The sequence below is a fragment of the Lemur catta genome, chromosome 1 (genome assembly GCF_020740605.2).
Source record: "Lemur catta isolate mLemCat1 chromosome 1, mLemCat1.pri, whole genome shotgun sequence".
NCBI lineage: Eukaryota > Metazoa > Chordata > Mammalia > Primates > Lemuridae > Lemur > Lemur catta.
In genome coordinates, this window is record NC_059128.1 from 206,420,062 (window position 1) to 206,564,240 (window position 144,179).

A 144,179-nucleotide genomic window follows, 5' to 3' on the forward strand; every position below is an offset into this window, starting at 1 on the left:
CCCAGGCTGGAGTGCAGTGTGGTGAGCATAGCTCACCGCAGCCTCAAACTCCTAGCCTCAAGTGATCCTCCTGCCTCAGCCTCCTGAGTAGCTGGAATTACAGGCAGAAGCCACTGAGCTCAGCTTTCTTGTGGTTTCTTGATAGCAGTGTGTCATTATCATTACTATAACTCTTTTTAGTCATCAGTTTATTCACAGGGAATAGAATGAAAAACTCCCAAGAGAAAAACTAACAACAAAATAGTTAAACCAGGTCATATAATTCATTAAATATTTAAAAAAACAAAATTCTTTATGTACTCTCCATGTTTGTCCAATTGCATCTACCTGATTTAGTGATATTTATATAGAAGTATCTTTCTCTCAATATCACCAAGTATATATTTAAAGAAAAACAATTTTAATCAAATTCACATGCAGATTATATGGGCTCCAGCCAATCCCTCTTATCATAATCAGCCAGAACTATGGTACTGCTGTGAATTATAGAGTTTTAGAATAATTTTCTTTCAGGCACATTTCATATCATTATAAAATAATATGGCCTGTTAAAAAATATGTTTTATAAAACCAATTCCCTCTCCTGTCTTATTAACTCTTGAAAGTATTGGACAATAAAATTTTTAAGTTATTTATTTACTATTTTTTTGGCTTTGATGTTTCCTTTATATTGGAAATTGAAGAAAACTCTATTAAATTTCACCTGTGTCTCCAAGTACTTTTACTTCTTATCCCAAATATACTAAACAAATACTACAAAGTATATATCATCTATACTTATTTTTCAAAATGACTTATGAAATGGCATAATCAAAATCAGCAAAGGTAATTAATAACCAACACAAAAAAGTCTATAGTAAAATTGAAAATGCCTGTTTTTTTAAGTTGGCAAATCATCTTTAGAAATGTAAGTGTATAACTGTACACTTAACTTTTATAAATGTATCATACATTAATAAAATCATATAAACTTTATCAGGCAGTGTACAGAATCAAGAAAATAAAATTAATACCCAAGAATCTATTAGCTTAAGAAAGAAAACATTACTAGTATCTTAGAAACTCTCTTTATGCCCTAAGATTAAAAATCTTTCTTTCTCTTATCCCAAGAGATAACAGCTATCCTGACTTTCAAGTTACTTATTCCCCTTATTTTCTTTATAGTCTGTATCACCTACACCTAAATCATTTATTGTTTAGTTTTGAAAAGCTGAGTAACAAACCCAAACCTAGATGTACACAGAAAGTGCTATAAGTCACTTTATATATACCTTCCAAGGAGAACAGAAACTGAATAGAGTTTTGCATGTCATAGTTTGCATGTCACAGTCTTGCTTCCCTGAAAGTTTATTTTTTATTTTATTTATTTTTACTTTTTGTAGATACAGGGTCTTGCTATGTTGCCCAGGCTGGTCTCAAACTCCTGGGCTCAAGCGATCCTCCCACTTCAGCCTCCCAAAGTGCTAGGGTTATAGGCATGAACTACTGCACCTGGCATTGAGAGTTTAAAAGAGTCCTTTTTCAGGAAGTCAGTGAACAAACCCATAAGTGAGTAGAGTATCAGTAAGGACAATAACGTGGGTCAACTTAGAAGAGACAGAGATAATGCAAGGAGGACAAACTTACAAAGATCGTTACTCAATACTATTATTGTGGGTCGGGTGTAGTAGCTCATTCCTGTAATCCCAGCACTTTGGGAGGCTGAGGCAGGAGGATCACTTGAGGCCAGGAGTTCAAGACCAGCCTGGGCAACATAGTGAGACCCCCATCTCTAAAAAAAGTGCAAAAATTAGCCAGTGTGGTGGCTCACGTCTGCAGCTACTCGAGAGGTTGAGGCAGGGAGAGTCACCTCGGCCTAGGAGGTCAATTTTGCTGAGCTATGATTGTGCCACTGCACTCCATCCTAGGCAACAGAGCAAGAAGACTCTTCTCTAAAAAAAGCCAAAAAAAAACCCCCCAAAAATATTGCCAAAACATAATAGGATTATATATGTATATTTTTGTATATATTTATATATATGTAAAATTCTATGAAATATATATGCTATAGTGCATACATTATATAAAATATATATTTATTTTAGAAAATTAAAAAGAGCTTCTAGAAATTAACAACATGATAACAAAAGTGAAAAACTCAACAGAGAAATTGCAAGATAAAGTTGAGAAAATATTCCAGAAAATAAAGGAAAAAAATTGAGAATTGAACACTAAAAGAGAAAGAATGAGAAAATTATTACAGATCAGGAGTGGGGAAACTTTTCATGCTGGAAGGCCACATTTATAGAATAACAGACCAGGTGTGATGGCTCACTCCTAGTACTTTGAGAGTATGAGGCGGGAGGATCGCTTAGGGCTAGGAGTTTAACATCAGCCTGAACAACACAGTGAGACCCCATCCCTACTAAAAATTTAAAAATTAGCCAGGCATGGTGTCACACACCTGTAGTCCAAGCTACTTGGGCTCAGGCAGGAGGATTGCTTGAGGCCAGGAGTTTGAAGTTGAATTGAGTGATGATGATGCTACTGCACTCTAGCCTGGGCAACAGAGTGAGAGGCTGTCTCTAAAATAAATAAGCAAATAAATAAATAAAGGAATGAATGAATAAATAAGTGAATAAATAAGAAAATGAAATTAATAAAAAAAAGAAAAACTAGAATATCGGTCTAGGCCAAGGGTGGGGAGCCTGTGGCCTTCTAGATGCTTAACTGTGGCCTTCAGATTGAATCCAAATTTTACAGAACAAATCCTTTTATTTTTATTAATATATTTTTTTTTGAGACAGAGTCTTACTCTGTTGACCAGGCTAGAGTGCCGTGGCGTCAGCCTAGCTCACAGCATCCTCAAACTCCTGGGCTCAAGCGATCCTCCTGCCTCAGCCTCCCAAGTGGCTGGGACTACAGGCACGTGCCACCATGCCTGGCTAATTTTTCTATATATATTTTTAGCTGTCCAGCTAATTTCTTTCTATTTTTAGTAGAGATGGGGTCTCGCTCTTGCTCAGGCTGGTCTTGAACTCCTGAGCTCAAACGATCCACCCGCCTCAGCCTCCCATAGTGCTAGGATTACAGGTGTGAGCCACCGTGCCCAGCCCACAAATATTTTAAATTAGAGGGACAGGCACAAAAGGTTGTACTGCAGAAATTAAAAGACGAAAAACAAAAGCAAAGGCAATTATTTCAAGCAGCAATAAGACCGGGAAATAATGCCACTGAAGCAATTTATAAAGTAGCTTATATACTTGGGGGGGGGGGGAAGGGAAGCCATTCAGTGATATAGAAATTGTGTAACAATGCATTGCAGAAGTTGTAGGATGCTTAGACCCTGAAAATGTTTCAAAGTGCAAGCAACAGCTTCTTTCAAGGAGAACCATAACTGATCAGCAGCATGTATTAGTCTTTGATTTAACAGAACAACTTCATGCAATACTTCAAAAGGAAAATATATATTACTCAATCGCTTTGGATGAATCAACTGACACCACTGACTCAGCATAAGATTTATACTTCATTTGGGTTATAACAGAAGATTTTCTTTGCTACAAAGAGTCACCCGCTTTGGGCACTCCTGCAAACAGAACATGGGGAATAGATATCTCCAACTTTCAAGATAAATGCCATGAAGTTAGAATGAATTTGGTAAATTTAGTGAGTGCATGTACACATGGTGTACCTTCCCTGACAGGAAAACATGAAGGGTATATTGCACAGATAAAAAAAGTACTAATGGATGCAGATGCTCTCATTTCTTTTCATCTTGCATCAACAAAATCTCTGTGCTAAAGCTACTATTTTAAGTGACACTTTGCAACAAGTTATAAGTATTGTTAACTATATTCGTGCAGTTGTGCAAATGCAACACGGCATCCTCAGTTTTGTAACATGCTAAAGTTGAAGGATGAGGTACTAAGCATGGATTTGCCTTATCATTTTTAAGTGTGTTTGCTATCTCAGGGACAGGTGTTAGCCAAAATTTTATCTCTGCACGTACAGATAACTAAATTTTTTTTTTTTTTTTTTTTTGAGACAGAGTCTCACTCTGTTGCCCGGGCTAGATTGAGTGCCTTGGCATCCGCCTAGCTCACAGCAACCTCAAACTCCTGGGCTCAAGTGATCCTCCTGCCTCAGCCTCCTGAGTAGCTGGAACAACAAGCACTTGCTACAACCCCCTGCTAATTTTTTGTTTCTATTTTTAGTTGCCTGGATAATTTTTTCTATTTTTAGTAGAGATGGGGTCTCGAAATCCTGACCTCAAGCGATCCTCCTGCCTTGGCCTCCCAGAGTGTTGGGATTACAGGTGTAAGCCACCATACCTGGACCAGATAACTAAATTTTATGAAGAACAGAATCAGCAATGTGAATTATTGAAAGATTTCTAGAGAAATTCAGCATTTCTATGTGATATCATGTCAAATCAAAATGACTATTTCTGGCTGGGCTTGGTGGCTCACGCCTGTAATCCTAGCCCTCTGGGAGGCCGAGGCGGGTGGATCGCTCAAGGTCAGGAGTTCAAGACCAGCCTGAGCGAGACCCCGTCTCTACTAAATATAGAAAGAAATTATCTGGCCAACTAAAAATATATATAGAAAAAAATGAGCCGGGCATGGTGGCGCGTGCCTGTAATCCCAGCTACTCGGGAGGCTGAGGCAGTAGGATTGCTTGAGCCCAGGAGTTTGAGGTTGCTGTGAGCTAGGCTGACGCCACGGCACTCACTCTAGCCCAGGCAACAAAGTGAGACTCTCTCAAAAAGAAAAAAAAAAAACCAAAATGACTATTTCTTTGCAAGGTAAAACTAAGTCTATATATGATATGTGGCAAAAAAAATCCAAGCATTTTATGAAAAGCTATCTTTTTTTAAAAACAATTCTTTTTCAAAAGGAAATTTGATTTTGGATGACCATTTTCCCCAGTTAGCAAAGGTCATTGACAAACAGGATGATATACGTGAATCATTTGAGAATATGCGGCTCCTATTATTGGAGAATACAATGAAACTTTCACTGATTTTGAGAGTCATGACATCACACTCAAATTAACATTTCAGCCTCACTGAGTTGATATCACTAAGGCAATTAAAGAACTAGAGATGGGAAGAGCGAGGTGGCTCATCCCTATAATCCTAGCACTCTGGAAAGCCAAGATGGAAGGATTGCTTGAGCTCAGGAATTCGAGACCAGCCTGAGCAAGAGGTAGACCCTGTCTCTACTAAAAAATAGAAAAATTAGCCGGGTGTGCTGGCACATACCTGTTCTCCCAGCTACTTGGGAGGCTGACGCAGGAATATCGCTTGAGCCCAGGAGTTTGAGGTTGCTGTGGGCTAGGCTGACACCAGGGCACTCTAGCTGGGGTGACAGAGTGAGACTCTTGTCTCAAAAAAAACCAAACAACCGCAGATGGAATTGATTGAGCTTTCCATAGGTGACATTTTAAAATCATTGTTTGATGCTAAGAAAGATCCAATTGAAATATTGAAAAATACAGTAGAATACACACAGCTTCACCAACATGCCCAAAAAATGCTTTGTTGCTTTTCAACAACTTATTGCTGTGAATCTACATTCTCCTACCTAACCCAAATCAGGATGCCCTGAAGGTTATAAATGACTGATACCCATCTAGACGATAAAATAAAAGAAACTTCAGCCTTCTATGCTGCAACCAAATGTTCAAATGCTTTCTAACAAAAATCAGACACAGCGAAGTCGCTTGAGGTCAGGATTTCGAGACCTCATCTTTACTAAAAGTAGAAAAAATTATCCAGGCAACTAAAAATAGAAACTAAAAGGTTAGTTAACTTTAAAATTAACAAATAGTTCTCATTTTTTGAAATTATTAAGTACATAATCATTAGATTTTTACAAAATCATGTACATTTTCAAGTACATCTAATTGAAGTTTCTTGAATGCGGCTTTATTTGATTACAGTTAAATTTAAGTGGCCTTCCAACATGAAAAGTTTCCCCACCCCTGATCTAGGCAATTCAATATCCAAATAGCAAGCCTTCTAAAAAAGAGAGAACATTCTTACTGCATGACCTCAGAAAAAAGAGTAACAAGAAAAAGAGAGAGAGAACAGAGTAAAAGGAGGGGTAGGAATCATCAAAGAAATAATTCAGTACTGTTTCCCAGAAAGGAAGGACACGTGGTATCAGATTAAAAGACTCCATCTAGTGCCTAACACAGAGATATAAATAGAACCACACCAAAGTATATCATCAAGAAATTCTAGGACACTTGAGATGAAAATAAGATATTACTAGTTTCCAGAAATAAAAGAATGATTCCATACAAGAGATGAAGGATCAAAATCACTTTAGACTTTTTAATAGCAACATTGGAAACAAGAAAATACTTGAGCAATGCCTTCCAAAATTCTGAAGGAATGATTTTCAATCTAGAATTTTATAGCCAGCCAAACTATCATCAGCTGTAAGAGTAAAATATAGATACTTTAAGAGATAAAAAAATATTAAAAATTTACTTCTCCATATTCTTTCTGAGGAAGCAACTGAAAATTGTGGTTTTCAAAAAGAAAAGGTTGGGGATAAACAAGAGATTCTAACACAAGGGAGAGGTGAAATGAACCCCCAAGATGTTGATGAAAGCAGATGTCCGAATGAAAGCTGTCTTAAGAGTAAAACCAGGCCATCTCTGAGAGAGACTTTTCCAAGATGAATCTGATAGATTATTTGCTGTGAATGAAGTTAAGATGATGTTTAGACAATTAATGGAGTGCTGGAATTGAATTATTAATAAGTAGTTAGAACATTAAACAAGTTTAAAAAGATAATTAAAAACTGTAGGAAGGGCCAGGCGCCGTGGCTCATGCCTATAATCTTAGACTCTGGGGAGGCTGAGGCAGGAGGATTGCTTGAGTTCAGGAGTTCAAGACTAGCCTGAGCAAGAGTGAGATCTCATCTCTTCGAAAAAGAAAGAAAAAGAAACCCAGCCGGGCATTTCGAGGAGCACCTCTAGTTCCAGCTACCTGGGAGGCTGAGGCAGAAGGATGGCTTAGAGCCCAGGTAGTTGGAGGTTGCAGTGAGCTACAATGACGCCACTGCACTCTACTCAGGGTGACAGAATGAGACTCTGTCTCAACAAAAAAACTCAAGGCAACTGAACATCCCACCTCACAACCTCCCCAGTAGGAAAAAAAAAAGAAAACTGTTAAAAAAAAAAAAAACCTTAGGAAGAAATAAAATCAGTCCAGAAAAGTAATCCTCATTTATCTCATAGCTCAGCTCTGAATATATAAATATTACAAATATAAATAAAATATTAATCATACCTTAATTACAATATAAGTGAATTGGAGAAAGAGAAATAGCAAGTGTGCATATGTAATGGGGGTAGTAACAGGAAGAGAGCTAAGGCCTCATCTTTCACAGTGGGAAGTCAATAGACAATGCCCATATGTTATTTAGAGATATGGAAGTTAGCAAAACAACAAGCTAAAAGTTAAAAGTAGTTGTCTCTGGGAAGGGGAAATGATTACAGAGGGGAGTGGCGCATTGAAGTTTTTCTAAAATTTCTTAAGAACTAATTAATTCTTTATTAGGTAGAATTTTTGACAAATATTAAAATGACAGAAGAGAAATAAAAATTTTTTCCAGAAGAAAGAGTATCCTACTTGCTCTGTGGAGAATCCAGGACTGAGATGCATTAATCCAGGACTGAGAATCAGGTCTGGTAACACCAGTGGTGACTGAGAAAAGTAGAAGAATGTTCAGAAAGTCAATAGACAAGACTTGGCTCTCAACTTTAGATTTCTATTCCATGCCCATACTATCATAACATTTTTTCCACTCAAGCTGACTTCCCTTACCATCCTCTTTAGGCAACCCTTATGATCTAACTCTTATGCCCATTCCACCTTAACTAAGTTAGTAATGGTACTAAGAATGTTGTGATGTCGTAGTTAAGGGCATGAACTTTAGAATCAGAATCCTTTACTTGCTATATGGTCTTTAATGAGTTAGTTAACATGTCTCAGTTTTTTCTCTTTAGTAAAACACAGAATAATAATGTTTACCTTAAGAGGCCAATAAGATTAAGTGAAGCAACACATGTAAAGATGCTGAGTACACAGTATCTGGCATGTAATAAGTGCTCGATTATTATTAAACTCCAGGAGCATATTACTGTTAGAATCAGTTTCTTGTTGTTGTTTTGTTTTGTTTTTGAGACAGAGTCTCACTCTGTTGCCCAGGGAAGAGAGGAGTGGCATCATTACAGCTCACCGCAACCTCAAACTCCTGGGCTGAAGTGATCTTTCTGCCTCAGCCTCCTGAGTAGCTGGAACTACAGGCACGAGCCACCATGCGCGGCTAAGTTTTCTATTTTTGGTAGAGATGGGGTCTGGCTTTTGGTCAACCTAGTCTCGAACCCCTGATCTCAAGGGATTCTCCTATCTTGGCCTCCCAGAGTCCTAGGATTACAGGCATGAGTCACCACGGCTGGCCAGAATCAGTATTTTAATTTAAGTACAAGACTCATTTATTTGAAATCATTATGGGTACTTTGTGCTGATTTAAACTGCTAGTCCTGATTCATTGTTGGATCATGGAATCAATTCAGTGGATCATTACTAACATTTTAAAAGCTGAAATAAAGTAGTAATGAATAGACCAGAGTATTTTGCACTAATAAGGGCTTATTAAATGTTTGAGAAACATTGGCCTAAGTGCTATTTGAAGTTAATGGTGGTTCTCTCCTTGTAAATAAGAGTACATTTATAAAAGCTTGTCTAGGTATGGGGTCTTATATCTACAATCCTAGCACTTTGGTGGCAGAAGGATACCTTGAGACCAGGAGTTCAAACTAGCCTGAGCAACATGGTGGGACCCCATGTCCACAAAGTAAATTTTTTAAAAATTAGCTGGGCCTGGTGGTGTGCACCTATAGTCCCAGTTACCCAGGCAACTGAGGCAGAAGGATCACTTGAGCCCAGGAGTTCAAGGTTATAGTGAGCTATGATCTCATCACTGCACTCCAGCCTAGGGTGACAAAGTGAGACCTTGTCTCAAAAGACAAAAAAAGAAAAGCAAAACTTAAAAACAAATAAGTAAATATACAGTTATGGAAAGATAAAGATAATTAAAGATAAATAACTGTATGTGTTTTTCAAAGTCTTTACTACTATAACAAATTATGATACGTATAAAAGCCTAAGGTCAGGTCTATGTTTACAAGATAACTCCTAGTTTTCAATGTTTTAAAGACTATCAAACTCCAAAAAAATACTTTTGGGAGTCCATGGCATCCTAGCTCATCTTTTATACCTAAGAATAAAATTCTGAAGTCTTATAAAATGTATTTAGTTCATAAAAATGTCTTTGGTAAAAATTTCATATTTATTTATTTATTGAAGCAGAGTCTTACTGTGTTGCTGAGGCTAGAGTGTAGCAGTATCATTATAGTTCATTTCAACCTAAAACTCTTGGGCTCAAGTGATTCTCCTGACTCAGCCTCCGGAGTAGTTGGGACTACAGGTGCATGCCATCACATCCAACTAATTTTTGTACTTTTTGTAGAGATGGGGTCTTGCAATATTGCCCAGACTGGTCAGTCTCGAACTCCTGACCTCAAGCAATCCTCCCACCTTGGCCTCCCAAAGTGCTAAGATTACAGGCATGAGCCACAACACCCAGCTCAATTTCATCTCTTTACACTCTCATTGTTGTCATTCAGTTTCTACTTGTCTCTTCTCTATGTTTACCATGGTCTTTTAACTGGTTTCTGCCTTCTCTGTTGTGATTTTTTTCAATCTTTCTTTCCCCCCCTTACTGAGAAGAAATCTTTTTTAAAACCCAACCATAGTCAAATGATATCCCTACTTCTTAACATTATCTGACACTATCACAGTAATCATATCATCATCATAACCACATTTAGCATTTATTGGACATATATCATTCTTCTAAATACTTTGTACATATTATTTCATTTAATCCTCATTTCAGCCCTTTTGAAAAAGTAGCCACTATTTTCATACGAATTGTACAAATTCGAAAACCAGGGCACAGGAAGAGGCAGGCAGTTTGACTCTAGTCTTTGTTCTTAACATCACATTACAGCTGCCTTTCACAAATACATTAATTCCAAACCTCTTATTATGGCTTATAGTACTCTTTCCAATCTGAACCCAAATCCATCCATCCATCCATTCATTATTTATTTATTAAATACCAAGTATAGTTGGATATATTTAAAAGAACTTCCTTCAAAGAGCTTGCGGGTTGCTGGAAGATAACTTGAGTACAGAATGTCACAAACAAGTGGTACAATACAATCAAATAGAAATATTCTCAAATTCTATGAAAACAGAGTGAAAAGCTCCAACTGAGCTGAATTTTGCTTTTTCACATTTGCGGTCATTTTTCAAGCTGTTCTCAGGTTTGAAATGTCTTCTTCCTCAACTACAAAACAAACTGCAGTTTCTTCAAGACGCCACTAAATTGTCTTCTGCTCTGTCAAGTCACCACTGACTTCTCAGTGCTGAATTGGCATTCCTCATTTGAACGTCCATCTTACATAGTGCAGAGTTGTAATATTGTATAGTTTGTTGAATTGTCATTGCTTATTTATGTAGCTGTCCCTGTGAAGCCCTGAACTATAAACAAAGATCAGTCTTATTTCTCTTTGTAATCTCTTCTGCTATACCTAGCATCGAGCATATACTATCTTCAATAGTTGTTTAAAAATTAAAAATAAAAATGATGGTAGTCAACACTTATGATCTGTTTATTGTGTACCTGGCCCTGTTCTAAGTACTTTACGTAAGTCAGATGAATTAATGGATAGATGAATGAATTAATATATAAATAAATAAAAAGAATAGTCTAGAGAGAGGTTGGCTGGTTAAAGCTGTGTTTTACAGACTCTCAGTTACCAATAGGTTCTGTTCTTTTTACATTGTGGTAGCAGAATTTTAAGATAGCCCTCTTGATTTTTACTCCTGGTATCTATGTTTTTGTGTGGGCAGAGCCTGCAACTTGCTTCTAACCAATAGAATGTGGCAAAGGTGAAGGGGTTTTACAAATGTAATTAAGGTCACTAATAAGGGATATTTCCACCCTCATTTCCTCTTCCACATTGATTTTTGTTTTTGTCACAGCAATCACTGAAAACTCACGCGTGCAAGGATATAAATAATTGAGTAGATTGTAGCATGATCTAGTATCACAGCTGTGAACTACCTTGAGATAGTAGTTTGCACAATGTCTAAAAGATGTCAAGTGTCATTGTGTTTATCTTGAAAATATAAAGTTTCCCTTGGCATCTCTGTGAATTCACTACTATGTCCCAGTGCCAATTGGTGTACAATTTGAGAACTGTGGTCCTATCTCATTCCTTTTATGTATTTAATTTATTTATTTTTTTGAGACAAGAGTCTCACTCTGTTGCCTGGGCTAGAGCGCCATGGCGTCAGCCTAGCTCACAGCAACCTCAAACTCCTGGGCTCAAGCAATCCTACTGCCTCAGCCTCCCGGGTAGCTGGGACTACAGGCATGCGCCACCATGCTCGGCTAATTTTTTATATTGTATATTTTTAGTTGTCCAGCTAATTTCTTTCTATTTTTTTTTTTTTTTTTTTTTAGCAGAGACAGGGTCTTGCTCTTGCTCAGGCTGGTCTCGAACTCCTGAGCTCAAACAATCTGCCCGCCTTGGCCTCCTAGAGTGCTAGGATTATAGGCGTGAGCCACCATGCCCTGGCCTCATTCCTTTTAATGGTTGCATATTATTCAATTATATGGATAAAATTGTTTTAATTACTACTGCTCCATTAGGGGTTAGTTTAGGCTGTTTCTAGTTGTCATTTCCTTTTTTTTTTTTCTTAATTGTGACTGTAAGTTCTTTCCATCCATGAAAAATCCATATAAACAGTTCTGTAACCTTAATGAGTACATCTTGTAGGATAAATTTCTATAAATTGAATGGCTGGCTTAAATAGTATGATCAATTTAAATTTTGATGCCATTAAAAAATGTGTCTCCAAAGACTTTGAACCAATTTACACATATGTGCATCAATATGACTGTTTTCCAATTTTTTTCTAAAACCTGTTTTTTTTGTTTGTTTGTTTGTTTTGTTTTGAGACAGGATCTCACTCTGTGCCCAGGCTACAGTGCAGTGGGGTCATTATAGGTCACTGTAACCTCAAACTCCTGGGCTCAAGGGATCGTCCTGCCTCAGCCTCCCAAGTAGCTGGGACTATAGGCATGCACCACACCCAGCTAATTTTTCTATTTTTTGTAGAGACGGGAGTCTCATCCTTGCTCAGGCTCATCTCAAACACCTGGCCTCAAGCACTCCTCCCACCTTGGCCTCCCAAAGTGCTAGGATTCCTATAGGATTATAGGAGTAAGCCACCTTGCTCGGCCCTCTAAAACCTGTTTAATCAAACTTTTAAATCTTTATCATTCAGAGATGGAAAAAATGGAGTCTAAACGATATTTTAATTTGTATTTCTTTTATTGAGAGTTTAGGTGTGCATTTTTACTGTTTATTGACCATTATATTTAATTTTATGTCAACTGTTCATGTCCTTTGACCATTTTTCTGTGGGATTCTCTGCATTTTCTTATGATTTGCAAGAGAGCTTTGTTTAGTAAAGAACATAGCCATTGTTTCCTTCATATGTGTTACATTTTCCCCCCAGGCTATGTTTTGACTATTTATGGTAATTTTTTTCCTTTGAGAATTTTCAAATGTTTAGGTATTCACATTTATAAGTCTTTCCCTTTTGGCTTACGGGTATTTTGTTACAGGAAAAACAATTCGATAGTTTAAAATTTACCTATGTTTGCCAGTAGTATTGTCATGATTATTATTATTTATTTATTTTTTTTTTGAGACAGAGTGTCACTCTGTTGCCCGGGCTAGAGTGCCTTGGCGTCAGCCTAGCTCACAGCAACCTCAAACTCCTGGGCTTAAGCAATCCTCCTGCCTCAGCCTCCCGAGTAGCTGGGACTACAGGCATGCGCCACTATGCGGGGCTAATTTTTTCTATATATATTTTTAGTTGGCCAGATAATTTCTTTCTATTTTTAGTAAAGACAGGGTCTCGCTCTTGCTCAGGCTGGTCTCGAATTCCTGACCTCGAGCGATCCTCCCACCTCGGCCTCCCAGAGTGCTAGGATTACAGGCGCATGAGCCACCGTGCCTGGCCTGTCATGATTTACACTTAAATCTTTGTTACAGCTGGAATTTATTTTGGTGGAAGTATTAATAGTAATATAGGGATATGCATTTATCAGATTAATTAATGCTAATTGCTGCATTAAATAACCCTAAAATCTTTGTGGCATTGCTGTGTTAAACAACCCTACAATCTTTGTGGCTTAATATTAATAAATTTTTTTTTCTAGCTGACACATTGTCTAAGCTAGAAAATGACAGAGCTGGACTTCAAATGAGCAATATGTATCTATTGTCCATGATCTTGACCCTATTAATTATATCTTTTTCTTCTCCTCCCCCTCAATTATTCTTTGAGTGGGCATGTGTTGCAGTCTGTAATGTAAAAGAAATGATGGCCAGGCGCGGTGGCTCACGCCTGTAATCCTAGCACTCTGGGATGCCGAGGCGGGTGGATCGTTCGAGGTCAGGAGTTTGAGACCAGCCTGAGCAATAGTGAGACCCTGTCTCTACTAAAAAATAGAAATTATTTGGCCAACTAAAAATATATATAGAAAAAAATTAGCCAGGCATGGTGGCGCATGCCTGTAGTCCCAGCTACTGGGGAGGCTGAGGCAGTAGGATCTCTTAAGCCCAGGAGTTTGAGGTTGCTGTGAGCTAGGCTGACGCCACGGCACTCACTCTAGCCCAGGCAACAGAGTGAGACTCTGTCTCAAAAAAAAAAAAAAAAAAAAGAAATGAAGAGTTTTCTCCTATTATACTCTCAACACAATACACTTCTGACACCAGATGTGTGGGTTTTATTCCAGAGGATAATTTAACTCAATACTGACACTAACTGGAGTTAGCACAGACCCCACAGAGTAAGGGCTCAGTTCCACAAGACTGCCCTCACTTCAGATGCCAACTTGAAAGTCCCAGGTTGTGACCTGTGCTTATAACTGACTGGCTATAAATTTGGGTTCCCATAACCACCCTCCTTGAGTTTGACAATTTGCTAGGATGTCTCACAGAACTCAAGGAAGCACTTTACTTACACTTACCAGTCTATCATGGATATTATAAAGGTTACAGACAAACAGCCAGATGAAGAGATGTATAGGACAAGGTATGGGGCATGCCACCCTCCCAGCACTTCTAAGTTTTCAACAATTACAAACCCAGGAGCTCATCAAATTTTCTTGTTCAAGACTTCTTATAGAACTTAATCTCTAGCTTCCCTCTCCACCCGATCCCTGCTTTTTGGAGGTGAATGGATAGAACTGAAAGTTCTAACCCTCTAATTCTCTAATCACTTACTTGGTCTTTCTGGCGGACTAGTCCTATTCTGAGGCTGCCTATGGGCTCCATCCTCAGTCACCTCATTAGCATGAACTCAGATACGATCAAAATGGACTGATGTTGATTAACAAAGACACTCCTATCACTGAGGAAATTCTAAGCGTTTTAAGGAGCTCTGTGACACTAACTGGGAACAAAGACCACAGATGTTTCATGTTATAACAAATAGTTCTTTTTGCTTTCATTTCAATTTCACCTTTTATTTATTTTTTTAGAGACAGGATCTTGTTAAGTCGCCTGAGCTGGATTGCAGTGGTGAAGATCATAGCTCACTGTAACCTCAAACTCCTGGGCTCAAGTGACCCTCACTCCTCACTCTCCGGAGTAGCTCAGACTACAGCCACACACTGTAAGGCTGGTGGTGGGCACCCCTCCCCTCCCTAATGAAAAAAAAGAAGAAACCCACAAGACCTGCTGAAAACAATGCCTGCAAGGCCCAGCTAAGTCAAAGAATAGCCACACCTGGATGGTTACACTGATAAGGGTCTCCATTCCTGGAATCCATACTTAGCACCAGCCCCTCCTAGTTCTCAATACCCACCCAAAAACCTTAACGGAAAATTCCTAACCCTCCGCGCCAAAAAACCCCCATCCCCCAGCTCTAAAACATATATAAGCCCACACAAAACTTCTGGGTGGCGTGACTTCTCGGGCCCCTCTCTCCTGGGATCCGTGAACCTCACCTGGGCCCCTCTCTTGGGACCTGTTACCCTTGCCTGGGAGTGCTCAAATAAAGCCTCATTGCTTACTCCTTTCAACTCTGCTCGTTTTTCTTTCTCTAGCGCCGACCATCCAAAAACCTTACACACACTATCATGCCTGTCTAATAAAAAAAATTATTATTATTTTTAAAGATAGGGTCTGGCCATGTTGCCTATGCTGGTTTTCAACTCCCTGGGAAATGATCTCCCCGCCTTGACCTCCCAAAGTGTTGGGATTAGAGGTGTGAGCCACTGTGCCCAGCCAAATTTATAATGTTTAAAAGTTAGAAGTAGTACTGCTTTCAATACAGAAAACTTGGAACACATACTTAAGCACAAAGAAAAATGATTATTCATAATGCCACTACCTGAAGAAAACCACTGTTAACATTTTGGTAAAAGTCTTTATAATACATTTACATGCAATTTATGTACATATTTTCTGCACAAAATTGGTTCCACCTATAGTATTTGACAATCTGCTTTTTATAGTTAGATTATAGACATATTCTCATATCAGTAAATAGTATTCTATAACTTCATTGCTAAAGGCTATAGAATATTCCATAGAATAGTATTTGAAAAATGAAAATATCTTTTTTCTGATGATCAATATGCTAATTGCAAAAATTAAGGTGGTGCAAAAAACACAGAAATTATAAAATTTATGTGAACCATATGTCCACCTTCTGGAAATATCCACTCTTAATATATTAGAATATTAACTTCCAGACTTCATGCATATATACAAACATAAAATATTTTAAATGAGATTATGCTTGTTTTGTGACTTTCTTTTCCCTTTAATGATGAACATCTCACGATGATGAAAATAGATCTACATAAATATTTTAAAGTTGGTGTTATGTTCCAATATGAATATTACATGGGGATTGCAACAGTCATTGATGTGGGCATTGGAAATGCGAAATGGAGGGCTCAAATCCTAGTTTTGCCACTTAAAACTTGTGTGATCTTACATGCATTACTGTTTACTATAAAGCTCAATTGCTTAATAGAAATCATGATGTCCACCTAGGAGGAGCAGTAAAGTGTTTGCTGGGGTTCCAAATTCTAATGTTTTCAGTATGGAAGGCCTGAAAGAGGATCAATCCTTATTCTTTACAGTTCAGATATGGTGGAATGCTTTGGCCTGTGCCCAAATGGAAACTTCGCAGCCCTACTCAAAATCACTCATACTAAGAACAAACAAACAATACACTGAAGGCCAAAACAAACTAGAAAAAAAGAAAAAAGGCACCCATAAAGCAAACTAGAATCTTTGTACACCACTGGTGGGAAGGCAAATAATGCAGCCACTTTGGAAAAGAGTCTGGCAATTTCTGAAAAAGTTAAATATGTAGATACCACATGAGTTAGCAATTCCACTTGTAGGTATATTCCCAAGAGAAATGAAAGCATACATCTGTTTACACAAAAACTTGTATAGGAATCTTCATAGGAGCATTGTTTCTAGTAGTCAAAAACTGAAAATGACCCAAATGTCTACCAACTGATGAATGAATAAACCAAATGAAGCGGTATATCCATACAATGGTATATTTGACAAAAAGGAATGAGTAGTGAAATATGCTACAAGATGGATAAAACTTGAAAACAGTATGTTAAGTGAAAGAAGCCAATCATAAAAGACCAGATATTGTATAATTCTACTATATGAAATATCTATACTAGGGAAATTTACACACACAGAAAACAGATTAGTGGTTTCCTAGGGCCTGGAGAGTTGGGGTAAAATGGGGAGTAACTGCTAACAGGTATGAGGTTCTTTTTGAGGTGATAAAAATGTTCTAAAATTGATTGTGGTGACAGTTGCACAACTCTGTGCTTATACTAAAAACCACTGAATTGTACACTTCAAATGGGTGAATTATATCTAAAGAAAACTGTTTAAAAAAAGCAAACTAGGATATTATAATTCTAAAAGATCATAAGAGATGGTATTTAAAGCATTGACAGAAGAAGCCCTTAATAAATGGTTGCTATCACTCATTGATGGGTATTGAATTTGTTCACGCTTTTTTTCTCGCCATGATCTACATTTTTAAAAGAACATCCTGGCCAGGTGTGGTGACTCACCCCTGTAACCCCAGCTCTTTGGGAGGATGAGGCAGGAGGATGGCTTGCGGCCAGTAGTTTGAGACCAGCCTGGGCAACATAGCAAGACCCCCATCTCTAAAAATTTTTTTTTTTTTAAATTAGCCAGTTGAGGTGCCTGTCGTCCCAGCTGCTTGGGAGGCTGTGAAAGGAGCATTGCTTAAGCCCAGGAGTTCAAGGTTAAAGCGAACTAAGGTTGCCCCACTGCACTCCAACCTGGGCAACAGAACAAGACTCTATCTCTAAAAAAAATTTTATAAAAAACCCTGAACGTAACAATATTGCGCACTTCTGCAGCCCCTATTTTTTTTTTTCCTAAACGTTTGGAGATGTACAAGCCTGACCAAATATTACGTACGTCTTTTTTTAGGACCCACAGTCGGGGTCATTGTGCATTTCATTGGGAGTACAAATGCCAGCAAAGCATCTTTTCTTTAAAGTTTTTTTGTAAAAGTGGTATTACATGCATAACTACACACACTTAAAGGAGCCTTTCTAGTATTATTTCCAAAGGTCTTGCTTTGGGAAAAGTTTTAGCATTAAGTGGTTAAAATATATATTCAAAATGTCTGTTATAATGCTTCTAGAACTAGGGTAGGTTCTGGTAGAAAAGGCACAGGTGATGGTTCTGCTTCTATCCTATTTGTGGAACTTCGCATGCGTTACAGCAGGGTAAAACGTGGAATCCCGCCGTATTCAGTTTTCCTGACTACTTTTTATAATGGGTATTAACCTAAACTCTGCTACAGGGCGTGAACACAGCTAAACTGCACGGAAAACACTTAGCTTGCCTTTCAAACAGCAAAAGTGCTAACAGGTGGGGGAGAGGGCTTGGCCAAACCGTGTGAGGGCACGTGGAAGCGTGGAATTTGAATCAAGGAAAGGCCCGATTTAAAAAAAAAAAAAAAGAGTGGGTCAAAAGAATTTGGAGCACACCAATATGTACATATTTTAGGCTTCCCTCTCCCCCCTGGGCAACTGGAGCCCCCCAAGTTGCTCTTCTCCAAGTGAAAAAGCCACTCCGTGGCTGCCAGCACTTCCAAAAATTTAAGGTCAGGATGCGGGAGCCCAGGTGAACGCAGATGCGTGGGGCAGGCAACGCTCAGGTAGTTCCTGAAGGGCAGCTGCAGGCACTAACTGGCGGGAGCGGAGCGCGCAGCGGGCACCGGAGGGCTGGGACGTAGGGGCGGGTCAGCAAAGGTCGGGCGATTGTGTCGGGAGGCAAACCGGACGTAGGCGGCGGCGGGCGGAGCCCACGGCAAGTGATGTAAGGAGCCGAGGGATCCCAGCGGGAGAGTCGGGGCGGCACCTTGAGACCCCAGGGCTACGGGGCGGGGGAACCCAATCCCCGTCCTGTTTTCCCCGCCCCTCCCCCCTCCTTCTCGTCCCTCCCCCCTCCTCCCCGCTGGTTGGAAAGTTTCTAGAATCTCTTCCCAGCGGCCTTTGCGGTTCCAACATGGCGGAGCTGACGGTGGAGGTTCGCGGCTCCAACGGGGCTTTCTACAAGGTATTGACCCTTTTGCCACTTTGTCGGGCCTTCTGGGGGCTAGAGCGGGTTTGAGGGAGGCTTGGTGGGCCCAGAGGGTGAAGTTTGGGATCGAAGAGGGCGGCCAGGCCAAAGTCTGAGGCCACTGGGTTCCTTGCTTCTCCCCCCTCCACCCGCGGTTTAACGGTCTCGGGGGCCCGGGCTCCGTTATGTTTTGAAACAACACGTCGGACACCTCTTGCCTTTTCCTACTTACGAACCTTCTTCTTGGATGCTAGTGCGGCCCTTTGCGGGCCAGTGCAAAGAAGCCGAGTGCTGGCGGGGCGGCGGGGAGCTGCCTAGGAGCAGGGCCCGAGCTCCGGGCGGTGGGGGAGTCGCGGAAGGAGGCGGTGGGATTGTGTGGCTACACCCGCTCCCGCCCCGCGGACTGGGCCGTGCGCGAGCGCCTCGGTCCGCTCCTCAGCCCCCTCCCCACCCCCGGGCGGTGCGTCGCGGAATCTTAGGAATTCACCTTTGTATTAGGGTTTTGGACCAACGAATCTTTAGTGCCCGAGGAGGAAGGGGGTACAGGATTGAGGGTTAGGATCGGAGAGAGAAAAGTAGAAAACCTTGGAATGTGGCGGGTTGTAGTATTTTTGCGGCCTGGGAAATTGGGCGGCGCCGTAGACCCTCTATTACGGAAGAAAAGGCGAGAGAGTTCTGTGCTTTAAAGTAAGATTTAAAATATGAAATGGAACAGGGAGACAGGTGGAAAGGTGACTAGTTTCTTTATATCAGTTACCCCGTATTTTTGGAGGAAGGTGCTTTTTTGTTTTTTCCACGAGGTGTTTTTTTGTTTGTTTCCTTTCGGAGGAAGGAGATGCATTACTGTGGAATCCGGGCTGGGAAACGGAAGAGGTATCCCAGAGTAGAAGAATTTGGTAGGGGCTTCCAGTGTAAAGGGTTAAATAACTGAAAATGAAATCCTAAGAGCCTTTTTTTTTTTTGCCACTACAGCATTCCCTTGTCCCTATTTCCCCAAAGTATGCCAGGATGTTACAAGATCAATACAAAATCTCCCCAGCTGTTGTCTGTCAGTCAATCTCTCTAAGCCAGCATCTCAAATGCTTGAGAGTCTTGGCTATTTTTATGAAGGGCCTTCTAATACTTGGGTATTGTGCGTATGCAGAATGAATCCTCACAGGTTTTCATTTCAGCGTACTTTTTATCCCATGGGATTTTGTTTTATTTGGTCATGATTTCCTATTTTCAGCGTTTTGTTTTTCCTTTCTTAGTTTACTGATAAGCTGTGTGGATTTGGTTTAACTGTCACGTGGTAATAGCATAGTAGGGAATCACAGTGTATAAATTATCCCTCTAAGCTTTTTACAAGTTTAAATCTCCTTACGTGGTAAACATAAAGTAGAAACAGTGCCTGTTATAGAAAGGAGTCTTTATATTAATACGGGAGTAATTATGTTAATGTTCTAGGTTTAAAACTTGGTGTCAGACAAAATGACCTAAATGAAATTTGAGTAGATATTTCATTGACTTCTGTTCTTGTTGAAACCGGTGGTTGCCTTCCCCAGATGACTCCAGATGAGGTTAGCTGAGGCACAGGGCACAAAGAATGGGCTTACCCATATTTTTCTTGTCAAGGATAGGTAAGGCTCATTTTGCATTAATCGCCTTTCCCCCACTAAAGTTTCAGATTCTCTTTGGCTATGTAGTTCTTGTGTAAGGGAGGTATGCATTTTTTTCCTTGCATATTGAAAAATAGAAAATGATTATTTTGCATTATGTGGTAGAGAGAACAACATTTCTTTTTAGCAAAGTGTATTTTGTCAGCCTGCTATAGCAGATATTTTTCATTGTTATTTTATAAGATTAAGGTAATCAATTTGACTTACTAAAGATTGCTTACAATCTTTGGTTTTTCATAGTATTTTTTTTCAATTCACTATAAATCAAATGTCCCCATTTTGAAACTCTGAAGTATTTATTGTTGATCCCTATCCACATACTACAAATCTTCTGCTTGGTTCTATTTAGACTTTGACTCCATTACCCATTTTATCTTAGAAAGCTAGGTGGTTCTTGGCAAAAGGTCAGGAAAGACGCTAGCCACATTTGTGTGCACTGAAATAATGTGCGCACCTGGAATTGCATGTCCAGCCATAGTCTGCTTGTCATATGCACTTTGTGGAAACTATGGTCTTCAGAACTCTGGAAGAATGAGAATGGTGAAGTGGAAAGAGCTCAGGATTTGAAGTAAACAAATGGGAATTCTAGATCTGAACTTGAGCTTACCATTATCTAGCAATAGACCTCTGAACAAATCTCTCTCCAGTTTGAAGAAGTTCAGTGATTTCCCAGTGTTTGTTATCGTATTTAAACGGCCCACTTGAAAAACATTGGCTTATGGCACAAGCAATTTATTAATATTATCTTTAACCATCATTGGGGTTAATTTACATATAGTAAAATAAGCCTTTTTAGGTGTACAGTTATGAATTTTTGTTAAATGCTGACTATTGTTTAACCACCACCACAACCAGATTTCCCTCATGCCCCTTTTTAGTCAACCTCACCTTACCCCCAACCTCTAGGGTGTTTTTTGTCCTCAGAATTTTGCCTTACCCAGAATGTCATATATAGAATTTTACAATATACTATGTAGTGTTTTGAGTTTAGCTTTTTCTATTTATCAGAGGAGCAATTTAATTTTAATTAATTTTTCTAATTTAGAAAATAATATGTGGTTAGTGAAGGAATTTTGGAAATTCAGGAAAAACTAGAAATTGCCTTGAGATAAGAGCTGTTAACATTTTGGTGTATTTTTTGTTTTTAATGGTGCTTTTCAATGTACAGGTGATTTGAATTTCCCTCCTCTTTTCCCCTCCCCCTACCCCATATACAGGGACACACATTTGGCTGTAAGTGTGAATTGCCATTGATGAGTTTCACAGTCTGTTATCATGCCTTGAGTCAGTGCTCTGTAGATATTGATTAAAGTTTTTCTAGTGGAACTGAAACTTCATTTCACAAATTAATTGGAACCAGCCTGTGAAGAGCTGAAAATAATGAAGATTTTATCTAAAATTATGAGTCTTTTTTTGCAATATTTACACAGATGATAGCATGCTATACACATTGTTGTGCATTTTTTTTTAAACTTAACAGTGGACCTATAATTGTTAAAGAGATAACTTGATGTGTGCTTGTTTGTAGCCTATAAATCTGTGGAGATTGAAAGAATGAGAACGTGTTAATTAAGCACTTGATGTTAGGGTATACTTTTATATGAAACAATGCTTTTGTATCTTTTATATCTGAAGTAGCACCTTAGGTTTTATACCACTGGACATTTAAGTTGCGTTTTTTTTTTAAAGTGTTATTAAGGTAGAATATATCTATAAAATTAACCTGTTTTAAGTGTGCAATTGAATGATTGTGTATTTGCAGAGTTGTATAACCATTGACACACTCTTATTTTAGAACATTCCATTACCTTTCCGCTCCCCAAACATCTCTTGCCCATTTGCATCATTAAAGTGCTTTAAACTGATCTATACATTAAACTTTGTAATAGCACTGCAAGTCGTGTAGGCATAGGCTGATTATAATTTTAAATAGAAGTCAAAAGTAAGTCACTCACTTTCTGGCTCATATAGAGGAAAGTTTTTCCAAGGTGTTCCAAGGAAACATGTCATTTCCAAGATAGCTGAATGAAATTTCAAGCTCACTCTTTAGAAGATAGGATCAATTACTTTTAGAGCTCTGGGATTTCTGCTTTATGTAATTGACTATAAAACAAATCTCAAAGTACTATAATATTTTTATAATTTCCATATAAGTTTAGCTTAATTTAATATTAAATGGGATTTGAGAGTAATCTAAATTATGCAGTAGGTGTATTATTGCTAATGATACAGAATTATAAAAGAGTTGTGTTCTGAGGGTATACTGACTTTTCAAGGCTAGTACAGAATCTTGTTGATTGCTCTGGAGATTTGTAGTTGAAAAAAAGATGGTGGCTGTCTTAATTTTAGAGCACCCTGTTAAACTAAAAATACATAGTTCCAGATATTTTAAAGATGTTTTCCAGTTGTACATGTTTAAAAATGTTTTCATAAAAATGTTAAAGAACTAAAATTTAACTAAATGAAAATAAATGGTCACAACAGTTTTTATTTTCATCCATGTGTAGTTGCCAGATGTTCTTTGTGGGAGTAAAGAAGGCTGGGATCTACTTCCATCTTGCTGATGTCAATCACAGTTTTTTTTTTTTATTTGTTTGTTTTTTGAGACAGAGTCTCACTCTGTAGCCCTGGCTAGAGTGCCATGGTGTCAGCCTAGCTCACAGAAACCTCAAACTCCTGGGCTCAAGCAATCCTACTGCCTCAGCCTCCCGAGTACCTGGGATTATAGGCATGTGCCACCATGCCCAACTAAGTTTTTCTCTATATATTTTTAGTCATCCAGCTAATTTCTTTCTGTTTTTTAGTAGAGACGGGGTCTTGCTCTTCCTCAGGCTGGTCTCGAACTCCTGAGCTTAAACAGTCCACCTGCCTCGGCCTCCCAGAGTGCTAGGATTACAGGCATGACCCAACTCGCCTGGCCTACAGTTTTTAAAAATTAAATTTAAGGCTGGGTATGGTGGCTCACACCTGTAATCCCAGCACTTTTGGAGGCCGAGGTAGGAGAATTGCTTGAGGCCGGGAGTTCAAGACAGCCTGGGCAACATAGTGAGACCCTGTCTCCACAAATTTTTTTTTTTCCCTTCAGGCTAGTTAATGAAGCAGTGGGAGTGGAGAAAGAACGAAGGAATCTAATTGGTTGTGATCAATTAGTTTTAAACACCACTGTGCTTGGACCAGGCTCTACAAAAAATTAAAAAAAATTTCAGTGCTATATGTAGAAACTTGTGGAAAAAATTTAGAAAAATTAAGTGCATATTTTTCTTGGAAAGTTTTTATATTACAAAAGTAATACATAATTATGAAAAACCTGAAAACGAGCAAAAAAAAGAAAAAAATCTATTTAGAGTTATATTGTAAAGGCCTTGGCTTTATATACTTCCAGAAAACTTAATTTTTTTCCATATTTTTCGTTGTATGCACCCGTATATTCTCTGTATCATCAGGTATTTGTGTGCCTTCTATGAATAAGACAATAGTTTGAAGTGAGTCTATTATTTACTAGATATCTGTTAAGCTTCTATGTCTATTTCCTTATTTTCTTAAGCACTCTATATGAGGTACATTTTAATCCCTATTTTATATCTTAGGAAACTGACTAGTGATTAATTCATCGAAGATTACGCTGTTGCTGAAATGGCATTTAACTCTAGGGCTTCTCACTTGAAATTGACTAGTTTAGCATAGTATTAGGGGTTCTTTCAAGGTAATTTTAGGGTAGTAAGCTTACATTTTACTTAGGAAGACAAGGGCAGATACCTGACTGGATTATAACTCAAATGAATGAGTTCTCTATCACTAAGTTAAGGGTGTCAAATTACCTTTTTTTGTAGTGGGAAAAGCAATATGCATTCTTGTAATCCCTAGCTGTGAGACCTTGTTTGTTTTTGTTGAGGCAGAGTCTCACTCTGTTGCCCAGGTTAGAGTGCAGTGGCTCACTGCAACCTCAAACTCCTGGGCTCATATGATCCTCCTGCCTCAGCCTCCCAAGTAGCTAGGACTGTAGGCACATGCCACCACCCCTGGCTAATTTTTCTGTGTCTTTTTTGGAGAGACAGGGTCTCATTCTTGCTCAGGCTGGAGACTTTGGTTTTTTTTTTTCATGTATTATAATATGAGGCAGTTGGATTTCTTTTAATAGGCATTTATCAAATTGCATAATTTCTGCTAGGTTCTGTTAGTTGATGGAGGTCTCATATAGCTCTAACAACAATAACAGTAATATTTTTTGAGCACCCAGATGACTAGTCAGACTTCTCAGGTACATTACATGAATTTCTCGTTTAATCCTCTGAACCACAGTGAAGCAGGTAGTGTTAACCCCATTTGAGGATACTGAGACTTAGTGAATCCAGGTCTATAAAATTAGAGGCTGATTCATGCTACAAACTCTGATCATTTACTCCACAAATCTGATCTCTTTAACCATTATGGTGTGATTTTTTTTTTTTGACGTGCAAATATGTGGTTTGCCAGATTATTAGTACTTAATACAGTGGAAACTGTGAGGGCTGAATAGGGAGGATTCTTGGAGAATTGCTTTGAGTTATGTCTTCACTTTACAGAATTGTGCTCTTTCTAATGTAGTAGTCACCAGCCACTGGGCTGAAATGTACGAGTCTGAATTGAGCTGTGCTTTTAAGTATGAAATACATACTGGATTTCAAAGACTTAGTGTAAAAAAAAAAATCTCATTTTTTTAACATTGATTGCAAGTTGAAATATTTTAGATATATTGGGTTAAATAAAAATATATTAAAGTTAATTTCACCTGTTTTTTTTTATTTATTTAAATATGGGCACTAGTTGGGTGTGGGTGGCTCATGCCTGTAATCCCAATGATGTAGGAGGATCATTTGAGACCAGCCTGGGCAACATAGGGAGACCCTCATCTGAAAAAAAAAAAAAAATGGTGGGGCCCACCTGTAGTCCCAGCTACTCGAGAGGCTGAGGCAGGAGGATCACTTGAGCCCAGGAGTTTGAGGCTGTAGTGAGCTATGATTGCACTACTGAACCCCAGCTGGGGTGACAGAGTGAGACCCTGTCTTTAAAAAAAATAAAATAAATATGGCTACTAGAAATTTTAAAATTAACATATGGTTCACATCTTTTTACTGGGTAATGATTTATACCATCTACAATTGTTAGCTTTATAGTGTTAATTATGTAAGGTATTTTGGGAAATATTTGAATTACATATATGTATTTATAGTCACTTAAACATTCATATATATGAAACTGCCTATTCAAATCATTTTCTTATGGTATGGCATTTCTTAGTAAAATTGCCCTTTAGTATTTTCAAATATCAAAGGCTTTACAAGAGTCTTCTTGTTACTTAAAAAGAATAAAGAAAAAGAGTCATCTTTGGTAGATTAAATAGAAAGCTATTAATATTAGCCGTTAAATAGGAAGAAACTGCTGTGATGGCTTTTCTGTCATAGGACCAAATTTTCTGAAGAATAGCTTGAGCAAAACAAAATTAAATAATGCAAGGCATTGCTTTGTTAATATATATATATATTTACATGTGTAACAATCTCATCATAATTTGTGTCCTTACATTAAAGAGGCTGAAAGCTGTGGCAAAATTGAATTAACATCAAATTTCAAGTTTCTGTCCCCATGGCTCCTTCTTTTAAACAAGTTAATTTATGGTATCAGTTGTTTTAACTTGTCTTCCACACTCTAGCCTCAGCATTTTTTGTCATCTATTTTAGGAGGATGAATAGAGGTCTCCACCAGTAATAGCTGATGAAGTTCACAGTTATTGTTGGCAAAGGAATGTGTGCTCTCCTGTCAAGATTTCTTCAGGAGCCTCAGAGATGAGCCCCCCTTCTTAATCTGCTTAATTAATAATCATAGATAGCTCTTCTTCCTTTTCATAACTTTGTTTTTGTGGTTTTTCAGGTTTTTTTCAAGTCTTAAATTTTCTTGAAATGTGTACTTAGTACATAATAAGGCTTCAGTATATATTTGTTAAATGAATAAATGAATCAATCACAGCATCATTGGTGATTTTGGTTCAAAATGAATTTAATTTTTTGGGGGGTTAGGTACTGATCCTAGTCAAGTTCAGATTGTGTCCCAAAACTTTATGCATACATACAGGGAACCATATAGGACTTCCAACTGTTTACAACAAGAAAGAAAAGTTTTGGGTGGTCATGTGGAACTATGAAGTCATTCCTTTTCAAGGAGAATTGTTGGGTATTGCAAACTTGTGAAATTAACAAGCCAAGAACATTATTGGTGTGCAGATAAGTAGCTATTTGTGCTTTCTTGTGAAACCTTGACATCCTTATTGTCTTTTTTAAAAAATTTAGAACAGTTAAATAATACTAATGAATGCTGAATGCTTGCCTTAAGTAATTTTTTTCTTTATTAGAATTTAATTCCACAACGATAAAGTAATTTCTGTAATGTATGATGTAATTGGTAAATTTGCAGACTTAGTTGTGGAGCATGTATCCATTGATTTGAAATAATTTTTGTTTTGTAGATTTATTTATTTAGGTCTTTAAAGAAAGTATATTGTTTGAAGTTAAGAAATTTTGATTCATTAGCAGTCTTGAATGTTTGGTGCTTGTTGTTGGACTCAAATTGCAATTCGGATCTTTTAGGTGTTATAAACATCTAATAAGTTTATTACATAGGATGTAGATTTGAGACCCCCTAGAGACAAAAAATTGCAAAGATGGGAATGGTGATGTGTGTATATGTTATATGGAAAATGTGCTGGCTGACAGTGTTTAAGATATATCACGACTCTTTCAAAAAATATTTATACACGTACATGTTTATAATTTTACACACACATATATAGGCATTATATACAAATTTGGTTTATTGCATTTTTTTCCCCTTTTTTTCCTGGCTCCTCTTCACCACTTGATTTCCCCTCACCCCCTCCGTTTCAGGTAACTCCCTTATAGCCGAGTATACTTGATTCTAGATTTTTGTCCATGCTCATAGAATTGTACATAGATAAACACATTCAGAATACAAATGTAGGGTTTTTCAGTATTGCTCTATAAACAGAATCATCTACATCTTGAATATTTTCTTGTGGAGTGTAATTTATTTTTAGTGATTATATAATAATTCATACAAGTATATCAGATTGAGAAATTCCCCAGTTAATAGACATACTTTGTTCTCAGGTGTTTGTTGCTCCACATATCTGTGTGTGTGTGTGTGTGTGTGTGTGTGTGTGTGTTTTTTTTTTTTTTTTTTTTTGAGACAGAGTCTCACTCTGTTCCTCTGGCTAGAGTGCCATGGTGTCAGCCTAGCTCACAGCAACCTCAAACTCCTGGGCTCAAGCGATGCTTCTGCCTCAGCCTCCCGAGTAGCTGGGACTACAGGCATGTGCCTCCATGCCTGGCTAATTTTTTCTATATATTTTTAGTTGTCCAGCTAATTTCTTTCTATTTCTTGTAGTAGAGATGGGGTCTTGCTCTTCCCATATCTGTTTTTTATTGGATAGGTTTCAAAGAATGGCATAGCTTGGTGGAAGGGACCTTTTTCAACAAACTCTAGTAAAATGTTAACAGATTACTTTCCAGAAAGGCTTAACACGTCCCATTTCCTCCATTAATAAATGGCAACTCTTTTTCTTTATGTCCCCACCAGAAGTTGCTGTTATAATCTTTAATTTTTGCCAGTCTGTTGGAAGTACAGGGTTATCTCACTGGAACTTTGATTTGCATATCCGACTCGTGAATTTCAGTGTTTGTTTGCCATTTTAATTTACTCTTGCAAGAATTGCCTGTCTTTTGCCTATTTTTTCATTGAGGTGTCCTTTATTCTTCAGATTTGGAGATCTTTTTTTATATTATTGATATTCACCGTTTTCCCTAATGTAAGAGCGTTCCCTCCCCTCCATCCTTTTTACTTTCTTTTTGATATCTCTGATCATAACGGAAATTTTATTGTTTACATACTGAAGTATTTTTTTCCATTAATGCTTCTGGGTTTCCCGTCCTGGTTAAAACAACCTGTGTCCAGATTATACATGCAATTTCTTAGGTTATCTTGGCAGTGTTTTATTTATTTTTACATTTATGTACTACATCAAGCATTATTTTCTTTCTCCATTTATTTTTAATACAATTTTTTTTTTTTTTTTTGAGACAGTCTCACTCTGTTGCCTGGGCTAGAGTGCCTTGGCATCAGCCTAGCTCATAGCAACCTCAAACACCTGGGCTCAAGTGATCCTTCTGCCTCAGCCTCCCGAGTAGCTGGGACTACAGGCATGTGGCACCGTGTGCTTATTTTTTCTATATATTTTTTAGTTGTCCAGCTAATTTTCTTTCTATTTTTAGTAGAGACGGGGTCTTGCTCTTGCTCAGGCTGGTCTAGAACTCCTGAGCTCAAATGATCCACCCGCCTCGGCCTCCCAGAGTGCTAGGATTACAGGTGTGAGCCACCGCGCCTGGCCTCTCCATTTATTTTTACTTGCATATATTGATGGGGTACAAGTGCAGTTTTGCTGCATTATTATATGGCATTGTGGTGAAGTCAGGTTATTCACTGCATGCATTTCTGAAAGAATGCACATTGTACCCACCAAGCAACCACCAGTCATCTGTGCCCCCAGCCCCTCTGAATCTCCATTGTCCATTGCTCCACAGTCTACTTCCATGTGTACACATTATTTAGCTCCCACAAGAACTATGTTTGAATAGTTATATGGATTGACAGTTGTGCTAGTACCATGTATATTATTTAATAATCCATCTCTGTTTGAAAGTTGTTTTGTTTTTGCATGTGTGGGAATTAGGTACTTGTTCTCCTAAGCCACTTCTCCCTCACTTCTAGGATTGGGATCAGAGGTTGATGTTCAGTATCCAGGAGTGCTGAATTCCATTCTGGGTTGATAGAACTGCCTGAGAATTGCTCCAAAACATCTCTGGGGTGCTCTGTGAAGACTAAAAAGAGGCTCCAAAAAGGGAACATTGGGATTTGCTTTTTGGCAAACAAAGCCAGTTTAGGAATCTTATTTTCTTTGTGTTACTGCCTTGTTCTCTCTTGCTTTACCTATAAACAAGTAGGTAGTGGATCTGAGACTTAACCTTTACAGTGAAACCACTGTTATGTTTTTATTTAGTAAGATATTTTTTTCCCCCCGTTCGCCCTGATAAGGAGTTCTTTCTGTATCTGTTAACTATAGAGACAATCCAGAAACATGTTTGTTTGATTGTGAATCTTCTAAATTACTTGCCATAAGAGCTCCAGGGAAATTTACCATGGTCAATTTGGGGGAGGGGAGTAGCTTTAAATACTCCTGGCACAAAGATGTGCCAGGAGTACCCCAGTTTATTTAGAAGCTTCACCTCCTTTAGTTTACTAATTGATCAGCTTTTTTTTTTTTAACGTAAAGTTGCCTAGGAAGCGATGATCACCCAGATCTGGGAGACAAGTCAGCCTTTCTCAGCCTGAGTTTCTCATGTGAGCTATTAATATAAAACACAAAAACATTATTTTCTCAATTCTCCAATGGTGGTACATAGGTAATACTACTCTAGATGCATGAGAGAGAAGTTCATTCACTAAACACAGTAGATGCCTTATTGAACTGTATTTTCTTAGAACCTTGGTTGAGAAGAACTCTTTGCTATATTCAATTTTCTTTTTTAAGATCTTGTGGACTCAACTGCGGACATATTGAGTTGTCAGTAAGCCATGTAGAGATGCCTAAATAGTTGGAAGTTAGATGTGGAATCTATGGAATAGGCTATTTTTCAGTACATAGATTGGAGAAATTAGCGGAAGATTGATGCAATTTCATAGTACATAAAATGGCGTCAGTTGTAAGGGGTACTCTACCACTAAGAAAAAAGAAATGTGACCAATGGTTTTCTTTATCTTTTTAGTTTAGTGTTTTTTCCTTAAATCGAGATAGGGTCTCACTCTGTCGCTGAGGCTGGAGTGCAGTGGCATCATCATAGCTTACCGCAGTCTCAAACTCCTGTGCTCCAGGGATCCTGATCCTCCTGCCTTAGCCTCCCAAGTATTTTGGACTACAGGTGTGTGCCACCACCATCGGCTGATTTTTCTATATTTTGTAGAGACTGAGATCATTCTTGCTCAGGCTGGCCTCGAACTCCTGGCCTCAAGCAATCCTCTGGCCTTTGCCTCCCAAAGTGTTAGGATTACAGATGTGAGCCACCTCACCTGGCCTTTTAGTATTCTTATGTACTTAAAGATATCCTTTAAACATGTGCGTACATACAGTGGGACATTTAAGCAAAATGGTTAAAACATCTTCACATTCAAATGTTTGTGTTTTTTCTCATATCTTCCTCAGTGCCTCTCAGTATGGAGAGTATTGCTATTACAACCATACTTTAAAAGAGCTCTCTTCTGTTATCTAAAAGAGCTCACCTCGATTACCTCCAGTATTTTCTTTCAGGACTTTTCACTAATACTGCAAGTTTTTTTTGTTTTTTTTTTTAATTTTTTTATTTTTTTGAGACAAGAGTCTCACTCTGTTGCCTGGGCTAGAATACTGCAAGTTTTGATGCTGGTGCTTTCTAGATTTTATCAGGTGTCAACAGAACAACCTTTTGGTAAGAAACCTCAATCCTTCCTAAAATGATTCTTCAGTGGTTTGCTGACTGAAATGTCAAGGGGTTACTGTCAAGTGCCATAGAAAACTGCAAGCAAATCAAGTTTGAGCATGCCTAAACAGTGACATTTATGTCCTGACTAACATGTGGCTATCAGCTATTCTAACAAACTGTCAATTTTAAGAAGCATCCTGATTTTGGAGATATGACGACATTAAAGTGATGGGCTGGAAGGTAGACTGAAGCCAGAAAATGAATCAATAAATAAACTGATAATTGATGAAGGGATAACAAGTGATAAGTCCATTGTGGCAGTTCTTGAAAAACAAACACCTGAGATGGTGAATTTTGCATAAATTATGCTAGTAACTATTTCCCATGGGTGTTATATTTTTGTGATCAAGTTTATCCACGGTAGTAATCTTTAACTGCTATATTTGGGGAAAATAGAGAGTCAATTTAGTCAGAGGAAGGGCTCTACAGCATATTACAAACAGCTCAGTGTATCTAATAGAGAAAAATTTATTTTAATGTCTGTTTTTAGAAATACATTTTACCACATTTGCTTAAGAAATTAAGCTATCAACTACAATGTTTTTAACATGTTGGATAAGGCATCAGAAATGTAAAGTTATTTCTGAATGTTGTGCCAAATAAATCCAGAAAGACAAATGTTTAAATTTCATGGCAGTAATCCATGGGAAGCGACATTAAAAAGAAAATCTTTGGTTTCCTTCCTTCCTCCCTCCCTCCCTCCCTCCCTTCCCTTCCCTCCCTCCCTCCCTTCCTTCCCCTCCCTCCCTCCCTCCCTTCCTTCCCCTCCCTCCCTCCCTCCCTTCCTTCCCTTCCCTTCCCCCCTCCCTTCCTTCCCTTCCCTTCCCTTCCCTTCCCTTCTCTCCCTCCCTCCCTCCCTTCCTTCCCTTCCCTTCCCTCCCTCCCTCCCTTCCTTCCCTTCCCTTCCCTCCCTCCCTCCCTTCCTTCCCTTCCCTTCCCTCCCTCCCTCCCTTCCTTCCCTTCCCTTCCCTTCCCTTCTCTCCCTCCCTCCCTCCCTTCCTTCCCTTCCCTGTCTCACTCCCTCCCTTCCTTCCCTTCCCTGTCTCACTCTGTTGCCTGGGCTACAGTGCCATGGCGTCAGCCTGGCTATCAGCAACCTCAAACTCCTGGGCTCAAGCAATCCCCCTGTCTCAGCCTCCCAAGTAGCTGGGACTACAGGCATGTGCCACCATGCCCGGCTAATTTTTTCTGTATATGTTTTTAGCTGTCCATATAATTTCTTCCTATTTTTAGTTAGAGACAGGGTTTCGCTCTTGCTCAGGCTGGTCTTGAACTCCTGAGCTCAAATGATCCGCCTGCCTCGGCCTCCCAGAGTGCTAGGATTACAGGTGTGAGCCGCCATGCCTGGCCAAAATCTTTTGTATTAAAACTAGAGTGGCAAACTATGTAAGAATATTTGATCAGGTTTGAAGGAAATAACAATTTGTGAGACTTACTCTTCCTTTTGCTTGCTAAAGAGAATAAGTGTGAACTAGAGGCTTGATTTCTGACAGGTCCTTTGCTGTATGAAAATTTTTAATGGGTTGGAATCTTGAGATTTGGAGTCATTAAAAAGTTATGTTATTGTGCTAAGGATACTTAATAACCTCCATTTAGCAAGATAGTACCATTTTGTTGCTGGCTGTTCTTTTGCTTTCAGTAAAAAATTTAATAGTCTTGCAGTCAGTAAACTCTTCTAACAAGAATTTTGAAATTTAAGAGCTGCTTGAGGGTGTAAATCTTGGATTTTTTTGGTTCTGGGCTTTCATTCTAAAACTTTTTGTTTAGTCTGAAAAAAAAAACTTTGAGTATTTAGGCTGTTTTGTTTCTCATTATAGTTGATAGTTTGCTGAGTATTAAGGTTTTAAAATTTCTGTTTCCCTCTACATAAGGAATGTAAATGTAGTGTTGTAATGAGTTGCAATAAAAGGAAGGCATTAGTGGGTTTAAAAAAATTTTCTCAGGCCTGATGCAGTGGCTCACACCTCTTATCCTAGCACTCTGGGCAGCAGAGGCAGGAGGATTGCTTGAGCTCAGGAGTTCAAGACCAGCCTGAGCAGGAGCAAGAACCCAACTCTACTAAAAATAGAAAAAACAGAAATAGTAGCCGGCATAGTGGCATGCACCTGTAGTCCCAGCTACTTTGGAGGCTGAGGCAGGAGGATCCCTTGAGCCTAGGAGTTTGAGGTTACAGTGAGCTATGATGATGCAGTTGCACTCTAGCTGGGGCAACAGAGCCAGATTCTGTCTCAAAAAAATAATAATAAAATCTAATAGATTGAATTTGAAATCATGTTTTCTAGTCAAAGGAATTTTTTCCAGACTAGGATGGCATGTTCTTTTTTTCTTCTATTTTTTTATTTTGTCTGCTTTAATGTTTTTTTTTCCCTGTTTACCTTGAGTTTCATATGCTCTTTTCTAGTTTCTTAAGATAGAACTAATTTGAGACTTTTCTTTATGTATTTAGTGCTATGCATTTCTCCTAGTTACTGTTTTAGTGCTATCTTCTGAGATTTTATGTTTCCATTGTTACTCAGTTTAAATTGTAAGGAAAACAACCACTTTTTTCTTTCTACTCTCACATTCAACACAGAACACTTCTGTGACCAGGAGTGTGTGGGTTCCCTCCCACCCTCATACCAGTCAGTTCTCCATTGGGTACCATCTGGGTGTCCTATAGTTGAAGTCAGTACTGATGCTGTCTACCGGGAGATACTGTTATCAGATCCCATATATTGAGGGGCTCAGTCTCACAAGACTGCCCCAACTTGAGGTGCTGATCCCAATGTATTGGTTGTTAACCTATACTCTGACCGGTATGCTACAAACATGGACTCCTATGACCCCTTCCTTGGAGTCTATTGATAGGATGGTTCACAGAACTCAAAGAGACACTTTACTTAACGTTTACTGTCCTAATACAAAAGATACTACAAAGGATACAGATGAGCAGCCAAATGAAGAGATAGGTAGGCAAGGTATTGGGGCAGGGTTGTGAGCTTCCTGGTCTGGATGTGCCACCCTCCCAGCACCTCTAAGTGTTCAGCAGGTGAAGCTCTAGGATGGTATTTAATGGGTTTACTGGGAATGTTCTCAAAGATATTCAGGCATCGCTGCAGGTTTCTAAGCCACAGCTCAAGCAAGGTATCTAATATATTGATCAGTGTTTTAAACCTTAAATTTTTACTTCAACTCACGTCTGTGTTTTAGACATGAGAATTGCCTTTCCAGTTGTGAACTAGATTTGGTATTTTGTTCTGTAACCATGCCTTAAGTACCTTTTTGTGAAAGGTTCCTTATTTCTCCTGGTTAGTATTGCTACCAGACTTAATCTTTTAAACTATATGAATTGGCAAAAGCATTTTATCATCTGGCTTGTGATGATTTAATGAAAAGAGCTCCAGACAGAAGATGAAGTTTTAAATAGTATTTATAACCTCCTAGAGAGTGAAACTTGGGGGCTATGTCAGTGTGTTATTGTTTCAACTTCCCTTTCTCTAAAATAAGTGGTCTGGAAGGTTTGTAAATGAAATTTTGTGTATCTTCATACAGTGTCATTAGATGACTTACCCACAGCCAGGGCCCATAATTCATCTCTTCTGGTTTTGACTGTAATCGCGGTCTTTCATTCAGTTCCTAAAATGTATTCATATTACATTTCCTTCTGCTTAACTTATAGGATTTTTCCCTATGACTTCTTCCATCAAGTTGAAGAACTTTGTTTTACAACTGTATTCTTTAATTTCAAAAATGTATTTATAAATTAGACAAATAATCCTTTGCACCTTGTTCTCCCACAAGCAGTTTATGATCCCACCTGAAAATTGCCAAGTGCTTTATGCAGATGTCAAAAAATGAGGTAGATCTTTATGTTCTGATAAAGATCTACGAGACATAAAGTGGGAGGAGAAAAGCAGATGTGGAACACCTTAAAGAAGATTTATATATTAAAATTACATTTTTTCTGTGAATTACATATTCATTTAGTTCATATTCATTGTTACTTTCTATATCAATTTCTTTCTTACTCTTGCTAGGATATTGTGAATTAGAAATTTAACTCTTGTTGTATGTTATTTCATTCCCCCATCCCTTTGTATGTGATATTGTTTGTTTATTTATTTATTTTTTAGGGGACAGAGGCTTGGCCTGTTGCCCCAGTTACAGTGCAGTGACATCAGCCTAGCTCATAGTAACCTCAAACTCCTGGGCTCAAGTGGTTCTCCTGCCTCAGCCCCCCAAGTAGCTGGGACTATAGGTGTGTGCCACCATGCCCAGCTAATGTTTTCTATTTTTAGTAGAGTCGGAGTCTTACTCTTGCTTAGGCCGGTCTCAAACATCTGACCTCAAGAGATCCTTCCATCTTGACCCTGTCTCTACATAAAATACAAAAAATTAGCTGGAAATGGTGGTTCCCATCTGTAGTCCCAGCTACTTGGAGAGGGTGAGACAGGAGGATCACTTGAGCCCAGGGGTTTGAGATTGCAGTAAGCTATGATGATGCCTGTACCCTCCAGCCTGGGGGACAGAGCAAGACACTGTCTCAAACAAACCAAAAGAAAAAGCCATTTCTCCTCCTATGTGTAAATTCTGAAACTACTTAGACCTGTTTTTGGAACCTGTGGTCTTATTTTTTTAAAATATCTTTTCTGTCTTGATTATTGTAGTTTTAAAATAAACTTTAATGTTGGTGGGTATAGTGTTTTCTTGTTATTTCCACTCTCCCCAGTTTGCTTTTCTTTTTTTCCTTCTGTAGACTACCTGTAGGTTACCCCCACGCCCATTTTAAAAGTTTCCTTTTTGAGTGCCACCTTTTATTTTTGAGGTAGACTTTAGTATAATTTTATAATTTTAACCCCTTTCCCTTCCAACAGAATACATAAACACACTCCTTCTGTATGTTAGTGGGAGCCCATTGAAATTACAGGTTAATTTTAGGGGCATATTGCAATTTTTATGGTATCAATACCTATGTAAGAACATGATTTACATTTTCCTAAATTTTCTATTTATATTTATTAGAGTTTCAAAAGATTTCTTTCTTTCTTTCTTTTTTTTTTTTTTTTTGAGACAGACTCTCACTCTGTTGCCCAGGCTAGAGTGAGTGCCATGGTGTCAGCCTAGCTCACAGCAACCTCAAACTCCCGGGCTTAAGCGATCCTACTGCCTCAGCCTCCTCAGTAGCTGGGACTACAGGCATGCGTCACCATGCCTGGCTAATTTTTTCTGTATATATTTTTAGTTGTCCATATAATTTTCTTGCTATTTTTAGTAGAGACGGGGTCTCGCTCTTGCTCAGATTGGTCTCGAACTCCTGACCTCGAGCTATCCACCCGCTTTGGCCTCCCAGAGTGCTAGGATTACAGGTGTGAGCCACCGTGCCCGGCCGAGTTTCAAAAGATTTCTATACATAGGCCCTGCACATTTCTTTGTTGAGGACATTTGTAGGAGTTTCTTGGTGGTTATTGTAAGTAGAATATTTTTTGTCCATTTTATCTTCCAGCTCTTTGTTGTTTACATCTAGAAAGCTAAGTATTAGTTAATCTGCCACCTTAGCAAATCTTTGACTAAACCTTTTTTAAAAAACATTTCTATTTTAGCCTGGATTGCTTTTGAAAATCAGTTCTTCAAATAGTGCTTTCACTGCTCAGGGAATCTTAACTACCTCTACCCTTCCCTCCTTTATTTTACAGGTAATTTATGGCATTCCTGGTTTTTTATTATATCATGCCTATTTTTTATTTTGTCGAGATGTATGGATGACTTAAGATTCCGAGCGCATTTTAGATGTGTTATATACTCCCTGGCTATTTATTGGTGATTATTAAATGTAAACATACATTGGACTGTGTGAATGAACAGAGTAAGTGACCATTTTATAATGATGCCTTGAAATCCTCAGTGTTTGTATATATATGAAGAAGAAAAAGAAATGTCAAAGGTTTTGTTCTGAGAAATATGAGTCCTGGGCCAGATGAATGTGAATAGGAAGAGAGACAGTCTAAATCCCCAAAGTTTGGGACTAACAAAAGGATGATAGAAGTTATGGAAACTTTAAGGCATAAAGCCCCTCCATACCATGTGCAGACAGATGTGGCCATTGTTATTGGTGCCTCTGACTTTCAAAAGATTTTTAGCAAAGATCCAACTCTGCCATTTTGAGTTTCTTGAACAGATAGGTGGCTAGCAGCTATACTGGTGGTTTGGAGAGTACAAAAATAACTTTAAAACTTTTGACTGTGTCCTGTATCAAATGGACTCAATTTTATAGAGATCTGGCTATTAGAAGTACCTTTTCTCTAGAATGTAGGATTTGGGGATTAGATTTTAGGGAATTAGATCATTAGAAATTGCCCACTACAGTCCAAATACATTTTAAGGACTAGGTGTTAGGTCCTTAATCTAATAAATCTCATGGTGGAAAGATATTAGCAATAAGAATAGATGTCCATAGCTGTGATTTCACTTCAAGTTTGGGAAAAGTGTGCACTCAAAAGTTGATGCTGATCTTTATGGTGGAAGTGTTTGTGAGGAAGGTAGAAACACTGATTTTTAGATAGAAAATATTTTCATTATAATGAAAAGTAAAATTTTCTAGTGGCATGGAGTTACGACTTAAACTAATCCACTATATGAATTATACAGAAACTAGAAAGATTTGTGAGACTTTCCAAACTCTGTTAAAGTTGTTTGTTGAAGGACTAGAAAATGTTAGTGAAAATTGAAAATATAACTAATTTCTGATAGCAAGATATGCTTTATTAATATTCATGAACTTGGAAATTCTCAGTTTCTGAAGTATTCATTAAAAATGGCAACGGTAGAATGTATATAAATTTGCTCATAACCCGTAACTATGAAAGTGCTGACCAAAGTGATGGCTGATGTGAGTGTGCACTTCAAGAAATAGAAAAACTGGCCAGGAAGTTGTTACTACAGCATGATCAGATAATTAAAGCCAGAACTGGAGTGGCAGCTCGTAATTTTTAGATTTGGGAGGAGAAAGAGAAATAAAAAATATCTTCAGAATTGCAAGGCAGGAGCTGCTATAGCAGGCTTGAAGAGGAAGGTATCCTGAGTTTTAGTCCTTGATGTGAATATTTGCATGGAAATGTCTCACACCACACAAATAAATGAGATAATAGGCAGTTGACACTGGAAAAGAGAACAGAGCTAAATTACAAAATAATGCAGTTGAGTAACAAATGTGGTGGGATGGCACTGTGAGACTTGAAATTTATGAATTACCTACATTCTGTGGTTGGTCATCCTACATTGTTGAAGACAAAATAAAATGACAGGTTTTATGTTCATTCCCATCTGTTTCCCTCTTCTGCAAGACTTTCTCTAGTTCCAAAGATTTTCTGGGGTTGTGCTAATCTACTTGCTTTTAGGTTTTCCTACTGCAAGTTTATGTTTCATAGTCTAATTCCTTTAGAATAATATCTGACACATAGCGAGCATTTAAATATTGTTGCTTTTTTATTACTGTTAATCCTCTTCCATCTGCTTTATAAATTAAAAAAAAATTTTCTTGCAATTTTGTCTTCCCTTTATTCTCTTTTCTTGTGGGTTTATGCCTATAAATCTCTCTAGTGTTACTTAATGGACTTTTGGGAAGGAGTGAGACAAACAGATGTGTTCAGTTGTGCCATGCTTTGACCACGTAACGCACACATATGTATATATATAGCACATTTTAAGTGGACATTGTAGAGTCTAGTGTGATAAAGATGTTTTAGCAAAGTATTCACTACGTACCCAATGGTTTAAAGTATGTGTTTAAGCATTTGACTAATATAGAATGTCATTTAATGTTAATTGTAATAATACCAGTGCCAAGGACTGCTTGTCTAAGATTACAGAGTGGTAGAATAAGGATTTGAACAACAGTAATTCAACACTGGAGTCCTTTGCTTTCTTGAATATGTCAGATCTTATGGTTTCTTTCAGCTGTATTAATCACATAAAGTTACAGTAAAAAGTCTAATTTTGATATTAATTGTAAGGCTAAAAAACAACTGATTTTTACTGAAAATCTATTTATTTTCATTCCAAAATAGTTTTGAGGCAATGTGTTATACTTCCTACAGCCCCCCCTTTTTTTCAAGGGAAGAGGGAAGAGAAGCAGATAGGGAAGAGATGGTTAAGTTAATGACAAAGATGGTATCCAAAATGTCTTGCATTTTACAAAAAGGTGGACTATAATATTTATAATGTTTATAACAAAATTGAATTCTTACTCTGTGCCAGGTGCTGTGTTCAACATTGATTATTTTATTGTTTGGTATGTATGGTATGATACCATAATTAACTCCATTAGATTAAAGCTGTGCTCAGTATACAAGTGATAGAGCTGGGATATGAATCCCTGGTGTCCAGACTCCAGAGCTTGAACTCTTAAGTCACCATACTGAACTCTTAGTCACAATAGTAAGTACTGCCATACTCATCTAATACCTGTGGTGTTCCAGGGATATACATTTACTTTTGCTAATTTCAAGACAGGTGATACTTTGTGAAAAATGAGATTCAGAGAGGTTAAGTAATTTATAAGATCATGTATCTCATGAATGGTGGAGATGGATATTAAACCCATATCTGCCTAATTCTAAACCCTATGTTCTTTCAACACTCTATATTGTCTTTATATTTTTATTTATTTACTTATGTTTTGAGACAGAGTCTCACTCTATTGCCTGGGCTAGAGTGCCATGGTGTCAGCCTAGCTCACAGCAACCTCAAACTCCTGGGCTCAAACAATCCTCCTGCCTCAGCCTCCCAAGTAGCTGGGACTACAGGCATGTGCCACCATGCCCGGCTAATTTTTTTCTATATATATTTTTAGCTGTCTAGATCATTTCTTTCTATTTTTAGTAGAGATGGGGGTCTCGCTCTTGCTCAGGCTGGTCTCGAACTCCTGACCTGAAACGATTCTCTCGCCTTGGCCTCCCAGAGTGCTAGGATTACAGGCGTGAGCCACCGCCCGGCCTCTACATTGTCTTTGTATCTCTAATGTAGCCTTTTACACTTCTGCACCATTTCACTTAATATTGATATGTTTTTAATAATGTTTTTGTGTCTTGAAGGGATTTATCAAAGATGTTCATGAAGATTCCCTCACAGTTGTTTTTGAAAATAAGTAAGTTATTTTTATTGATATCTTAACTTTAGAGAATGGTAGTGCCTGTTTGTCTTTGGGTATTTCTGCTGCCAGTGGGAAAATGATTTTGCTTTGTTGGGGAGAGCATGCTTTGGTTGTTTGATCATCTTATGAGTGCAAGTAAGCCTGTTTTTGATAATTCTTCACCTGTTTTTCTGTCCACAATTTACTTGTGACTTTTTTAATAACCCACTTGTTTGCCAGAACATGTATGGACATGAATCATTAAGTAGTTTTTACAGAAATAGATGGTTCAGTTATAATATGCTTAATTCTTAAAAGTCCACCATGTCAAAATGATGTTGTACAAGGCCTTCTAAATGGCTACTGTTAGTCACAAAGTTTAATATTAGGCCATCTTTAATTGTTTGATATTAATAAGTAATTTTATAGATATTGTAAGGGTTATATAGTCTAAAAATGGGAAAGACAGTATGCTGGGCTTGGTTAGGAAGGGTTATAAAAGAACACTGTTAAATTGAAGGTCAGAAAAGGACTGTTCAGCTTCCACTTTTAAGCTGCTTCTGGAACTGCCTGAAAACATCTTTGCCCAACAGCTGCTTCATGTAGAAACAAGTGTTGAGATGACTTCTGTCTTTGAGGAGCTGCCATTTACATGGTGACATCAAAAAGAAAGCACCCCAAAATCTTTTGCTTTTCAGCTGCTGCTTTGCCCAGTATTAATAGATAGAAACTTAAGGAACGTTTTATGTGCTAGTATACCTCCCAGGCATAATATGTGACCTCTGTGAACTTCAGAGTAATGAGGAATTTTTGACTTTATAAATTGAGCTTATAAAATACAACACAAAAAATGCCAGTTAAGCAGTGGTTAGATTAGTAGTTTAATACATCCATATTTATGTCAAAGATTAAAAGTAAGCCTTTTCTAGGTTCTAATTACAGTATGTGTTTTCATTGTAGAAAAGATAAATTGTGAGAAAACGAAATCTTTTATAATTCAGCTATTCAAAATAATTGCCAATTATTTTTTTTTTGTATTTTTGTAAACATGTTATACTAAAAAGAATTATGTAGTTTATGTTGTTTTGTAATCTATGAGATTGTGTTCCTTTTTTGACAGGTCATATAGTTAGTTATAAAAGTGTTTGAAATAAGTTGATCTCACTACTCCTTGGCAGCTGTGTGGATGTGACATTATTTCAAATCTAAGTCATTACTATGAACTTGGCCTGTTTCATTTGCAGAATAATGTATGTACTGTTCTTAGAATAATTAATTTAGAAGATAATATATAATTATCAATGATGTTAATTATAAACTTTATCAAGATCCATGCAAAATCTGTTCTACCTCAGTAATGTACTTGGGAAATTATATAGTATGAGATTTTTTTTTCCTGTTAAGGAAAGCTAAGTGATTAACTTAAAAATATATAGCACTAAGCATAAACTATATAGATTTCATATTAGAGGCTATTAGAACATATTTTAAAATTATTGATACCTTTTCTAATCTTTCAGTTGGCAACCAGAACGCCAGGTTCCATTTAATGAAGTTAGATTGCCACCACCACCTGATATAAAAAAAGAAATCAGTGAAGGAGATGAAGTAGAGGTATGTATTTTTAATTTTATTTTCCTGGGCCTATTTTTTTGCTTTTTGGTTTGAATAAATATTCTCGTAGGAAAAATTTATTTCTTTCTGTTGGTGATGATGGCTGTGTAATGTAGCAGTGCTTGAGTTTTGGAGTTAGAACTGGTCTCAGCTCTCCCATGTGTAGCTTTGTGGAATTGATAAAGTTTCTTTATCACTGTAATGAAAATTGAAAGATGGATGATAGTGCATTTGAATTGATTTTAAAAGAACCTGGCACACTGTTTTACTTTTTCCTAATTACTTTAAAATTTGTCTTGTGAATTTTGCCTCAATATCTTTGAAAATGTTGTTATGCTTTATTATAGTGGTCATTAATATAGCTTATAGCAATTTGAAATATTGTAATTAGCATACTGCCTTATAGAATATTCTAGGAATGTCTGTGGAAAATTTTAAAAAGTACAGAAAAGCAAAACCGAAAAAAATACCACCACTCAAGATTTTAAAAATTCCATTCGTGGTGTGCGTATTATTCCAGGCTTTTTCTCCCACCCCACCCCAATAAAAGTGGGATCACATTTTACTGCTTTCTTATATCTTGTTTTGTTTCTTGCTTATTATATCTTGGATGTCTGTCTCTTCAGTGTTACCGGTCTTTGCTGTTATTAATAGATGAAAAGAAACTTGGAAGTAATGGTCAAATACAGGTGCAATGATGAGTTGAACAGATAACAGAAAATCTGATTTCCAGTTTTGAAGAAATTGGTACCATTCCTTGTAGGTGCTCAAATATGCTGTTATGTATATTTCTCACAGGAAGTTGGCTTGTTGTTAGTATTGAAAGATTTTAAAGTCTAATTTGTACCTACTTTATATAGGGTGGGGCAGTTGAGGTGGTGGGATAGGAGAGCCTTTACTGATGAAGTAGCTATCTAAGTCTGGTGCGGTGGATCAAAGCTATAATCCTAGCAGTTTGGGAGGCTTCAGTGGGAGGATTGCTTTAGGCTAGGAGTTTGAGACCAGCCTAGGTAACAGCAAGACCTCATCTCTATAAAATATTTACAAAATGAACCAGATGTGGTGGTGTGCACCTGGAGTCCTAGCTACTGGGGAGCATGAGGCAGGAGGATCGCTTGAGCCGGGGAGTTTGAGGTTGCAGTGATTTATGACGACTCCAAAAAAAAAAAAAAATGCTACAGTAATTAGGACAGTGTCGTATCAGTGAAAGAATGGACAAACAGAGCAGTGGAAGAGAATGGAGAGCCCCAAAATTGACCCACATAAATATACCTGAGAGCCACAAAATTGACCTGATGTTTGACAAAAGAGTAAATAAAGGTAATACACAAAGCAAAGATGGTCTTTTCAACAACTGGTGCTGAAACATCTGGACATCTCCATGCCAAAAAAAGCAAACACACAGCCTGAAATTCTTATAAAAATTAACTTAAAATGGATCACAGAACTATTTTTATTAGCACTTAAAAAAGTATATATTCTATGCTGGACACTGTAGTAAGCACTTTGCAAGTAATTTTATTATCTGCCAATTTTTTCATTTTTTTAAATGATTAATTTTCTTTGAGTTCTCATTAATCCTAAATATTGTGCTAAGAAGCCAAAGAATTGCATCACTTTTACCCCTGACAACCTAAACTTTCTTTCTTTCTTTCTTTTTTTTTTTGAGACAGTCTCACTCTGTTGCCCAGGCTAGAGTGCCGTGGCGTCAGCCTCGCTCACAACAACCTCAAACTCCTGGGCTCAAGCAATCCTTCTGCCTCAGCCTCCCGAGTAGCTGGGACTACAGGCATGCGCCATCATGCCCAGCTAATTTTTCTATATATATTTTTAGCTGTCCATATAATTTCTTTGTATTTTTAGTAGAGATGGAGTCTTGCTCTTGCTCAGGCTGATCGCGAACTCCTGAGTTCAAACAATCTGCCCGCCTTGGCCTCCCAGAGTGCTAGGATTACAGGCGTGAGCCACCACGCCCGGCCTAAACTTGCTTTCATTTAGAAATTCTGCCTGGATTTTAATTACTTGCCCCAAGTTCACTGTGCCTTATTTTGCTTTTGGTAAAGCGAAGTATGTTACAGCTTAATTGTGTCAGAGCTCCATGAGCCAACTTTCTAATGGTACGGCACTCACTTTTCTCACTTTTTTCTTTATAGTTGACTTCATCAAAGTGGGTACTAAGACTTTTTTGTAAGGAGACTTGTCACTGCAGTCTAGGTGTGTGTACCAGTGTTCTTGAAGAAAATGTCACCAAAGGCATGGGGAGACATGAGGAAACAGTAGCAAAGTGACTGCTGCTAATCAAGGAGTATGAAGTAGAAGTAGGGTTTTTGGTGGGTGCTGTATATGGCAGTGCTGCTGCTGATTACTATACCCTGTTCATTTGGACTTTAGAGTCCTTTGAAAATGTTTTTCTCAGCATTATATTTTCTAATTAACATCTTTCTTGTAAGGATGATAAAGGAGCTTGATTTATTTTCATTTTTCAAAATTTACTTCTGCTATAGAATTTTTCTTCTGGAATTTGGGTAAGCAAGAGTTAGGTAAAACAAGGAATGACTTAAGTTTGGAAATGTTCTAGAATTAGAAATTGTGGTGATCAATTTTGAGAGTAGTGTTTTTTTTATACCTTTTTGCCCAGACACTTACTGGTAAAGTCTCAGATTAAAGGAAAAACTACTCTTGGTGGGTGCTCAAGGTGGTGTTACAGTGTACTTTTTCCAGTCCTAGTGTAGGAATGTCTTGCCCTGTTCTTGAACCATCTCTGGCTCATCTTCCCAGCTGTCAACAAAATGTTTATATTAGAGATTGAATGATTTAGGAATTGATGATCCTAGAGTGCTTTATTTCACTTTGTGTTTCATGATTCACCCCTGGTGAAATTTGCTGTCTACAATATTGTGAATTATCCGAAATTGATGTTGTCTTTTTTTTTTTTTCCCACTTTTAAAAATTTCTATAAGGAAGTAAGTTTAAGCTTAATCTTGATATCCATGGATTTTTTTTCTTTAGCCATCATTTGTTAGAAATCTATTCATATGACCTGAAATGTTTAGAAATGCTGTTTGTTAGTGCTTTATTTTTTGAACCAGGGAAATTTTGGAAAGTCTCGTCTTCCCTTTACTTTCTGAGTAACAAAGCTTAATTTAAAAAATGAAATGATACAAAATTATATAGAGTACAAAGTGAACCTTCCCTCTTAGTGTAGGTGCACTTGTCCACCCACCCCAACCTAAATCTCATTTACCAAAATTCCCTTCAGCTTTCTTTCTTAGCATTTATAAAGAATATTTTTTTAAAAAATTGTAAAAATTGGGATTACATTATATACTTATAATTTTTTAAAGAAATTCAGTTAATTAGGACATCAGACATTTTCATTATCTGCTCATATAGATTTACCTCATTCTTTCTAACCACTTCATAAAATTCCTTTGTGTGGCTGTATCATAAAAGACATTAAAATTATTAGCAGCCAGGTACAATGATTCATGCCTGTAATCCCAGCATTTTGGGAAGCCAAGGTGGGAGGATTGCTTGAGGCCAGCAGTTCAAGACCATCCTGGCAACATGGCAATACTCCATCTCTACAAAATATATATAAAAAAGAAAAGTCGTAGCCCACACCTGTAGTCCCAGCTGCATAGGAGGCTGAGGCGGGAGGATCGCATGAGCACAGACGTTAGAGGTTTCAGTGAGCTTATTATGCCACCACACTCCAGCCTGGGGGACAGAGTGAGACCATGTTTCTCTTTAAAAATAAATAAATAGATAAAATCATTAGCAGATTTTTTGCTATTACCAAAAAAAAAAAAAAAAACCTGCAATGGCTCTTAAGTAAATCTTCTGCTGGTATAGGTCCTGAGAGGTTCAATTGCTGAACCAAAAAGGTGTGCATACTTAAAATTTTGGTAGTACTAAAATGTACCATTTTGTCCACCAAAAATGCCTTTCAGATTATTGCTTCATAATTTTGCTAACACATTGAAGATATGTTTCGTTTTAGATTGATTGGATTATTACTAATCTGTAGTTTGTGAACTTGATAAATAGAAGTTGATGTTTCCAGAATTTTCATTTCCTTGATCAGCAGGGGTATGGAACATCTTTTACTTGTTCTATAAATTGTCTTTTATTTTTTGTCCATGCAGTTTTTGATGTAGGAAATCTTTGTATTTTATGAATACGTTTTTAGCTGTCATATATTGTGTTTTTTCTAAGGCATTTAAAAAATGCATTCAATGTGTTTTGCCATTAAGAAGTTACTTTTTTTTTTTTTTTGAGACAGAGTCTTGCTCTGTTGCCCAGGCTAGAGTGCCATGGCATCAGCCTAGCTCACAGCAACCTCAAACTCCTGGGCTGAAACAATCCTCCTGCCTCAGCCTCCCGAGTAGCTGGGACTACAGGCATGTGCCACCATGCCTGGCTAATTTTTTCTATGTATGTTTTTAGTTGTTCATATAATTGCTTTCTATTTTTAGTAGAGACGGGGTCTCGTTCTTGCTCAGGCTGCTCTCGAACTCCTGACCTTGAGTGATCCTCCCGCCTCAGCCTCCCGGAGTGCTAGGATTACAGGCATGAGCCACCGAGCCCGGCCAAGAAGTTACATTTTTATATTCAGATCTGACACTTTTGGTGTGGCTTCCAACGTTTTCTTTTTAGTATTTCTACAGGTGTGGGTTTATTTTTTTATTTATTTTTAAGACAAGGTCTTGCTGTGTTGCCACCTGGGCTAGAGTGCAATGGCGTCATCATAGCTCACTGCAATCTCAGACTCCTTGGTTCCAGCAGTCCTTGTGTGTCAGACTCCTGAGTAGCTAGGACTACAGGCACGTGCCAACACGACTGGCTATTTTTTCTATTTTTTTTTGTAGAGGTGGAGTCTTGCTGGGTTGCTCAGGTTGGTCTCAAACTCCTGGCCTCAATCGATCCTCCCACCTTGGCCTCCCAAAGTGCTAGGGTTATGGACATGAGCCACTGTGCCTTATCAGTATTCAGGTTTTTAATCCAACTTGATACTTTTTCTAGGGTAATTTATTGCATAGTGTATTATTTTTTGGTGTATCAATTTTTGTCATTGGCTACTGTTTTCTTTCTGCAGTAATAACAGCTGACACTTGGATAGCACTAATTCATAAAACTAGTGTACATTTTTGTGTTTTAAGTTTATTTCTTTTTAAATAGTTCGTCTGTAACATGTGCAGAATAGGCATTTCTTTCAGACATCTGTCCTGAAGTTTTATTTCTTCTGTTTTCCATATATATATATATATATATATATGTATAAAACCATTGCTTTGATTTTTTTTTTTTTTTTTTTTTTTTACTTTGGGTTTTTGTGTGTTTGCATTCTTTTTCTGGTTTTTACGTCTTCATTTATCCTTCTGTTTATTTTTCTTACACTAAAAGTACTAGACTCATGTAGATAACACATTTTATGTCTGATAGTTATAAAATGTTATATTTTTTCTTAATAAACATCTTTTCTCTGTCTCTTTTTTTTTGTAGACAGGGTCTCGCTCTGTCATCCTAGGCTGCAGTACGGTGGTGCAATCATAGCTCACTGTATCCTTGAACTCCTGTGCTCAAGTGATCCTCCTGCTGTAGCCTCCCGAGTAGCTAGGACTACAGGCACACACCACTAGGTCCAGCTAATTTTTATTTTTTGGTAGAGATGGGGTCTTGTTATGTTGCCAGGCTGGTTTCGAACTCCTGGCCTGAAGGGTTCCTCCTCCTGCCTTGGTCTCCCAAAGTGCTGGAATTTGGGCATAAGCTACCATGTCCAACCCACACCTTCTGTCTTAAAATTTTCTGGAATTTTGCAAAATAGCTGATGTTCTTCAGTCATACTTCTAGTTAGTAGGACTTGATCGTTTACCAGTTTATTATAAAGGATACAACTCAGTAACAGCCAAATGGCAGTGGTGTGTAAGGCAAGGTGGGAGGGAAGTGGAAAGCAGAGCTTCCATGCCCTCTGTAGTAGGCCACAGTCACAGCACATCGATGTGTTCACCAGCCTGGAAGTTCCATTAACATGCTTTTTAAACAGGTATTTCAGTTTAACATAACAGTCTCTGTCTTCTAAGTTCTGTGAATACTTTATTAACTTGTTGAAGGTCTTATAGCCTGGAGGTTGGGAAGCTGATAACTAATTTCAATTTTTGTTCTTACAAATGTTATTCACAGGGTGTGGTCAGTTTTGTGCCAGACTCACAACTCTGGTTCTTCTGTAGCTCTAAGAGTCCTTTTTCCTTGAAGAAGCGAAAAGTGACTTTGATTTGGCTACTAATAAATTTAGAACAAACTAATCCAAGAGAGAGCTTTTCCATTGAGGTCTTCAGGTATTATGTTAGAGTTGGACCATATGAAATCTCCGTTCTTCTAGGTTAGGAATGGTTGAGTATTGACAGTTTCATAGGATTTAGCCTAAAATTGTATTACATTATTTTTTTTTATTTTCTTATTTTTTTGGAGACAGAGTCTCACTCTGTTGCCCAGGCTAGAGTGCTGTGGCGTCAGCCTAGCTCACAGCAGCCTCAAACTCCTGGGCTTAAGCAATCCTTTCTGCCTCAGCCTCCCAAGTAGCTGGGACTACAAGCATGTGCCACCATGCCTGGCTAATTTTTTTCTATGTATTTTTAGTTGTCCAGCTAATTTCTTTCTATTTTTAGTAGAGACGGGGTCTCACTCTTGCTCAGGCTGGTCTCGAACTCCTGTCCTTGAGTGATCCTCCCAGAGTGCTAGGATTACAGGCATGAGCCACCGAGCTCTGCCTGTTACTTTAAAAATATGTTGGCTGCTTGAATACTAGGTTTGCTTTTCCAGATAGCTGATGAGACTTACATGAACTTATCGCATGTAAGTTACTGTCGTGGTCCAGTAGTGGCCTCAAGAAGGCACCATATGATTTATATTAGAAAGTTAATTTTGAAAAGGTCTAAAAGGGAAAATGTTCATTTTCAAACCTAGTGGCTTTTAACTTATTAAAAAATGGTGGCATATGTTTTGAAATCTGACATTTAATACTAAATTTTTTCTAAGCATTTGCTTAATTGTTGATTTTGCTGACTAAAGATTGCTAGGAAAATAGGCTCAGCTTGTAAAGTTGAAGGTAATGGGAAAATGAAGTGTTCTTTAGATTATCTCTTTCTTTTTTAAAAAATTTTTTGTTTTAGCCAGCCTCCACCCAGAATAGATTTTCTTAAATTGGGTATATAATGTCCTGGGCTGTTGGAAATGCAGTAGAAATCTCCCCTCACCTCCCATCCTGTGATTTTACATGTGCCATGTTTTGTCTTTTATTGTAGATAATAAACAACACACACAGACATGATACATAGTAAGCCTGACATCTCAGGATACATAATTTTTTCAATTTTTCTTGGGTCTAGCATATTTGAAATTTAAAAAAATTATTTTTGAATCATAAAGTTTTCTGGTTTAGTATCAGTAGTTAAAATAAGAGTTGGCAAGTTTTTGTTCTTATGTCATATGTCTTTCTTTCCAGCTATGTGGTGAATTTTCAGGCATTATGATTATACAGCCACATGTGTATATTTTAATTAAAATGTTGAAATAGGTACTTGGAGAATAATTACATAATCAAGGGAATGAAAATCCTTTGAGAGATGACACTCCGTTACAACTTTTTAATTCAGTGTTTTATTTACACAAAAGATAGAATATACACATATGGTTTACTCTTTTCTTTTTTTGCAATAGGATCTTGCTCTGTTGCCCAGTATAGATAGAGTGCAGTGGCATGATCATAGCTCACTGCAGCCTCAATCTCTGGGTTCAAGTGATCCTCCTGCTTCAGCCTGCTGAGTAGCTGGGACTACAGGTGTGCGCCACTATGCCCACCTAATTCTTCTACTTTTTGTAGAAATGGGGCTCGCTCTTGTTCAGGTTGGTTTTGAACTCCTGGCCTCAAGCGAGCTTCCTGCCTTGACCTCCAAAAGTGCTAGGATTATGGTCTTTAGCCACCATGGCTGACCTACATCCTATCTTTAGAAGAAGTCTTGAATTTGAATTTTTAGGTATCTGTATTTACACTCAGTCTTTCCCGTAATACTAGGTCCATTGTTAGTCTGGCTGCTTGGGAAATGCTCACACTTGGAGGGGAACATATTCTTCATTACTTATATTTCTCGAGGGAATAGCCAGTTTTTAGGACTTAATATAGTAAAGAAAGTTGGTGTGAAACTCATTTGTTAAAGTATCAACCTTAAATATTAATAAAATAATAGTATTGGTAGAGAAATCCCATCAGTGTATTCCAGATGTTAATTTACTTTTCTAATATGCGTTTTCTATTTCTTCATAAATTACAATGATACAAAATGTGAGATACACAGTAACAATACTCAATCAATGTATCTCACATGTTGGATACATGAGCCATTGTGATAAGTCTTCAGTTTTATAGTAAATATTATTTGGAAGAGTAAAGTGGAAATACAGTTAATTTATTCAAAACTGGTAAAAAAAAATGGAGAGTATCTCCATGTTCATGTTATCTTTATTTGGTTGTTACTTTGAAAGACATAGTTGAACATTAGGAATCTAAATGAAAAATTGATGACTTTAGTATCCAGACTGGAATTCCATTTAAATCACTTACGGTTGTGTGCTTGAATTTGGAGACCATTTTGTAACAAGGTTTGACTTGGGGTCGTTAGGTGGAAAGAATTCTGAAACAGGCCTTTGGAATTTGATTCTTACTGTTCCATTCTCCACTCCATGAAATTATGGTCTTTAATCTGAGTACTATTGTTTTAGGTTTCTCACGGGCACTCCTTAGTCTCCTAGATTTTAAGCTCTTTGGATTTGAAGAAGCTTTAGTATGTTAGCACAGTGAGTGTCACTGCTTCATAGTGTAAATTGCTCCCATGGAAGAGTTGGGAGAGTTAAGTGAAATCTAAAGAAAGGGAATTTCTATGAGGTGCTCTTAGTCCAATGATGTGTTTATAAATCAATTGAGTAACATTTGGGACATAGTATACTAGGGCAGAGTTTTAATGCTGGGTTTTGAAAGTGATTTTTTATTGTTTGAGATATACTCAACATTTTATAAAGGGTATAATTTGACCGACAGCACTAAAGTAGGGCCAGATTCATAGTGTTTTGATGCAGGCTCTGGAATTTAAGATTTAGGGGCTATGAGAGTGACTTCCTCTTTCAGGGTGAAGTTATTAATGAAGCTTACAGAAGTGGATATTAAGTATAACATTGAATTCAGCATGTCAATGTTGAGTAAGAAATGAAGCCTCCAGGCAGTTGAAATGGTTTATTCTCTTTCCTGTAAGCAAGCTACATAGCCAGATACCTAGAAGGTTATGCTTTGGTTAAAATATCAGGTCATTAAATATGAAATGTGCCATTTCAAATCAAAAGTATAGTTTATTATATCTCAAGAAGCAGTACAGTTAATAAAAGTATGTGCCTACACTGTCGACACAGTTTTGCCATCAGTGGTAGCTTGTTTCTGCCAACAGCCAAAAAGCCTGGAGAGTGAGTGGTGATGAAATCACAAAAGCCATTTTCCACAGCTTGTTGAGAATTGAATATTTTTCCTTGCAAGAAGTGGCCCAAAGCCTGGAAAAAGTGATAGTCAGTTGGTGCAAGGTCTGGTGAATATGGTGGATAACAAAGAGTTTTCCAAGTCCAGCCTTTGTGGTTTCAGCAGCATTGTTTTTTGGGGACATGGGGTCTTGGAAGAGGATTGGCCTGTCTCTGTTGACCAATCTTGGCTGCTTAAGCATCCTCATCATTTCATTCAACTGGTGTCAGTAGACGTCAGCTGTAATCGATTAACCAGGTTTCATGAAGCTGTAGTGGATAATACCAGCGCTGGACCACCAGACACCATTAGCTTTTTTTGATGAATAATTGGTTTTGAACTATATTTTGGCACTTCATTTTTATCCGACCATGGTGCCGAATGCTTGAAATTGTCAAAAAGCATCCAGTTTGCATCACACATACCAATACAGTGTAGAAATTGTTCGCTTCATGTCATGATGGCAAAGAAAGGAAAGCTTCGAGACAATTTCTCTTAGGCTCATTTAATTCATGTGGTACCCATCTATCTAGCTTCTTTACCTTGCCTGTTTGTTTCAAATGGTCTAATATTGTTGGAATAGTAGTAATGTCAAACCTTGCTGCTAATTCATGTGTAAGTTGAGATGAATTTGCTTACACTAAGCTTTCAGCTCATCGTTATCCACCTTGGTCTCAGGCCACACAGATGGCTCATTTTCTTTTTCTTTGTTTTTGAAACAGACTCTCACTGTATTGCCCAGGCTTCAGTGTCACGGCATCACCCTAGCTGACAGCAACCTCAAACTCCTGGGCTCAAGCAGTCCTACTGCCTCAGCCTCCCAAGTAGCTGAGATTATAGGCATGCACCACCATGTCCAGCTAATTTCTTTGTATTTTTTTAGTAGAGACGGATCTCGCTCTTGCTCAGGCTGGTGTCGAACTCCTGAGCTCAGTCTCCCAGAGTGCTAGGATTACAGGGGTGAGCCACTGTACCCGGCCTCATTTTCAAGATTAAAATCACCAGAACAAAACTTCTCAAACCATAGGCATACTGTGCATTCATTAGCCACGCCCTTCCCATATATTTTGTTGATATTTTGAGCTGTCTGCACTGCATTGGTTCCATGATGGCATGCATATTAAAAAAATAACACGAATTTTTGACTGATCCGTGGTTTCACAAAAATTGCTCTGAAAAAAAAATTGAAAGATAATCACAATCCAAAACATGCATTTCAAAGACTGAGGATGTACCTTCACAATAAAAATAAGAAGTGTCAAGGTGAAATGTGAGAGATACTAACTGTCAAACTTACCTTAAGGAAATTGGACATTCCATACTTAGTAACCTACTAGAATAAAGCAATTTCGGTAGTTTTAGGACCTGTCTTTTCAGCAATTCAAGCTTGAGGTACATTCACTATAAATCACCAAGAGATACTCTAGTCTGTTTACATGAACTGCCTTTCTGAGATAGTGGTTGGAATGGGCACTTTCCTCCTGGTTCTTAGGATATTCTTTTTTTAATCCTCAGCATACTGGAGAAAACAATCATTGATCATTTACTGTTTGGGTCCAGTGGACCATTTTAATTTTTTTGAAATTATTTTTAAGTCATTTTACAAATAATTTTACAGAAGTATGAATAGTGAAGTTCAGTATCATTAGACATTTTAATAAGAGTTTAAACATAACAAATCCAACTTTTAATTCTGTTATTTTCCTGTTTTGATGATACATTGGCCTACAGTGGATACAGTTCTCTAAATGTTACTAACTGCTCAGCTGTCATGTGTGAACCTAGGACATATTCAGATTAAAAATACATCTCTAATAAATTCTAGCTTCTTCTGTTTATTCTTACACTTGGATCATCAGAATGCAATACTTGAATACTTTGGAATTTTTGGTGGCTTCTTATTTTATTGAAGAGGAAGTGGCCATCTTTGCACTGTAATTATGTCATATTTAGCCATTTGGGTTGACTAATCCATTGAATTTTTTTTGTCATTTGTTCCTGGTCACCTTTGTGTAACACACCTACCTTTGGTGTTTTTCCATTGAGGAAGTATTGGTGCGCAAACATCTTAAATGAGAGAATACTGTCATGGATTCTTTTAGAAAAACAGAATGATCCAAGCTCTTGTTGAAGGATTTTGTGTGATGAATTCCCAGTTGAATGAGTAACCTGAATGAGAACACCTTCTATCCTTTTTCTCCTTAGAAATACATTGAAAACATTCATCTAGGATGTCGCCATCTGAAGACTTCATAGTCTGAGATTTTGCTTTATAAGATACTTTGACATTCATCAGTAGAATCTAGTGTGCTCCTATCTCTTTGCATCCATCTTCTGATTGCTCTAATAATAATGAAAGACCTTCCTCTGTAAATTTTCTCCTCTTTGCAGTTATGGGTGGAAAATAATAAATTATGAATTTTCAACTTAGTAGTCAGAAGCAGACTACAAGAATGGTGTCTTTGGTCTTTTTGTACTTTCGCAAAAGAGATCCAGTACTTTAGGCTATGCAATAATGAAACCATAGGATGATGCAACAGTAATGATGTATTTCACTGTTATATTCTTCTAGATGATGCCTTCATTCCTCTGTTTTCTTAGTTTTCTTTAAGTCTAACTGGGAGTAATTGATAAATGATGATGAAATAGTAAAATGTTTCAAGTTACAGGAAAAATAAGACCCCTAGATTCTACCTTAGATTTATAAAAGGACACAATGGTTACATGTAATAATTTCAAGATAGGGAGAGTTTTACTCTATTATACAAAAGAGTAAAATTTCTTGTTCTTTGGAAAACCACAAAGAATAAAAGTCATAAAATATTGATGGTTGTGTCACACGTGAGCAAGCCCAGGTTGACCTTGTGATGTGAATTGATCTGATCAGATGGTATTAAAAACTTTAGTAGATTACTCTCAAAAAAAGTCATAAAATATTGAACCTTTTGAATAGTTACATCTGCATATACAGGAAACTAAAAAGCTAAAATTGTGTCCATTGGGCCTTGATTGGTATATTGACTTTCTTGTTTTTTCCTCATAGCTTTTTTGCTAATCATGGTGTACAGTGAAGTTGATCATTAGGTTTTGACTTATTTATTTACAGTTCCAGTATTCCCACCAGTTCCAAGTTTACTCTCAAATCATCTTAATAGAACCTTCAGGCTTCTAAAAACATTTGCCTGTCTATAGTTGTTTGCATTTATCTCCTAGATGGCTCCTAATATTCACTGGTAGTTTTCCCTGGCCCCCTCTACAAGGGCAATCTTAGTTCCTATAATCAAGATTCTTTTCGAGATGGTTCCTCCCAGTACCAGTCCTGCCCCTCCATGTATTGAAAATACATTAAACAAGCTGCTGAATCATAAGACATAATCCCTAGGAGAAACTTCTGTAATCTTTTATGTTAATAAAACTGATATTTACAGATATAAAGACTATGATATTTAATTTTTCTTGATAGTAGTTTTTGTAAGATACTTATATACTCAGAAGACTAAATGTATAATTTTTTGTTAGTTAGCTAAACAATTGTACATTTGATTTAGGTCCTTCAGCAAAGGATCTGAGCGTCATATCCTTGAAGGAATTTTAAAATTCGGTTTATTACGTTTTGAAAACAATTCCTAATTTTGATGAATAACAGTGACAGAAACTGAAAAACCTATGTTTTACATTGCGTAAAAGAACATTTTAAAAAAATATTTATGTTTAGTAAACCTCATGAATTTGGAATTAGATTTTCAAGAAGCCAAATTGCTCAAAAAATGTTTAGTTTTATATTTAAGTAGTAAAATTTAATTGTATATACCACTTTCATTAAACTGCATTTAGTACAATTTCAAGCATGTAACATTTTTGATTCTCTAGTTTAGTGGGATTTGGCATTTATAACAAGTCATTGTTTACAGTGTTGAAATCTTTTGGGAAGAATGGTTAAAGACATTTTTTCATTTTTCCCCCCTTTTCAGGTATATTCAAGAGCAAATGACCAAGAACCATGTGGATGGTGGTTGGCTAAAGTTCGGATGATGAAAGGAGAAGTAAGTGGTCTTGAAAATACCTCAACTCTTTGTTTTTGCAAATGTTTTCCCAACTCTTCTTTTTTATTTTCCTAAAAGCCTACCTCAGAAATAGTTGATCAAACATTTCAAAAGTTCATTAGCATTAATTTCTGTTTGTGTTCTATATTGGCAAACACCAAAGCTGCTCTCCAGAGGTACACCTCAAGCATGTAAAGACCACCAAGTTTCATGCTTGTAAGAACCTATAACCTAGTTTAGGCAAACCAGATTGATGTAGCTAAGCTGTGGTTAGTATTTGTGGCACACGGGGGAGGGTCTGTTGGTTAAGCTGAGCAAGGTAATTAGAACTTCATTTAAAGTTTATTATTTTTGTTCAGATGGGATTTTTAAAGTATTTTGATGTCTTTTAGTTTTATGTCATTGAATATGCTGCTTGTGATGCTACTTACAATGAAATAGTCACATTTGAACGACTTCGGCCTGTCAATCAAAATAAAACTGTCAAAAAAAATACCTTCTTTAAGTGCACAGTGGATGTTCCAGAGGATCTGAGAGAGGCGTGAGTAATTTTATTTATTATTTTGTTTTTGTTTCTGTTTTTTTTTTTTTTTTTTTTTTGAGATAGTCTCTGTTGCCTGGGCTACAGTGCCGTGGCATCAACCTAGCTCACATCAACCTCAAACTCCTGGGCTTGCCGCCTGCCTCGGCCTCCCCAAGTAGCTGGGACTACAGGCGCTTGCCAACACCCCTGGCTAATTTTTTGTATTTTTATTAGACATGGTGATCTCGCTCTTGCTCAGGCTGATCTCGAACTCCTGACTTCAAGCAATCCTCCCATCTCGGCCTTCCAGAGTGCTAGGATTATACGCCTGAGCCACTGTGCTTGGCCCTGAGTGATTTTATTTACTGTTGAATTGCTTTGTGAATTAGGAGGATTTTTCAGTGCTACCAAACAATCATTTCCCCCTCAAACACTCAATCAAAATTTTCTGGTAGAAAATCTTTTGATAAACGACATTTTTAATGAAATGAAATGCCAACTTCACATTACAACTTTTCTCTTAATCTATTATTGAGGTTTTACACTTAAATTAATTTCTCTCTAGGTGTGCTAATGAAAATGCTCATAAAGATTTTAAGAAAGCAGTAGGAGCATGCAGAATTTTTTACCATCCAGAAACTACACAGCTAATGATACTGGTAAGATAACACTATATTTTAAGGTAGCTAATTAATGGGTATTGCAGACATTTTGTAATTAGATATTTCAAAAGATAAAAGCTTAGGTAAACTTGATGTATAGTGAATTTATTAATATAGTGTGAGAGAAATTTTTTTTGTAGCTGTAAAACACTAATTACTTTTGATGTCTTCTGGAGTAAGGAGAAGAATAAAATTCTTAACGTGACATTCTTAACATCATAAAATTCTTATGTGTGGGATCCTGGATTTCCCTCTGTCCAAATGTATTCTGAATAGCAGATCTAAATACTATAAGAATTCAGAAAGGAAAGTAGGATTACTCAGGGAGGAGGGGAGTATTGGGTGAAGGGAGAAGTGTGGTAGATGAGAATCAAGGAAGGGTTTGTATAGAAGATTGTGCTTTTGTTATTTTGAGAAATGATTCCACTTTTGAGTGATTAACTTGTTTGTATATAGTCTGCCAGTGAAGCAACTGTGAAGAGAGTAAATATTTTAAGTGACATGCATTTGCGAAGTATTCGTACGAAGTTGATGCTTATGTCCAGAAATGAAGAGGCCACTAAGCATTTAGAGGTAAGTGGGTTTACTTACAAAAGGTTTTTTATGCATCCCATTTAGTTTCATGAGTATATTCTTCATGTTCCCTGGTTCAAACGACTTGCCTCTTATATAAGGTACCCTAGGGCTTCTTTTGTGGCTAATATCTGGCGTGGTCATGTCCTTAGAAGAACTGCTTTTCCATTTTACTTTTATCAAACATAGCCTTTCATCTGATAAATGCCTTTTGACCTTTTTTTAGGATTTAGATGACAGATGCCAAATAGCTTGGAAACTAACTAGGGATACCCTATAGAACTTGTATTGATAGTTCTTTGCTCTGTCTTTAACCTTTTTTTTTGGTTTTAATTACTACCCTTTCACCTGTCAGTCATGATACACTTCCATCAGTAACTAGTTCACTGTGACAACTCTTGCGTAAGAGGAGAGGAGGACTAGGAGTGAGAGAGGCAACGTGTAACATATAGTTTCAAAATATTAATCCTTTCATTACTTCTCTGTTTTGTCCAAAGGTACTCTGTTTTCTTCTGCTCTTCCCTGCCATGCAATTAGATACAATCTTCCCCTCGCCCCTACACTCCCCAACTGAACACACATGCATTCACACACTGTCTTGACTTAAAGAGAAATTGAGGTATCGATAGGACAGATTTGTAAGTGTCCTCATTAGTTTGAAAGTTCCAAACAAGGGATATGTGAATGAATTTTGAAACCAGAATCATCTGAACTGGAGAATTGCCTATGTCTGTAATTTTGGAAAATTGTTGTAGAATGACTGTTTTCTGTGACCATAAGTAAATACACAGATCAAACTATTTTTTTTCTTTGATTGTTATCACATCAGATCAGTTTATTCTTTAAGAGATTGACTTTTGGCCTTTAACTTGGTTTTTTTTTTTTTTCCATTTAAAAAAATTGTATCTCTCTGTACTTGTAAAGAAATAAAGTTAAAAGAAAAAAAAATTAAAAAAATTGGTTTTAAAAGTACAAGTAACACAAAATTTGCCATCTTAACCAGTTTTATAGTGCACAGTTTAGTAATGGTAAATATATTTACATTACTGATCAATCTCCAGAAGTTTTCATCTTGCAAAACTGAAAATCTGTATACCCTTCAAACAACAACTTCATGCTTTCTGGCTACCCTCAGCCCCTGGCGACCACCATTCTGCTTTCTGTTATCTATAAATTTGACTATTCCAGATACCTCTGATAAGTGAAATTATACAGCATTAGTCATTTTTGTGACTGGCGTATTTCACTTAGCATAATAATGTTTCATCCATGTTGTAGCATGTGTCAAGTTTCATCCATGTTGTAGCATGTGTCAGAACTTCCTTTTTAAGGCTGAACAATAATTGCATTGTGTGTATGTATACCACATTTTGTTTATCCATTCAGTTGACAGACATTTGGGTTGCTTCCACTTCTTGCCTATTGTGAATAATACTGTGAATGTGCATGTATAAAAACCATTTTATTTTTGATCTTTTTTGAAAATTCTAATTTTCTTCTCTCGCTAGTGTACAAAACAACTTGCAGCAGCTTTTCATGAGGAATTTGTCGTGAGAGAAGATTTAATGGGTCTGGCAATAGGAACACATGGTAGTAATATACAGCAAGCTAGGAAGGTTCCTGGAGTTACCGCTATTGAGCTAGATGAAGATACTGGAACATTTAGAATTTATGGAGAGGTAAGCTGTTTTGTCTCCTGGCTTGGCTAACTTTATTATAACCTATTGACCATCTGTTGTTTGATGACATTTTATCTGGAATTTTAATTTCCCAGTAAAACACTTGAGATAGAATTTATCCATTTAAAATCATTCAGCCTAGTGATCATACTTGTGCAGGTGATTGAAGTTGATTTTTGTATTGGGGGAATAAAAGATTTTCTGAGTAATTTGTAGTATTTTTAGAAGTTCCTTTACTAATTGCTTCTGAGTTTAATTCAGTTTTATACCCATTATATATAAGTTATCCAAGTATTTTTTGTGTGTTTACTGTGTGTCAGGCACTTGACAGTAGTAAATAGCATGTGATAGAATAGCTTTTATAGAACTTGAATTTGGATAATACTTTGTCACTGGTTAATTATGACATTTGTAGGGATAGAAAATTAATGTAAAATTCACCTGGGCATGGTGGTGATGCCTATAGTCTGACTTACTTGGGAGGCTGAGGCAGGAGGATCACCTGAGCCTAGGAGTTTGAATCCAGCCTGAACAATGTAGTGAGACCCCATCTGTTTAAAATAAATAAATAAAGGTAGATATATATGTGTGAAAAATTTATATACACACACATATATTAAAAAAAATAAATTGAGACTTTTTATTAAGACCAATCTTCATGGATTTTTTTCTTTTTTTTTTGAGTGGTAAATTCAAGTCAAGTTTTCATATATAACTCTTAGGAAAGATTGTTTAGTAAATCTGACGAGAGGCTTCATTTGTATTTCTGAAACCTTTAAAAGTGGGCAGTATGATATATAATAATTAAGAGTACAGGCTTTGGAGATACACTGGGTTGGAATCCTGTCTCTACCACTTTGGGCTTGGAACAAATTATTTCCTTATGTGAGTATCCTCATTGTAAAATAAGAATAATAATACTTACATTGTTTATGAGGATTGATACATTTTTAAAACTTTGCAGTGTATGTGGTATATAGTGGGCACTCAATGAATTTGAACTATGGGTATTAAAGAACAAATAAAAGTGGATAGTGACTGAGAACTATAAAATCTCTTTAGAAAACCTTCTTCTAGTTCTTTAAAATTGTACCCATTAGAAATTATGAATTTTAATTATCTTAGTAGGTACTTAAAAAGATTGCATCTCTACAAAAGCAGCTTTTAAAATAATTTCCGATGTTGAGAATAAATAAAAAACAATTTAGACAATTTGTTATTTTAACATTTATTATGAGAAATACAGCATGAGAGTATGGACCAGTATAATCAGGATTGGGTTATAGTTTGACTATTCAGCAAAAGCGTCTTAGAGATATCTAACATTTTTTGTTTTTAATAGTACTGACAGGTTTTTTTTTGACACCTTTAATGATGACTTAGAATTGTCTTTTTTTAAAATGTACTTCATGAGTTACTCAACCTGAAAAATCTCTCCCCAGTGGGCTGAGCATAATGTTTTAGTAGAATATAATCATTCAGAATTTTCTCTTTTTCTCATGTTTTTGTTTTGGATTATGGGTTGCTTCAGCATTGAAACAGGTTTTCATGTTTATTTTTCCTTCCATCTACAGAGTGCTGATGCTGTAAAAAAGGCTAGAGGTTTCTTGGAATTTGTGGAGGATTTTATTCAGGTTCCTAGGAATCTTGTTGGTAGGTACTTCTACTAAATGTTAAATATTGTTTAGTTACATATAATGACTTAATTGAAATTAGTCTTATAGTCTGATACCTTATTCTACTTGTGTGGAACATTTAGATAACAATACTTATTTTCATTTTGGGATAATAACATTTTATGTGACTTGTACCTTGTTATCGTCCTATGTTAAAAAGTAAAGATGTTTTCTTCTGTACAGGATGACCCTCACTAATAAGACCCATGATTTTTATAACAGTTTGTCAGTACAGTTTTTTTTAAAGCCTTCTCACCCTTTGGGAGCTTTCCTATTCTCTTTCCCATAACATTCTTTTATCATTTACATATCCATCAAAATTATAATAGTACTTTTTGAGAAGGTGTTTGTGATAATTGTTTTCTTTTGTTTAGTGAAGAAGAAAAGGTAACAGTGGACTAACAATAGGGTAATAAACTTCTACACGATAGGCCCTGAATAAATAATAATTGGTTGTTGCAAAGGAGTAGAATAAGGTAAGAAGTTGTGGGCAGGAGAGAAGGATGGTGATGATAAGAGGGGATTGATTGATACCAACCATTAATGAAACTGTTATACTCATAGGTTATAAGTTAAGTGACAAAAATTTGAGTTTGAAGCTATGGTTAAATGAGTAATATAGCTTGGGGTGAGTTAATTAATAGCTTTGTTATTAATATGTCCTATATCTGTGTTGTTTGTCTTTTTAAGTGCTGTTTGAGGCAATTGGGAAGGCTTCAGTTATGTGTAAAGTACTCAGTGACTAGCCTAAAACTTTAATATAAAAAGCATCAACATAATATAGTGAAGTTTACTAGGAAGGGGATGAGTTTTGTTGCCTGTTGTGTCTCATTAATTTTTTTGACCTTAAGGAAATAGACCAGCTCTTTGTCTTCATTTATATAGTGTGGCCTGTTCTGCCTTTTGAAAATGATTTGTTAACCATTGGGTGTTCCATTTTTCGAATCCTGTAAAACAAACATTAATTGAAAAATTAAAAAAATCCATTCTAAAAAGAAGGGTTTTTTTGGGCCAGTAACAAGTAGTGTACTCAAGGAAAATAGTTTACAACACAATTTGTTTCTTGGAATTCAACTATTAGTATTTATGTAAAATGCTTTTCAATTCTGCCCAAACATTTGGATGGATAGATTTGACATGCTGCCATTTATGTAAACTTTATCAGTTCTTGGTATATCATTATTCATTGTAGATTGAACTGCTGGAGAGATGAGTTAAGATGTTAAAATTAAACATAAGCTTGAAGAATTTTATATGGTTTTAATAAACATTTTTAATTACTAAATGTTATCAGTGTTTATCATTGTCAAATGAAAACTACTTTGACTAGAAAGCTGCTTTTGAAAATGATCCCCTTTTTTGTTTAAATCATACTCAATTATTAACATTTATCAATACTCACCTTGTGGTAGCTGGTCTACAGAATTTAATTTAACTTTACTAAGGTATCCTTACCTGTAAAAATGATTTTGGTGATAGGTTTGTGAAAGGGAATCGGATTTGTTTCCAAACCAATCATCCTGTAGAAGATAGCTTTGGTCTTGCAGAGTTGTGGTAGTGTTAATTGTGAGTAAGAATTCCTGATACTTAAAAAATAAGGGAATTGGATATATTTATAGTTCCCTGATTCTTCTCTTTATTTATGTATCAGTGCAGTGATGTGAGTACTTGTTGTGTCTCTCTTTTCCTGTATTCTGTCTTGGTTGGCTTTGGTGATGTGGGTTGTTTGTGTGCTTTTTAGGAAATACGCAGCAGCACCTATTAATATTACATGTTGGTGAAGTAGTCGAGTAGTGTAAAAATTTCTGTTGGTTGTCATGTATAATAATACTATATTTTCCTCCAAAACGTTTTGTGGGTGATGCAGTCTTTTGAAAAGTAGTGCATTCTTAGTCCAAGTGAGAGAGAAAAAGAGGAGTGAGGAATAAAAGGGAATGAGGACCACTTGGTGGGTAAGTTCCAGAGAGGATTTCTGTATACATTTGAGTTCTAAGTTTCTAGGACTCAACCATTCCTACCCCTCTCAAATCAAGGGGAAAAATGTGTGAACGTGATTTGAATATGGATCAAAGCCTTTCACCTCTTGTAGGCCTACCTTAATCACTTCTTTGTCCCTTTAGCATTTATACTCAATGCTCAATTTATACTACAGGTCTGCTTCAATTTGTCAATATGCTCTGGAATTTAAACTGTGGAAATGATCAATTAAATATTGACGGTTTCTGGTGGGACTAAATAAAACTTGAAGGTAGGTCCCTGCCAAGGACCCCAGAAGAGTGTTGGATGATCACTCACAACTGGTATAGTTCACAAGAAGGAAGTGGCAAAAATTCGGGGGGAGGGATTATGGAATATCAACCTGATTTTTGTTTGTCAAAAAGAAATTTGCTTATTTTTAGCAGGGTCAAGGATGGAGTCGCTGCTTGAGCTTCACTGTGTTAACAATGAAGGTTGCTTTTATGTGCTGCTGCTAGGGCTGCTCAGAGAAGACATACGTCATGTGAATTCCCTGTCCTGTTTTTTTTTTTTTCCCTGTCCAATGGCTGCTACTTTTCAGTTTAGGGTTATTAATGGGGCAGATGGTTTGAGAGTAGTAAACAAGAGTAAAAACATACCATTATAGTGCTTGTGCTGTGCTGACCAGGTTACTGTTGTTATTGTTCCCTAATTCATTCTTTAATGGAAACTGTTCTTTCAAGGATGTAATAGGACAAATTTCCATTTTAACCCTTTTAAACTAAAAATTCAAGTTTTTTATGAGAATGAGTTTGTAAAAAAAATTAATTGGGTATGTGGACAAATATGGTGTTGCTATTAACTTTATATGTGATATATCTGTTCCATACAATGGTTACCTGGATATTTACTTCTGTTAGTAGGTGACATTATCCAGTATTGCTTTGTATTTTATGTGAGCATATGTTAAGCTTTGAAACTAGAGAGTAAGTTCCTCAGGGGAAGAGAGTTTTCATTCCCTTCCCCACACTCCTCAGTTTCTCCTTTAATTACTGTGTACTTGTGACTGCTGTTTGACAGACTTAACAAGTGTGGAGAAGGTAAATAATTTGAATTGCATGTCATTTTACAGTGTTTCATACCTAGCAAGACAGCATATCATACACATGCTTTATGGACTTGTATATAGCTGTGAAATACTTAAAAAACTTCTTGGTATAAAATGTAATACTTGTAAACATACCATTTCACTGAAGAGAAATATTCTAAAGTTATCTTCAAATCACAGATATCTTTTGGACAAATAGAAACTTGAAAATAAAAGTAAGATTGAATTTGTTACTTGTGTGAATATATGTAATAAACATAAATTGATGATGATTAATTCCAAAATAAAATAGTTTTTGCCTTTATGTATATATCCAAGGTTTTTAAATAGATTGGATATTTATTAAAATGATACAGTCATTTAAAAATGTTTAGAGTTTGAAAATTTCTTACAAGGGAGCAGCATTGTCAATCTCAGTTAATATCCTTAGGCATACTGAAGAGAAGGAAGTTTCAGACCAAGCATAAAATTCTTCGGTAGTCCTTAGGGTGGTACGTTCATTCAAAGTACAAAGATGGAGCTTTGCTTAGTGGTTACAATTTGATAGCGAGTTATAAATTATTTGGGCTGGTGTTGAAAAGATAGCAGAATTGGTTTTTTAACATACCATTATTTTTTTCTCTTACTAAAGGAAAAGTAATTGGGAAAAATGGCAAAGTTATTCAAGAAATCGTGGACAAATCTGGTGTGGTTCGGGTGAGAATTGAAGGAGACAATGAAAATAAACTACCTAGAGAAGATGTAAGTATTTTAAATTAATTCATTTGCGTATTTTTTTTTTTCATATTTCCTTGGCTGACTTATTAACGCTATTTTGGAAATAGTTGTATCTATGGAGTTACTTACCGTGAGTTTTTGTTTCTTGTTTTTAAAATTCTGTTTTTTATGTGACTGCTTTACACGCTTAGAAAACACATCATCTTTTAATTGTGTGGGCTTTGGGTTCTTAGTTGGTTTGTCAGTATTTCAGTAAAAAAGCCAATTCTTGATATAAAGGTTTCAGTTTGATAATCTTACCAGTCCTTTTTTTATACTTAGAGTGTAAATCTGTAGAACTTGATATTTTCAACAAAACACCCGTTGTAAAGGAACTCTTGCTTATATTCTCCTTGACTATATAGAATCTAAAAGTATTGACCATTTCTTAATCAAAATTCCCTTTACTTGTTATGTCACTATTAATTCTTGTACCAACTTTCTAAAATTTCTTTTTCATTCTCTGTGTCTTCACCTGTTGATACTTGTCCATAATTCTGTTCTTTACTCCTTGTATATCACTTCAAGGATCTCACATTTGTGGCTCCAGTGGTCAACTCTGTATACTTGAACTTTGTATGCCTGAATGTAAGGAAAGATTTTTCCTAAAGTGATCTCCCAGAAAGCAGTACACTCACAACTTCTTTAGTTTTGCACAATAGAGTACTGTTTGGGGGAATTTGTTAACCTATTGGATAGAGTAAATCTTTTTTGAAAAGAAAGAGAAAGCTGTATACATTTAGCCCAGATAAATATCCTGACACTAAGTATTAGGTGTTGTAAAGATCCTATTAAAGATAGCCACTTCCTTTATTCCTTTTAATTAGTTAGAATGTGGAGATGAATATACATTTGAAAATGAATGAGGATAAACAAATGTCTAAGTATTATACAAATGAATACTTGTGGCTTGGAATGCTATTTTCAGTCGTTCCTTCCCTTCCCTTTCCCTTTCCTTCCTTCCCCCTTTCCTTTTCCTTTTCCTTTTCTCTTCCTCTTCTTCTGCCCTGCCTCCCTTCTCCCCTCTTTTTTCTCTTCTCTCCTGAGGCAGGGTCTCACTCTGTCATCAAGGCTAGAGTGCTGTGGTGTGGTCATAGCACCTGTAACCTCCGATTCCTGTGCCTCAGGCAGTCCTCCTAGCTCAGCTTTCCAAGTTGCTAGGACTATAGGGGCACGTGACCACAGTCAGCTAATTTTTTAAAAAGTTTGTAGAGACAGGGTCTGGATCTGGCTGTGTTGTTCAGGCTGGTGCCAAGCTCTAGGCCTTGGGCAGTCCTCCTGCCTCAGCCTCCTAAAGTGCTAGGATTACAGGTGTGAGCCACCATTATTTTTAGTGATTTCATTTAAAAAGTGTTTTAAATCTCATGTAACTTTCACTTTCTTTGTAAGTACCCGCTGTCCTATTTTGCACGATTTTAAGACTGAGATAGGGGTTAAAGTCGGTGGTGCCATACTATTATCATTGACACCTTTTCATGTTATACTTAGTATATAAAAATAATGGTGATCCATTTGGCATATAACCACCACCTGAAAATTGGATTTTGTTGTAAGCTTATTATTCTTCTAGGTTCTCCTTCATAAACAGAACTTACTCTACTTTTCTGTGTTTGTAGTTTTGCCATTGTTACTGCCATTTCTATCCCAGGGTTAAGAGACATAAATGCTTACAGAGGCCAAGCATTTAATGTAAATGGTTAAGCAAGTTGGAATGTATAAGATAGGGATGAAGGGGACAGCGCCTTTTTCCATGGGAATGTGTACCTTATGTTTTGCTACTTTGGATATTTTTAGAGAGACACAGGACACCTATAATGTACAAAGTTTTTTGGTTTTCAAAACACATGTTAAATCCGAAGGTTGGTATTGGCTTATTGGGAGCCACCATTTCACAATTTAAGCTGGAGACTCATTTTATAACATGTTTGATCTGAAGCTTTTGGTGATGGACCCCCTAGCCTGAGATGACCTTTCAGGTCTGTATAACAATTATTGTCTGTATAATTGAGTATTTAACGATTTTCTTTCAGTCTTAATTTATTTTCTAGTTGATCTTATGTCTCCAAACCAGGTTATAAACTTCTTGAAATCAAGAAGTCAAATCTGAGTTTTTATATTCTCTGTTCTCCTAGGCCTATACATCTTACAGAGTGTGCGCTTGATAAATACTTTAAGTCATTTAATTTAAACTTTTTAAAAAATAAGTTTGAGCTTTGAATTGTAAAAGATAATTTGTGTAAAGGTTAGACTAGCACAGATAGGGTGTAGCATTAATAATAAATGTGTATCTGTGTCTTGTCCATGTCTCTCCTTCCCTCTCCATCATGCCTAAAAGATTTTAGACTGTTGTCACGTGTTACTTTTGTGTCTTTGTTTTGCTATTAAAAGCAGTGCTGCAACAAAAGTCTCTTGTGACTCTTTGCCACGTATAACTTGAGGAAATTTCTGGAAGTGCATTTGTTAGATCCACAGGGTTTATGGCATTTAAATTTTTAGATCCTGGTCAATTATTTTCTCACATCTCCTCCATCAGTGTAGGAAATGTGTCTTTCACACGTTTGCCAATACTGGGTTTTTATCAAATTTCAGTTAGTGTCATTTCAGAAAGTGCATGTTATTTTTACATATGTTTAAAAGAAATTTATTTTTCAGTGAACCATCTCTTAGTCCTTCATGTAGTTTTTGTGTGATATTATTAGTGGGTTATAAGAGCATTTTACATTTTAAGCAGCTAGTCCTTTGCCTTTTCATAAGTGTAGCAAATATTCCTTGTTTCTTTGTACTTTATTTTTCCTGGGAAGATATTTTAAAATTTTTATATTGTTGGGTTTTTTAGGCTTTTTCTGTATGACCAGATTTTGTGTCATGATCGGCAAGGTCTTTTCTACTCCTAGATCATTCAGAAATCCATTTATATTCTCCAGGTTTGGTTTTTTTTTTTTTGGTATGTGTGTGTGAGACAGAGTCTCACTCTCTTGACTGAGCTAGAGTGGTGTCATCATAGCTCACAGCAACCTCAAACTCCTGGGCTCAACCTGTCATCCTGCCTCAGTCCTCTGGGCACACGTCACCAAGGCCAGCTAATTTTTCTGTTTTTGGTAGAGACAGGGTCTCACTCTTGCTCAGGCTAGTCTCGAACTCCTCAGGTCAAGCAGTTCTCCTGCCTTGGCCTCCCAGAGTGCTAGGATTACAGGTGTGAGCCTTTGCGCCCAGCCTAAATTTATACTGATTTTAGCAATTTAAAAATTTTTTTTGAAGTTTATTAGATGTAAATTGCATTGTGTTTTAGAAAAGATTTCCAAATTATATATTGTTATGTCAAATTCAGGCCTGAGCTTTGTTAATATATTAAATACTGAGGACGTTGTGTTCTCTTACAGGGAATGGTTCCATTTGTATTTGTTGGCACTAAAGAAAGCATTGGAAACGTGCAAGTTCTTTTAGAATATCACATTGCTTATCTAAAGGTTTGTATACAGCTCATATACTCTATTGTCATTGTTGCTATATTTACTGCAAAAAAATACAAAATGTCCACATGTTAAACATTTTTATTTGTAGCAAATTTTACATCTTTAAATAGTTTTACTTTTCTGAAACATGTTCCCAGAAAAGTATAAAATCTTTAAATATGTTTATTCAGCTTCAGATTTGCCATTTTTCTACACGAGAATTTAAATCTAACAAGTAGTTTGCCATGATAAAATGATTGGCCTGTGTGCATTCTTTTCTTCCCTCTGAGCTTTTGTATTTATTTCATTATTTAATAAATGGTCACTTTCTGTGTTCAGGTAATTTAACTCTCATCATTTATTTGCATATTCTATACTAGAGCCATTTTGTTTTTACTTTTGTACTTCATATAGAAATATGTTACAAAACCAAGAGTGATGTCAGGCTTCCTTGGTAACTTGGTATTATCTGAATCAGCTGCATTATCCCCATAGACATCATTTAATAATTCTCTTTTTAAATTTATTTTAATTGACAATAATTGTCATTCATGGAGTACATAGTGATGTTTCAGTATGTATTAAACATGGTGATCAGATCTGGGTAATTAGCATATCCATACCTCAAACACTTATTTCTTTGTGTTGGGAACATTCAGTACCCTCTTACTAGCACTTTAAAACTATCTAATATACTATTATTAACTGTAGTTATCCTACAGTGGTATAGAGCAGCATTCTTTTTTGGCACTGGCTATGGCTTCATGGAAGACAATTCTTCTGGGGGGTGGGGTTAGGGCTGGGGAATAGTCCCAAGATGACCTAAGCGCACCACATTGATTGTGCAGTCATATGTCTCTGCCAATGACAATCTGCACGTGCAGCCATTCCCCAGTGCCAGCCCCACTGCCCCAGCTTCACCCCAGATCATCAGGCACCAGACTCTGACAAGGAGCTCGGTGCCTAGGTCCCTTGCTTGGGCAGTCCACAGTAGGGTTCAAGCTCCTAGGAGAATTCAGTGTGGCTGCTGGTCTGACAGAAGTTGGAGCCCATGCTGTCATGCAGTGAAGGGGAGTGGCAGCAAACATATTGTAGATGAAATCTTGCTTGCTTGCCTGCCTGCCCATACCTCTGGCCATGCAGCCGTTTCCCAAGAGGCCACGAACTGGCACCCGTCCCCAGCCCAGGGGTTGGGGACTGTAGGGTAGAACACTAGAACTTACTCTTTCTATCCAGCTGTAATTTTGTATCCTTTGACAAATCTCTTCCTATCCCTCTCTTCCCACCACCCTCTGCACCCCTTTGGTATCTTCTGTTGTACTTCTAGTTTATGTAAGATCAACCTTTTTTTTCCCCTTAGTTTCCATTTTTGAGTGAGGAAGTGTAGTGTTTAACTTTCTGTTCCTGGCTTATTCTGCTTAACATAATGTCCTCTGGTTTCATCCATGTTGCCACGAATGACAGGATTTCATTCTTTTTTTTTATGGTTGAATAGTATTCTGTTGTGTGCTTATACCACAGTTTCTTACCCATTCATCTGTTGTTGGATACCTAGCTTGATTCTCTGTCTTGGCTATTGTGAATAGTGCTGCAGTAAACATGGGGGTGCAGATGCCTCTGATAGAATGATTTTCTTTGGATAAATTCCCATAGTGGGATTGCTGGATCATGTGGTAGTTAGTTGTATTTGTAGTTTTTTGAGGGACTTCCATACTGTTCTCCATAGGGGCTGTGCTTGTGTAGTTTGCATTCCCACCAGTAGTGTTTTAAGAGTTCCTTATCTTTGTTATTTTTTGTCATCTTATAATAGCCATCCTAAATGGGGTGAGATGATACCTCGTTTGTGTGGTTTTAATTTGCATTTCTATGATGACTAGTGATGTTGAGCATTTTTTTTTTTTTTTTTCATATTTTTTGGCCATTTGTATGTCATCTTTTGAGAAATGTCTGGTCAGATCATTTGCCTATTTTTTAATTGGATCATTTGTTCTTTTTCTGTTAAGATGTTTCAGTTTTTTATATATTCTGGATATTAATGCCTTGTCAAATGAGTAGTTTGCAAATATTTTCTCTCATTCTTTTCACTTGTTGATCATTTACTTTGCTGTGTAGAAGCCTTTTAGATTAATATAATCCCATTTGCTTATATTTGCTTTTGTTGCCTGTGCTTTTGAGGTTTTATTCATAAAATCTTAAACCCAGACCAGTTTCCTGAAGTATTTTTCCTGTTCTAGTAGTTTTATTGTTTTGCATCTTAACATTTAGGTCTTTGATTCATTTTGAGTTGATCTTTTTATAGGATGAGAGGTAGGGGTTTAGTTTCATTCTTTAGTTTCATTCTTCTGCATATGAATATCCAGTTTTCCCAGCACCATATATTGAAGAGACTGTCTTTTCCCCAGTGAGTGTTCTTGGCACCTTTGTCAAAAACCAGTTGGCTATAGATTAGTTTCTGGGTTTTCTGTTCTCTTCCATTGGTCTTTGTGTTTGTTTTTATACTAATACCATGCTGTTTTGGTTACTATAGCTTTGTAGTATATTTTGACATCTGGAAGTGTGAAACCTCCAGCTTTGTTCTTTTTGCTCAGGATTGCTTTGGCCATTCAGGGTCTTTTTGTGGTCCATACACATTTTTGGATTTCTATTTTTGTGAATAATGTCACTGACATTTTTATGGAGATTGCATTGCATCTATAGATTGCTTTGAGTAGTAGTCATTTGATAATTCTTAACCAGTGTTACCAGAAGAGTTCATTCGATTTGATACATGAGTATTTTAGAAAAAGAAATGCCCCATAAATTATTAAACATTTATAATTGTTATTTTTACTCTTTCACTTTCATTCTTGCTGTTTCTCTTGTTTAGAGTATAGTCATATACCCAACTGTGCTTTCTCTGTATGTTTGCCTCCAAACCTGTTGTATCATTGCTGCTGTGTTACTGTTTTGAAAGCACCCCTGATAATGCCATTCCTTTTCTTTGAAATTCATCTTTAAAGGATATCTCAATTCAAACTGACATTCTTAGCCGATGCTTTATCTTTAGGTACTGTACTCCCTTTTGGCCAAGGACTTTGTCTAGACACCTACCTTGACGTACTCTAATGACCTCAATTTCTGAATGACCAAATTTACCAGTCCATCTAGGTCATAACTCATGTGTCACTACTTTGATAGGAAAGTATTAATAGCTTGTTAATATTACCTATCATATATGGTCCTTGTTCTTCATTTAGCAGTGCTTTAACTCCTTCAGGGCAGAATCTGGCAATATTGTATAATTATTAGCTATTAAATAAATAACTTATTTTAAAGCTGTTAAACATCCCCTTGAATGGGGAGAGTCCATATCTCCTTTTCTATAGCAACATGGTTGACACACTCTAAGGAATTCAGTAAATGTTGAATTGATTAAGCAAATGATCTTGTAAACTGTGTTTACTAGGAACACAATTCTGCTTTACCAAATAATTGGCGAGGGTCACAGCTTCATTTTTTGGTAGCAAGTACAGCTCTAGCTTTGGGTTTTAGGAAGACAAAAAGTTACATACAAGAAGACTTACTCTTTTTTGTTTTGCTTGTAGGAAGTAGAACAGCTAAGAATGGAACGCCTACAGATTGATGAACAGCTACGACAGATTGGTATGGGTTTCAGACCTTCTTCCACCAGAGGGCCTGAAAAAGAGAAAGGATATGCCACTGATGAAAGTACCATCTCTTCTGTACAAGGTTCTAGGTCTTATAGTGGAAGAGGCAGAGGTCGTCGGGGCCCTAATTACACCTCCGGTTATGGTAAAAAACATTTTTTTCTTGGCAGTAGTAGTTGTAGGGTAAAGTTTATGTGCTCCAAGACATTTTGCTTATTATAAGGTCATCACTGTATTGGCTTTGAGGATAGGAGGTAGTTCTGAGGTATACATCTCAATAGTAGTAATGGCATACTTTGTTAATCACCATAAAAGATATACAATAATTTCCAGGCAGTTGTGTAATGAAACGAAACATGTTTTTAAATTGGTAGTTCATAATCGTGTTTATTCTAAATATTTAGAATAAATACATATGAAACTTGTTTTTCAGATATTTTCCTAGTATAATTTTCTGCATTTCCCAGTAGAAACCAACAGTGGTGATACTGCTAGAAATCATCCTTTGTCTACCCTCTAAGAAAAGTAAAAATGAAAAATATGCTAATCACTCTGCCAAGATTACATATAGCGAATCTTCACTTGAGTTTAAAATGTACTTTATTGACTCATTTGGCATATTTGAATGTATTAACATCTCACATCTGAAATAACTTTGTATAATAATAGCATTTTACTAAAATTAGGGCTTTAAAAGTCAGAACATAAATATTTTATAAATGAACGTTTTTTGTAAAATACGTTTCACTGTGAGAATTTCACAGGAAGGAACCAGTGGAGTGGTGATAGTCAACCATTCTCTAATCCTAAATTCTCACTACTTCTTCAGCATTTTTCTACATTTGGACTTGGAGTTTAGCAGTGACCTGAGTTTTATTTTTTCTTCTCCCTCATTTTCTTCCTTTTTCTCTTCTATTTTCCTTCTCTCTTCTCCATTCCCTTGGGAAAATATTTCATAAACCTTTTCCAAAAATGTAAGCATTTAAAGGAAATAGAAATAAGTGCATGATTCCAGTGTACAGATTCAGGTCCATATTTCATATTTATTGAAGGATTGTCTAATGATGCCAGAGTTATATTTACTTATTACCGTCTTTCACTTGTTAAAGCTTAAGTATCCCTTCCCTTTAATGTCTTATCTCTTGTTCTCACTTTTAGTTTTTTTATTTTGGTTACTGTATTGAAACTTAAGAAGCAAAATTCTCGTATAGAAGTGTTCAGCATGTGAAGGGCTGAGAGAATTAAACAATTATTATTGTATTCCTGAAAATATATTTAATACAAAAGACAACCAGTAATTAAATAGAAATTAAATATATTTTGATTGATTTTTGAAGCATAAATTATTAGCACAGATAATTAGATTTGACTCTTTGGATTATGAGAATGATGAATTCATTGGAAGACTTTGTTAGCCTCTGGTGAAATCCGCTTATTGATAAAAAGGTCACTCTTGCAACATGCTTTTGTTGAGATTAGATAACAAAAGTGGTAGAAGAACATTTGGATTGAAGAAAGCTATGCAAATTGTTCAGTAGATGGCACTCTTACCTCTGAATCTTTGCAGAACTAGTAACATTGTATCTTTTGAAATAGCTGTTAAACTTGAGTGGGCTTGGGAGAGTAATAAAAAGCCATTTGAATTTGGTTGCAGATATTCTTGTATACTTTATATTTTTAGGTGGTTAATATAACTAATTTATATAATTCTTATAGAACTGTTCTATAAGATAACAGTTATATATATGGAATATATAGATATGTATCAGTTATATATACATCAATTCTGTAAGAATTATAAACATTTCTTAATGTCACATCTCTGAAGTTGGTATGTGTTTTACATTGGACACCTTACATTGTTAATTAGCGGCATTTTCTTTAATGGCACACAAAATATGTCTTACAATTGATGGCATCTTGGATTTGATTAAATGTGGTATTTAAACTTAATGCTTAGCACACATTACCATTGAAAATGATATAAACCGTCTTCACGGTAAGATACCCAGAAGTTTAGAGGAAAAATCTGATTTAAAAGTTGATTAAAAACAGGTTGCCTTTATTTTTGGAGTAAATAAAAATTGGATCAGTGTCATGAATTGTTTTTAAAGCCTTTTAAAAAATATTGAATTATGAACTTATATTTTGCAAAATTGAGGGGTTGAAATGATTGCAGTAGTTTCTATGGAGTATTAGTTTTCTATTGCTATAATAATAAATCATCACAAACTTAGAGGCTTAAGCAACACAGGCTTTATTATCTTAGATTTCTACAAATCAGAAGTCTGAAATGAGTCTTACTGGGCTCAAACCTTAAGTGTCAGCTTAGCTACATTCAATTTGGAGGCTCTAGGGGAATCCCTTTCTCTGTAGCTGAGAAAGGTTCTCCACTTTGAAAGACCCAAGAGATTTAGTTTGGGCCCACTTGGATAGTCCAGGATAATCCCCCATCTCAAGGTGCTTAACCTTAGTCTCATTTGCAGATTCCTTTTCACCATCACAAAAGCATTTAATATGAGTTAATAAGAGTTATTTAATATGAATAAAGCTGAGCGCAAGTCAATTCATTAGCCTTTTTGTTTTTTACTTCAGTATCTGTCTTACCTACTGAAATCTGTGATTTAAATATTTTCTTTATTTTGAATACTAGATTTAGGTTAATTTTAAGGAAGAATTTCCTAGCTTGTGACACTAGATTAGATAAATATGACGTTAGATTTTTAAGGAGAGTTTAATAGAAACTTTTGTTTCAAACTGAAATATTCATCATCTACCTTAAATTTTGGTAATATTTTCTGGCAGGGCAAAAGTTTGTAAACAAATTCAGAAGTTCTTACACATTCCAAAGGGGTTTTTCCCACTATTCATAAAATGATAAATTGCCTTTATTCGAATGTCTTTGACATCCAGTTAATAAAATGTTTTCTTATCATTTGGAGAAATAAGCATTAGAGGAGATTCATTCCCTTCCATGATATTTCATTCCCAACAGAGACTTGAAAGTGAGTAACAGAAACTGGATGTATTCTTTGTAAAATACACTTCCCACTAATTACTTAATTCATTCTTTTATAATCGACTAGTTACATCCATAGTTAACAGCATGTGGAGAAAAAGGGATGCATTGCAGAATTATGTTTAAAGGAGAAAGGAAGTTGGTAGGCACCTTCATTTGTTAAACTTTACATTTTGTCCCCTGCACCTTATTAGTTATAACTTTGTCTGAAGATCTCCTGTTGTGTGTTTATCTTCAGATGACTGTGGAGTTTAAATATAGGGAACTTTAAGGTATTTAGTAAATCATTCTTACTTGAGGAGTTTAGCAAGGGAATGTGAAAATCATGCAGTAACTTTACTGGTTGAAAAATTGTTATGCACATTTCTAGGCATTTGGGTACATTTAGAGTTATAAGATGAAGTTCTACCCTTTATCAAAGACCAGTTTTGAAGTAATTCCAAAGGGGAAAAAATACAGAACAACACATGACTATGCTTTTAGGAAATAAGAGAAGGGGGAGAGGTCTGTTTTTAGTTAAATTGGTCCGAAGCCAGAACTTGAACTAGACTCTGAAGGAGATGTATTTGATCATAGGATAGGAGGGAAGTGGCATCCCAGAACTAAGAAGTGAGAATGAGTGTGTGGGTGATTGGGTCATATATACTGCCACTTTGCATTATAATAATAGTATTGTGGGTTTCTTATGAAAACTTTGCAGTGTTTAAATTTTTGAAACGTCACCATTATAATACATTGTTACAATCTTAGAATTGCTCTGTAAACGTTAAAAGCAAAGGGCATACTGAATTTTCTTCTCAGTGGTCATGGCTTCATTTCTGATGGTTGTCAGGTGAGAGATATCTTCTGTCTCAGAAACCTTTTTAAAAATTTAGTAATTCAAATGTCATATTCTTCCAGTTTGAGACACAATTGCTAGTGAAACATGCTATTTTATGTACAACTGCTGAAAAAAAACACTCCCAGTTTATAAGAAAGACACCATCAATTATAAGAAATGTCCCGATTTCAGAGATGTTAAAATGTGAAGAAAAAAGTATATCAGAATCAGTGAAATAATAGAATGAATATACTGTACAATTAAACTATTCATTTTTCTAAATATGATTAAATTTGCGTTCAAATATTGGCAGTTAATTTTGTTTTACTAGTAATTCAGGTTAACTAAAACCTAAATGGGCAGCTAGACTTTTGGTTATCTCTCCATATTAAGTGCATTTTAATATTGATATGTGATGTTTGTATGTTTTCTGTAATTGTTCTATGGGTTGTGTTTCTGGACAATTCATTTTTTAATCTTGACTAGTAGATTCTATATTATTAGTATATATAACAATTGATTATTCCTTAGTAAGTTTCAAATTCATTTTAATTTTAAAGTAGCTCTCTTTGAAGTAGCCAAACAGTATGCTTATTCAAACAATAATTTTTAGGAAATAAAATTAAAATTTTAAGCTTTTTTTGTAGGGATATAATTGGCTTGTTTTCTTCTTTCCCAAGGTACAAATTCTGAGCTGTCTAACCCCTCTGAAACAGAATCTGAGCGTAAAGATGAGCTGAGTGATTGGTCATTGGCAGGAGAAGATGATCGAGACAGCCGACATCAGCGTGACAGCAGGAGACGCCCAGGAGGAAGAGGCAGAAGTGTTTCGGGGGGTCGAGGTCGTGGTGGACCACGTGGTGGCAAATCCTCCATCAGTTCTGGTAGTCTTTTATATACTATGTCAGCATCCATTCTTTGTAAAGAGTATAATCTTAAAAAAGTTAATCCATCTTCCAGGGCCACCCAATTTGGGAAGGTTCTCTTTCCAATTCACTGTCGTAGCAAAAATAGTAGACCATATAACAGTGTAAGGAAAAAAGCCCTGTGGTGGAGTGTTTCTTAGTGAAGGTTTATTTAGAATAATCAGGTCAGAACTTCAGTTGGCTGATTCTCTTTGTATTTTGAGGGTCAGATGTTCATCTCTTCAGTTTTTGAGGGCTTATGTAATTGGAAATTGTTTTTTATTTCTCTAGAATTTTAGTTATGTATGTTTGCCAGATAGACCTAGAGAATTCGAATGCACAGAGAGATCGCAGTACTTTTGTCTACTTAATATTGAAAACTAACTGGAAAGTATTCTTTGCTACACTATATGCTATTTTGAGAACAGGGAAAAATTGTGGAATCAACTTTAAGAAAATTTTATTGTTTGAGGAATTCAGCTGTAAAGAGGAGTGTTTTGATGACTAAAGATTTGAGGTATATAAGCAACTTTGTATTTGTTTACTTGTGCCTTTATAAAAATTTTCAAGGCTTTAAGTGGAGTTGCCAGGATGTTCTTGGTTTTGTAATAAGCTAGGGGAGAATTGCTAGGGATACATGAACTAGATTATTATATCAGGAATATACCTTTTTTTTTTTTTTTGAGACAGAGTCTCACTCTGTTGCCTGGGCTAGAGTGCCTTGGCGTCAGCCTAGCTCACAGCAACCTCAAACTCCTGGGCTCAAGCAATCCTCCTGCCTCAGCCTCCTGAGTAGCTGGGACTACAAGCATGTGCCACCATGCCCGGCTAATTTTTTTCTATATATATTTTTAGCTGTCTAGATCATTTCTTTCTATTTTTAGTAGAGATGGGGGTCTCGCTCTTGCTCAGGGTGGTCTCGAATTCCTGACCTCGAGCGATCCTCTCGCCTCAGCCTCCCAGAGTGCTAGGATTACAGGCGTGAGCCACAGCTCCCGGCCCAGGGATATAACTTTAACGTATTATTGTACACTACTTTAAGAAAATCATACTTTTCTTAATGTTATAACATACCTATGAAAATGTAATGTTATACTTATGGTATTTGATATGTTATGAAAGATAGTATATATATATATTAAATATATGCTAATTGTGCTTACAAATTACAAAAACTAGAATAAATCAGGGCAAAATTTAGGAACTTCTTAAAAGATTCTGGTTCTACAGTAATATTCTTTGAGCCCTAAGTTTACTTTACAGGCTTATAGGGAAAGAGTTCTTATATTTTAGTGTACTGTGCACTGTTACCAAGGTTTATAAGCTTATAGTATGCTGAATTGCAAAACAAATGTATTTTACTAGTGTTTATGATTAATGGATAAATTTAGTGTCTTTTGCAAAGATGCTAGCTTGCTAGCTGTTACCAAAGGAAACTTAGGAAAAATCGTGATTAGGTGAATTTCTTCTATAATTTGATTGTTGGAGACAGTAAATGCACATAGGTAAGATGGGTATTTTTCTTATGAATTATATCTTACAATTTTCTTTTTTCCACCTTTGCTCTACCTTCATGTTTTGTTTCTAGAGATGGAGTACTAGTCAACATTTGTTTCAACATTTTCCTTTTCATAACCAGTTAGAATTTCAACTGTAGTTTGCTGCTTTGTGTGAACTTGTTTTGATTACTTCAGGTCATAGTTACAGATTTCTATTATGTCATGGAGTACAGGTATTGAGTGCTATTTGGAAGTAGTCCGTTAACATCAGCACAAATGCAGCAATCACCATGAACTCAGTAAAGGGGACCAAAGCTCGCTGTTAGAATTAATTTATATTAGCTGTATATATATTTCTCTTTACTTTTCTTTTTCTAGCTTTAGGGCAGGGCAGAATTACCTTGAAATGTAAATGTCAAAGTTAGCATTTAATATACTATTTCCTAATACATATTTTCAAAACAAGGCAAAGGAAGTGTTAAGAAGCTGAGATCTCTTGCTTATTTTCTGCTTTAAGTTTTCATCACCATTTAAAGTGTTTTCATATTAATCATCTTTGTTATTTTCCAGGTAAAATAGTGATACAGAAAACATTTTATTTGAAGACATTGCATTTTTATTGGGGGAGACTGAAGTTTATCATTAATTGATATAGTTCAATATAGATCAAATTATTCATAATTGCAGCCGTCTTAAACAAATATTTCTTGCCTCTGACATGAATATAGTGCTCAAAGATCCAGACAGCAATCCATACAGCTTACTTGATAATACAGAATCAGATCAGACTGCAGACACTGATGCCAGCGAATCTCATCACAGTACTAACCGTCGTAGGCGGTCTCGTAGACGAAGGACTGATGAAGATGCTGTTCTGATGGATGGAATGACTGAATCTGATACAGCTTCAGTTAATGAAAATGGGCTAGGTATGTAAGCATTTAGGGAAAGCATACATATAATTGTATAATACTGTTAATGTATGAAGCTTTTTCCAAAAAGTGTACAATTCACGGATTGACTTTGTTAGTGTTTACTTGAAGGTACATAGCTTTTTGTCTCTCTTAACTGTCTAGTTCTCAGATTTGTCATAGTCAGAATTACTTGACACTGGGAGTGTTTATTAAAGTGCCCTTTGATGCATTAAATCAATACAGATACTCAAACTGCAAGGTACTTGCTGCTTTTATTGTCCCCACACCAAAATTGGGCTTTCAGCTTGCTTCTTTAAAATTATTACAACTGACACTAGTGAAGGTATGTATATCAAGAGTAGGCATTAATTTTTAAAGGGCTAAAATGTCATTAACTTTGGTATAAACCAAACTATTTGAGAGGAAAGCTTATCCCTGAATGGTAATTTACAGTTTCTTTTATTATGAGTTAAAACCCTGTTAATTTCTAGATCATATTTCCATTGTCAATCTATTTGAAATGCTTAAAGCTACAAAAGTCTGTTTCCTGTCAGTAATGTATGTTTCATCTTTGGTGCTTACTTATAAGTTTATCTTTCCCCTTCTTTAAATCTTTGAAGGAAAGAAATTTTTTTGTTTTTTGTTTTTGTTTTTGTCAGAATAGTTCATGGTAAACTTTGCAATTACAGATGATAGTGAAAAAAAACCCCAGCGACGCAATCGTAGCCGCAGGCGTCGTTTCAGGGGTCAGGCAGAAGATAGACAGCCAGGTAACTTGAGTGGACCTGTTGACATCAGGTCATAAGCATGAAAAAAATGTCATGTGTCTGCTTTCTGAATATATTATACTTACATGTACACATGCTTGCATATACATTCAAAATTTGCATTGCATAAATTGTTTATTCAACTAATAAGACTACTACTTTTAAGAAAATGCATTCTTCCTTCACAACTTAAATGTTTAGTAGCCTGTCTAATTGAACTAATGTTATGTCTCAATTTTTTACATGGAAATACTGTTGAGTTCATTATTTTGTTCACCTGGCAGATTGTTCACACTTGAGAATGGGGACTGCCATCCCAGGGACTATGTTGTAGATTGTCATTGAAGTTGATTGGCAAAACTGGGCAGCTTTTGCATGGTGCCTGCTTACTATCTTTGAATTCAGCACCTCATTTTTGTGGGAATTGTAATACCCACAGTTTTAAAAAAAAGTATAAAAGAAAAATATTTGGAAGTGTCTTTTCTAATAAGAGGAATGCATGTTATGTTTTTGTTTGTTTATTGTAGTGTGATGCCTTTTCCCTTACACCTACTAACTATTCAAATTAATAGTACTTACTTAGTTTTAGAATGTTATCTTATGTAGTCATAATTTTTAGTAACTTCAAAGAAACTTGTTTGCTGTGTCTATATTATTTTGAACATAATTTCATTTCCTGTGTACAGAGACATGTGTATTCACAATGAAGAAATTGTGTGCACCAGAAATAAACCCCTTTCAAACTAATCAATTTTTGCATTCTTTCCAAAACCAATCCTTTCATGTGTTTTCCCCAAATAAAGAATGTAAATTCTAGCATCTTTAATATTTTAAGTTTAGTGGTTGTGGAGACATTTAGGAAAACTGGTTGAGGGAATTAGTTCCCATTCTTGAAAGCTCATGTTTTAAAGATAGTTGGAAATTTTGAAAGGAATTAAATATTGACAAAAAATAGTGTGTCCAGAAAATCTTTTCTTTTCTTTTCTTTCCTCCCCTCCTTTAGTGTTAGAAGGATATTTTAGGTGAAGGGATCATATTTATTTCATTTTTTAAAGGTGGCACAGCAATGACTACATTTTCTGGCCCTACTTTATAAATAAGAAAATTCAACCTATCAGTATGGCCTTAACAGAATAAATGACGACATAACTTATTGACTATAGATGTATGGTGGTTTATTACTAAGTCAGCAGACATAGAAGGAATAACAGATAGTGGGGATTTATTGTAGAAGCAGCAGAAGTTTCTATATAGTATTAATTGAAACATGAGTAATTAGGAGTTTTCAATGATTTTTGTGTTCCATACTGCATCTATTCCTATTTTAACTCTGTTCTTTGTGATTACTACTTTTCTTCTCTTAAAAATCCTTGCATTTCCTAGCTTGCTCCTCCTCCCCAAAAGATAGGAAGATAGGGTGGGTAAAATAAACACAAAATTATTTTTTCCTTGCTCCTGGTAGCAATTCTAGGGAGGCAGCCTCCATCTAAAGTTAACATTATTTGATCTCATTTGCTCAAAATTTCTTGTTGCTGTTTTAGAGTAAATTAAGCAGTGAATATTCTTTGCTGCACTTTGGATGTGACAATACACTGGTGTCCAATTGATTGACTTGGACCCCATAGGGGAAATTCTAGAGTACAAATTTTGCTATACAAATTGCCTGCATTTTTCTAAGTATATTGATTAATCTGTGTTGAACTTTTAAGGGACTTAAAAAAGTACTGGCTATAGACAGGTTTTTCTTTGAATTAACTGAGGTTTCTTTTGGCTACCTTTTATTTAGAGAGGGGACATTCCAGCTAAGTGTCTCTTAATTTAATCGATAACTGTATCAGTGTATAATCTATCTCTGTGCATAGTGGATGAAGCTTTCTAAGAATTGTTTCCACGTGTATTTGAATTTAACAGCAGGGCCTCCAAGGAGATGAATTTTCCCAGGAACCCCTGAGGCCTGGACTATGGAATCAGAAGGCATTCATTGTGCTGCTCCCTAATCTATGGCTAGAATCATTCTCATAATGGTTTTGCCACCACATACATAGATACAATATTGAAGTAGATAATGATGGATAATACCGCCCTCCCCAGTATGCCAATATTACAAACTATTATTATAGTTATATTATCACTAAACTATTAAATGTATTTAAAAATTCATTAGCAAGGAATTTAAATAATTTTAAAAACTTAAAAATGAGTGTACTGGGCTTATAATTTGAATGGAAATAGGCAGTTTTAGATTTAATTTTCTAATTATGTGTGTAAGTTGTTTCCTTGTGATTTTGAAGGATTCATTTAAATGTAGAAAGTTCTTGGATCTTATGAAAGTGTTAGAATATTAATTTATAATTTAGAAAAATGAATTATAAATACTATCCAGCATTTTAATTATATATAAAAGTGATTTAGTTATTTTCATATAATTTGAACCTGGGCCAATTCTTCCATACCTAGTGACTTTAAATAATTTAAAATGTACTTGGATTTTCATTCTTTACATAATTAAATTGCTCCCATAATTTAAAATACATACTGTATTTTTACATGTCAGGAATTTTGTTAACCAGTTCGTGGTAGGAAATAATAATTTGGAAGAAAGAGGGTGGTTATTTTGATATTTATTCGAATCAGTGAATTCTAAGCTTCAAGTTCTTGAAGAGAAAGGATTGAGTTAGTGAGGCCAGTCCACAATACCTGTAGAACACAGGTCATTTGTGGCACTTGAGTTGGCAGTAGGGTGTTAGCTCCGGTTAGTCTTTTTCCTAATCTACTGCTGCCACTTCTTTGCAAACACACATTTCAATCAAGTTCTGTCGAGACTGGCAAAAGTGGGTAGAGTTGTCACTGAATTTACTCTAGCCCCTCCCCCACTATGATCGGTTGTCCACATTTTTAGGGTGATGGTCTGTCATCTTTAGTTGTAGTTCCTTATTTCAGTCATTCAGAATGGTTTCTCGTGTGAAACGTTAAAAAGGAGCCATAAAATATATCATACCAGGATATCGTTTTCCCTTTTTTTTTTTTTAAGCAAAACCAACATTTGAGTAAATCTTTTATACCTTTGATGAAATTTTCAAATTTAAGTATATCACACTATGGTTTGCATGTAATATGCCCCATTTCCCACCTACTGATAATTGCAAGCACTGTTTGGGTTTAGAACACTTAATCTACATTTTCTGTTTGGTTGTGGGTTTCTACACCAAATTTGCCCCACAACCTTAGATTCAACGGAAAGGAAATAACTGGATTCTTGGGAAAGAGGACTTTAATCTCAACTTCCTCAGTCTCAAGCTTGAAATTTTGTATTGTCAGCATTAAAATCACAGGCAAATTTTTCAAGCTTTATTTTTGGTTGGAGGTGGTACCCAGCTTAAAAAAATTTTGAAATTGGGTGACCCACCACTAGTTTAATAGTGAAATTACTCTTTATCCATAAATAAACTTTAGAAATACTTTTCAACACCTGTAATTTTTTTCTCATCTTTAACAGTCACAGTTGCAGATTATATTTCTAGAGCTGAGTCTCAGAGCAGACAAAGAAACCTCCCAAGGGAAACTTTGGCTAAAAACAAGAAAGAAATGGTAAGGAGAATTTAACCTGTAGGTTTTTTGTTTTTTTTTTTTTAATGGTGTAGCATTATTTTTTTTACTTCTTAAATTACTGTATGATCACTTGTTTCCACAAATAGACAAATAATATTTTAGTTAAAGAGAAGACTCTTGATTTTGTACTTCGCCCCAAGTAACTGAAGATATGCATGCTTGAGCCTGAAATACTTTTTAGTTAGAACTTTAAATAGCATTTGTAAAATTTAGTCTTCCCAAAGATAGTGGGTATAGAGACTTTTGCTTAATTTGGGGAGCAGTAGGCTATATACCTCTTTTAAGTTTCAATTCTTTTAAACCCTTTAAGGGATTTGATATGTAAATGAGTTTTAAAAAGGTGAGTAAAGTAGGTGGTTGTTTTACTTAGGGTATTAACTGTTTATATCATTTACATGGTGAATTTTTCAGTGGTTTTTAAAAAATTATATACACGTTTCATTAAACAGTACAGATGCTTCGTGTGGTTTGGGCACTGCTAGGTACTAGAGATAAAGAGTTGAAAGACCCAGAGAGCAGAATACATTGGTATTTGTTTTGAATTTTAAGAATGTTTTAATTCTTTGATCCATTGTAGCATATTAAACTGAAATTTTTTATTAGCTAATGTTTATGTAGCTATTTTTCTCCTCAGCTATAGATTTCATTTATAAAGAAGTTGAAAAAGTTGTCTCCCTTTGGCAGGCAAAAGATGTGATTGAAGAGCATGGTCCTTCAGAAAAGGCAATAAATGGCCCAACTAGTGCTTCTGGCGATGAAATTTCTAAGCTACAGCGTACTCCAGGAGAAGAAAAGATTAATACCTTAAAAGAAGAAAACACTCAAGAAGCAGCAGTCCTGAATGGTGTTTCATAAACTGAAGAAGTTCCTAGTTTACAGTTCTTTTACATTACATTTACAATAGCGCTTGTACAAGCTTGCCAAAGATAGAATATGGATCGCCAGTCTTACATCGCACTTTCAGTTCCTCCATTCGGAATTCAGAAAGGGGAGGGATCCTGAAGAAATCATATGTTAAACATACTTTGACACCTACTGTGTTATAAAATATATCATCAGATGTGCCTTGAGAATAGTATATGTAACATTAAAAAAAGTTGCTGGCTATAGGAAATGTTATTTTGTTTTCAAAATATGGCAGAGATGGGGGGAGGTGGGGTGGGGTGGGATCCCTAACCTAATATTCTTTATGAAAGCATTAGCTGCTTTTGTTACATTTTTAATATGCAACCACTTCTTCACCTGAGGAAAACTAGAATGAAATGCAGTCTAAAATATTTTGCACTGAATTGTAATTTCTTCATTAGTTTAGTCTGGAAACTGGTCTGTTTTAATGTGTTTTTTAAATGCTGTATGTAGAGGAAAATTCTGCAGACCACTGGAATACATTTGTTAAACTCTCATCTGCAGGGACACTGGGTGATATTTGGCAGTGACTGTTCTACCTTGAGGCTTTGTTTGGTTTATTTATTAAAGTGTACAGTATTTAAAAATCAAACATAGCTTTAGTTAAGACACTAAGCTAAATTAGTCATGTCCATTCAGACATAACCTGAACTACTGAAAAGATCAATTTCCAGAAGGTTTGTTCTGTATAAACTACATGTTAGTCTTCAGTAGAGTATCTTTTCTTTTTCTTTTCCTTTCTCTCTCTCTCATTTTTTTTTTTTTGATTTCAGTTGTTTGATGTGCAATATGTTTTTGTATGCAGGTAGTAAATAAACTTTGATCTTCCATTTGCTGATTTTTAACTTTCTACTTTTTATACCAATTGTTGCAAAGTAGTTGGAGCTATTTATAGGTTTAGAATAGTATGCTTTGATTGCTTTTTAAAAAAGCATCTATACTTGCTCATAAATAGCATTAAAATGTCAGTTGGCCATTTAATCATTTTGTAATGAATCCTCTGAAATCTTAACACTTAAAATTTAGACTGTTAGAATAGATGGCTTTGGGAATTGATAATACGTTTGATTATCAGGAAAAAAATCTTGGTAACAAAATTTTTATGAAAGGCAATTTTTAGACAATGGCGGGTAGAAGGCAGAATTTTTACCTTTGCCTTTAGTTCTTTATTGAAAATTGTTTTATAAAAGAAGAATGATGAATAGTTTTTAAGTAATAGACCAATAATTTGTTTCTTGATTCTCAATGCAGTGATTTTGAAGGTTTTCATACCAGTGATTAAAAATCATTGTAAAACTTTAGTTTGCAAAGATAAAGACACAATGTTTGTTATAAAGAAAGAATGATACAGTAATTTATATAGCTAATTGTGAGGTGAAATCAAATAATTGTGGACTTAGGGGAGGGCTTTGCTTCACAGTATATAAACTACTGAGCAAGAATGATAGCCATTTCTATCATTTGGCATCTGAAAAGTTTTTTATGTGCATAATTTATGTCAGTTTTTTATGTGCATAAAAGTGTTACTATTAAAAACGTAAAATTTGCCAGGTCAGTGTGTATATAACCCTAGCCTTCAAGTTTATTCTAATTAAGGTTAAAATGTGCTGGTATTAAATGGTTTTTCCTGAAACCTTCTAAACGGTAAAGTGCAAATAGTGTGATTTCTGCACTTTATGTAAAGATATCAAATAATTTCATATGCTGGTTTTTAAAAAATTTCACCAAAATTGTTTTTAATCTGTCAAAGTTCTAGAAACAAGATTAATAGCTGGCCTTTTTATTCTTAGTTCCCTTGCATAATTGGGTTACAAATTAACTATAAGGTATGAGAAGAATTTTAGTTAATCCCTAGTTGGCAAATGTGGTATAAGGAAAAAAATTAGCTTTCTTTTTCTCTCATGTAGAGTAGATTCACTTAAAATCTTTTCCATATTGTTTCAATAGGAAAAGAACAAAACTATCCTAGAAAGTGAGTATAGCTGAAGCAGTTTTTTAGAATAGCAGTAATTAATAACCATGCTCCAAGAAATAACTATTAAGATTTCATTACAAATGACTAAACCCAATGTTTTGTCCTTTAAAACAGGGGTCCGCAACCTATGGTGAGTTGTATAATTACTATATGTTACAATGTATTAATAATAGGAAAAGTGCATAATAAATGTAATGCGCTTGAATCATCCTGAAACCATCTCCCCCCATCCCCGTGGAAAAATTGTCTTTTTGTTTTGTTTTGGTTTTGGAAACAGAGTCTCGCTCTATTGCCCGGGCTAGAGGGCCATGGCATCAGCCTAGCTCACAGCAACCTCAAACTCCTGGGTTCAAGCAATCCTCCTGCCTCAGCCTCCGGAGTAGCTGGGACTACAAGCATGTGCCACCATGCCCAGCTAATTTTTTTCTATATTAGATACTTTCTATTTTTTTTAGTAGAGATGGGGTCTCTTGCTCATGCTGGTCTCAAACTCTTGACCTTGAGTGATCCTCCCGCCTCGGCCTCCCAGAGTGCTAGGATTACAGGCGTGTGCCTCTGCGCCGGGCCGAAAAATTGTCTTCCATGAAAACGGTTCCTGGTGCCAAAATGGTTGGGGACCGCTGCTTTAAAACAATGTATGTGCTGCAGAATTGTGATAAGCAAGTCTTTGTGTTTTTTTTTTTTTTTTTTTAAAAAAAACAGGACATAACCCAGATTCAGGAATATAAATGAAAAGCGCACTCCCCAGATGTAACTATTGTTAATTCAGGGAGCCTCTTAAACTTATTTTGAGAGGGGTTCATCTTTTTGGCTGTTGTCCTAGTTAGATGAACTGTTGATATGGGAGAACTTGACAGTAGACAATCAAGCAAAAAAATGTATTCTGGAAGGTCTTGTGCAGCTCAATTAACTGTTTCAGCATAATTATGTGAAATTGTATGTGGAATCTGAATGGCATCATGAAGTAGCAGCGGAGGCAAAAAGGATCTGCTTTTTCCGAAAACTTGGGTGGCCTGGGATTCTTAGTTTAGGCATCACCTCTTTTTTTTTTATTTTTTAATTTGGAGATACAGTCTCGCTCTGTGGCCCTGGCTAGAGTGCAGTGTTGTCATCATAGTTCACTGCCACCTCAAACCTCTGGGCTCAAGCGATCCTCCTGCCTCAGCCTCCAGAGTAACTGGGACTATAGGCACATGCCACCATGTCCAGCTAACTCTTCTACTTTTTGTAGAGATGGGCTCTTGCTCTTGCTCAGGCTGGTCTCCAACTCCTGAGCTGAAGCAAACCTTCCTCATCCTCCCACCGTGCTAGGACTACAGGTGTAAGCCACTGCTCCTGGCCATGCATCACCTTTTTAAGCCTTAAAAGGGCCTAAAACAACTGCAAAATTGTTTCTCTGGTTAACAAGCCAGGTAACATTGGTGAAAAAGTACTACAGGGATACACAGAAATCTTAATTTTAAATATGCATGTATTTTAATGTGGAATTAAGCAGTACATCAAACTAGTGAGTTCATGGAAACGTGCCTGAGATACTCCTTAGAACAAGACTGAGGGAGGGTTGCTTAAATATATTTTTTAAAAAGGTACAGCAAAAGAACAGATGTGGGAAACAATAAGCTGTGATGGGAGTCAAAAGCAGTTGGTGTTTTAACTCTTATATCCTGGATCTCCATTCATGTCCATTCTTTTGTGGCTGGGTTCCATGGTGCTAAGTCACAGGTATTTTTGTAGCTGTTTGCTATTTGTCTAGTGTTTTGTAACATGAGGAGGGTCTTTGTAAAGCTGGCATGTTAACCAAATGTTGTACTTTGATTGGGAAATGGTAGTATTTGTGTCCTCTGCAAACAGATTTACAGTTTTAAGGTTCAAACCAACGTGTTCTTACAGGTTGTGTCTACAATAAGCTTATACTAAGAACAGATAAAACTGGCTATAATGTGTGGTCCTGTGTTAATTAGATGAGAATGACAGTAAAGGAAAGTTTACACCTAGATTTTCTTACAGAAGGCTTCAAGGAACTTGTATTTAAAACTGGATCTATGTGTTTGGCAAAATTCCTAAAGGGAGAGTAGGATATTTGTTGTAAAGTTTCAATCTTCCTATTTTTGCTATTATATAAGGTTTGGATCCCTTACAGCTTTTTTATAAGGATATCTGATAGAGTGAATCTGCTGATCCCTTATTTAAAAATTTTAGTTATTACTCTGTAGGCTTTAGTGGACTTATAACCCATGATTAACTTATGATAGTATTTGGGTTTTATTTCAAGAACTTTTACAATAAAGCAATAATTGTAATCTGCTATAGTCAGACTTTTGGCAAGTGTTGTTAACTTGAAACCGCATTCTACTGCTGGTTGAGATAAGTCCATTAGATTGAATATTAGGAAATGAACACTTTTATGGGTCAAAAATGGGCAACTTGGGAATCTCCTATGGTTCAAACTAATTACAAATTTTTAAGTATAATTATACTAGAAATTCAAGGAAAAGTCCAAACATCCAGAAAACCCCTAATTACTGGATGATGAAGGCATTATATAACCTATAATATATGTATTTTTAAAAGGGCTTTATCAGTAGATCACTTTAGATTGAGATTCATCTCTGTCTTCTACTATTTCTAGTACTGAAGTCAGGAACCTAAACATTCCTCTGGAAAAACTATTAATATAATACAGCTTTGCTTTATTTCTTCCTTTGAAAAGATGCTTTCGGTAAATGTACAGAATTGGGAGCCACTATTTTCTAACTTTTTTTCTCTATAGTTTCAATTTTATCCAACCAGAGAGGGCTGGACTAGTTGACTTTTTGAAGGTCTTTCCAGTATTAATATAGCTTCAGTCTAGTCATGTGTCAGACTCTGGGTAACAACCAAATGGCCAAGAATTCACATAAAGAGTATATGGTGAATTAAACTGGCATTTGTTTTATGTATGTATCCATCCTAGCCATTTCCAACTATGCTGAATGCAATCTAAAGATAACCCAAAGGCAAAATAATTCTTTTTTAATTTCCTCAGTCTTACAGTCATACGTATACCACTTAATAGTTTCTTGGATTTCTTTGTATTTCAGTGACTGGTATGTTCTTTTTTTGGGTAAAATATCTTCTGTGTGTTTGTACCCTCTTACTGGATTAACTGTAAAATGTACCTACTACATTTTCTAGTTTAAAGGTCATTTTCATTAAAAACATTTTCCAGTAGTTTTTCTAGATAAACCAGCTTATACTTGGTAGTTGCATGGAGCATATACTTCAACCTCTTTGAACTTCCTTTTTCAACTAACTTGCTGTTTTCAGGTTGTAAAGAAAAATATAAACATTACATTTGAAATTTCACTAATTTAAACAGGACTAAGGTAGCAGCAAGTGTTAACATGTTCCAGATTATATCAACACTGGACTGTTACTTTATTACTGGACTGTTAATTTATTATTGGGTCAGGAAGAATAAGTAACAAGATAGCTCGTTCTATGTCCTGTTGCTAAGGCAACAGTTGTTTCTAAGCAGACACTCTGCACAATAGCCCAACAACAAAAAGCAGAGCTTAGGTCATTTAAGTTTCCTGGTACTCAAGGTTAGTCTCAGTCCAGGATTCTTTACAGAAAAAAAGATATTATTCTTTAGATAAAAAATCTAGTACAGCATTAATTCTAAGCAGTGTTTTTTACTTTGTTTAACTAACTCAAGTTTACAGTTTTCTAGCTTATGCTGTTCTTTGAAATTTTGAGCCAAGTTCTAAATTTTCATCAGAATTAACATTTGGGGATCATGTGCACTCAAAATGTAAACACTACTACAGGTTTCTGAATTGCAGAACAACCTTTATAGCTGGTCACTGTCAATAGAAAAGATGCCTTGCACATTCTCATAATTGAAGCAGAACTCAGCATTGTAGCCTAAAACCCTACTAACCCTTTAAATGAAGCTTTATGCCTGAGTGGATTTTATTTTTAAATATTTCTGGGGGAGGGTTTAAGGTAGGACATACATTTTTCAGTATCCTGAAGACATAATAGCTTTCAGTGTGGCATAGTTAACATATTTAGGATTTGACTTTGTATTAAGAAGCTAGTTACCTAATTCCCTCCCCCCCCCCCTTTTTTTTTTTTGGTGAGACAGAGTCTCAGTCTGTTCCCGGGGCTAGAGTGCCCTGGCGTCAGCCTAGCTCACAGCAACCTCAAACTCCTGGGCTCAAGCGATCCTTCTGCCTCAGCCTCCCGAATAGCTGGGACTATAGGCATGTGCCACCATGCCTGGCTAATTTCTATTTTTAGTAGAGACGGCGTCTCACTCTTGCTCAGGCTGGTCTCGAACCTCCTGAACCCAAACGATCCACCCACCTCGGCCTCTCAGAGTGCTAGGATTACAGGCGTGACGTGCCGGACCCCCCTATTACTTCTCAGTGGTTTTGCTTCTATCTGCCTTCTACCCTCCTTGCTCTTGTTTCTTGTAATTTAGAGCAAATAAAGATGACAGAGAAAACCATGTAACCAAACTTCTAGAATCAGAACATACAGGTATGGGCTTTTATGTCACCCATTTGCACACAAGGCATCTCAAATATTTATTGAATGGTTTGGGTATTCTGGAATCGTGATCTGAATAACTAGACTATTTTCATTTAAATGCTTTCATAGTTCTCTCATCATTTGGAAATACCTGATGGCAGAGAATTTGCTTGAAACTAAAGATGGGAGAAAACAGTTAACTACCAGGACCACTCATAGCCCACTTTCCTTACCAACAGAGCAAAGTTTGCATATACAGTAGCTTAGGATTCCTATCTAACATCAACCCACATGGCCTGTAAAGGCAAAAGGGAAGGGGCTAAGGGACACACAAACCTCTGGTATTCCAGATGTAATATCAAGGCCGTAGATAGGAATTCCCCTCCAGACATCTGTTGAGAACTGATACGCACATAGTGAATTGGAGAAGACACCCAGGGCTTATTAATTCTAGTTTCACTAGCTGTATAACCTTGGAAACCATTTGCTCTGGCTTTTTGTTTCCTTAGCCATAAAATGTGGAGGAATCCTTACATTTTCAGGTTGGCCATTTATCCTTTTTACAGACAAGGGAGCAGGAAGGAGCTCCCTCGTATTTGTAAACACCAGCTGGTAAAGAAAAAGGCCCCAAGCTAGATGTATAATGACAAATACCAGACTCATTACAGGTTTAAGTGTCTTCTAGGAAAAAAAAAAAAGAAAAAGAAAATAAAAAAAAACAAATACCAGACTCACAACTTGGTATTAATACTACCAAGGAAAACATGCTTAGATTATCAGAACTGTGAAAGATGCTATAGTATAGATGGTACGAGCATGGAACATGGGATCTGAAAAAAGATCAGCCTTACCATGTCGCCTTGGGTGCCTCTTAGCCTCACTACAGATTCCTCACATGTAGAATGTACATAACAATACTTAGTCTACTGAGATACGAGAAGAATGCTAAGCACAATGCTAGTACATTGTAAGTATTCAATAAATGTTCACATCATAGATCCAGTATTCTGTAAGAATACCACTAAAAGACAAAGGTTGTTTTACAGATTCCATATACTTCAGTTATCCATTATGGTTCTAGAGCCCTCACCTGGATGACATTTAAATGTTCAGTTTGTCTAATAGCCTTCAATGAAATTTGGATTCTTCTACTTGAAAAAGGTAAGCCTACAGGAAAATAAAACTGATAAGAAAGAAAAATATGCTCTGCTGTGCTCCTCAGTATTATTTTAAAGGGGTTTCCATTGTCTTAGCACCTGTTTTAAAAGAGGTATGCTATTTGCACTCAAAAGTATTTGTACCTACAACATTTAAGTGTTCCTTCTTAGAGTTAATGCTTGACTGCCTATGGGCATATTATCACATTATTTGTCTTTTAAAACTTTGCTTTTTAGTCTTAAGGCTCTTGTCCATAGAAACATTTTTTTGAGTAGTCCAAAGGTCTGAAATAAATGGTCAGTAAACCAAAATACAGTTGATCTTCATTATTAGTGGATTCCTTACTTGTGAATTTGCCTACTCACTAAAATTTATTTGTAACTCCAAAATCAACACTTGACATGCTTTTCTGGTCATCTGTAAATATTCACAGGATGGCAAAAATTAAGAAACATCCCATGTGCAAAAACAAAGCAATGGTCTGCCTTCCTGTTTCAGCTCTCATAAACAAGTATCCTTTTTGTGGTTGGTTTAATGCAGAGTTTCATGTTTGTGCTTTTTGTTGGTGATTTTGCTGCTTAAGATGGCTCCCAAGAGTAGTAGTGAAGTGCTACCTAGTGTTCTTAAAGCAAAGAAGGCTATAATGTGTCTGCTTAACTTACAGTGCTGTTGGCTGTGAGTTCAATGTTAATGATAGCAACAATACATATTACATATGTAAAACAAGGTTATGTATCAATCAGTGGACAAAAGCGTGACCACAGGCTCATAAGAACCTGTATTTCCCCTAGGAACAATGGTTCAGTATTTGCTAATTTAGTGTTCACAGCAACTTTGTAGGGCAAAACTATGGTGAACAAGAACCTTCATGTCCCTTTGTCCCTGGAAATAACATTTATCCTACACAAAAGCCTTAGAAGCCAGTGCTTCATTATACACTAAATCGTAATAGACTTCATCAGATTTTAAACAAGGTACAGGGTATAAACAAAAGAACTATACCTTTACTTTAAAATGCCAACAAATATGATTATCTCCACTGTTTTTACCTTGGAAGTCTCTGTGTTCTCCATTAATAAGAACTTTATGATAATTTAAGAAAGCTTGGATGGTAGGTAGTTAAATTTATCATCTCAGAGCTACACATAATATCTCTGGATGGGGAATATAGACTAGTTAGCTTACCTCAGATGTTTTGTATAGGGCCTCTGATTAAGATCCTCATATTTTGTTAGATGGATAGTAAATCATTTGCCTTCAAATGTCATTTAAATTTATTAGTATAGAAATTCTTAGTAGTCCAGGCTGAAGAATATTTTGATACTGAGGACACTAAAATTTTCAGTTCTGATGTTTAAGCTTGATCATAACAATTACAAAACTTTGATTATGTCAAAAAATAACCAGTTTGAGGAATAATTTGTAAATGGTCAGTATCTTTGAGGGTTAAGTGAATACAGTGTTAAATACTTGATTAATAATAGGCCCTGTACTCTCAAATCTTTGTCATACTGTTAAAGAGTTTCTGATGTATGAAACTAAATTCTGTCAGTGACATTTACATACCTAGGTCACTTTCTTAGGTAAAAGTCGTGGCTAAATTCACTTTTAAGTACAGGGTTCCAGGTAGCTGGGCCAGCTATCTGTACCTTGAACAGTTTTTCATCCCAATAAAAGTCCCTACTTCAACAGCTCGTGCTAATTCCATCATAATATTTATTACATAGTTTAACTACCAGTTTATCCCATTAGACTGGAGGCTACTGGAAAGCAAGGACTGTCAACTTCACTTTGCCTTGAAGAGTATACCAACTTACTTGCTAAATGAGTAATGAATATTTCTATTGAAATGGTGTGCATTTGTTCATCAAATATTCTTGTCTATAGTCTGATTTAAAATCCTCAAATTTAAATGAGAAAATTATACCAAGGCTTTGATTTAGCTTATGCTAAATCATTTTTAAAAACTATAGCTCTGAGGTATTTTATTATAAAAAGTTGGTATTCATATACATAAACTAATATGAACTTAAAATTCATCATACATTCACTTCATTTTTTAGCTTGACCTTCTAGTAAATCTTTAGCTTCATTGATTTTGGCTGCTATATAAGGAGATCCTCCTATAGGAAGAAAGAAAAAGGAATAGTTATAATATGGATTCCCAATTTCTGCTTAGTAAAAAGCTACTCTCATTTCAAGGATCCCAATACTTATCTGAGGTGGAATTAGTAGAAATTATTTTTTAAAGAAAACTATGACACTGCAACCAGATCACTAAGTAAATGGTAATATATTCGATCAATGGGAAATGAGGTAATTTCCATGAAAGAGATTTCCACAAAAATGACACCTTTTCAGGATGCTTAAAAAACATGTATCATAGACATAGATGTGCCTTTGAAATAGTGTAAGTTAGCCTATTCATGATTACAAATCATGAATGAACATCAATTTATTGTACCATGTTACTTTAAAACCATAATATTCTCAAGAGGCTTCTGAACTTTGTTGAAAAAAACCCAGTTTCTTTAGATCCTTTTTCTGTCCTGTTTTTCTCTTTTCCTGTTATAAACTGTCCCTTCACAATGTTTACAGGTACCAATCGGCTGGAGCAGGGATTCTCAAAAGTGTGGCTGTAAGCCCAGCAAGAAGCATCAACAGGAAACTTGGTATAAATGCATATTTATAGGCTCCACGCAGACCTACTGAATCAGAAGCCCTCCACGTAATACAAGCTAAATTTTGTAAAATATGCTGTGAGGCCAAATACCAAACAATCAGGACCCTGTTTAAACTGTCAAAACCCATGAAAACTTCACGAAAAGCCTCTCCTCTATAAGCAAAAGGATTTGAGCACTAGCACATGGATTTTGTGGTCTAAGTTTTGGTATTCAAAGGAAATATCTGCGTTCTTTCAACATAGCCAAGGCTGCTTATAGGGGTATCAGAAGTGAATAAATCCCATAAATTTCTAACTAGGTAATCTCTATTTCAAAGTATCTAAACTGGATGGAGAAGAGTTAGTTTTATTAACTGAAATTTAACATTTTCTTTAATTATGAATATAGGTAAAACATAGTAAAATCAGCAGTATTTGTGACTGTTACTACTAGAGGTCACATTTTATCACAATTACAGATCTCAAAACAAAGTTTTCACTCAATTTCTTTTAAGATGTCAAAAACACATGGATCCAGCCTGGGTGATAGTACTCACCCAGGTTTAGGCATTTCCCTTATAATAGCCAAGGGATATAAAATTATTCCATTAATAACATTTATGCCAACAACATATGTAACAAGAGTGTAAATAAAGACTGCTTACCTTTGTCAGGGTGATTTAAGAGCATAATTCGTCGATGAGCATCTCTTATTTTTCCTTTATTGGCAGTAGGGCTAATTGAAAAAGGAGAAGGTATTACTTCAGTCTACTTCTGGATCACATCAAAAAATTGTACATAAAGGCCAATTAAAGATGTGAAACTGTAGTAAGTTAACACAACAGTATGAAAAGCTGTTTAGGAACCTCCTAACACAGAAGGAAAATGCACATCCTGAATTGGGGAACCAAACTGCTCCTTAGAAAAAAGCAAAAAAAAAAGGCATTCCCAAAAATGTTGAATTTGATAAAATTCATTACAATAATCCTTTTATTGAAAAGGAAAATAGGTTTAAGTATTTGAAAATGAAGGCAGAAATTTCACCACAGAAACTGTCAGTTACAGAGAACAAGATTGAGTACTGTGTAATAATCTCTTGATAAGTCTATCTTTAAATGAATGAAAAAGTGCTTATGTGCCAGTGTGTCTTCTCATTTGACTTTTGTAGGAGTGTTTAGACCTTAAAAATGTACATGCAAGCAAGGACCACTAAGGCTCTAGTGACTAGAACTCATAATACCAATTTTCCTGGGACAAAGTCATCCTATAACTCCTTCCTAATAATAAAGGAGAAAAGGCTTTCTTAACATTTTCCTCATAGCTCTAGAGTTGTAGAAAAATATTAAAAATATTAGAAATTATTTTACCTTACACCTAGTATTAATGCTGCTTCCCGTTTTGTCATTTTGGGTTCAAACCCACCTCTGTAATAACCACCACTGAAGGCCTGAAAGAAGAAATGCATTTATAAGGAAAGATTAGTAGAATAAACTGAAAGTTGCTAAGTAAGTTTATAATGGTTCATAGAATTAATCAGTAGCAAAACTAAGCCATTTCAGAGAATTTTAAGTGCAATTTCCACAGCATTTTGGCTACACCTAAATCTTATATACAAGAAGAAACAAGTATTTTAATGATCATGAAACAGGTCCTTTTTTTCCCAGCCAATGTAAACTATCTTGGAAATAAAAGAACAGTGTCTCAAAGCCAGTTCTAGTAGCGAAGAAAGATCATTTCAAATTAGCCATATTCTGGATGAAAATTTGATCTCACAGTACATGGTTTAGAACAAGTTCCTCAAGAAGAGGATTTGGAGGTCTTTTGAGACAAATAGCTCAAAAGTATTTTAAACAAGACTTTATTAATAAGATATGTATACACTTTAAGATATGTATATGTACAGAGGACCTGCTATCAGGTCCTCTCACCTTGTTATGTCAAAAATCTTAACTGGAAAAGCCTCCTATCACTTTATTATCACAACATAAAAATACTCAACAGGCTGTCATAGGCAAATTCATTCTTAACTATAATCACAGAGGGTGTGATCATAACGTCTAGTCATACTCTATAGCCTAATTAACTATAGCACTAAATATCATGTTAGGTAGTGCCACAGCCACACAGTAAGAACAGATCACTTTAGAACCCTAGATCCCTGTGTGCTTGTGATGCAGAGCAGTTGAAGGAAAGCAAGAATGTGGACAGATGATGCTGAAGTTGACAGTAGGTGAACAATAAAGCGATAATAACTGTTATAATACTGTACTAGAATTGTTAACACTGCCCCATCCCAATTCTGTCATATATAACATTCAACTTTTTGGGGTAGCACCATTACAAAGTTCAGAACTTCTACACCCTCCTTGTGGAAACAAGAGAAGGGGCCCAAAGCAATCACTTAGAACGTTGTGGATGTTTGGAAATTTACCCCTCCTCAAGTGTGGCCCTAGGTTTCAAACGCAGGCAGCAAAGAATTAGAAGAAATATTCACAAAGTCTTACAGATTTTGGCAGACTTTGAAAAACTTGTTTTACTTGAGGCTCCATATGCTTCATGGCTTGCAAAACATAACGGCCTAAAACCAATAATAAATAGAATAAATAAATAAATCCCCAATCTCCTCTAGTTCATTTCCACCCCTAAACCATAAACAAACCTGCAAATCCTGCAGCAGCAATGGTCAGTCCAACTGCCACCACTGTACTGGCCTGGAAAGAGAAAACAGTAGATGTTTATTTCCCTAATTTCCACCCTTCCTTATGCCCATTTCCCCCAACCCCTACTCATTATAAGTTGCATTTCAATAAGAGAAACGAGTTTTAAGGCGAAAATATTCTGCCCAATGATCCTTTAAAACTACTACAATTGTTACCCTGAATGCATTGTAAAGGTATGGGAGTTTTCACCATAGAAGAGGGCAAGTCGACTTGCTTATTTACCTCTGCAACAGTGAAAAAGATAACATCCCTTTGAAAACTTCTTTCAGCCTCGAGCAAATGAAGTCACATTAAAGTTAAACCAAGAGCAGTAGAGATAAAGTTTCTAGTAGAGACGGCAGAACTGTTTACAGACAGCTCCTGTAAGCTTCTGATAAAACATTTTCAGTGATAAGCGTGGGCTAAACTAGGAGATTAGCTTATTAGAGAGCCTTCAGCACTATCCCACTTCACTGTCTTCTTGTCTCCAAATAGGAGAGAGGTCCAAATATGTTCAGGAAAGCAGAGATTAGAGTTCTATATCTGCAAGAGCCAAAGGGGTAAGAAGAGCGAGAGAAAAGTGGCGCAAGCGCGGTGAGGCTGTGTTAGAGCAAGGACAGTTACAGGCAGATGAGTTCCCACGAATGTCCTAGTCCATTAGAGACTCTGACCTTACAGGAGAGTTCAAGGGAAGCAAAGCCTTGGCGCCGGGCGACAGCTGACCAGGGGCTGAAGACGATGTACCAACACAAAAACCCAGGAGGAGCGGGCCAACAGCTTTGTGTCCTGGTATGACGCCCAAAGACCTAAACCTCCCACCCAGATTCGTCCTAGGGAGCACAACCTCAGCGGCAATCTGCCCAGGCCAGGAGCCGAGGCTGAGACCCGGGCCGGACGTCGCCCAGGCGCCCCGAAGGCCGCACTCACCATGGCTCCGGCTCGGCTCCCCCGCCTCCCCCGGGAGCACGTATCATCCCAGCCCAGAGGTCGCGGCCACTACCGACGCGCCTTTATCACAGAGCGACGCATTCGCGGGTAGCAGGCACGAGCCTCCCAAGTACGGACGCCTCCGAAACACGACAGTAGAAGCCGCAAACTAGGCCGGAAAATGTCGTAAAAGGGAAAAAGCGCAGAAGGAGGAAAGTCGCTCAAGCAGGGGGCGGGCGGAGAACGCTACTTGGGCTTGGTTGAGGGTGGGCGGATCGCCTCCCACCCGGGCTTAAGGGTGGGGCTTCTCTTTGTTTTCTGCCCTTTGCCCCTGCGGCACCGGTATGTGCATATTTTCTTCCGGGAGGGGCATAGGCAAATGCTGTGCAGCCTTACTCAGAACGGTTTTCTTTTCCTACCTGTAAGCACGTCGCTTTGCCGTTTATTTTGTTTATACTTGTCAAAGGTAATGAATATACTTAAACATACTGTGACAGATTTCCACCATGAAGCCAAACAAATATGTAGTAACCCGGTGTAGGAAACAAGATATCCCAAGAAACCAAAGGAACAAACTGCACTGTGTCAGGGGTTGCTCGGTAGCATTTTTTCATTAAGAAAACTTTAATTAATTTATTTAATTTTTGGCAGGATCTCGCTGTGTGGCCTGGGCTGGAGTGCAGTGGTGTCCTCATAGCTCACAGCAACCTCGAACTCCCAGCTAAAGGATCCTGTTGCCTCAGACTCACCAGTAGCTGGGACTACAGTCGCGGGTCACTACGCCTGGCTGCTTTTTAAAAATTATTTTTATTTTTTGCAGAGACACGATCTTGCTATGTTGCTGGGGCTGGTCTTGACTTCTGACCTTCCACAGTGCTGGGATTACAGGTGTGAGCCACCACGCCCGACCAAAAGAACTTTTAAAGGTGTGACTTGACAGGACTTTCTGTGAATGTTTGGATTTTCATTTTGTAGAATGGGATTACCACTTCAAAACCAATTAATACTCTCATCACGAGATCTTAAAATCCTACAACTGAAAAGTGCTATTTAATATTTCTCCTGCTACCCCAAAATAAAAGGCAGGACTTGATTTTGTCTTTACAGGGCATTGGTTTCATATACCCCTACATAAATGCTTGAGAAGAGAAAAATAATGGAGATGATAATGGATGGATGTTTTTTGGTTTTTTGGTTTTTTTTCAATTTTTTTCTTTTTTTTATTATTTTTCATTTTCCTTTTCTTCTTTTTTTGGACAGCTAGAGAGGTCAAGAATAATGGACGTTTTATATTAATAATTTGAGGTTTTCATGATCAAAATAAGTTTGGAGTTACTTCCCACTTAGAATTTACAGAGTTTAAAAAAATCTGTTTATGTTGCAGTGCAATTCTGCTTTGATGAGTTTGTTGGCTATTAGATAAATATACAAATTTTTTGACTTTGTTTTTCTCATCTATAAAAGCAGTTTGCATTTTCATCTCTAAGACCTCTTCTAGCTCTAAGATTTTGTGATGTAATTTGTTGTCAACACATGATTTAAGGTGATATCCTACATTAATATACTAGCATTAAGTGTATATCTTCCTCTTTTGCCTCCTTTTTACCGAGTTTTTACCTAATAAGTACAAAATAAATAATCAAGTGAGGCATAAGACTTTGGGACCAAATTGGCAGAAACAAGCCAGAATGCTACGTGGAAAAATTTATTATGCATATTTTTGATATGTACAAACTATGGCATGCAGTTTGCTTGAGGAACAGATTACCTTACAGAAGCCTACCCTCAGGAAACTGGGGTTGGGTGTTAGGCAGGGACCAAATCTGCAGGTGGGAGATACAGGCCAGGAGGGCGGTTCCTAGGGGTGGAGAAGCCAGGGAAGGGACTGCAGCTAACAACCACAAAGAGCAGGAACTTGAGGATTTGAGGCATACACACCTGTGGAGCTGCAACTTTGTTATAAGAACACCTGTCAATCACGTGTATCGATCATCTGGTAACATCCCACACCTCCCGTAAGCCCTCCCCTGGACCAGGTCCATAAAAGGAAACCACCTGGTAGTCCTAACATCTTTCTCCACTGGTAGAGACTGACCCATTTCTCTCTGGAATGTTTTGTTGCTTTATATAGCTTCCTTCTTTTCTGCAATAATAGCTGTTGTGTGGAATTGCTTCCTGTCTGTGGTCACTCCATTGCATTGGCCCTGCTTATGGATTTTCCAAGCAGGGAGCCAAAGAACCAGGACAACAGTCTACCAAGAGGCCAGACCTGATATTTGGTGCGAAAACCTTGGATCCTCTCTCTTTTGAAGGTAAGGTGATGGAGTATGTGTGTTTTCTGGAGGTTGCCTTGTCACATTGTCTTTATGTCTTCTTGCTTTCCCAACTGTGGTGAAATATGGTGAGTAGTGCGAATGTGGTGCAAACCGTGGAGTTCCTGTCCTTTTTGTTACAACACTAGGACTCAGGAAATGGAAATCCCATCCTGCTACATGCCAGCCCAGGTCTTATGGGACTCCCCTCACCCTCAGTCAGTTGGCTGCCTGCTCTCTGTAGAGAGTGGTTTGTCCTCAGGCTGAGGAGATAGTGGAGTGGTTGAAGGAATATCTTGACTGGAAAACCTGCCTGACTATAGTGAGGCCCCTGTAGCAACATAAGTGTTCTCCCTCACCCCTGTAATCCCATCTTTCTTTTTCTAACCAAAATTTAGTTTTCTAGGACTAGGTTCCATGACATCCTATGCTGTTTGAGACTTAGAGAACTAAGGGTAGACTGACCCCCACCATCTGCTACATGGTCATGGTGGGGGGAAGTTCTCACTGGGTCTCTGGAGCCAGGGGAGGGCTCCAACCATGGGAGTGGGACATGGTGTCCCCACGGTGAAGTACCGCCCAGGAGAGGAATGCCTGGTCCGGAGGGTAATCTACTCTTGATCTAGTCTATTCTCTTTTCATAGAGACAATGGGACAGGAAACCTCAGTTTCCACCAATTCTCCCCTGGGATGTCTGTTAAAAAACTTGAAGACCCTTGGACTCAACAGCCCCTGCAAAATGGAACTAGTGTTTTTCTGCAACATCACCTGGCCCCAATACCCACTGACAGGCAGAGAATCCTGGCCTGTGAATGGGAGTCTTAACCTGAATACTATCCTACAATTAGATCTCTTTTGTAGAAGGGAGGGAAATTGATCAGAAATTCCCTATGCTCAGGCCTTTATATACCTGAGAGATAACCCCCAATACTGTGAGTCTTGTGTGGGAAAGTGTCAAATTAAGAGGACAGAAAAAGGTCAGGGTGCCTCTTTGGCTCTGGAGAAACCTCAAATTTCAGAAAAGAAATCAAGTAACAACAAAGGACTATGGCTGTAGCCCCAGCCCCAGAGGAACCTCAAACACCACCAGAATATGGTCCACCTCATCTTCTTTACCCCTCTTTTCCAAGTCCAAATCTACCTCCCATATGTCCTTTACAGGAAGTATTGGGGCCCACAGGACAGGCTGTGAGGGTCCATGTTCCATTCTCAATGGGGCATCTCAAAACATGTAAGGAAAAACTCAGAAGCTTTTCAGCTGATCAGAGAGGTTCATAGAAGAATTTGAACACCTGATGATTTAACCTGGAAGGATGTGTGGGTTTTGCTCTCACGTTGCTGCTCACTAGACGAAAGAAATAGGATTGGGCAGCCAGTCAGGTTTATGGAGATCAGATTCATGCACTAAATCAAAATCTTCCCCCTGGAAATCAAGCAGTTCCCCAGGGGAACTCAGGGTGGAATTACCAACAAGGATTAAGGAAGACCCCCACCTCCGCAACCATATGATATTATGCCTTATAGGAGGCACGAAAGCTATTCAGGTAAAACCAGTTGGCTTTTCTAAATTGGCAGAGGTGGTTCAGGAAGGGAAGAAAGCCCAGCAATATTTAGGGAAAGAATCACTAAAGCTGTCAAGAAATATACCAACATGGGCCCTAACTCACCAGAGGCAGTAATAGTAATAAATACTTCATTAACAACTCTTATTCAGATATTCACGGAAAACTCCAGAAGTTGGCCTTGGGACCCCAGACAAATACAGCCCAGCTACTGTCAGTGGCCTCCACTGTCTACAGCAACTGGGATATAAAAGTGACACAGAAGGATCACCAAAAGGCCAAATTATTGGGGGTGGCTATTGCTGCTATGGCTTACCCAGCTCCTCCGAGGAACCCAGCGGGTGGTGATAAGAGCTGTTTTTGGTGTGAGAAACCTGGGCACTTTTGAAAGGAGTGTTGAGTCAAGACGGAAGGAGCCTGGAACTATACCAGGAAGGCTGTGGGGCCCAGAAAACCATGACCCAGATGTGGACAACAGGGCCATTGGGCATGGGACTGTCCCTCAACCCCGAGGGCCAAGGGGCAGCCCAGGCCATAGTGGTCATGGATAACCAGGCCTGAAGGGGCCTGGGTTTGACACAGGCTCCCTACACATACCATTGAGATCATACTTGAAGAACCTCAGGTAACCTTGGATGTGGCTGGCAAGCAAATTATTTTTCTCACCGATATGGGAGCCACTTATTCTGTCATAAAGAGGTGGACCCCTGTCATCCTCCTCCTGTATGGTTGTGGGCATTGATGGATGCCCCACCAGAAGGTATTATATTCCTGTTTTATGATGTAGCTGGGAAGGAATATTAGTTACTCACCAATTTCTGCTTATCCTCAAAGTACCAATTTCTTTGGTAGGAAGAGGCTTTTTGGTTAAGGTGGGTCTCCAATTACAATTACAACCCCACACTGTCATGTGGAAGAGGAGCCCTCAAGAGGATTTTAAGGGAGAACAGAAGCTACCAACAGGCCTAGAGAATGTAGATCCTAGAGTCTGGGCAAATGGAAATCCAGGGCAAGCTGTAAGGATTCCACCAGTAAAGGTGACCCTAAAACCAGGAATTCCCTTCCCCAACAAGGGACAGTATCCATTGTCCCTGGAGGGGCGGCAGGGAATTGTTCCTATAGTACAACAATTGTTAAAGGCTGGGATGTTGGTAGAATGTTCATCCCCTTCCAGCACTCCCATTCTAAGCAGTAAAAAAATGGAATGGGAAGTGGAAATTTGTTCAGGACTTCAGAATCATAAATGAGGCAGTGATTCCATTATATCCAGTGGTCCCAATTCCATATACAATTATTACTCAAATTCCCCTGGGATCAACCTATTTTTCTGTCCTAGATTTTAAGGATGCCTTCTTCTCAATTCCTTTATACCCAGACAATCAATTCCTGTTTGCTTTTTTTTTTTGAGATAGAGTCTCGCTTTGTTGCCCGGGCTAGAGTGAATGCCGTTGCATCAGCCTAGCTCACAGCAACCTCAAACTCCTGGGCTTAAGCGATCCTACTGCCTCAGCCTCCTGAGTAGCTGGGACTACAGGCATATGCCACCATGCCTGGCTAATTTTTTCTATATATATATTTTTAGCTGTCCATATAATTTCTTTATATTTTTAGTAGAGGCAGGGTCTCGCTCTTGCTCAGCTTGGTCTCGAACTCCTGAGCTCAAAGAATCCACCCGCCTCGGCCTCCCAGAGTGCTAGGATTACAGTTGTGAGCCACCACGCTGGCCTATAAAGCCTTAAAAGGGGATAAAAGTGAAGTCCTGATGTGGGGGAAAGAACAGGAGATAGCCTTTCAAGACTTAAAAGAAGCCTTAGCCCATGCGCCGGCCTTGGGAATACCAAACTTAGACAAACCCTTTATATGTTGATAAGAAAAATAAAGTGGCTGTAGGAGTTTAGGTATAAGAATTTGGAGGGGAATTGTGACTGGTAGGATATTTTTTAAAAAATTTAGACCCTGTACCCAGAGGCTGGTCCCGTTGTTTGAGAGTGCTGGCTGCCATGGGTCTCCTGGTAGAGGAAGCTCAAATGTCGGTCCTTTCCAGGACTCTCAGGGTTCAGGCACCATATAATCTGGCCCGTCTTTTAACAAAACATGGACCGTGTTGGCTCTCCAATAGCCAGGTGTTACGATATCAGCTCCTCTTAACAGAACACCCAGATGTCACTCTGGAAACTGGTGCAGCCTTAAATGTAGCCACACTTGTTCTGGCAGAACCAGGAGAACATGGAACTTTTGATCATAATTGTAAAGAATCAATACTAACAGGGTCGACAGGGAGAACAGATTTAAAGGATGCCCCTCTATTAGACCCAGAGGACATTTGGTTTACTGATGGTAGTAGTATGGTGATAGATGGACATCAGAGAGCTGGGTGTGCAGTGGTCTCCTATACTCAGGTTCTCGAGCGTGGCCCCTTACCACCAAATACCTCACCTCAAAAGGCTGAGGTGATAACCCTAAGGCAGGCACTAGAACTGGCCAAGGATAAGAGAATACAAATATACACTGACAGTATTAATAAATATGCCTTTATGATTCTCCATGCACATGACCAAATTTGGAAGGAACGGGGCTACACTCGGCTAGAAACTCTCCGATAAACATGGAGAGGAAATTCAGAAACTTTTACACACAGTGTATTTACCAACAGAAATCTCAGTCACGCATTATAGAGGGCACCAAAAAGAAAGGGACGTAGCACAGGGAAACAACAAAGCTGATCAAGAGGCTAAGAGGGTGGCAAGGAAAGAGGAGTTTGTATCCATGGCATTACTGGTTTTACCTGCACCCTTAGAAGTACAAGACAGACCAGTCTATTCCAAAGGGGAGGACTGGGCCAAGGGATGGGGATTCACCTTTACTCCTACGGGATGGTGGGAGCCAGAGGGAAAGCCCTTCATCCCTTAAAATATTTCTCAAAAGGTGGTCTCTAGCTTCTACCAAGCTTTCCACGTGGGGGCAAAGTCTTTAAAGATCCTTTTAGGAAACCTGGTGATTATCCAAGGATTAAACAAATTGGTCAAACAAGTTACCGCTTCATGCTACTTTTGTGTATGCAAAATAATCCACAAGGGGGAGCTCACCGCCTCAGTTGCTAGAGCCAATAGAGAGGCAAGGCAGGTACCGGGTGGGGGTGGGGGTGGGGGTCGGGGGAGGAAGACTGGCAATTGTATTTTACTGTGATGAATCAGTGTAGAGGTTACAAATACCTTTAGGTATTGGTAGACAACTTCTCAGGATGGGTTGAGGCATACATAATGCATACAGAAAGGGTCACAGAGGTATGTAAAATATTGTTAAGAGATATCATACCTCACTTTGGTCTTCTCCTGAGCCTTCAGAATGATAATGGATTGGCCTTTACATCCAAAGTAATCCACAGACTGACAACTGCCTTAGGGGTAGATTACCAGTTACACACCTCCTTGTGGCCTCAGGCATGTGGCAAGGTTGAGAGAACAAACCAAACTCTAAAAAGGACCCTAGTTAAGCTGTGTCAGGAGACTAAGACAGATTGGGTCCAAAATCTTCCCAAGGCTTTGATGCGGATCTGTGTCTCTCCCAGGACACTAAAACTCAGTCCTTTTGAAATCTATATGGTCAACCATTCCAAGTACAAGTTATCAGGTAACGTGTTGAGGCTAGTAATCTTCTAAAACACATCATAGATCTGGGGAAAGTACAATAGGCATTGTTGGACTATGGGCAACAAGTCCTGCCTGGTCCATAGGAAGGGAAAATCACTTCCCCCATGCAACCGGGGCACTGGATCCTCCTTAAAGATTGGAAAAAAAGAGGACCTATCAGTCAGTCAGAGCCCATATGTAAGGTCCTGTATCAGGTCTTGTTGTCTACCCCACAGGAGTCCAACTGAAGGGAATGGAGAGCTGGGTGTACATCTTGAGAACTAAACCAGTGGACACTCTGAGCCCAGACACTAGCAAGGATGCTGATACCACAGATACCTGTGAGTGTGAACCACCTGAGGGATTAAAGGTTCTCTTCAAAAAGCTGAAATGATTAAACCTCACAGGCTATGCCATCACAGATAATAAAGAATCCCTGCATATATTTCCTGATCTACCTTATGTTAGCCTTTGATGGAATCCTCTGCATAGTAAATATATTGTAGCATGAAGGAATAATTTTGTGCTTGCCTATTTTCAAGTACCCATAATTTTCATATTTTCTTTATGATTTCATTTTTCTTCATCTTACTACAACTTCTTTTCTTCATTATTCCCAAGTATTACCTGGTTGCTACCATTTCTGGAACCTTTAATGGCCATTGTCCTTCTATTAATATCTGGCTCATGCATTTTTAACTTTCTTACTAAGTTTGTGTCTTTAAGCCTTCAGCTGTTCCACATGAAACTTACCCTAGCTCAGGGATTTCACCTGGTATCTGAACAAGCTAATACCACCACCCATGGAGCTGCTAGATAAGGCCTCAAGGAACTTCCACCTGTACCTCTTAAAAGAGGTCATTGAGCTTGGAGAGCATTGTCCCTATTCAGCTCAAAGCAGCTACAGAAGATGAACCTTCAGCCCCAAGCCCCAAAGATTTTCAGGCTTCATGTCTCTCAGGGGGAATGTTAGGCAGGGACCAAATCCACAGGTGGCAGATGCAGGCCAGGAGGGTGGTTCCTAGGGCTGGAGAAACTAGGGAGGGAATTGCAGGAAAACGCAGCTAATAACCGCAAAGAGCAGGAACTTGAGGTTTTGAGGCACCAGTGGAGCTGCAACTTTGTTAAGAACACCTGTCAGTCATGTATATCAATCATCTGGTAACATCCCACACCTCCCATAAGTCCTCCTCCAGACCAGGCCAATAAAAGGAAACCACCTGAGAGTCCTAACATCTTTCTCCACTTGTAGAGACTGACCCACTCCTTTCTGGAACATACTCTTTGTATAGCTTCCTTTTCTGCAAGAAAAGCTGTTTGTATGGAATTGCTTCCTGTCTGTGGTCACTCCATTGCATTGGTACTGCTTGTGAATTTTCCAAGCAAGGATCCAAAGAACCAGGACTGTAGTTCACCAAGAGGCCGGACCTGATGGTGGGCAACACAGCAAAACACTTTGTTGAGGTGGAGATACCTCTGTTTTTGGAGGGAGATCAAACTGGAAGTACAACTTGGCTCTGTAACTTACTAGTTCTGTGACTTGGACAAGTTATTTCTGACTTGTTCCCTCATTTGTAAAACAAGGTTAATGATAACTACCTTGTTGATTTTTTGTGAAGACAGAAATTATGTGTATACTGTGTTCTGCATATAGTTATCACTTAATGTGGGGTTATTATTATTATGACGGAAGCCAGAGTACAAACTGGGTGTATAGAAGCCTTCCCAATTCTCATGACACCAAACTCATAGATCTGAGTCTGGTAATCTCTTATTTACATGCTGACATCCTGGAAAGAGCCCTTAAAAGTGATCTTTTTAAATGTCCGCTGATTGATGAATGGCTAAATGGTCATTCCTTGTTTCCTCTAGCTTCTGGTGACTGTCAGCATCCCTTGACTTGTGACTAAGTCACTGCAATCTTGTAGGCCAGTATCTTGGAATCAGTAAGTGAGAGGTGAGAGGGAATAGCTAAGAGTATTCTTCTTTCACTGTGGCTTTCAAACATTTTTTGACCATGGCCCTTAGTAAGAAATACAATTGACATTGTGATCCAGGGAACAAATATACTTGTGGACACATTCAAATACACAAGATCACAATTTGTTTTATGAGATAATACTTACCCTTACTTCATGAGATGCATGCTGGTCTTTTCTGTTTCTTAAAAAAAATAAATGCTAGGAAACCTATTAAGTTCACAACCCACTAATAATTGGTCATTTCTTAAAGTTTGGAAATCCTCACTCCACAAAAATGTACACGTGGAACTATGACACCAGGCAGATAAGGGTCCCCCCACAAGGGAAAAAAAATATGTGTCAGACATTGTGCTAAACGCTTTATATAGATTATTTCATTTCACTTTATGACAGTAACATTTACTTCTGTTTTGAAGATGGGAATATTTTGCTGGATATATTTTGTTTTCCCCTCCAGATCCTCTCTCCATCTTCTTCCATCCTTCTCTGTTACCCAGAGGAGCAGAAAAAGGTAGGAAGCTGACCTTAATGAACTATATCAATGAGCTCTCATCTTCTGGCTTGGGGTTCAGCCAGGTCTGTGATCAGGGTGTCCGAAGGCAGGAGGAGAGTAAATTCATGCTCTTCATTTCTCCATCTCCCTTCCTGGTGGGTTGGCATAGGCTGACTGAATGTGTCCTCTGAAGAATACTGCTCCTGTTGTGTGTGTGTGTCTTCTGGTAGTTATTCCTACCTCTTGCTCCTTCAAGTCTAAGAGTTGTAATGACTTCATTACTGGCCCACACTGCCTTGCTAGACATAGGGCCCTTGCCCATTGTTTGTTAATTTCCTGTAATCCTGTCCTCATCTTTGTAAACAGTCCCCTTACTAAATTCTCCATTTGGGTATGATATGAATGTTTTTGTCCTGCCCCGCAATTCATATGTTGAAACCTAATCACCAGTGTGATGGTATTAGGAGCTGGGACCTTTGGGTGGTGACTAAATCATGACTGTGAAGCCCTCATGAATGGAATTAGTGCCTTCGTAAAAGAGGCCCCGGAAAGACCCTCACTGTTTCTACCCTGTGGAGACACAATGAAAAGGTACTGTCTATGAGACAGAAAGGAGGCCCTTACCAGACACGGAATCTGTCTTGATCTTGGATTTAGAATGAGAAGATGGCTATCTATAAGGAAAGAGGCCCTTGCCAGACACCAGATCTGGTAGCACCTTAATTGTAAACTCCTCAGCCTCCAGAACTCTGAGAAATTTCTATCGTTTATAAGCCACTCAAGCCATTTTGTTATAGCAGCCCGAACAGACTAAGACAGTGTGCCATCTGTTTCCACCATAGATGGTGAGTGTTATAAAGAGGCTGCAATAATTCAAATGCGAAATGGTGGTAGCAGTAAAGGTGGAGTGAAGTGGCCAGACTCCTGTTTATATTTCTAAGGTATGGCTGATAGAATTTGCTGACGAATGAGATATAGTGTGTGAAAGAGAGAAAGGAGTCAATAGTAACCCCAAAGCTCTAGGCTTGAGCAGCTGGAAGGATGGACTTGTCACTTAATGGGACTACAAAGACTTCAGGAAGTGTGAGCTGGGAGTACAAGCTTTTGTCGTGTGAAGTTTGAAATGCCAACTAGATATTCAGGTAGCGTTGTTTGGTAGGCAGTTGTACATGCAGGTATGAAGAGAGAGGTTTGGAAGTCATCAGCCCCAGATCGTCTTCAAGTCCACGGAACACATGAAGGCACCCATTGCATGAGTGGAGAGAGAAAGAAGAGGAATAAAAGCTGTGTTTTGGGATACTTCTGTGTTTAGAATTTGGGGACATAAGGAAAACCTAAAAAATTAGACTGAGAGGGTGAGCAGAAACTAGGTGAGTATGGTGTCTTGGAAGCCAAGTGAAGAAAGTATTTAATGGTAGAAGGAGTGGTTAACTGTGTCCAAAGCTGCTGATGGTCAAATAAAAGAACAACTAAGAACTGACTACTAGAGATCTTTGGTGGTATTTATGACAAGAATTTCTGTGGTGTGATGGGAACAAAATTCTGATTAGAGTGGGTTTGAGAGAGTATGAGAGGAAAGAGAGTGGAGATATGGATTATAAGAAATCCCTGTGAAGGCATTTTGCTGAAAAGAGAATCAGAGAAACGGGTAGTACACAGAGGAGGAAGTACTATAAGGAGTGCTTTTATTTTTGTTTTTTTTACGATGGAAGAAATAACAGCATGTTTATTTCCTAAAGGAATTATCAAGGAGAAAATTTGGCGAACTTCATTGAATTGTATAATTTAAGAATGAGAAAAAACCGTAGAGACCATTTTTCTCCCAGCAGCTTTATCTTACAAATGAGGAAACTGGGCCACAGAGTGGTTGACTGACTTTTCTAAAGCCCTAAAAGGGTCCAGTAATCACTTGCCTTTACTATTCAATGGCCAGATATGTATAATGTCAGGGTCATAGAGAAGGTCCTAGAATTGCCTTTACCAATATTTCCTTACCACTCTTTTTAGGAATGACCTCACATCTGGATTAATAACATCTAAATTTCTGACTAGCAGCCATTTAGCTGCTCAGGGAATCTTTTGTAGGCAGCTGTTCACATAACACGATATATGTAAAAGCCATTTGCATGCAGTAAATACTCCCTTCCCTTCCCTTCCCTTCCCTCCTCTCTCCTCCCCTTCTCTTCCTTTCTGCTTTGTCTCACCCCCTTTTGTCTCTTCTTCCTTCCTTCTTCCAACAGTCCTGCCATCTCCTGACAATCTATCATTGGAAATTTATCCTATTGTCCCCTGTTCGAATATGAATATTCTTGATAAATGATCAGACTGAACTATGATCAACAGACCCCTCTATGAAGCGTTTTAAGAGATAGTTTTGTTATAGCTGGTAAGTGGAAGATTTTAATTGGGTTGCAGAAAGGAAGGAAGAAAGAGAAAAGCTTTAGAGCAAGAGGGGTTGAGGACAGGCCCAGGTGGGGATGATAGGTGGACCCAGGGCACTGGGGCAGAGAGAGGATGCTGGGAAGCTGGAAGTGGCCCAACCACCCAGGGTCCAGCCACTCTTTCCTACAGTTGGCCCCATCTGCATCCAAGGAAGGTGACCCTGCCCTGCCCTGTGGCTGTTATGAAATAATTTACAACTATTTCTCCTGTGATTTTTCTTTCTCCTTTCCTCAACTTTCTTCATTTTTTTTCTCACTGCTTCTGTTTTAGGATAACTTCCTGCTTTCCTTTCTAATTACAAGAACTGGTTATTTTTTGTTAAGTCCAGAGCATGTGGGTGGTGGGCCAGTCAGAGAATTGCAACGTGTTTGGCCAGAGTGACAACATACAGGGGATGTGTACTTCTGGATAAAGGCTCTGCTCTCTTCTCAGGCTGTGAGAAAAGAAAACCAAGGCACTCAGGATCAGGGAAAACTTGAAAATTGGGGTAGCCTAAGTGCCTTTTCCAAAATGGAGATTCCCCAACTGACCCTCCATTTCATTCCGTCTTAGCATGTTTCTGCCCACTGTCTTCCTCAGTCCTTTCTCCTCTTCCTTAGCCAGGGTTCCAATTGTTTGCAGCAGCTCTGTGCATTAAATCAATTGAGCCCTCCCTGCTGAGCTGTCAGCAAATGGAGCTGACCAACGGAACAATCTGTATAAGTGCATCTAGTGCCTGGGCCAGACAGACAAGTACAATTATTTGATTGCTGGAGATTGCCACTAAATGAGGATGAAATAGTGGGTCTGGGACTTGTTGGTGAATATTATTAATAATATAGTGTCATGCATTAATAACATAGTGTCATGTGAAACAAAGTTACACTGGAGGGTCTGTCTGAAGCCCCATTTTAAGTCACATTTCCAGGGAGCTAGATGGTTGAAGAGATGAGCAATAATAAGGCAAAGTGTCTTTAAGCACCAGTTTAGGGTTTCAGTGTGACTTAGGCTAAAGTTAAGAGAGTATACATTGCTGTTATAAGTTATTAGGTGGCCAGAATGTAGCATGGGATTCATCCCTGGCTACTTGTCATACAAATTGTGTTCCTGTAATGCTCTACTGTGAAAAATCATCTTCACTCTGATCGTTAGAGCCCTTGAAGAGAGGCCACTGCAAAAACTGCATGAAATTCTTTCTGGCAACTATTATGTTCTCAGTTACTACATAGTCAACTTCTTTAGCCCAGCACCACAGACAACCCTTCCAGACTTCTCCAGTTCTTCTTTTCAAAAACCTCATAGCCCTGTCAAATGGGATTTGTCACCACTGTTCTGCAAATGTTCTGTGAAGTTTACTGCTGGCTGGGCATTTAACCATGTCATTCTCTCTTTTCCAAGTGCTCTTCCCCCATCCCATCACTGTCCCTCAGTTAAATGTCCAAATCAAATGTGCCTTCTATGAAGACTTGTTTGTTCATTAAAGTCTGGAATAGGTGTCCACAAACTTTTTATGTAAAGGAACAGATAGTAAACATTATAGGCTTTGCAGGTTACATAAAGTCTCTGTCTTCTTTGTTTTTATAAAAATGTGAACACCATTAGCCAGGCACGGTGATGGCTCATGCGTATAATCCAAGCACTTTGGAAGGCCAAGGCAGGAGGATCGCTGAGCCCAGGAGTTCAAGACCAGCCTGGGCAAAATAGCAAGACCCTGGCTCTACAAAAAATAAAAAAATTAGTCAGGTGTGGTGGTGCAGTGGTGCACACCTGTAGTCCTAGCTATTCGGGAGGCTGAGGTAGGAGGATCACTTGAACCTGGACATTTGAGGCTGCAGCAAGCTATGTTCAAGCCACTGCACTCCAGCATGATTGACAGAGCAATATCTTGTCTCTAAAAAGACAAACAAAATCAAAAAACTGTCCTTAGTTTGTGGATCATTCAAAAACAGATTACAGGATGAATTAGCTCATGGGCTGTAGTTTGCCAATCCATGGTCTAGAGTGATTTCTCCTTTCTCTGTACTTCCGTACAATTTTGTCTGTGCCATGTTGCCAATTTCTATGTAATGTACAGAAATTATTGGTACACAAGTATTTTCTCTATTAGACTAAAGATTTTTGAGAGAAGAAATCACGTGTCATATACATTTTTTACTCCCTACAACGCATATTGTATTGTCTAAACAGAGAAAGTACTCAGAGGATATTTGTAAAATGAATAAATAAATTACTTATAATATCTTCTAGCAAGAATGTAATTTATTTCCAACTCCTCTAAGCCCTTAGTTTTATGAGGTAGTTCTTCCACCTCCACCCTTACCACGGACCCCTTAGTAAAGCCATGTGCACCATAAATGCAACTGGTAATCTGAGATGGAATATTTTGATGTATTAAATATTGCATTCATTGAGCACTTATTATGTGCAAGGCACCATTCTAGGCTTTGAGAAAACATCACTGGACAAGACAGATGAAAACCTTAGCCCTTGAGGAGCTTTGCAGTGCAGGCTAGGAAGCAGGATCTCAATATGAGCTCTCCTCCTGATAGGTCTCAACTTTGCTTCCCTTTTTTTTAAGGTTGTTGACTCAATGATATTAATAGTATTTGCTACTTGGCTTACCAGGGTATAAGAAATGATAAAGACTATAATATTAGAAGATGACATTTATTGTATACCCAAGACAGTTATTGGTATTGTCTTTTTTAACATACACAACCACATAGGGAATTTATGAAGCAATTGTAGCAGTCCCTCGTTATCCAGAGTTTTGCTTTCTGCAGTTATAGTTAATGCTGTCCAAAAATATTACACGGAGCATTCCAAAAATAAAGAAGTCATAAGTTTTAAATTGCATGCTGTTTGAGCAGTGTGATGAAATATTGAGATATTTTGCTCTGTTCTTCCCAGGATGTGAATCACGTCTTTGTCCAGCATATCCATGCTACATACGCTACCCGCCCATTAGCCACTTAGTGGCCCTCTGGGCTATCAGATCGACTCTGGCAATACTGCAGTGCTTGACTTCAAGTTACCCTTATTTTACTTACTAATGGCCCCAAAGTGCAGGAGTAGTGATGTTGGCATATTGTTATAATTGTTCTATTTTATTATTAATTATTATTAATCTCTTACTGTGCCTAATTTATAAATCAAACTCTATTGTTTGGTATGTATGTGTAGGAAAAAATATAGTACAGTCATGCATTGTTTAACGTCAGAGATAGATTCTGGGAAATGTGTCATTAGGTGATTTTGTTATGTGAACACCACAGAGTGTAATTACACAAACCTGGATGGTAGAGCCTGCTACACACTTATGCTACTGGTATAGCCTGTTGCTCCTGGGCTACAAACCGGTACAGCACGTTACTGTACTAAATACTGTAGGCAGTTGTAACACAATGGTAAGTATTTGTGTATCTAAACATAGAAAAGGTATAGTAAAAATATGATATAAAAGAAAAAAAAAAAGACACTATGATACATCTGTATAGGGCACTTACCATGAATGGAGCTTGTGGGACTGAAGGTTACTCTAGGTGAGTCAGTGAGTGAATGTGAAGGCCTAGGACATTGCTAGATACTACTGTGGACTTTATAAACACTGTACACTTAGGCTACACTAAATTTATAGAAATATTTTCTTTCTTCCATAATAAATTAGTTTACTATAGCTTGTTTTTGAGACAGAGTCTCACTCTGTTGCCTGGGCTAGACTGCCATGGTGTCACCTACCTCACAGCAACCTCAAACTCCTGGGCTCAAGCGATCCTCCTGCCTCAGCCTCCTGAGTAGCTGGGACTACAGGCATGCACCACCATGCCCGGCTAATTTTTCTATATATATTTTTAGCTGTCCATATAATTTCTTTCTATTTTTTTAGTAGAGATGGGGTCTCGCTCTTGTTCAGGCTGATCTTGAACTCCTGAGCTCAAACAATCTGCCTGCCTCAGCCTCCCAGAGTGCTAGGATTACAGGTGTGAGCCACTGCGCCCAGCCTACTATAGCTTTTTTACTTTATGAACATTTTTAAAAACTTTTTGACTCTCTTATAATAATAGCTTAAAATACAAACACATTTTACAATTGTACAAAATTATTTTCTTTCTTTGTATCCTTAGTCTATAAGCTTTTTTCTGTTTTCAAAATTTTTATTATTATTTTTTTACTTTTTATTTTTATCTATTTATTTATTTATTTATTTTTTTTTGGAGGGGCCAGTTCTTTATTTCAAAAAGACACTTGTCAATATTCAGTATCAAAACAGTTGCACTACTGGTTTTCTCTTTCTCCCAATCGGCCCTAAAGAGACCACACCAAAGGAGAGTACATTTTAAGCCAATAAGCTGCAGGATGTACACCTAACAGACCTCACAGAAACTTCATCAAAAAGTGGTGACTGGGCAGGGGAAAAAACTTTAAAATATCAGCACACCACCAGCCCACAAACTGTAGAGAGCTCTTACAGCCAGATGGGATGGCCAGGGTGCCCCAAACCCAAAGAAGCAAAGTTTTAAAATAATATAAAATTTTCAAAGTTTTGTACATAAGCTATTCAAGATTTCTCCAGCACTGACTGATACAAAGCATGATGAGATGGCACTTTTAGAGACAGCACCTTCAGACCCAGAAAAGGATAATGAGATGAGTTTCATATGGCTAAATCAGTGGCAAAACATAATTTTCTTTCTTTCAAGGAGGCAGGTGAGCAATTAAGTGGTCAACTCAAAGTAAGGGGCACACATGATCCATTCTGTGAGTGGTTAGGAACGGGGTAGAGATAGGACAAAAATTTGGTCTCAGAGGTCTCACCATCTTAATTTGGTCACTTCTAATGAAAAAAATAAAATTGTCAAAAGATACCTTAAAGCTGAAAACCTGAACAGCATATTTTTGTTGGGTTTTTTTTTTTTTTGGCTTACTCCTCCTAGGATCACCTTTCAGGTTTGGCTGGTACTTTGTACAGAGCAATGAGGTTTCCCATAGTGGAGTCTTTCCCTGGGCTCTGTTTGATTCTCAGTAAGGCAGGCCCATAACTTTTTGCCTCCTCTATAGAGAGGGCAATATGCATTAAGCTGCAAAGTCACCTTCCAAAAGTGAGAAAGGGATTAGATTGCTGCATCAGAGCTGTGGAAGTATTTGGAATGTTTTACAAATGGTTGCTACAGCAATGACAAAAAAGGTAATTACAAAATGTGTACATCATAACATGCTTTTTAAAGACATTTTGCATTGTGCTCACATTCCCTTAAATGTTGTTCCCAAAGGTGCTCAGCCTCTAGCCCAGCTGGAATCTCTGGGAAGAGGCAGAGACAGTTTGGCAAAAAAGACATGGTGGGTGGGGTGGAGGATGGAGGGGGATGGCAAAAGTAGAAAGCAGCCTTCCAGTTAAAGATCAGCCCTCAGTTTAAAGGTCAGCTTCGGGCAGAGTCAGAGGGAGAAGCTCTACATCTCATTCAGGTCAAGCAGAGTCTGGTCCAGCATCCTTTGTGTACAGGGGTGCTCCTCTTTGGTACATTTCAGTTTATCTTCCAAATCATCAATTGTCTTTTCCAGCTTGGCTACCGATCTCTCAGCAAACTCAGCACGGGTCTCTGCCTCCCTGAGTTTATCAGTAAGAATCTTTATCTCTTCCTCATGTTTGTCTTCTTTTTGAGAATACTTTTCTTCAGCAGCGCTCAGACACTTCAGGTTCTGGTCCATCAGTCTGATCTGCTCATCCATCTCTTGGCAACGGGACTCTGCCAGCTCAGCTCGTTCCTCTGTGAGTTCCAAGTCTCCTTCAATAATCACTAACTTACGAGCCGTCTCTTCATACTTCCTATCTGCCTCTTCTGCAATATGTTTAGCTTCTTTGAGTTGGATTTCCTGGAGTTCCATCTTTTTTTCACCTTTTAAGGCCCGGTTTTCAATCACCTTCATACCTCTTTGACTCTCATCAGCAGCTTTTTCCGCTTCCTCCAGCTTTTACAGGGCAGTGGCCAGGAGCTCCTGGGCACGATCCAGCTCCTCTTCAACCAGCTGGATCCTACAGTTCAAGGAGGCCACCTCAGCCTCAGCCTGTTCCCAGGCCCGCCTTTCTCCCTTCACTTCCTGCTGGAGGGGCTTGGCTCTCTCCTCTGCATCATCAGCCTGTTGTTGCAGAACCTAGATCTTGCACTTCACTGCCTCGATGGTGGTGATCCCAGCCATAGTGCCTACCCTGCCCCCCCTTCCTGATAAAATTTAGTGCCATATAATAGCTAGATATAACCTGCTGCCATGGTTTGGCTATTTGTCCCCTCCAAAACTCATGTTGAAATTTAATCCCCAGTCTGGCAGTACTGAGAGATGGGGTCTTTAAAAGGTGATTGGGTCATGAGGGCAAAGCCCACTTATGGATTAACCGGTTAATGGGTTATCATGGGAGTGGAACTCGTAGCTTTATAAGAAAAGGAAGAGAGACTTAGCACGCTAACACATTAGCAAGCTTAGCCCCCTCACTATGTGATACCCTGTGCTGCCTCAGGACTCCGCAGAGGACCCCACCAGCAAGAAGGCCCTCACCAGATACAGCCCCTTGACTTTGGACTTCTAGGCCTCCATAATGACGAGGAATAAATTCCTTTTCTTTATAAATTATCCAGCTTCAGGTATTATGTTTTAAGTAACAAAAATGGACTAAGACACTTGCTATGCCCCTGTCTCCTACCTAAAGATGGGATTCTTCAATTATCAAATCAGTTCTGGACTCCAAGGAAAGTTGTCATGGCTTCCTTGGAAATTATAGGTGGTCGGAAGAGGGGATACCTCCAAGTATCACAGATCCAGTGGTCTGCTATTCAAGGGAGGTGTTGGTGAAAGTGGTGATGGTATTATGGCTTCTTTTATTAAATTTTCTCAGGGAAAAAGTTGTAGACTAAGGTGACATCTAAACAAACTCTCTCTCTTGTTGAAGACATAAAGGAGTGTGTTTCTATATTTTTCCTCTTCTTTTCCAAAAATTTTCATGTAGAGAATTACATTGATCCTTAATGTTAAGACAATTTTGCATTCCTCAACTTGATCAAGATGTATCTATCCTTTTTTGGTATTGATGGATTTAGTTTGATAATATTTTATTTAGGGCTTGTACCTATGTTCATACGTGACACTGGCCTGTAATTTGCCTTTCTTATAATGTCGTTTTCAAGTATTGATCTCAAAGTTGAGTTTGCCTCATAAAATGAATTGGAGACTATGGTAGGCTAGAAAAATGGCCCCCCAAATGATATTCATGTCTTAATCCTAAGAACTTGTGAATGTTACTTTATTCAAGAAAAGAGTCTATGCAGATTGTGATTAAGTTAAGGACCTTGTGGGGAGATTATTTGGGTGGGGCGAAAATGCCATTAGGAGTGTTCTTACAAGAAAAAGCTGGAGAGAAATTTTACAAAAAGAAGAAGAGAAGGCTTAGGAAGATGGAGGCAGAGATTCAAGTGATGTGGACAAGATCAAAGGAATGCAAGTAGCCAACAATATAGAAGAGGCAAGGAACAAACTCTTCCTGGACCCCCCAGACCTGTGCAGTCGTGGGGAACCTGCGGCCTCAAGGCCACATGTGGTCCTTCAGATCCCCAAGAGTGGCCCCTTGACCAAATCCAAACTTCACAGGACAAATCTCTTTATTAAGGATTTGTTCTGTAAAATTTGGATTCAGTCAAAAGGCCATACTTGAGGATCCAGAAGGCCACATGTGGCCCCAAGGCATCAGGTTCCCCACTTCTACTGGAGGTTGTGTGGTACTGACTCTAGCAACGTGGAAGAATAAACATCTATCGTTTAAAGTCACTCAGTTTGTGGTAATTTGTTGTGGAATACATAAGAAACTAATACATTTTGCATCCTTCCTCTCTCCTTTTTTTAATTCTCTGGAAGAATTTGTGAAAAATCAATATTATTTCTTCCTAAAGCGTTTGGTAGAATTCACTAATGAAAACCTCTGAACCTGGGTTATCTTTTTGGGAAGATTTTCAATTATAGATTTAATTTCTTTAATAGTTATAATTATTTATATTTTCTGTTTCTCCTTGGTAAGTTATATGTTTTTAGTAATTTTTCCCTCTAACCTAAAATTTCAAATTTACTTGCTTATAGCTATGTAAAATATTCTTTTAATATCTTTGTAATGACTGCATTATCTATAATGACATCCTTTTCTTCATTCCCATCTTAAGACAGCTGTGTCTTCTTTTCTATTTCTTTCTCAGTCTTACTAGAGATTTGTCAATTTAAGTTGTTTTATAGAGGACCCAAATTTGGCTTTATCTTCACTATTGTATGTTTGCTTTTGATAATTTCTGCTCATACTTTTACTATTTCCTTCCTTTTCTTTGTTTATTTTGCTCTTCATATTCTAACTTCTTGAAATGTTCACTTAACTGATTAATGTTCAGCCTTTCTTTTTTTCTGATGTATCCATTTAAGACTATAAATCACCCTCTAAGCACTGCTTTAAGTTTATCTTACAATTTTGATATGTAGTATTTTCATTATTGGTCAATTCCAAACATTTCCAGATTTCTATTGAGATTTCTTCTTTTTTCATCTATTTGTTGTATGAAAGTGAATTTATTCCTTTTCAAACTTCTAGGGACCTTAAGTAATGTTTTTCAGTTGACTTCTAATTTAATTGCAATGTGGTCTGAAAACATATTTTATATTATTTGATTTTTTTGAAATTTCTTGAGACTGGATTTATGGTTCATCATGTGGTAATTTTTTGATAAATATTTCATATGTATTTGAAAATGATATATATTCTGCTGTTGTTTGATGTATATTATTAGGTTGCTTGCCAATAATGTCCAAATCTTTTGTATCTTACTGATTATCTGTTCTATCAGATTCTGGAGAGGTATGTTAAAATATTCCACTGTAATTATGGATTTTTGTATTTCAGCTTTTAGTTCTTTTGATTTTTCCTTTTTGTGTTTTGAAGCTATATTAGCTTACAAAGAAACAGAATTATAATATCTTCCTGTTAGATTGATTTTTTTGTACTTATGAAAATTTTTTTATCTCTACTGATACTTCTTGCCTTAAAGTTTTCTTTCCTAACATTAATATATCTGTACCAGTTTTCTTTTGTTTAACCTTTGCATGCTGTATCTTTTCACATCATTTCACTTTCAATCCTATTTTTTTATATTTAATATATACTTATAAGCAGCATATCCTTGGAGTTTTAAAAAATCCAGTTTGACAATGTTAAGTCTTTTAATTCGACTATTTAGTCCATTTATATTTAATAAAATTTAGGATATCTTATTTGTTTCCTTCTTGACCTTCCCATGTCATGTTCTCTTTGCCCTTCTTTCTTACCTTCTTTTGGATTAGTCAAGTTTTTGTTTTGTTTTTTAAATTCCACTTTAATTGCTGCTCTAATACTTGTTGGTTACACACTCTTACAATTCTTCTACTGGTTACACTTGATAGTATAGCAAGACTCTTTGATTTATTAAAATCTAATATAAAGGAATACTTTGCCATTTCCTAAAAGGCTTTTTTCCTTTCTGCCTTTTGTTCTGCCTTATTGTTGTCATCTATTTCAATTCTACATGTATTTTAAACACCAAAAACTCTATTTTTGCTTTATACAGTCAATATTCATTAAGATTTATCTGGACATTTACCATTTCTATTGCTTTTTTTGTTTTCTTTTGTTTTTCATTTCTGTATCTCTTTTTGTGATTATATTCCCTCTACTTGAAGAAATACTTTTAGTATTTTTTTTTGTGTGTGTGCAGGGCTATTAATGACCTATAGCTTTTGTTTATTTGAAAGTATATTTCTTTTGTTTTATTTTTAAAAGATATATTTACTATGTATAGAATTGTAAATCAATGGCTAATTTCGTTCATTACTTTAGGTAGATCAATTCATTGTCTCTGGCTCCCACTCTTTTCTGGTAAGAAGTAAGGTATCAGTCTAATTTTGCACATTCATCTTTGAATATGCACATTTTTCTTTGAATATTTTCTAAGTTTTCTCCTTTGTCTTTCAGCAGTTTCAATATAATGTACCTACATGTGGTTTTTAAAAATTTGCCATTCTTGTAGGTGATTTTTCTTCAAAAACCTATGGATTTTTGTTTTCATTTTGCAAAATTCTTTTTTTATTTTATTTTATTTTTTTGAGACAGAGTCTCACTCTGTTGCCCAGGCTAGAGTGCCGTGGTGTCAGCCTAGCTCACAGCAACCTCAAACTCCTGGGCTCAAGCAATCCTCCTGCCTCAGCCTCCCGAGTAGCTGGGACTACAGGCATGTGCCACCATGCCCGGCTAATTTTTTATATACATATTTTTAGTTGTTTGGCTAATTTCTTTCTATTTTTAGTAGAGACGGGGTCTCACTCTTGCTCAGGCTGATCTCGAACTCCTGAGCTCAAACTACCCACTCGCCTCGGCCTCCCAGAGTGCTAGGATTACAGGCGTGAGCCACCGCACCTAGCCTTTTTTGCAAAATTCTTAGTCATATTTCTTCAAGTATTGCTTTTACCCCATTTTCTCTTTTCTCTCTTTTTGAAAGCTCAGTTAGATGCATGCAAAAGTTTCTTATTGTATTCACTTTCTTTTACTATGTGAATTCCTTATCTACGACTGAGTAACAAATTACCTCAAAACTTAACAGCTTAAAGCAACAAACATTAGTTGTCTCACAGTTTCTCTGAGTCAGAAATTAAGGAGCAATCATCATTCTGGCTCAAGCTCTGTCAGAAGATTGTAGTAGAGATGTTGGCCAGAGCTGTAGTCATCTAAAGGTTTGACTGGGGCTGAGGAGTTCTCTTCCAAAATAGCTCACTAACGTGTCTTTTGGAAGGCAGCCTCAGTTCCTCACCATGTGGGCCTCTGCATGAGGCTGCTTGAGTGTCTTCATGATATGGCATCTGGCTTTCCCCAGATTAAGTGATACAAGAGAGAGAATTCAAGAAAAAAACTGCAATGCCTTTTGTGACCTAGTCATGAAAGTCATATGCTGCTATTTCTGCCACATTCTATTTGTTATTATAGAAATGAGTTACTAAGTCCAGACCACACTCAGGAGAAGAGGAATCAGGCTCTACCTTTTGAAAGGATGAGTATCAAATAATTTGGGAATATCTTTTAAAACCACCATATTATGAATTTTGTCTTGTCCATTCTTTTCTGTCTCTTTGCTTTATTCTTGCAGGTTTTTCTTTTTTTTCTGACCTCTGTTTATAGATTATCTCTTCAGCTGAGTTTAATATGCTATTAAACATGTCAATTGAATTTTTAATTTTGGTTCTTATCTTTTTCAGTTCTAGAATTGCTATTTGTTTCTTTTTCAATTTTCCAATTACTGTGAATAACTTCTAGCTCACTGACATTTTCAATTAAAAAAGCATAGCTATTTTAAATGCATATCTGATTAATTCAATCTTTGGAAATGATGTGGCTGTGTTCCTCTTGTTTGTTGTTTATACTTATTCTTGTTCATGTTCGCTTGCCTTCTTTTGTGTCTGCTTATACTTGATTTTTTTTCTGGATATTTTATTGGAAAAATTATTTGAGAACTTCAAAGATGTTACCTTCTTCCAGATGGGATTTTTTTCTTTAAGTATCTGCAGGCATTAACTTTTGGGATATCATTAATCCAATTTCAGAGACTGATATTTTCTGGACCACTCAGATAACTTAAAGCTGGGATTCCATTCCTCGTTCTCCCAGGTACAGCTGTTTGGAGTGCCAATGCAAAGATGGAGGGTTTACTAGAGAACTTGTAATTGAGAGGCCTGGACTTAACTTTTGTCACCTTAGCTGCATGAGAAAAAACGTAATTTAGTATTTCAGCCACTTTACCCTAAAATTGGCAAATATCATCAGGATAAAAGAGGCTAATAATTGGCTAACCTCTTTGGATTTTTGACTTCTTTAATATCTCAGACAAGTTATTTTCACAGTCTTGTTAGTTCTTTTATCCATGCAGGTCAATTTTTTATATATGTTACTCAGTTTTTTCAGTTTTCCTTTACTGGTAGGATGGTCTGAATGGTAATACTTAGTCAATCTGACTGAACTCCAAAATCTCCCTGTTCTTTATAGCAATATAAAGAATAAGCAAGATCTGATTACAAATAATTAAAGGCTTTTAACAAACAATGTGCAGAAATTACATGTGTTTGTCCTTTGTTGCAAAAATATTACTTACCTTCTTGAAATGGACGTGGAAAACCTTGCATACCATGCTTGGATAAGTAATAGTCATCCCAACTACTTCCAATGAGGAGGAACACTATTTGCATGGTAGTTAGAGATCTCTGGCCTCATGGATATAATTTTCCTTGGGAGCTTTTATATCATATACTATAAATGGAATGGACGAGCCTATGTGGTGTTTTGAGTGTAGTTGATAAGGATGGAGGAGAGAGAGAGAAATAGAGAAACTAGTTTGCTCGTGATAAAACTGAAAACCTAAACAGATTTATATGAGGCCTGTGGGATGAACTGTCGTGGGGGTTAATTGCATGAGGGTTGTGGCTGGATGTAATGGGAGACGGAGAGGAGAGCTTGGTACTTTGGATTTGTGTCTGAGCCCTGTGGAGAGAGGAACTTCAGGCAGTAGCTGAAGCAGTCATTTTAATAATGGGTTTGTTGAAATGAGGGCACCGGCAATGCTGTTTTGATTTCCAGTGACAAATGAGACACAGAAAGGGTACAAGAGGGTCTGGCACTGGGAACTCTGTGGGAATCAAGTGCCACTGCAGTAACTTGGTACTGTGACAATTAGGCATGAAATGAGAGCTCAACAGGCAACTGGAATTGTGGTACAGAGGGTGGATTAGAATTTAGTATGGAAAACACAAATTTTACAGTAATCAGCCTAGAGGTGAGACTGACACTCTCAGAAACGAAGACATTAATTGTTAAAAAAAAGTGATTCTATATACATAATAAAAACTATTAAAAATCCTCTTGTTTTAAAAACCTAATTCAAGCATTTCTTTATTCTTGGGCATATCCCTGAGTTCAGATAATCTGGATCTTTTCAAAATCAAGGGGTTCTGTATGTGGAATGTAAAGAACAATGAACAGTAATCTGAACCCCACTGAAAGGAATCTGTCAGGTAGCAGAGTAGGTGATGGGCTGACAGGTAGTGGGCTTGTTAAAAGTTAAAGAAATGAAAGCAAAAATGGAATTAAGAACTGATTCATTCATTCTTAATAAATTGAAATGTGGTTTATAATAAATTGATTATAATAGCTAGAAAGACATTTGGGCTCAGTCTCAAATACAAGAAAGCATTCAGCAAAGACAAGCAGGGATAAATATGAAGTTGAAAGGTATCTGCAAACTTCTCTTTATTACTCTCCTCAGGTCACCTGTCAGTCAGGGGGAGTTTACTTCTTGAGGCACCAGTTAGCAGTACCTGTAACTTTGTTGTCAATAGAAATCTCAGATATTTTTATATTAAATAGTACATTAAAGTTACTATAGATCTTAAAATATCATTTATACTTATCACTACTCCAAAATACAGTATTTTGAAATGAATCTTCTTATTTAATGTATTAATAAACTTTTTTAGGTTGATTGTCCCTTTTTTCTAAGAGCTCCTACTGTACAGCCCTGCCAGAAGAACATGTCTATGAATAGGTGGTTCAAGGAGACTATGCTGCCATCTGCCATGCTCATTTGAACACAAAGTACTTTCACTTCATTCCTATTTTGATTTTATGGCCCAGATCTCTGAATATCCAAACTGTCTGGTCTAAACAGACTCTCAGTTATGCTTAGCTCTTGGCCTGCTGTATCCTGTCATCTTTTCTCTCAGTCTTTATATCTCATTGGTCACTACCTTTTGCTAATTATAGCTTTGAATTCTCTTCCCGTGTCTTCATTCTTGCTGCTACTACCTTAGTTTAGATCCTCATCATCTCTTAGCTAAATTATTAATTAAAAAAGTAAGTGACTTTGCAGATGGTATGGTGGGGGAAAGTAGGATTTTTCTGAAGGAAATAGAATTATGTACTTGAACTGGAGAAGGGAGACTTTTATCCTTTTTCTAAAACCAAAGGTGTGCTGGGCATAAACTCAGAAGCATGGGCTTACATGGAGATTCCACTGGTACGAGTGGAGTGCCCCTCGCTTTATAGAGCCCAGACAGAAGCCAGGCATGGATTAAAGGTTAGATATTGCCCTATGGTCTCTAAGAGCTATTCTAGCATAAGCTACATTCTGTGTCAGATTTCCTTGTCAGGTCTTCCATAAAGTCTTTTAAAAGTGTAACGAACTATAGAACTTGTGGCAACATAACACGTATGTTTGGAGACCAGTTGGGCAGGCCAAGGGGAACAGTCCCTAAGTTGTAGTACTATCAAAAAAGGGAAATAAAAGGAATAGATGAAGAGCCTAGTATTAACAATGACCTTTTGTGACTACTCTTTAATTAAAAACAATTCGTTTTATTCAATAAAAATGAAAATTAAATTTAGAAAAAATGTAACTCGACACCATGGAATTGATGGGAAACACTATTTCTTCTGCCAGGATAGGATGGGGACATCAGCAGCATCTCCAGTGAAATTATCCTCAGCAGAACAGCTGTCTCAAAGCAGTTCTGGAGAGGCAGTACCACAACGAGGGGGTGAGAGGGCAGAGCAGAAGACGTGGAGGAAATTATTCTGGAGCATACCTGGGGCAACACTAGGAAACACACAGAAATTATGCTTAGAATGGCAGGAGCAACTCCCAGCTAGTAAGCCAGTGGGCCTCATGACATACTAATGTGGGTAAGAGTAATCTCTGATAATGTGCATAGGCTGGTCAGGCTGGTGACATAGGGTGTCTTTAGTGTATAATTTTGAATTATTTTGGATCTCTTAAAATATGGCAATGGATTCATGTGGCTCATAATCAGAAAAGTATTTATTTATAAATAATCCATCTGTTGCTAATTGATATCTTAGTAAGAAAAAACAGTCAACTCAGATCCTCCCTTGCTTCACATTTTTGGGAAATGTGGTAGAATATATAAATAAATCATAATGAGTTATGGCAAATATCTATGTGAAAATGGACCACAAAGATGTCAAATTTGAATAATTTCTCATTTTCTTTGTACTAGTAATTTTATTGAATCAATAGGACTGTAGGCTTTCTTTTATAAACCGATCAAAAGAGCATCATCATTCCTTCAAGTCATTTCTCTTATGCTATTGTAAATGGTTTTTTTTTTTTTTTTTTGAGACAGAGTCTTGCTCTGTTGCCTGGGCTAGAGTGAGTGCCGTGGCATCAGCCCAGCTTACAGCAACCTCAAACTCCTGGGCTCAAGCCATCCTACTGCCTCAGCCTCCCGAGTAGCTGGGACTACAGGCATGCGCCACCATGCCCGGCTAATTTTTTCTATATATATAGTTTTAGTTGGCCAGATAATTTCTTTCTATTTTTAGTAGAGATGGGGTCTCACTCTTGCTCAGGCTGGTCTCGAACTCCTGACCTCAAGCGATCCACCCACCTCAGCCTCCCAGAGTGCTAGGATTACAGGCGTGAGCCACCGTGCCTGGCCTGTAAATGGTATTTTTAAAATTTTAAAAATTGAGATATAATTCTCATTATAAAATTTGCCATTTAAAAAGTACAATTCAGTGGTTTTTAGTCTATCCACAAAATTGTACAACCATCACCATTATCTAATTCCAACACATATTTATTACTCCCAAAAGAAACCTGGTACCCATTAGCGGTCATTCTGTATTAACCCCTCCTCCAACCCCCTGGCAAGCACTGATCTTTCTATTTTTATAGATTTGCCCATTCTGTATCTTTGATATGAATGGAATCATATCATATGTAGCCCTTGTGTCTGATTCCTTTCACTAAGTATAATATTATATTTTCAGGTTTCATTCATGCTGTAGTAGTGTGTATAGGTTCTTCATTCCTTGTTATGGCAAAATAAAATTTTATTGTATGGCTATGCCACATTCTGTTTATCTATCCATCAGATGGTGGGACTTGAGTTTCCATTTTTTGGCTATCATGAATAATGCTGCTATGAACATTTCTGTACAATTTTTGTATTAACTTTTTCTTTTCTATTCTTTTGGATATATGCTGAGGAGAAGAATTGCTAAGTAATATGGTAAATGTGCCATTTTACATTCCCATCAGCAATGTATGGTTTCAATTTCTCTCCAGTCTCATGACACTTGTTATTTTGTGTGTGTGTATGTGTTTTTCTTTCATTATATCTATCCTATGGGGTGTACAGTGGTATCCCATTGTGGTTTTGATTTTCATTTCTTTAATGACTAAGAATGCTGAAGATTTTTTCAAGTGCTTATTGGCCATTTGTATATATTCTTTGTAAAAATGTATCTTCAAACCCTTTCCCCATTTTAAAAATTGGATTGTCTGTTTTATTGGTGAGTTGTAAGAACTTTCTTTATTCTGGATACCAGGCCCTCATCAGAAATATGACTTGCAAATATTCTGTCTCATTCTGTGAGTTACTTTTCCACTTTCTTGATGGTATTCTTTAAAGCACAAAATTTTTTAATTTTGGTGAAGTCTAAATTATTTATTTCTTTTGTTGCTTGTGTTGTTGGTGTCATATTTAAGAAATCCCTGTTTGATACTATGCTTACTTTGGGTTTACTTTGCTCGTCTATTTCTAGTTTCTTAAGGTGGAAATTTAGGCCATTGGTTTGGAATTTTCTTTTTTTAATGTAGGCATTTACTAGCTATTAGTTTACCTTAATCCTGCTTCACTGAGTTCCAGAAGTTTTGATATATTTTTATTTTCAGTAGTCTCAAAGTATTTTCTAATTTTCCTTCTGATTTCTCCTTTGACTCATTGGTTATTTTAGACTGTGTTTTACATATATGTTCCATATATTTGTAATTCCCAATTTCTGTCTGTTATTGATTTCTAGTTTCATTCTACTGTCATCAGAAAATATACTTTGTATGATTTTAAGCCCTTAAATTAATGAGACTTGTTTTATGGCCTAACCTATCATCTATCCTAGAGAAGGTGCCATGTGTACTGGAGAAGAATGTATATTTTTCTGTTACTAAGTGGAATGTTCTATGGCTATCTCTTAGGTCTAGTTGGTTTATAGTGTTATTCAAGACTTCTATTCCCTTACTGACATTCTGTCTAGCTGTTCTATTTATCATTGAAATAAAATTATTGAAAATGGGTCTATTGAAATTTCTAACTGTTACGGTTGAATTGTATATTTCTGCCTTAAATTCTGTCAGTTTTTTCTTCACATATTTTGTGGCTCTGTTAGATTTATATGTGTTTATAATTGTTACATTTTCTTCATCAATTGGCCTTTTAATGATTATGAAATGTCATATTTTGTCTCTAGTAACAATTTTTGTCTTAAAAATTCTATTTTATTTGATATTAGCATAGTTACTCCAGCTCTCTTTTCATTGCCATGTGCATGGTATATCTTTGTTCTTCTACCTTCAACCTATTTGTGTCTTTGAATTTGCAGTATACCTATTGTATATAGCATATATTTGGATCATGTTTCTTTGTTCATTTGCCAATCTCTACCTTTTAATTGGAGAATTTAATATATTTACATTTAATGTATTAATAATTACTGATAAGATAGGATTCATATCTGCCATTTTGCTACTTGTTTTTTTATATAACCTATGTCTTTTTCATTCCTCAGTTCCTCCATTACTGCCTTCTTTTGGGTTAAATTAACATTTCCTATTAATAGTATACCATTTAATTCTTTGGCTATTTCTTATACTATATATTTTTAAGTTATTTTCTTAATGGTTGCCCAAGGGATTACCATTAACATCTTAATTTGTAACAACTTAGTTTTGCTTAATACCAAGTTAATGCCAATAGTATACAAAAGCTTTGTTCTTATATAACTCCATTCTATCCACCCTCTATGCTGTTATTGTCACAAATTATATCTTCATACATTGTGTGCCTACCAAGTTAGATTTGTAATTATTGCCTTGTGCAGCTGTCATTTAAATTAAATAGAAAAAATGTATTATTTAATTTCCAAATATTTGAGTATTTTCAGATGTCTTTTTGTTATTGATTTCTAATTCATTTGTCTTATACACAGACAGACATGCTCTGTCTGATGTCAATCCTTTAAATATACTGGAACTTATTTTGTGTCAAAAGCATGGTCTGTCTTGGTGAATATTCCATATGCACTTTGCAACAATGTGTATCCCACCACTGTTGAGTGCAGTGTTCTACGGATGTTATTTACGTCAAGATGGTTGATAGTGTTTTTCAAGTCTATTATATCCTTACTAATTTTGCTGATTATTCTTGTCCTATAAATTATGAGAGAGGAGTATTAAATTTACAAATATTTTAGATTTTTCTCTTTCTTTTTTTCAGTTTTATCAAGAAGCATCATGTATTGTGAAGCTCTGGTAAGAATTTATAAATTTAAGATAATTATGTTCCATAATAAATTGCCATACCTAGGAAATATTTCTATCTCTGATAATATTCATTGTTCTAAAACCTACTTTGTCTGACATTAATATAGCCACTCCTGCTTTCCTATGATTAGTGTTTGTGTGGTTTTCAAATGTCTTCAAATGCTTTTTATGCTTTTTGGTACTGCTTTTAATCTGTTAATCTAGATAATTATAAGAATAGTGTTTCTAATTTTAAACTATTTCTGTGTTCCTTGGGTAATGTCTACTTAACCATGACATATTATTTTTTATTTATTTATTCATATTTTTTTATTTCAGCATATTATGGGGGTACAAATGTTTAGGTTACGTATATTGCCTTTGCCCCACCCAAGCCAGAGCTTCAAGTGTGTTTGTCCCCCAGCGGGTGCGCACTGCACCCATTAGGTGTATATACCCATCCCTTCCTCCCCACTTTCATCTGCCCAACACCAGATGAATGTTATTACTATAGTCCATTTAAGTGTTGATCATTTAATAACCAATTTGATGGTGAGTACATGTGGTGCTTGATACTTCGCTTAGTAGAATGGCCTCCAGCTCTATCCAGGATAATACAAGAGGTGCTAGATCACCATTGTTTTTTGTGGCTGAGTAGAACTACATGGTATACATATACCACATTTTATTAATCCACTCATGTATTGATGGGCACTTGGGTTGCTTCCTCATCTTTGCAATTGTGAATTGTGCTGCTATAAACATTCGAGTGCAGGTATCTTTTTTATAGAATGTCTTTTGTTCTTTTGGGTAGATGCCCAGTAATGGGATTGCTGGATCAAATGGTAGTTTTACTTGTACCTCTTTGAGGTATCTCCATATTACTTTCCACAGAGGTTGTAGTAGTTTGCAGTCCCACCAGCAGTGTATGAGTGTTCATATCTCTCTGAATCCATGCCAACATTCATGGTTTTGGGACTTTTTTTTTTTTTTTATTTCAGCTCATCATGGGGGTACATAAGTTCAGGTCATATACATTGTCCATGTCCCGCCCATCCCCCCGAGTCAGAGTCCCAAGCACGTCCGTTCTCATTCTCCAGACAGTGCGCCTGGCACTCATCATGTAGTCATACCTCCATCCCTTCTCCCCCCCACCTCCCCGGGTCTGCACCTTCAAGCATGACCATTCCCCAGAGGGTGTGCAATGCACTCGTCATGTAGGCATACACCCATCCCCTCCCCCCACCCCCCATCCCAGTCTGATATCCAATTGGTATCCTTCCCCGATGTACATTTAGGTGATGATCAGGGAAACCAGTTTTCTGGTGAGTACATGTGATGCTTGTTTTTCCATTCTTTGGATACTTCACTTAATATAATGGGTTCCAGCTCTCTCCAGGAGAACCAAAGAGATGTCGTATCATCGTTATTTCTTATAGCTGAGTAGTACTCCATGGTATACATATACCACAGTTTACTAATCCATTCGTGGATTGATGGGCACTTGGGTTGTTTCCACATCTTTGCGATTGTGAATTGTGCTGCTATAAACATTCGGGTACAGGTGTCTTTGTTAAAGAATGACTTTTGTTCTTCTGGGTATATGCCTAATAATGGGATTGCTGGATCAAATGGTAGGTCTACTTGAATCTGTTTAAGGTATCTCCATATTGCTTTCCATAGGGGTTGCACTAGTTTGCATTCCCACCAGCAGTGTATGAGTGTTCCTGTCTCTCCACATCCAAGCCAACATGTATTGTTTTGGGATTTTTTGATAAAGGCCATTCTCACCGGAGTTAAGTGGTATCTCATTGTGGTTTTGATTTGCATTTCCCTGACGATTAGGGATGTTGAGCATTTTTTGATACGTTTTTTTGGCCATTCTTATATCTTCTTTTGAAAAATTTCTATTCATGTCATTTGCCCATTTTTTGATAGGATTGTTTGATTTTTTCTTGCTGATTTTCCTGAGTTCTAAATAGATTCTTGTTATCAGTCTTTTATCTGATGTGTAGTATGCGAAAATTTTTTCCCATTCTGTAGGCTGTCTGTTTATTTTCATGACTGTTTCTTTGGCTGTGCAGAAGCTTTTTAATTTAATCAGGTCCCATTCGTTTATTTTTGTTGTTGCTGCGATTGCCTTAGGGGTTTTCTTCATAAATTCTTTGCCTAGACCAATGTCTGTAAGAGTCTTTCCTACATTTTCTTCTAGAATTCTAATCATTTCCCATTTAAGGTTTAAATCTGTTATCCACTGTGATTTGATTTTTGTGAGAGGTGAAATCTGTGGGTCCTGTTTCAGTCTTCTACATGTGGCTATCCACTTTTCCCAGCACCATTTATTAAATAGGGACTCTTGTCCCCAGAGTATGTTTTTGTCTATTTTGTCAGAGATTAGATGGTTATATGAGGATGGTTTTATATTTGGGTTTTCTGTTCTGTTCCACTGGTCTGTGTCCCCGCCCTTGTGCCAATACCAAGCAGTTTTAAGCACCACAGCTTTGTAGTATAGTTTGAAGTCTGGCAAATCAATACCTCCCATTTTGTTTTTATTGCTTAAGATTGCTTTTGCTATACGGGGTCTTCTCTGATTCCATACAAAGTGTATAATTATTTTTTCTAAATCTGTGAAAAATGATGTTGGTATTTTAATAGGAATTGCATTGAATCTATAGATTACTTTGGGTAGTATTGACATTTTAACGATGTTAATTCTTCCAATCCATGAGCATGGTATGGATTTCCACTTATTTACGTGTTCTGCAATTTCCTTCCTTAGCGTTTCATAGTTCTCTTTATAGAGGTCCTTTACCTCTTTAGTTAAATATATTCCTAGATATTTTATTTTCTTTGTTGCTATTTTGAAAGGTATTGAGTCCTTAATTTGGTTCTCCGATTGAATGGTATTGGCATATATGAATGCCTCTGATTTGTGTGTATTGACTTTGTAACCTGAGACATTACTGAATTCGTTAATTAATTCCAGGAGTCTCTTGGTTGAGTCCTTGGGGTTTTCCAGATACAACATCATGTCATCAGCGAAGAGTGAGAGTTTGATCTCTTCTGTCCCTATTTGGACACCTTTGATTCTGCTCTCTTGTCTGATAGCTCTCGCAAGGACTTCCAATACTATGTTGAAAAGTAATGGGGACAGTGGGCAGCCTTGTCTGGTTCCAGTTCTGAGTGGGAATGCTTTCAGTTTTTCCCCATTCAGTATGATGTTGGCTGTGGGTTTGTCATATATGGCTTGTATTATTTTTAGGTAGGTCCCATTTATGCCTATGTTGTTAAGTGTTTTTATCATAAAAGGGTGTTGAATTTTGTCAAATGCTTTTTCTGCATCTATTGAGAGGATCATATGGTGTTTATTTTTGCTTCTATTTACGTGGTTAATTACATTTATAGATTTTCGTATGTTGAACCACCCCTGCATCTCTGGGATGAAGTCTACTTGGTCGTGATGAATTATTTTTTTAATCAGCACTTGGATACGATTTGCTAGGATTTTATTGAGAATTTTTGCATCTACGTTCATGAGAGAAATTGGTCTGTAGTTTTCTTTTTTTGTTGCATCCTTTCCTGGTTTTGGTATCAATGTTATATTGGCTTGGTAGAATGTGTTGGGGAGAATTCCATCCTTCTCAATATTGAAGAATAGTTTATGTAGGATGGGCACCAGTTCATCTTTGTATGTATGGTAAAATTCAGGTGTGAACCCATCTGGACCAGGGCTTTTCTTTTTGGGAAGGTTTTTTATTGCTGTTTCAATTTCAGTTCTTGATATTGGTCTATTCAGGAATTCTATTTCTTCCTGATTGAGCTTGGGAAGGCTGTGTGTTTCTAAAAATTTGTCCATTTCCTCCTCATTTTCCAATTTGTGTGCATAAAGATTTTTGTAATATTCATAGATAATGTCATGTATCTCTGTGGCTTCAGTTGTGATTTCTCCTTTCATGTTCCTGATGGAAGTTATTAAAGATTTTTCTTTTCTGCTCTTGGTTAGTCTAGCCAGTGGTGTGTCTATTTTATTTATCTTTTCAAAGAACCAACTTTTTGTTTTATTAATTTCCCTTGTAGTATTTTTGTTGTCTTTTTCATTTAATTCTGATTTGATCTTAATAATTTCTCGCCTTCTGCTGGGTTTGGGGTCAGTCTGTTCTTCTTTCTCCAGCTCTTTGAGTCTATTCATTAAGTTGTCTATTTGTAAGTTGTCTGTCTTTTTGAAATAGGCATTTATGGAAATGAATTTTCCTCTCAGGACTGCTTTAGCTGCATCCCACAGATTTTGATAAGTTGTGTTACCTTTGTCATTTAATTCAAAGAATGTTTTGATTTCTGACTTAATTTCTTCCTTTACAAAATTGTTATTCAGGAGAAGGTTGTTTAGCTTCCATGACTTTGAGTAGGAATGAGAGTTCCTGTTAGGGTTCATTGTTACTTTTATTCCATTGTGATCTGAGAAGATGCAGGGTATGATTTCTGTTTTTTTAATTTTTTTAAGACTTGCTTTATGACCTAGGATATGGTCAATCTTAGAGAATGTCCTGTGAGCTGATGAGAAGAATGTATATTCAGTGGATTTCGGGTAGAATGTCCTGTAGATGTCAGTCAGGCCCATTTGTTCTAGCATTCTGTTTAAGTCTACTATGTCTTTGCTTATTTTCTGCTTGGAGGATCTGTCCTGTGCTGTCCGTGGGGCGTTAAAGTCTCCAACTATTAAAGTGTTGTTGTCTATCATTTGGCTTAGATCGAGTAGGATTTGCTTTATGAATCTGGGTGCGCCTAGATTGGGTGCATATATATTAAGTATGGTTATGTCTTCTTGTTGAATTGTGCCTTTCACCAGTATGTAGTAACCGTCTTTGTCTTTTATTACTTTTGTTGGTTTAAAGACTAAGTTATTGGAAATTAAAACTGCCACACCAGCTTTCTTTTGGCTACCATTTGCTTGAAATATCAAGTTCCATCCTTTTATTTTCAGTCTAAATGCATCTTTGCCGGTTAAGTGAGTTTCCTAAAGGCAGCAGATACTTGGTTTGTGTTTTTTTACCCATTGGCCCAGTCTATGTCTCTTGAGTGGGGAATTTAGGCCATTGACATTTAGTGAGAGAACTGATAATTGGGACACATTTCTGTTTATCTTATTGGGTAGAACTTCATTGCTATGTTTTCTCTCTTGAGCCATTGTGGTGGCTAGAATTTGATCTTTAGCTCTTGGGTGGTTTTACATTCGTGGGTCTTTGTTGTGATGATCCGTGTGTAACTCTCTTTTGAGTACTTCTTGGAGGGGTGGTCTTGTCTTGGTGAATTCCCTCAGTCCTTGTTTATCTGAGAATGTCTTAATTTCTCCTTCATATAGAAAGCTTAGCTTAGCTGGGTACAAGATTCTAGGCTGGGCATTATTCTGTTTCAGAAGAGTGAGAATGGGGCCCCAACTTCTTCTTGCTTGTAAAGTTTCAGTTGAGAAATCTGGCGTAATTCTAATGGGTCTCCCTTTGTATGTTACTTGTTTCTTTCTCCTTACAGCTCGAAGAAGGGTCTCTTTAGTGGATATTTTGGTCAGTCTGACGACTACGTGGCGTGGTGTTTTCCTATTTGCTATGAATCTACCAGGGGTTCTTTGAGCTTCTTGAACCTGTATATCTAAAGTTTTAGCAAGGCCTGGGAAAGTTTCTTCTATTATGTCTTCAAATAGTTTATCCAGCCCTTGTTTGTTATCTTCTTCACCTTCAGGGATGCCTATAACTCTCACGTTAGGTTTCTTCACATAATCCCACATTTCTTGAAGACTCTGATCTTTTTTCTTGTTTCTTTGCTCTATCTCTGTGACTGTCTTATTTAATTGGAAAGAGTTATCTTCAATCACTGAGATTCTGTCTTCTATTTGATCTACCCTATTCTTGAGACTTTCCACTGTGTTTTGTAGCTCCCTGAATAAATCCCTCATTTCTAGGAGTTCAGTTTGGTTTTTCTTCAATATTTCTATTTCTTTAGTGAATTTTTCTTCCAAATCCTGGAATTTTTTTGCGGTTTCTTTGCGTTGGATATCAATTTTTTCTTGTATATCATTCAGCTTACTTATAACCCAAGACTGAAATTCTTCTGGCAACATGTTGGTATTCTGAAACTGGCTTGTGCCAATTGGAGGAGAGTTGGTATTTCTCTTTGGGGGCGAGGTTTCCGTTTGTTTTTTTGTGCTCCCCATATTTTTCCGCTGAGCCCTTCCCATCTGGCTCTATCATTAGATCTTTTCTCACAGCTTTAGTCTAGTTAACAGCACGTCTTGTACTCTGTTCTTAGGCTGTGAAACAGTCTAGGTATGTTGCTCCCTTTTTCTATAGGGGGAGACTGTTGTGTGTTGTTTAGAGTTTTTTTCTATCTCAGTTGGGGGACTGCTTCTGATGGGTCCACCCCCAGAGGGTTGGCTTGACCTAAGACCAGTTTGGCAAGTTAAATCACTGTGTTGTGGACTTTCAGTTAGTAGGCAGGATTCACACTATTTGCAAGCAGAAAGCCTCTTCTCCCTCTCTTTTTCTTTTTTTTTTTTCCCCTCTGTCTTTTGGTTCTTCCTCTGGATGTGTGGTTTCTGTCTCTTTCTGCAGGAAAGACACTGGCTAGACAGAGGAGGGAGTGCCCTCACTCCCTCAGTGCCCCAGCTGCTGCAGCTCCCACGGGCAAAGGTCTACACTGTCCCAGTGTTCCCAAGGTCCGGGCTCCACACTCTTGCGTCTGGGGAAGCACTCAGTGTTCGCACCTGGGAAGGGGACCTGGAGGGGGTCTATAGATCAGGGGATGGAGCCTCCTGGGGAGCCGCCTGGCACCCTATGGCTCTGCAGCAGTTAGACCTTGGCCTGCACAATTGCTGCTTCCCACCCGCGGATCACTGGCACTGGGGGGCAATTTTCAGGGTTCGATAGGAATCAGAGCTGGGGGTCTGGAGCACTCAGGAGTATACAGTAGCTCCTGGGCTGGAGGGCCACCGGAAAGGAGAAAGAAAAAGAAAGGAAAAAAGAAAAGAAAAAAAGAAAAAAAAGAGAAACAATATGAATAACAAGGAGAAGAAAGAGAAAAGAAGAAAGAAAAGAGAAAGAAAGAAAGAGAGAGATTAAAAAAAAAAAATCCCGCTTTAATATTTCACGCTCCCGGCCCCTCGCCTCGGTGCAGGTCCGCGTCTGTCCCTGTAAGAGATCGGGCACCGCGGAGACCCGCCAGAGTCCAAGGTCCTTTCCGCTTAGCTGTGGGAACCGAGATGGCGACCGCGCGTCTGCTGGTCGCAGGCGCCGGGGCCCACAGCGGCTCCCCGGCCGGAAAGCCGCCGTAGGGAAAGAAAAGAGCAAAAAAGTCCCGCTTTAGTATTTCACACTGGCGGCCCCTCGCCTTGGTGCAGGTCCGCGTCTGTCCCTTTAAGAGATAGGGCACCAAGGAGACCCGCCCGAGTCCAAGCTCTCTCCTGCTTATGTCACCTGTCCTCGGAGCTCCACATCTCCCGCGGTGATTCTGCTCCAATTTCAGTCAGATCCCTGACCGAGTGGATGTGGGGGTCAGTGGGGAGATCAAGCCGCTTTGCTGTGGGGCTGAACCCGCCCCACTCGCCGGTGAGGCGGGCACGGCCGTCCAGCACTCCGCTGTCTGTTTTCCGTCCCGCACTCTCCAAATTATCTCAGTCTGATTTCCCACTCGCCTCTGTTTTTTCTTGTTCCCTGTGTCCCACGGTGATTCTCCGTAGGTTCACCCCACCGTTCCTGTGGAGGGGCAATCCTCTAGCGTTGTGGCAGGTCCAGATCCATGCCTTCCTTTCCGGGAGCACAAATCCAGGAGGTCACCTCCACTCCGCCATCTTGCCCCCTCTCTCTGTTTTGGGACTTTTTGATAAAGGCCATTCTTACTGGAGATGAGTGGTATCTCATTGTGGTTTTGATTTGCATTTCCCTGATGATTAGAGATGTTGAGCATTTTTCATATGTTTCTTGGCCATGAGTCTATCTTCTTTTGAAAAGTTTCTGTTCATGTCCTTTTCCCACTTTTTGATAGGGTTGTTTGATTTTTTTCTTGCTGATTTTCCTGGGTTCTATATAGATTCTAGGTATCAGCCCTTCATCAGATGTGTAACATGGGTATATTTTCTCCCATTATGTAGGTTGTCTGTTTGTTCTCATGATAGTTTCCTTGGTTGTGCAGAAGCTTTTTAATTTGATCAGGTCCCATTTATTTATTTTTGTTGTTGCTGCGATTGCCTTTGGGGTCTTCTTCATAAATTCTTTGCCTAGGCCAAATGACATATTATTTTTTCAATAAACTTTTAAATTTAAATTTGCTCATTTATTGTGTAGGATTAGAAATTTTTCTGTTTTTATGGATAATGTAACAATTTAAATAATTTAAGGATTACCTGTTACTTAAAGATTTAAAAAATTAACAAATAAAGCTCTCTGGGTCTCATTTCTTTTTCCTTTTTCTTTCTTTTTCTTTTATTTTTTGGTTGGGGAAAACTGGGAATGTAGAGCTTTGATTACCACTTTAATTTATTATATTCAATTCATTTACTTCTTCTTGAGTCACTTTTGGTAATTTTCCTTATATAACAAATCAACAATTTCATCTAGATTTTTTTCATATCTTAGTTTAGAATTAAATATAACAGCAGTCTTTGGACTACACATATCCCTGAGGATATATAACAACTTTCCTAAAGGTCTATACACCCTAATTGCTTCATAAGAATATGAGATTACCATAGCTTTTATCCACCCTGAATGTTTTCATGATATATTACTCCAAGGTATCAACATTCCAGTGTATCAGACAAAAGAAAAATTTGAAATATTGGGCTCATCAATGCCTCCTTTAATCAAGACACACTTTTAAAATTGGGTTTTTTTGGTTCTATGAATACTCTGTTTTTCCTCCAGGGACAATTTCTTTCTATGCTTCTTGTAATTTTTCTCTTTCCTGCTGCAGGTTTTTCTCAAATATCTGGTAATTTTTGCCACTCATTTATGGTTGGGAACAAAGGAAAATGAAGGCTGACTGGGAGCTCTGTGTGAGGGGGCCAGCCATTGTGATGGAGGGCCCTAAATGCCATGTTTGAGAAAACATCACTGTGGAGTACTGTCACCCACACAAACAGCCCTGGCTTTCCCTGATATTCTGCCCAATTTCTTCAGAATGATTTTGGTGAGGAAATTGTGGCACTGGTGGTGGCATATAGACCTTTAATGAATCTCATTAATATCCCTGAGTTTAGTCCCATCCTCACTTATGCCTTAAATTATATCTGCTGCCTTCAAGTCCTGAGCCTCTCTGGAATTCTCTTTCTTTGTTTTGCAGTAGTTTGTTTTGGTAACTTTGGTAGCCAAAGTTGTTCCCTTTATTCTTAGTTTATACATAGTTACAGTAATTTTGTTTATCTTGTTGTAAATTCATAGATTATAAAAGCAATGACCTTGAAATGAGAAGAGTCACTGCTGTAGGCAGACATATTGACAGGAAGGATGAAAGGCAAATGAATTGGCAGCAACGAAGTAAAATAAAAAGACCTATTAAATTCAGGCATGAGAACTCAAAGCTCAAATGTCCAAGGCTAACATCTAGAAGAAATGAAATTCTACATTGCTCAAAAGGCTCTGAGAGTTTCATCATTGCACACCACTGTGTGCCCATAACAGGCTGACCATCAGCATCACCTGGAAAGGAAAATGTGCAGATTCCTGGCCCAACTTCACAACTATTGAATCAGAAGACTTTTCTGAGGATGACATACACAAATCTGTGTCGTAAAAAAAATCTCTTCAGGAGATTCTGAAGATCAGCTAAGTTGGGAACCACTGTCATTATGGATACTAATAATGAAAAATTTAAGTCATCAAGAAAAGGTTAAATTACGTTCTGTTTAGGAAGGCAGGAAAGCACAGAATACATCATGGTAAGGTTTTCACCTAAGATAGTTCATATTAATAATTTAAATTCTTGTTGATTAGGAGAGATAAACTTTTAGTTGTCTGGAAAACATATTGAATTTCAATAACTGATTGCCTAAAGGTTTCAGAAAGCTGAGATTTTACCACTCAGTCTAGGCCTGGAACCTCAGCATGTGGCAATCAAATAAGCTTCCTTGACTTAGGCACTGTTTTTCTTACCTTTTGGTTTCTTCCCCCCCCCCCCCCCGGGTTCAGGCCTGAGCCACAATACTGAGTAAGTAGTCCTGTCAATTTGGTAAAAATCATTGATTAAAATCAAATGATTGTATGTGTGTAGGTTTATTTCTGCACTCTATTCTGTTCCATTGATGGATTTATCAATCTTTGTACAAATACAATACATCTTGATTAACATAGCTTTATAATATGTCTTTTTTCTTCAATATGACTAAACAGGCTTTATTATTTTTTTTGTAATTTTTTTTTAAATTTCAGGATATTATGGGGGTACAAACATTTTTGTTACATGTTATGACTTTGACACACCCTAGCCATGATTTGAGGCGTGCTCTTTCCCCCATGACACTCACGGCGTCCATTAGTTGTGAGTTTACAGACCCCCAATCCCCCAACCCCCAGTGAATATTACTACCATGTGAACACCTTAGTGTTGATCAGTTAGTGCCAATTTGATGGCGAGTACATGTGGTGCTTATTCTTCCATTCTTGTGATACTTCACTTCAGAGGATGGGCTCAAACTCTATCCAGGAAAATATAAGAGGTGCTAGATCACCATCGTTTTTTATAATTGAGTAGTATTCCATTGTATACATATACCATATTTTATTAATCCACTCATGGATTGATGGGCACTTAGGTTGTTTCCACATCCTTGCTATAGTGAATTGTGCTGCCATAAACATTTGAGTGCAGATGTCTTTATTATAGAATGACTTTTGTTCGTCTGGATAGATGCTTATTAGTGCTATTGCTGGGTTCTACTTGTAGCTCTTTGAGGTATCTCCAAATTCTTTTTCAAAGAGGTTGTGCTAATTTGCAGTCCCACCAGCAGTGTAAGAGTGTTCCTATCTCTCCACACCCTTGCCAGCATTTGTTGCTTTGGGATTTTTTAATAAAGGCCAATCATACTAGAGTTAGGTGATATCCCATTGTGGTTTTGATTTGCATTTCCCTAATAATTAGAGATTTTGAGCATTTTTTCTATGTTTGCTGATTCTGTCTTATTTTGAAAAGTTTCTGTTCATGTCCTTTTCCCATTTATTGATGAGGTTGTTTCATTTTTTTCTTGTTGATTTTTTTGAGTTCTAAATAGAGTGTTGTTATCAGCCCTTTATCAGATGTGTAAAGAGCAAATATTTTCTCCCATTCTGTAGGTTGTCTGTTTGTTCTCATGACAGTTTCCTTGGCTGTACAAAAACTTTTTAATTTGATTATGTCCCATTTATTTATTTTTGTAGCTGCTGTGATTGCTTTGGGGGTCTTCGTCATAAATTCTTTGCCTAAGCTGATGTCTGAAAGAGTCTCCCCTACATTTTCCTCTAGGATTCTTAAGGTTTCATGTGTTAGGTTTAAATCTGTTATCCATTGTGAATTGATTTTTGTAAGAGGTAAGAGTTAGGGATCCAGTTTCAATCTTCTGCATGTAGTTATCCAGTTTTACCAACACCATTTATTGAAAAGAGTTTCTCTACCCCAGTGTATACATTTATCTGCTTTGTCAAAGATTAGATGACAATATGAGGATGGTTTCATCTCTGGATTCTCACTCCTGTTCCAAAGGTCTATATCTCTGTTCTTGTGCCAGTACCATGCTGTTTTAGTTACTATAGCCTTTTAGTACAGCTTGAAGTCTGGTAGACTGATACCTCCCAGTTTGTGCTTTTTGCTTAAGATTGCTTTGGCTATACGAGGTCTTCTCTGGTTCCATACAAAGTGTAGAATTACTTTTTCTAGATCTGTAAGGAATGATGATGATACTTTGATAGGGATTTTATTAATTCTGTAGATCAGTTTGGGTAGTATGGATATTTTAACGATGTTGATTCTGCCAATCCATGAGCAAGGTAGATTTTTCCATCTGTTTATATATTTGACAGTTTCTTTTCTTAGTGTTTCATGGTTCTCCCTGTATATGTCTCTCACATCTTTTGTTAAACATATTCCTAGATATTTAATTTTCTTTGAGGCTATTGTAAAAGGTACTGTGTTTTTGATTTGCTTTTCAGCTTGACTGTTATTGTCATATATGAATGCCTCTGATTTGTGTGTATTGATTTTATACCCTGAGACTTTACTGAATTCATTTATCAGTTCCAGGAGTCTCTTGGTTGAATCCTTGGGGTTTTCTAGGTATAAGATCATATCATCAGCAAAGAGTGAGAGAGTCTGAGCTCTTCTGCCCACATTGGGATGCCCTTAATTCCCCTGTCTTGTCTAATTGCTCTAGCAAGGACTTCCCGCACTATGTTGAATAGAAGTGGAGACAGTGGGCAACCTTGTCTGGTTCCAGTTCTAAGTGGGAATGCTTTCAATTTTTCTCCATTCAGTATGATATTGACTGTAGGTTTATTGTATAAGGCCTTAATAATTTTAAGGCATGTCCCATCTGTGCCTATTTTATTAAGACTTTTTATCATAAAGATGTGCTGGACTTTGTCAAATGGTTTTTCTGCATCTATTGAGAGAATCATATGGCCTTTGTTCTTGCTTTTGTGAGGTGTATTGCATTTATAGATTTGCATATGTTGAACCATCCTTGCATCTCTGGGATAAAGCCCACCTGGTCGTGGTGAATGATTTTTTTTGATATACTGTTGGATTCGATTTGCTAAAATTTTGTTGAGGATTTTTGCATCTATATTTATGAAGGATATTGGTCTGTAGTTTTCTTTTTTTGTTGTGTCCTTTCCTGGCTTTGGTGTCAAGGTGATATTGGCTTCATAAAATAAGTTGGGGAGGATACCATCTTTCTCAATGTTGTGGAATAATTTCTGTAGTATAGGTATGAATTCTTTGTATTTTTGGTAAAACTTTGAAGTGAATCCATGTGGTCCAGGACTTTTCCTTTTTGGAAGGTTTTTAATTGCTGCTCCAATTTCTGTGCTTGATATTTGTCTGTTCAGGAATTCTGTTTCCTCCTGGGTGAACTTAGGGATGTTGTATGTTTCCAGGAATTTGTCCATTTCCTCCACATTATGTGGTTTTTGGACATATAGGTTTTCATAGTTTTTAAAGATAATGTTTTGTATTTCCATGGTGTCTGTTGTGACCTCTCCTTTTTCATTCCTCATTGAGTTTATTAGAGTCCTTTCCATTCTAGTTCTTGTCAGTCTAACAAGAGAGCTGTCAATGTTGTTTATCTTTTCGAAAAACCAGCTTTTGGTTTTGTTGATCTTCTGTATGGTTCTTTTCTCAATTTCATTTAGTTCTGCTCTGATCTTAGTTATTTCTTTTTTTCTGCTAGGTTTGGAATTGATTTGCTCTCCCTTTTCCAGTTTCTTGAGACTATTTATTAGTTTGTTGATTTTTGAGCTTTCTGTTTTTTGGATGTAACCATTTAATGCTATTAGTTTTCCTCTTAGGAATGCTTTTGCTGTATCCCACAGATTTTGATAACTTGTGTCCACGTTATGATTTAATTCGAAGACTGTTTTGATTTCCTTCTGTATTTCCTCCTTGACCCAATATTTATTCAACAATAGATTTTTAATTTCCATGAATTCCTATTGTTTTGTTTTACTCCTTGAGTCATAGTGGAATCCAGGTTCTAGACTTTAACTCTTCAGTGATTTTACTTTGAAGAGTGTCTGTTGCGTTGTTCAGTGTGTAATGCAGGTCTGAGTACTTTCTGTAGGGCTGGTCTGGTGTTTGCAAATTCTAGCTGGCAGTGGCCTGGGTGCTAAGGGTGAGCCCTAGTGTTATGTTCTCATCAGATGATCAAAACCAACCCGCTGGACAGAATCAACAGTCTGCCCCCTTTTGCTTAGTTCCAAGGTCCCACAGATTCACACCAGTCACACTTAGAAAGCAACTTTTCTCCCTTCTCCCTTCCTCCAAGGGCAGAGTCTGCCCTGCTGGGCTAGAGGAGGGTGTTGCCTGAGACAGCCGCACAACACAGCCCAGAAAAAGTCTTCTCTCATTTTTCCCCTCCTCCAAGGGCAGGGCCTGCTCTGCTGGGCAGGGACAGAGGCATTGTGTGAGACCATTGCCTGGGCTTGCCCTGCTGGGCTGGAGAAGGGGTAGTGCCCAGAACCGCAATGCACCTCAGCGTTTCTAGGCTGTAGCAGCCGCCACAGAGAGCCAGCCCCACTGTAGGCAACTGCTTGGGGGGCAGCGGGTGCTGGGTTCGGCAGGCTGTTCTCACTGCTTCCCTGACCCACTGTCTCATGGCAGTCCAGTAGAGGGTCCTGCACTCACTGTCCCACCCTGCGCCAGCCGAATTTTCGGCAGTTTCCAGGGGCAGAGCCTCCCTTTCCACGTTCACGCCCTTTTTTCTGGTCCGGGTGGCCACCAGAGGCCAGGTGCCTGTCTCCAGACCCCCTCCCGCGGACCCGGGAAGTGTCCACTCAGACCAGTCCCTCCCCAGCCCAGTGCGGACCTAGCACAGAGCAGGGGAGAGTTCAGAATGTTTCCTGCTATTGTCTCTTCTCTGCATAGCCTGTCGTCCCGTGCCACAACTTCGCACTGACATCAGGCACTTCTCTGCCGGAGTGGATGTGGAGGTTGCTGGAGGAAAAGTCACCCTCCTCTGGGTCAGATCACACTGCCCTGGCTGGCCGATGGGCACGGCTGTCCCTGTTCCCTGTCGCATATCTCGCACTCTCCAGACTTGCGTTGGATTCTCCAATTCACCTTTTTTTTTCTCCAGCACTGCTTGTCCCGCACTGCTTCTCTACAGATTCATAATGCTGTTCTTGTGGGAGAACTATCTACTTGTGTGTAGCTGTCCACATTCTTCACCTCCTACTCTGGGAGCAGAGAGCCAGGAGGTCACCACTAATCTGCCATTTTCCTGGCCCTCTATAATGAGTCTTAAAGTCTGGTGGTGTAGGTCCTCAAATTTTGTTGTTTTATTTTGAAATTAATCTGGACATTCTAGGTCTTTTGTATTTTCATGTAACTGAAATTCTCTACCCATTAAACAATAGGTGGTTTAAATTTGACCATCCTTGGTACCTCATATAAGTTCTCTAATCTGCTCCATTGATCTATTTGTCTATTTTTTCACCGGTACCATGCTGTCTTAATTGCTGTAACTTTATAGTAAGTCTTGAAGTTGGGTAGTGTTAATCCTCTGACTTTGCTCTTACATTTCATATTCTATTCAAAAGTCTATTGCATGGGCCATTCATGGTCTTTTTCATTTCCTTATGAACTTTAGAATCAATTTGTCAATAGTCATGAAATAACTTGCTGGTATTTTGATTGGGATTGCATTGGATCTATAGATCAAGTTTAGGAGAAGTCACAGCTTAACAACATTGAGTCTTCCTATGCATGAAATCTCTCTCCAGATGTTGTACTTTTAGCTCAATAGTTCTATTTTTTGTATAGTTTTTATTTTTTAATGAAATTTCTGACATTTTTATTAATTATAAATGTATTTT

At 37.4% G+C, this 144,179-nt stretch overlaps 2 protein-coding genes, 1 long non-coding RNA gene and 1 pseudogene across 16 annotated transcripts; 2 read left to right on the forward strand and 2 right to left on the reverse strand.

Annotated features, from left to right (window-relative positions):
• The first annotated feature begins 18,502 nt into the window (after window positions 1-18,502).
• FXR1 (FMR1 autosomal homolog 1) lies at window positions 18,503-84,721 on the forward strand. 8 transcript variants are annotated; one of them, XM_045539746.1, is made up of 18 exons: window positions 18,569-18,807; window positions 40,159-40,211; window positions 41,717-41,810; window positions 55,341-55,412; window positions 55,805-55,953; window positions 56,501-56,594; window positions 57,054-57,170; window positions 58,679-58,849; window positions 60,424-60,502; window positions 64,221-64,330; window positions 67,726-67,812; window positions 71,382-71,439; window positions 71,527-71,589; window positions 75,964-76,167; window positions 78,416-78,616; window positions 79,291-79,371; window positions 82,865-82,956; window positions 83,662-84,721. In XM_045539746.1, the coding sequence occupies exons 1-18, from the start codon at window positions 18,757-18,759 to the stop codon at window positions 83,830-83,832; spliced, it is 1,947 nt and encodes a 648-aa protein (XP_045395702.1). In that variant the 5' UTR covers window positions 18,569-18,756; the 3' UTR covers window positions 83,833-84,721. The 8 variants fall into 8 exon arrangements, with proteins under 8 accessions (XP_045395699.1, XP_045395702.1, XP_045395703.1 ...); XM_045539747.1 differs by having other exon boundaries at window positions 76,042-76,167; XM_045539743.1 differs by having other exon boundaries at window positions 18,503-18,807; window positions 71,382-71,589.
• Window positions 84,722-93,233: 8,512 nt separating this feature from the next.
• DNAJC19 (DnaJ heat shock protein family (Hsp40) member C19) lies at window positions 93,234-98,000 on the reverse strand. Its single transcript, XM_045539751.1, has 6 exons — window positions 97,823-98,000; window positions 96,856-96,907; window positions 96,701-96,774; window positions 95,564-95,643; window positions 94,862-94,932; window positions 93,234-93,657 (listed from the first exon to the last, which is right to left on the reverse strand). The coding sequence occupies exons 1-6, from the start codon at window positions 97,823-97,825 to the stop codon at window positions 93,587-93,589; spliced, it is 351 nt and encodes a 116-aa protein (XP_045395707.1). The 5' UTR covers window positions 97,826-98,000; the 3' UTR covers window positions 93,234-93,586.
• On the forward strand, window positions 97,462-105,841 carry LOC123630299. Of its 6 annotated transcripts, none has more exons than XR_006732639.1 (4): window positions 97,462-97,684; window positions 98,643-98,748; window positions 99,954-100,134; window positions 105,562-105,841. It is a non-coding gene; the product is annotated as an uncharacterized LOC123630299 (long non-coding RNA). The 6 variants fall into 6 exon arrangements; XR_006732641.1 differs by lacking the exon at window positions 97,462-97,684 and adding an exon at window positions 97,707-98,120; XR_006732640.1 differs by lacking the exon at window positions 97,462-97,684 and adding an exon at window positions 97,708-98,164.
• Window positions 105,842-115,579: 9,738 nt separating this feature from the next.
• On the reverse strand, window positions 115,580-116,416 carry LOC123630301 (annotated as a pseudogene). The gene has a single exon (XR_006732642.1). The product of XR_006732642.1 is annotated as a tropomyosin alpha-3 chain-like (transcript).
• Window positions 116,417-144,179: the final 27,763 nt, after the last annotated feature.

Bases quoted from the DNA above. Each gene is read 5' to 3' on its own strand.
- FXR1 (XM_045539743.1), top strand. From the start codon at position 18,757: ATGGCGGAGCTGACGGTGGAGGTTCGCGGCTCCAACGGGGCTTTCTAC. The intron at 18,808-40,158 runs GTATTGACCCTT...TGTGTCTTGAAG, and splicing joins CCAACGGGGCTTTCTACAAG to GGATTTATCAAAGATGTTCA. The intron at 71,590-75,963 runs GTAAAAAACATT...TTCTTTCCCAAG, and splicing joins TAATTACACCTCCGGTTATG to GTACAAATTCTGAGCTGTCT.
- DNAJC19 (XM_045539751.1), bottom strand. The intron at 95,644-96,700 runs GTAAGACTTTGT...TTCTTCTTTCAG, and splicing joins TTCAAAGTCTGCCAAAATCT to GCCTTCAGTGGTGGTTATTA. The intron at 93,658-94,861 runs GTAAGCAGTCTT...TTCTTCCTATAG, and splicing joins CTTAAATCACCCTGACAAAG to GAGGATCTCCTTATATAGCA.